The 144179-nt window shown below is 43.6% G+C and overlaps 1 protein-coding gene across 1 annotated transcript; it reads right to left on the reverse strand.

Moving 5' to 3' along the window:
- Positions 1–23826: 23826 nt before the first annotated feature.
- Positions 23827–98893, reverse strand: LOC147718296 (nicotinamide N-methyltransferase-like). Its single transcript, XM_086918256.1, has 3 exons — positions 98716–98893; positions 73914–74121; positions 23827–25086 (listed from the first exon to the last, which is right to left on the reverse strand). Exons 1-3 carry the CDS (start codon positions 98861–98863, stop codon positions 24657–24659), a joined length of 786 nt encoding a protein of 261 aa, XP_086774382.1. The 5' UTR covers positions 98864–98893; the 3' UTR covers positions 23827–24656.
- Between the last annotated feature and the right edge of the window lie 45286 nt (positions 98894–144179).

The raw sequence follows: 144179 nt of genomic DNA on the forward strand, positions 1-144179 counted from the left end.
GCAACAAGCACAACAGGATAATATTATGTTGAAACATTTAGAAGAAAAAACAAACATTGAACAACAAGAAATATATGTACAAGTGACAAAACAGATACAACATGGTTTGTAGCATGAAAAGAAAATAAAGCCAATGTACATTTTTAAACTTATTCTGATGTACATTAGTGGGCAAGCTGGAACTGGTAAAAGATTTTTAATTAAAGTTTTGACCAGTCATCTACCGAAAACTACAGATTCTCATTTATCTTGTGATGTAACAGCTCCAACTGGATTAGTAGCACACAATATTAAAGGAATTTCTTCACATACATTGCTTATGCTACCAGTTGAACATGAGAATACATTGGAATATCAGAAGCTGTCTGGAGAAGGTTGTTATGAAGTATCAAGAATACTGAAGAAAATGAAACTTTTTATCATCGATGAGGTGAGCATGAGCTCAAATGTAATGGTTGTCTTTGTACACTTAAGAATGCAACAGATTTTAAAAACAGAATACAATGTGCTGTTTGGAGGAAAATATTTAATTGTATTTGGAGATCTACTACAGCCAAATCCTGTAAAAGGACAACCAGGTTTTAAAAGACCTGTGCTTAAAGACACTAGAACAACGTTGGGATGTATTGGAAATATAGACATTTGGTTACATTTTGAATATAAAGACATTATAAAGAATATGCGGCAAATAAGTGATGAGGATTATGGAAACGTTTTTAAAGATATAAGAATTGGGGTCTTGACGAAACATGGTAAACAAGCTTTAGAGAGTCGGCTACTAAAGAACTTGTTCACAACTGAAAACACAGCAGCTAAAGTCATTTGCAAGAAAGATTGGATAAAAGAAGTCTATAGTTTGCCTAATACCGACACACCAATAGTGTTCTAGATTCAATCAAGAGTTTTTGAAATGGAAAGGAAAACATGAAATAGTTGAAATTGAAGCAATTGATGAAATTGAACACCAGAGTAACTAAAGACTAAATTGCACTCGTTGGGAAAGTCTGTATCTAGAACTGCAGGCTAAGAAAAAACTTTACATGTCTGTATACACTTTTGGGGTATTTTACAGCATAATTTAAATGTAGAAGAAGGTTTAGTAAGTGGATCAATCGGAAAAGTTGTTGATTTTGTAAAATTTCAGAACAGAGATGGAAAAGTATTTTTGAAAATAAAATTTGATTTGATGAAAGAGGTATGACAGTTTGGGCGGTGTAAAAGACGTGCTTGTTTGCAGAAAACAGTTTCCTCTGTCTTTAGCATATGCAGTAACTATTCATAAATTTCAAGGTTTGAGTATAGACAATGCTTAGATCAATATTGGAAGAACAGTGTTCAAAGATGGAATGGCATATATTGCATTTTCTCAAATAAGAACATTGTCTGGTTTGTATTTTATTGATTTCAATGAGAAAAAGGTTAATGCTGATGCAAATTGTCTAAGAGAGAATAAATATTTAAGGAGAATTTATACACCAGCATTAGGTGAATATCCCATACATGAGAAATGTGTACTGTGTCTAAAATGGAAATATGATAAAGATTCAAGTGAGGGTGAAAACAATAAAAAAAATTGCAGAGAAAGTTGAAGGTATAAAGCAACAGAAAATGGAAACTGTTGATGACATAGTAGGTACCAGTTGGAAAATAGTTTAGGTATCAACTGTTATGCTAATGTGATTCTGAATGTTGTGTTTAATCTACAAGATCGTCATAACGAAATCAGGGAAACCATGAAAAAAGGTTCTGACCTTACTATGTCATGTATTTCAACAGTTGGTAACTAACAGAAGTAAAATCCAAACTGTTTCGGGTATTCAGCATCTTTTGGATATATCTACTGGTTCATTGACATTTACTCTCGACATACAAAAAGATGCTCACACATTTCTAATGCTTATGGTTGGAGTATACGAAAAACCAAATTTATATTTCATATTTTTGAAGCCATAGTTTTGAATACATCATTCAGCCTATGGGAAGATGTGAACACAAATTAATAAATTCATATTGAATATTCTGGAACCATTCATTTTGAATACATCATTCAGCCTATTTGGAAGATGTGAACAGAAGTAGACAGCACTGGAAACAATTACTAATTGTGATTAGTGTTTGGTGTATTATTTGTAGTAATTGGTAATGCATTTAGAAAAATTATGTTGAAAAGCACATAGTTTATGTATTAGTTGTGTATATTGAACCAGATTTCAATGAGAGGGTACATTTCGGAAATGACCTTGTGATAAAACATTGACGTACTGTAGAAGAACGATGTAATAAAGAAAATGTAGTTAGGAAAGCACATAGCTACACATAATAAAATTATGCTCTACGCTGTTGTTTTTTTCTACAATGTAGTTGATTGTTTTTTTCTCAGCTGTTCCATGATGATTCTACATTGAATGGAAAAAGATAAATGGATGGACAGAATGCAGAACAATGTCATACATTCACCCCAGTACAGGGATCTGGGCCTAAATCCATAGTTTTTTTGCTCACCATGCCATTCCAGTTTGGACCCAGCCATATGTAAATCAGTCTTAACCCTGTGCCTAAAGGGAATAGTTCAGCCGGAATTGCCAGGTCAGGGTTCCCTGGACTGGAAACAAGCATCCTAGGACCAGTTTTGGGCTTTCAGCCCTCATCAGCTAGGATAGCTTGACTCCAGTGGCATGGAGAGCACAGGACTCACGTCTGAGCATACCCATCCCACTCGGGGTGACAAATAAAAAAAGAACAATTGATGGACAGAATGCAACAGTGTAGCTCAAACTTCCAGGCGAGGTCTTCCCTGGACTGGTAACAAGTATCCTAGAACCGGTTTTGGGCTTTCAGCCCTCATCAGCCAGGATAGCTTGACTCCAGTGGCATTGAGAGCACAGGACACACGTCTGAGCATACCCGTCCCACTCGGGGTGACAAATAAAAAAAGAACAATTGATGGACAGAATGCAAAACAATGTCAAACATTCACCCCAGTAAAGAGATCTGGGCCTAATCCATCATTTTTTTGCTCACTATGCCATTCTAGTTTGGACCCCTTTCGTGTTGATACTACGTTGAAATCAGAAACTGGAAATGTTATGTCATTCTACAATTATGTTGTCCTTTTAAATATGTGACAGGAGCATTTCTGTAATACATTACTATAACTGTTTTTTTTCTTCTTTTATAGTAGGTAGTGGTGTACTTTGAAAAGAATTTTAATCCTATTTAGCACAATACTATTCAAAAATAGTTCAGCAGAGTCAAGTTCTAAATTACCTAAAAAGGTGAGAATATATAAGATAATATATATGATAACGTGAAACAATGTTTGAACTTTATTTATGTTATTAATTTGTAATAAAACTTATTCTTGATCCTTAATACTATTTGATTACTTTGGTCATGTTGCTGATGCCAGCCAGGTAGTCATTCAAACGCTACCCATGCCCTCATGTAATCTCTGTAGCACAAATTTAGCATTAATGGGATAACCCAGGCATTATCATTCCATTTTGAATTTTACACAGGCACAAGGCATGCCCTCTTGTTATCACCCAGACAGTACTCCTGAAAGTATGCAATCACCAGCGGACTATCCATGTACTCATGATCACCTGCACTTCCAGATCCACATCGACCCCAAGACCACCCTCAGAGGCACCCTCATCTACAGACCCCCGGGACCACGCACACAATTCAGCGAGGACATCGACGACTTCATCACCCCGCACGCCCTTCCCTCCACTGACTACATCCTCCTCGGGGACCTCAACTTCCACCTGGAGAACAACAACGACCACAACACCACCACCCTGCTGGACAACCTCGCCAACCTCGGTCTCAAGCAACTGGTGACCACCCCCACTCACTACGCCGGACACTCACTCGACCCCGTCTTCTCATCCAGCAAGGACATCGCCTTCAGCCACACCACCGGACTCCACTGGACGGACCACAGCTGCGTCCACATCAGCTTCAGAAGGACCACGTTCCACCACCACCAGCAACAGGTGGCACGCTGAAGCTGGAACAAGAACACAGCTGAACAGCTCGCAACTTTACTGAACGAGAGCCCACCCACCAGCGCAACGAACCCCAGCCAAGCGTCCACCAACCTCACGAAGTGGATCAGCGACTGCGCAGACGACCTCGCCCCTCTAAGGACCCCGTCTAGCAGACCCGGCAGCAAGAAAGCCCCTTGGTTCACCGATGAACTCAAGTGCTCCAAGAAGAACTGCAGAGCCCTTGAGAACACCTGGCGCAGAGACCCAACACCGGACAACATGACTGCCCTCAAGCTCGCCACCCGAAAACACCACCAACTAATTCGCACCACCAAGAAGACGGCATTCAAGGAACGACTGGACAACAACGCACACAACAGCAAGGAACTCTTCAACATCGTTAAGGAGCTCTCCAATCCCAACGCCGGAAACATGGCAAGACCTCTGCAACTCCCTCGCCTCCTACTTCCACAACAAGATCGCGGACATAGACAACAGCTTCAGCACGCAACCGACGCACGCCACAACCAAACCACCGCTCCCCACCACCACCCTCCGCGCCTGGACCACGATCAGCACCGAAGACACCATCCGCACGATGAACTTCATCCACTCCGGATCTCTGACCGACCCCTACCCCCACCACGTCTTCAACAAGGCTGACGTCATCATCGCACCCCACATACGGGACATCATCAACACCTCCTTCAACACCGCTACCTTCCCGGAGAGCTGGAAGCACGCCGAACTCAGCGCCCTACTGAAGAAGCCATCAGCCGACCCCACCGACCTCAAGAACTACAGACCCATCTCGCTGCTCCCATTTCCCGCAAAAGTCATCGAGAAGACCGTCAACAAACAGCTGGCCACCTTCCTCGAGATGAACGGATCCCTCGATCTCTCGCAGTCTGGCTTCCGAGCCAACCACTGCACCTAGACCGCCCTGATCGCAGCAACCGATGACATCCGAGCCCTGCTCGACAATGGAGAAACGGTGGCCCTCATCCTCCTAGACCTCTCCACAGACTTCGACACAGTCTGCCACTGCACCCTAGTACAGCGCCTCAGCAACGTCGGAATCCAGGAGAAGGCACTGGAGTGGATCATCTCCTTCCTCGCCGGAAGGACACAGAGAGTCTGCCTCCCCCCGTTCAGATCAGAAGGCACCGAAGTCATCTGCAGCGTTCCTCAAGGCTCCTCGCTCAGCCCAACCCTCTTCAACATCTACATGAGTCCCCTCGCAGCCATCGCACGCCAGCACAACCTCAACATCATCTCCTACGCCGACGACACCCAGCTGATCCTCTCCCTCACCAACGACCCCACCACTGCCAGAGCCAACCTACACAAAGGAATGAAAGAGGTAGCCGAATGGATGAAGAACAGCTACCTGAAACTGAACTCTGATAAGACGGAAGTCCTCATCTTGGGATCCTCACCCTCCACCTGGGACGACTCCTGGTGGCCCCCCGCCCTAGGCAGCGCACCCAAACCAACAGACCACGCACGCAACCTGGGCTTCATCCTGGACACCTCCCTCTCCATGACCAGACAAGTTAACGCCGTCTCCTCATCGTGCTTCAATACCCTACGCATGCTACGCAAGATCTTCCGGTGGATCCCCACCGAAACCAGGAAGACGGTCACTCAGGCACTCGTCACCAGCCGACTGGACTACGGCAACTCCCTCTACGCCGGAACCACCGCCAAACTCCAGAAGAGACTCCAGCGGATCCAGAACGCCTCAGCACGACTCATCCTGGACATCCCCCGCCGCAGCCACATCTCCGGACACCTGAGAGACCTGCACTGGCTCCCGGTCAACAAGCGAATCACCTTCCATCTCCTCACCCATGCACACAAAGCCCTGCACAACCAAGGCCCAGGATACCTCAACAGCCGCCTCAACTTCTACGCTCCCAAACACCTGCTTCGATCGACAGGCCACGCCCTCGCCGCCGTCCCCCGCATCCGAAGAGCCACCACAGGGGGAAGGACCTTCTCCTACCTCGCCGCCAAGACCTGGAACTCCCTCCCGACCCACATCCGTCTGACCCAGGACCACCTCGCCTTCAAGAAGCAGCTCAAGACCTGGCTGTTTGAGCAGTAGCGGACCCCCTCCCCCCTAGCTCCTTGAGACCCCCCGGGTGAGTAGTGCGCTGTACAAATGCTTGATTGATTGATTGATTGATTGATTGATTGATTGACTATCATCCGGGTACTACTCATGTACTCATCTATTCACTTAGGCACTACCCATGAAGTAAATCATTCACTCAGCCTGTTATAGGGATTAAGCCTAAGGTGACAACTATTCCTACAATTATGGGACCTTAGTAGGTAGAGACTGAGTGCCCATAAGCCTTATACCAACTTGCTGTATTGTCTCATTTGCTCTCCTAATCCCTTACAGAGAAACAAGTGATTAGACAACCAAAACAGAACACTCCCACATCTCCGATTAATTGCACTGTCACTCTTGTACTTGAAAGATCAGACACAGACATGAAATATTTTAAAATATTTATTTTAAGTAACGTGGCGTAACATGCAGTATATGTGCCACAGCAAGAACAAAAGTGTATGCCAGGAATATAATCTGTATAGCAGTTAGTCCATATCTAATAAAGAGAGATGTTATCATAAAAATAAAATGGAGAAAAGACTATACTTCATAACCTCCCTCAACCTCGGCTAAAGCAAAGTATTATTATGTAATAGAATATCTCTGAGCTTTGTCTGCATACCACATAACTTTGAATATAGATGGTAGATTTAAATTATAGGTGCTGTTTAGCTGTTCTCTCTAAAAATGTTTCTGCCCAAGTGTGCATTCCACCAATGTGTGTGTCCCAATTGTATCACAGTATGGGTGTTCAACAACAACTGTATTGGTCTGTTTTATCGACTTTGCCCAGAATGTTGAATTTAAAGTCCTGAAAGATGCTGAAAAGAAACACAGCAGACAGTTTTCATGTGAAATGTACAAACAAGGTCTTTTGCTAAAATAAAGCTTGGTGTTATCATGTGCAAAAGCTGGATAATGGCTGCAGGGCTCATGGTAAGTGAAGTAGATAATGTCCCCATTGGCCAGGTCACCCCTCCCCTTGGGTAGCTGTGTAGCACCAAGGCAAACAGAAAGCAAAGGAGAGGTTTAATTTTAATCCTGTCTTCTATGAAGGTTTCTCCTACTTCTTCATGGATAATGTGGGCCGATACAATCTGCGGGACTTTCAGAATTCTCCTCAAGAATGTATTTTCTTCAGTCTGGATCTGCTGTACTTTATTATCCAAGAAGCCCCACACTTCTGCACCATAGGATACTTTCGCACAGCAGATTGACCTATATAAATTCAATATTTGTTCCGGGGACCATTTTCCTAGTCTTTGCCCGTACCCCATAATGGCTCCTACTGAGGCTGCCAGTTTCAAAGAATGCTTTTCTACCAGGGGTTTAAAAGTGAGATGATGGTCAAATAGTACCCCCAGGTATGAAAAGGTCTTGACCTGGTCTATTTTGTGTGACCCGATGTAATAGGAAAAAGACCCTTTTGTTGGTTGCCCTGATGACATGATGTAAGATTTTTCCAGGTTGGTGGCCAGGTCAAGTTTGTCCATGAACATGACGAACCCATCAATCAGTTTTTGCAATCCTAGGGGGTTCCGGCAAGCAAAACCGCGTCATCGGCGTAGAGTAGTACAGGTACCGCACGATGACCGATTTGGGGTGAATCCACCTCGAGTTTAAGGAGGTCCTTTTCCAGCGAGTTGATATAAATGGAAAAAAGGAAAGGCGCGAGGATACATCCCTGCCTTACTCCACTCGAGCAAGTGAAGGGGTCGGTCTTATTACCCTCTTTGTTGTACCTCACGCTTGCAGTGGTGTTCCGGTGGAGATTTTGCAGGGTGTCTACTAGCGGTTGGTCCACCCCCAATTCTAATAACATGGCCCAAAGCTTGCTCCTGTTTACACGGTCGAAAGCCGCTGAAAGGTCCATGAACCCCATATGAATGGACCCCTTCCCGGTGATGGTGTATTTGGCTATCAGGAGGTATAAGTTTAAGCATTGATCGGTGTCTACCTTTCCTGAAGCCGTATTGCGTTTCCGAAAGGACTTGGTGCTCCTCGGCCCAGTCTTGCAGTCGCTGTAGGATGACTCGCGCTAGTACCTTTGCTGTCACATCTATGAGCGAAATGGGTCGGTAGCATTGGGGGTAGTCACGGTTCCCTTTCTTGTAGATTGGAACTATGGTCGCCGTTGACCAGGACTGAGGCAGTCCTGCCACCACTGCCTCGTTTAGTACCCTGGTAAGCAACGGTGCCCACAGTTCGGGTCTACTTAGGTATAGGTCTGGTGGAATTCCGTTCGGACCCGGAGCTTTGTTTTTGCTGAGCCCAGTTATTCCCATTTCGACTTCTTTCAGGGAGAAGTCCAACTTGGCCGGCAGATGATCCCTAGGTGCATCCTCCAGGTTTAGGTGACTTGAGTGGTTATATAGGCTCTGGAAGTGGGTCTGCCATTGTTCCGGCAAGATGATGTTCATAATTTTTGGTGCCCCTTGGTCCTGGAAACATGGGGAGTTAATCACTTTCCAGAAGCTTGCGGAATCTTTCCTTTCGGCTGCATCCCTTAAATCTTCCCAGGCCTGATTTTGTAGACTTTGCTTACGTTTCTTCAGAGCTTTTTTATATTCAGCTCTGTTCTGTGCCACCATGATCTTGTCCCTTGGTTTGGAGTGGAGGCTATCCTTCAATTTTTTGAGCGCCCTGGTGCAATTCGAATCAAACCAGCGGGGATTTGAATGCGTTTTGTTACACCCAGTGGTCTTTAAGGAGTTATTTACGTGGTGCGCGATTTCTTCGAATGCCCTGACCACCTGAGCACCACACACACTTGGGCCCAGACAGTTATCTATTGCAACTGAGGCCTCTGTTAATAGTTTTTTGTAAAATCTATCCCCATCGATTTTGGCCCATTTAATTCTTCTTCCCTGGTCCACTGCTTTTTCCATGATGTCAGATCTCTTTGGGCACGAGTTAAAATCAAAACCTTCAATAGTGATAATGACCGGGTTGTGATCACTAAAGCTGCTGGCCTCGACTGTCGTGTTACTGATGTTTCTTTTTAGGATGGGGGAGACTAGAATAAAGTCAATATAGGAGTGGCAACCTCTTCCTATGTATGTTGGGGTCAGTTCTCCTTTTTCTCCCAGTGCCACAAGGTCTAAAGTTTGAGTTAAGTTATGCCTTTTCGTTAGTCTCTCTAAGTCCCATCCCTCCTTTGAATGTGCAAAATGTGGGCCTTTCATTAAAGTGCATCTTGACCAGTCTTTGTTAAAGGGTTTTAATCTATCACATAGATGGCAATTAAAATCCCCCATTAATATTAAACTTGTGGGGTTTGGTGTCTTATATAAAAGGTTCAAATTTCTTAGACATTCATCCAGTTCATTTACAGCTATTCCCTTCTCCGTCGTTGCAGAAGCATTATGCCAGTTAAATAGGAAAAAGGTTAATCTTGGTGAGGTGAACCTTAGTGCTTGAAGATTATGTGAGGCCCATTTGATGTCGGACCAGGTGCCCTTAATGTCTAAGTTGACGTATATAGCGAGTCCCCCACTGGCTCTCCCGGAGGTTACTTTTTTAGCTGGAACGAAGAAACTTTTATAACCTTACAAGCTGTAATCGTTTAGTTCAGTAGCCCAGGTTTCTTGCAGGCATATAATGTGGAATTTATTTATGTAGCCACGCCCTCACCCACCGAGTGCAGGAGGCGCAGTGAACGTCACGGGGCTGCACAGGAACAGTCTGTGAGAAGTTGGCCTGGTATATGATGCTCACTAGTTCTAGTGATCACCTTGTACCATGCCAAGCAACCTTTATGATGATTGGTTGTAAGTCAGCCTTATAGACCAGCTATCCTAGTAGCGTGGACAAAGCAGTCTTAGGCTAAACTCTGTAAAGGCATGTGAAGCGAGCTGTTTTACCATACACAATCCCCTTGAATATTAAATGAAAGGACACCACACAGATATATATTGAAAATATATATATATTTATTTACTACAAAATCCCTTATATACTCTTTATGAGCACAGAAGCAAATGTGTTAAAACAAAATACAGTTTAAATACACAAAAGTTGCACAATATGGATGAGCCCTAGGGGCCACCTAAACCATATACTAAAATAGTTGTATAAGAACCACCTAGCTGAAAGGAAGTAGGCCTAGGGCCTTGGGTGTGTACCAGTGTAGGAACACCCGCGTTGCTGAGTTACCTCACCCACAGGAAGCGGGTGCACAGGTGCGAAGTAGTGTCGGGTTTTGTCACGCAGGTCGATGGTGCTTGGAGATGAAGGTGCTGCAGGCGTCGAGACGAGAAGAGTTCCGGTGGATCCAAGGGTGGATCTGACGTGGTGAAGACCTGAAAGCAGAAGGGACAATGTTCAAAGTCATTAGCCAGTGACTACCATGGAACCAGGATGGAACCAACCAGGCGATGTCGGGTGCAAACAGGCAATGAGGTGAAGATTGTCTCTGCAGCCACGTGCACACAAATAGGTCAAGGACGTCCAGGCATTGGTCACGAGCTGTCCCACAAAGGCTCTAGCTGTCTGCAGTGTCGGCTTCTTGATCGGAGCAAGCAGGCCTTGGCTAATGCAAGCCATGCAGGAATCGATGCAAGCTTCTCACTCGGACCAGCAAGGTCAGAGCGGGTGCTCCTTTTAACAGGAGCGAGGGCAACTAGACCTGCAGTGTAAATTGTAGGTTTCGTCACCAAGATGGCCGCTGACCACGTGGCAAGTGGCCGGGATGGAACGGCAAGTGGCATGATGCAAAAGGGCCCCACACAGATCATGGAGATGCTGGGGGGCTGATCTTCAGTGCAAGGGTTGCTCGGTTGTGGGGCTTCTAAAACTCCAAAGCACAGCATCGAGGGTACCTCGGGTGCTGCGCAGTCAGCTTCTTGGGGGTATTTTGAGATGTCCGGTCCCACGTTTCTCGGTGCCTCCACGGGTCCCTTCTTTGTAAGGACTGTGGATCGGGCTGTGAGAAGTCTGGGAGTCTGGATCTCGTCAGGCTCTGGGCTCGGGCTCCGGCAGACATTGAGTTGCAGGATGGTGCCTGTGTTCACAGGGTGGCCACTCCTAGGCCACAAGGGAGATGCTCTTCAGTCTTCTGTGCAGCAGAATGTTGGAGTCCAGTAGTCTTCTTAGTTTCAAGTTGATTCAGGATGAACTGAAGTGCTATGGCACTGCTCCCACTTTTATTCCCAATCTGAGGGGTGGATCACCTGCTAGGTCCCTCCTCTGGGTGGGACCAGGTTACACCCCCTTTCCTTTGTCCAGCTCCTCGCCAGGACTGGGGCTGTAAAGCCCCAGGACCGGTTTGGACTGGCTTATGCACAAAGACACCTTGTGTGCCCCGGGCATCTCTGATTCTATTCAGCCCTGTCCTACCCAATACACAAAATCCTGTCTGGGGTGGTGCTCGCACCTCCCAAGGCAGGAAACCCTTTGTCCAAGCCTCCCTCGCTGGAAGGACTCCCAGCAGCAGGAGGTCAGACTTGTGTCTGTGGTGGCAGCATCCATTTTGTGATGCTGAGGCTCAGGTTAACTTTAACCGGGGTTCAGGTTATGTACATGTCGTGTCCCTCTAGAAGGGTGGAATGCTATCCCCGTCGACAGAACTGTCGACGGGATAGTATTCCAAATTGTATGACACCTTACTCGACATGTTTTGATAAAGCCAAACCAAAGTTAGCATATAACCGCGAGGATTATAATGCACTTAAGAGTATATGGTATGGCAATATCCCGGAACAGCTAAGGGAGTTGTTCCCGACAGCTGCAGACAGGCTCAGCTCATGCTAGAGCACCATCTCACATGAAACCATGCACTCTGCCTCCAGGATTGCAGAGGCCTTCCATAGGAGTGGCTTATAGGTTAACATGTGTCCAGTTAAGGTTAGATATAGGGATACTATATCTAAGTAAGAGGTGATTACACCAACTTAACCCAGCTGAGTGATCAGCCAGTTGTGTCAAATATGGAGGCCAGGCCAGGGGTGGCACAATACATGCTGCAGCCCCTGGTAGGCCTTGGATACACCTTTGCCCTGGGTACCTGGAGTACACTGTTACAGGGGCCTATAAGGTGAACCAGTTCCAATTCGTAATGCACCTAGAGTGCACTGGCAATAATTTAGAGAGAGAACAGCAGGCTGTGGATCTGATTAGCTGGCCCACACCCACATTAAGTCATAAACCAGGGAAGCAAAAAGCAAAAATATGGGGTGACCATAGGATAGCAGACCCTACTCTCCTACACAGTCCAACACACCAGACAGTGTAGCTAGTGAACGTGCACATAGAGCGTGTGGACGCAGGAAGTAGAGACCTATGCCTGTTGCCATTCAAGAGATGGGTGATGTAACCCATGTCCGATTGGACATTCATCACAATACTGGAGGTGTGCTTAATAAACACCTTCACATGTAACTGTTACTGGCTCTGTCTCGTTACTCACTCAGAAATAGTTTGACATAATCTCTGCCCGTCTCTGTCTCCCATCAAGTTCATTTGCAACACCAGCTGAGCATGGCTCTGGCTGAGGGCTGTCCTTGTCCTCATCCTCTGAGCCAGTTAGTTCCACTGCTGTTCCTTTTTTTTGTGGCCAGATTGTGTAGCATTGCACATGTAGCAATTATCTTGCAACATTTGATGGGGCTGAACAGATGTGCACCTCTAGTTTTGTGAAGGCAACGGAATCTGCTTTTGAGCAATCCAAATGTGCGCTCCACCATGTTGCGTGTGCTCCTATGTGCCACATTGTATCTCCTCTCCCTTGGGATGGTTGGGTTGAGATATGGTGTGAGTAGATAAGGCCGGAGGGCATATGCACTGTCACCTATGTACAGAAGTAAGTGCCATGAATTTGTGTGACCAACAGCTTGAACCAGGGTGTACATCAGGGTGTGTCACATTTACTTACCTAGTAGGTATCTGTCTCCGAATTCACCAGCAAGCAGATGTGTGTGGATGCCACTGTTCCGGAAGATGTTCGAGTCATGGCTACTCCCAGGTAATTTGGCCACGATGTCAGTTATAATGTACTTGGCATTACATATCACCTGCACATTGATGGAGTGGGTGGACTTGCGGTTTCTGTAGATGTATTCACTTGCTGCAGGTGGGCAGATAGGTATATGTGTCCCATCGATGCTGCCAATTATGTGTGGGAACTGCGCAAGTTGGTAGTACTCCAGCTTGGTCCTCTGCAGCTCCGCCTGTGTACTGGGGAAGGTAATGTAATGTTCCATTCTGTCCATCATGGCATCCAGGAAGGTGTTGAAGAAAAGGGATAGACAGCTCTGTGACACACCACCCACTGCGGCTATCACACCCTGGAAACTTCCTGATGCAAGGAGGTGCAGGCAACAGAGTATCCTAGACATGGGTTGGGATTGTGTGGGCCCTTGGTGTCTGATGCTCCAGATAGGGTTTTAGGTCCTGTATTAGGTCAAGGATGGTGTGTGGGTGCAGTCTGTACCTTTCATGGATTTCAGGTTCAGTCAATTGGAACAATGTGATGCGTAGTCTGTACACCCGCTCTTCCCGTCTCCAGATCCTTACTCCTGCTGCTCTCAAGCGTAGCCGCCTTGCTATGAGGTAGAGGGCCGCCATTGTGTTCACACAGATGCATTTTGGCCCTGTTTTTATGCACTGCACCTGATTACCACCTGCTCTGGAAAAGTGGTAAATACCAAATGGTTATTACCGAAATTGGTCATATTCGGTAATAACGAGGTTTACTACATCGCGTTTTTGGGGCCTTTACCGAATCGTTATTTCCGATTCGGTATTCATTATTTCGGTATTCTCATATCGGTAAATAAGGAATCGGTAATTGTTTACCGATTCATTATTATCGATTCAATTCGGTATTATGTACATCTCACATGGCTAAATACCGGTCGCTAACGCTGAAATTGACCCGTTTTCGGTGTTACCGACCGGTATTTGGCCACCTACATATGGCCTTAAGTGTCCTGGGGATCCAAAGAGGTTGCTTTGAAATAAATTGACTGTTCAAAATAGGCCAGTTGCCTGAATATTTCCGCTTGGAATAATGGAATATGAACCTGGTACTATTTTGTTGAATTCCAGAACTGGGGTCAAGCCTAGAGGTGATGGCTTTTGGCTATCATGTTGTATCACTGGAGATAATAGTTTAGACTAGTGAAGGCAAACCAAACAAAAGCATTTGCTAAGAGTGTTTTCATTAATCGCGAATGAAAGTCGGAGGTTTGAAGTTAATCAAATACTGTCATAGCTCCCACCATTAACCATCTATCCATCAGTACTATTCCCATGACCTCCAGACCAGCTTCTGAGAAACCAAAGTTGCTGGGTTCGAATAGTAGTATGGCTGCAAAGCTGAAGTGTAAAGGAAATGATGGAAGGGCACTACCAAGACTGGAGCCTGTGGCATAGTTCGACTCCACGCAGACAAAATGTACCTGTGCGCAGAAAGGACTGATAGATTGCTAGCTCTTTCTCGATTCTGTCAGTGGTGATGCATGGCCGTTCTATGTTGGTGGAGTAATTTATCTAGCTAATTCTGATAACCAACAAGACTGTTCCACGCTTACTAGTTATGTGACCCCACAGTGGTTGGCATTCAACTTCTTAGAGTGGCAAGTGGCATTCAGCCACTCATGATCAAACATTAACAGGCCTGTGATGCCCTTAGATATCTGGGGCTGCATGTGCACTGCACTTAATAGATCAGCGTGTGTCTACCCTTTGCTGATAGGTAGGGTAACCAGTTGAACCCAGTTCATGGTAGGGATTGGGGATGGCAATGATTTCCCAAGAATGAGAAATTCTCAGTAAAAGCTTATGTTGATTATGTACACACTGTCTGTCGCCGTTACCAATTAGATGGCTTCTTGAAGTCATAGAGAAAACTGCATCTTCGCATCGATGAGCCGAGGATGCATTTTTCACCAAGAAAATAGCCTAAATGCATCAGAACATGAACAAAAGCTTTCAGCAGCTGTTTGTGCTTGCTAAGTTTGTTGTTCCTGTGCTCCTGATGTGTCAAAGTCAATCGCTACCCTGGTCATTGGCTGTCAGGGTTCTGGGCACTCTGGACACCTGGTTGGCAAGGACGATCTGGTTGCCAGCCATAGGACCATACGACTAAAGGGCTGGCCAGTGCAGCTAACTCTGACTTGTGCCCACCCTCAAGGTTCTGCAAGACCCAACTATTTGGAGGTATACTAGTCAAGACAAGAAAAAACAGATTCCCTGGCAGGCAAATGAGGAGAGGGAGTTTGGCTTGGGGTTTAACCTTCCTTAGCTACTCAGATATCTGCTCAGGGAGGTGGAAGGTACTGACCCAGGGCACCATAAGCCTCGGTAGGGATCAGTCCCTACCAAGGGCAGGGTGGCTGCAGACCAGGGAGTATCCTTGTGCCCCTCTGAGGAGTAGAATAAAGATGGTTTGCCAGTGAAGGCACAACCACTGGGCATTCCCACCTCGCATGACCAGGGCAGGGTAACATAATACCAGGAAGGAGTGGGGCTGCTGATCGGGTGAAGGCCACGGTTTCAGGTTTCAGGTTTTCAATCTTCATCAGTGAAGTTAAATAGCAATCCCGATGGCTCCTGCAGGGTTAACAGTTTCCGTAATCCCCAACAGAAAGTGGCAAAGCCTTTAATTTATCCTGGGAGGTCTGGCAGGCAAGGGTTTCAGGCACCAGAGAGAGGCACTTCTCTTCCCAGGGCAGAACAGTTTAAGAGGTAAGCAAAGCCTTTACCTGGGATGCCAAGTCCCTAGATTTCAGGGCTCAAGATATTGGACAGAGCAACATAACTGCCAATGGCAGACTGACATTCAACGTTGGAGGACGTGGCTGAACATTTACAGTATCCCCAGTGAGGGGCTTGTAAATCCATGGCTTTCTCCTGCCAGCCTGCAGGTTGAGCCTCCTAGCTAGCCCGAGACAGGGGTGTATCTTACCCTTAAGGGTTTGCCAGGTTTTAAGATGTCCACCAGTTAGATTGTCTGCTTCAAATTCATGCACTGGTTAAAATTTCACCAGTGACATTCTATTCAGAGGGTGGATCCAAGCAAAGGACAAGTATGGGTGTGTCAACGCAATAAGCAACGTCACCAGCTAAGCAGGCCTAAGTTAAATTTTGCACAGCCATAAATATCAGTGGTTCAGTAAAACACAGATTATGCAGTTGAAATTATTTTCGACCATAATCAATTGCAGTTGATCACATTTAGGAAAAAAGATGGTAAAAAAGAACTTTGAGTTACATAAATTCCTGAACTGGTTAGGTGGACTGGTTGAAAGGCACAAGTAATGGAGATGTGCACTCCCACCATAATTGTAATCAAGCATCAAATTTTAGGGGCTCAGCGGAGGAACAGAATCAATTGTTGATGGCAGTGGACAGATTGTATTAAAGAAAGCAAGTCAGTCCTCATTCACCCAGAGTGCTCAAAGGGCTTTGTGCAGCAATCTTTTATTAGGCTAAGACAGTTCTAGAAGCAGAATACATACAAATGTAATTATACCATGGCTCATGCTTGAAACAGTCCTCATAGCATCCTTTCTATATACTTATAAGTTCTGCTTAAAAATAGTTAATTCAATATATGGCACTCTCTGCAGGAGAGAGGCGAATCTTAATTGTCGTGTCAACCTGCCCAATGGAATTTTATTTTCAGGGATGAAATTGAGTTAATGTGGACAACTGACACATCTATCCTAAAACCTGTCCCCCAGTCCAGACTGACCCATGGGTTATGACTATATTTGCCTGTATAAGGATCCATGTTCTTGGAGCTTAACATTAAAAATAAAATGTAAAGAGGCAGACGTTCTCGAAAAAATGGATTGTCCAGTTCGTATGAAGACATTATTGTTTATTGATTAGATTTACTGCTTGGAGCTACACCACGCCACTCACCACGGACCTCGTTTGAATCAGCCTGCTGAACCGCTGCTGCTCGCCGGACCCGCTGCACGGGTCCCGCTTCGCGGTGTCAGCGGCTGTTGCTTGCCTGTAAGGGGAATCAGCTGGTGACCGGCAGGGCTGCGAGGAAGCAGCGGGTGGACTCCACGGACCAGGAGTCCCCGCGCGCCCGTTTCCAGCTGGGCTCCTCTCCCTGCCGGCCCCGCCCCCATCCACTGCAGCATTTAGAGGCTCTCTGTCCTTCCCTCGGCGGATTTACTGCTTGGAGCTACACCACGCCACTCACCACGGACCTCGTTTGAATCAGCCTGCTGAACCGCTGCTGCTCGCCGGACCCGCTGCGCGGGTCCCGCTTCGCGGTGTCAGCGGCTGTTGCTTGCCTGTAAGGGAAATCAGCTGGTGACCGGCAGGGCTGCGAGGAAGCAGCGGGTGGACTCCACGGACCAGGAGTCCCCGCGCGCCCGTTTCCAGCTGGACTCCTCTCCCTGCCGGCCCGCCCCCATCCACTGCAGCATTTAGAGGCTCTCTGTCCTTCCCTCGGCGGATTTACTGCTTGGAGCTACACCACGCCACTCACCACGGACCTCGTTTGAATCAGCCTGCTGAACCGCTGCTGCTCGCCGGACCCGCTGCGCGGGTCCCGCTTCGCGGTGTCAGCGGCTGTTGCTTGCCTGTAAGGGAAATCAGCTGGTGACCGGCAGGGCTGCGAGGAAGCAGCGGGTGGACTCCACAGACCAGGAGTCCCCGCGCGCCCGTTTCCAGCTGGGCTCCTCTCCCTGCCGGCCCCGCCCCCTTGGTAACCCAAGGCCATCTACAAAGAGGAGTGGACATACCCGCTGCGCGGGAGCGCGCGGGAGGGCGCCGGGAGAAGCCCGGGACAAGGGCGGGACCGTCTGTGGCCGTCAGGGGCCGAGGGAGGCCGGGCTGGGCTAGGTTATGTACATTTTATGTATTTTAGGCAGTGTTATAGTATTCTTACATTGTGGATAGTTAGTAGTGGTTAATAGCTACTACACCAAGCGGCTCTATTCTGTTCCATCCTCCACGAATATGAGCCATTCTGCTCCGCCTGGTGTAGGTATCTCTGTTCAGGGCCCCTTGTATAATTTCTTTAAGAAATCTTCCAAGGAGGTAGATATGGACTTACTCTTAGCTGAAAGAAGAGCAGAGCGTAGACGCTCAATTGAGCAGTTAAAGTTGAACCCATTACCACTTTTTAACAACACCAAAGAACTTCCCGCCCAAGGTTTGAGCGTTATTGACGCTGACGTGACTGATCTCAACCTTACCCCTAGTATATTTAGGTTTCAGGCTATCTCCCCGCCCTGTAGTGGTGCCACCTGTGGAGGTCAGCTTCTTTGTCCTCCCATTGACCATTCAAGTATAATTGATATAAATATCCCCGATACTTCTAATAGGGAAGTAGAACCAACCCCCTTGCAGTCCAACCTGTCTCTCGTCTGTATTGATCCAGGTGAGATCAATCCGGAGACGAGTGGAATAAAGCCAGGAACTAGGTCTGACAAAGCCACAAGGGTGGTTCACTCCCCTCCTAGGAAGAAAAGGAGAAAGGGAGGAGTTAAAAGGAAAGGGCGTGGCCGCCTCACCCCACCCCCACCTCCCTCAAACCCAAATATTGACCCTGGTCCACCTCCATTAGTAGAGCCACTTCCTCCAGACACACGTGCTCATGTTTCCCCAGAGTTGGTAGCAGTAGGGGTAAGTGAGGTGTCTTTTGAGATTTTGGAGAAGCTTATAAAATCCTACATGCTTCCCCTATTAGAACGTGTGAGGATTATGGGTGACAAATTGGACCGCCTAGTGGCGACCGTTGATTCTATACACACCACTGGCCTGGATAAGATCAAGGGCCCCTCTACTAAACCAGCCGGTCCAACCCTTGTTGCTGGTAAACCATCTAAAAATATTAGTCAACCCACTTCCAATATCACTAAAGTAGCCACCACCGCAAATAAAGCTCCGATGGCGGTTACGAAACTCACTCCAACATTACCCCCTGTGACAGCTAACCCCAGTGTGGTAGCCAGCAAACCACTGGCCAAGGGATTAGCCCCGCAGACAAAGAAAGGAATGGGTAAACCCGCTGGCGCAAATGGTAACAAGAATAAACCCTTACCATCAAAGAGAAATGTTGACTTGCCACCAGACTCACTAAACTTTGTTATTGTCATGACAGGTGTGCCACCACTTCATGAAGGGGAAAGAGAAAATGATGAAAGTTTAAAAAACAAAGTCATCTTCTGGCTAAAAACAAACAGACCCCTTCCATCTAATCTTAATGGGGATATCGTCATGGTCAGAAGATGTCAGTGGGTTGGGGTGCGCCCTAAGGACATTGAGGGGGACATTGTGATCATTAACTTCAGGGACCATCGGGTTGTATCTCATCTTACAGATTGGTATGTGGGATGCAATGAGGGAGGGATTTCCACAAGGAATCTAAGTTATTTCTACCCCGAAACCTTGATTAAGACTAATAGTCAACCCCCTGGTAGAGCTAACAAAAACACTAAAAGCCTCCTTAAATGGACCAACTTCACACCAAGCTTCCATGTTCCCCACTTTAACCCAGAGGAGCTATATCGCTCCTATATCTAATCTACCTACAACTGCCCAGTACAAACGCCGGGATGGGCTAAACCATATATTCAGCCCCCTGGTCCCCGATCACATCTGGATCTGCCACTTGCACATAATCCCCCGTTTCCTTTGGCTCCCCCAACGCCTGCCTTCACACAATTACAGCAGCCTCCCAGATTATTTCCAGTGAACCCTAACACTATCAGGCCTTTTTACCCCAAAGATCTTTGGAACATCCCACTGAGAAACCTATATGATCCTCTCTCTGGCTTGTCGTCTAATGATTGACAAACAAGTGAGAAAAGTAACGAACATCTGTACAATTCATATGTGGGAAGTGATCCGGGTACCCTATCACGTATTGTTGTATGCTCTAAAGACTCAATGCGATGTTGTGAGGTGGGAAATTTAGTTCACCCTAGTGAGTTGGCCACGCCAATTTCTTTTCCTGTTATACTGCAACCTAAGGTTGCTTCCCCCCCAGGCTCCTCTGCAGTGCTAGTAACTAAGGATGGGTCTATAAGTACGGAAAGGAAAGGGGTGTTCAATGAGGTACCTCCATTTGAAGAATCCTCCCTGCAATCCTGTGAAACCCCCACGATTGATTCAATAGTTCCGTGTGTCCAAGCGTGTGTTAAGGGTACAACTCTGGGATGTTGGAATGTGGCGGGTATAGAAAAATGCATATGTATTCCTGACTGGGCTGACTTCATCAGTCAAGGTGATATTTGGTCTTTTCAGGAGACATGGTCAACCCATCCAGTTTTTCTTCCAGGTTTTCTGAGCTTTAACAAACCTGCAGTTAGAGGCCACAGAGGCAGGGCTATGGGGGGCCTCACCATTTGGGTTCGACAAACAGTAGGGGTTACTGTGAAGGAAATTTATATTGACTGTCCAGATATTCTTATAGTTAACATGAAATTTAATAGTGGTCTGGATATTTTGTTGTTTAATGTATACGCCAGAGGATCCCCGGGTGGTCGTGTATCATCCACCCTAACATGTTTAGATGAATTCCTTGGCTCTACTACCTCAGTGGGTCAGGTGGTTGTAATGGGTGATTTTAACACTTGCTTTGAACCTCTAAGCAGGGAGGATGGGATGCTAACAGAGGCAGAGGATATGATGTGGGGTATTCCCCAACTCGAGCTTCCTCCCATCATCAAGTGGTCTCAATGTGCTACTTTTATTAAAGGCCTATGCCTGAATTGGGGGCTGCGCGCCCTAAACGGTCGTACAAGATCAGATAGATTGGGCAGCCCAACATTCTTCAATGGCAGGCATAGTAGCCGCATTGATTATATCTTAGTTGATACAACCTTGTGGCCTTTGGTAACGGACATGTCAATCAGACCACGGCCCGAAAGTGACCACGAACCACTCATTGCAGAACTGAAGGACTTTAGTTTTGCCGGGCCAATTGTGCGACATTCTAATCTCGTTCAAGAGGCCGTGGCATTAACTAACGATATGAGGAGGGTTCGATGGCCAAAGGTTGCTGTAGACGTGAATGCACGTAGCAAAATAAGATCTTTGGTTTCTAGTTCCCTAAGGGAACTGGAGAAGTGTGATGATTTGAACAGGACAAACCCTAAAATTTTAGACATTCACGCCAGTTTGTTTGCATCTCTGAAAACATTATTTGTTAAAATTGTAGCCAAAAAGGGCTTGGGTAAGGTGAGGAAACCTGCGACCTGGTTTGACGAAGAGTGTGGCAAATCCCACTCAAACTTGTTTAAAGCACTAAAATCTAGGAATCCAGCCCTCATTAAAACAAGCAGGAAGGCTTACAACGAAGCTAAACGGCGGGCTAAAACCGCATGGGATGTTGACCGTTGGGCTCTTCTTGTTGAGGCCTGCGGCTCTGGGAACCTTACGCAATTCTGGCATCTCTTAAAATGGGGACAGTCCCAGGTTGATCGACCTAGCCCTGCCTCTGTTGAGCAACTTACATGGGTGTCCCACTTTGAGGAGCAGTTTAGGTGCCTTAGGATGGGGGATGTTCCCATTAGATGGCCACTGACCTTTGATACCCTTGTGTTTTCTGCCAAAGAGGTTGAATATGTTTTAAAAGCCATCCCCAGGGGCAAAGCGCCCGGTCCAGACTGCATTCCAGCAGATATTTTCCAGCAGGACCAGGACCTTTGGGTACCATACCTACTGTATTTGGCAAACTCCTTGGCTAGGGGCGCCAGGGTGCCTGATTCTTGGGCAGGTGCCGAGATCTTGCCTATCTTCAAGAAGGGTGATCGGTCGGTTCCTTCCAACTACCGGCCGATCAGCCTTATTGACGCAGTACAAAAGATAGTATCTCGACTTGTCCTATCTAGGGTTCAGGCATGGATTGAGGAATTTAATGTACTTACTCCTCTCCAAGCAGGGTTTAGACCCCACGTAAGCACCCTGGACCAGGCTTTTCGCTTTATGCTTCTCCACTGGAAGACGGTCACCCTAGGTAAAGGGAACCTATTTGCGGCTTTCGTAGACCTTCGGTCTGCGTTTGACCTTGTCCCGAGAGCTGGGCTCTGGAATAGCCTTCTTGAAATGGGTATGCCGCCCAACTTGGTCCGCATTATTGTTAACCTTCATGCAGAGACCTATGCCTTTGTAAGATGAGGCAAACCTGGTGAGGTGACTAAGAACTTCCCTGTGTCGAAAGGTGTCAGACAGGGATGTGTTCTGGCACCAACCTTGTTTTCTCTCTATATTAATAGAGTCACCAGGTACTTTGATGGATTTCCCACTGATGCACCAAGCATGGCTGGCATGAAAATCCCCCTACTCATGTTCGCTGACGACACTCTCCTGATTTCACGAACCAGACAGGGCCTCCAGTTTGCACTGTCGAGGTTTGAGAGTTTCTGCAGCGAGCATGAGCTGGAGGTGAACGTAGCCAAAACCAAATTTATGGTGATGAGGGGGCACAAACAGGTCAGGGCTAGGGTCACTATGGGGGATGTCCCCCTGGAGCAGACCAAGCACTTTACCTATTTGGGCGTTACCTTCAGTGACACCCTTAGCTGGACCCACCAGATTGAGCTCATGACCCTGAAACATCAACAGCTGGGCGGAGCCTTGATTAAGGAACACAAAGGGTCATTCACGAAGCCTATGTTGCCGTTGATGAAGATCTATGGAGGGAAGGTTTTGTCAGCGGTGTTATATGGTGCAGAGCTGTGGGGTGGAAGTAATCTGGATTCCCTGAAACATGCCCAAAACAAGTTTCTAAGGATGGCAACAGGCCTGCCCCAGTCAACTCCCCTAATCCCTCTATTATTTGATTTGGGCTGCCACTCAGTGGTCGACTATGCTAAGTTTCGACCTCTATCATTTTGGCGACGCCTGTGGACAACTCCAGAACTACACTACTATGCTGAAGCTTGTCTGGAGGTAAAAAACAGCCCTGGAGCCTCTAAAATCGGATGGCTAAAAGACCTTAGGGCCACTTTATTATCTTTGGGCCTCACTGAGTTGTGGTCCTCGCCTGAGACAGCCAAATTCCCATCTAAAAAAGAGCTTAAAAAATGTTACTGGGAATGGGTGACGCACAACATTTTCTCAAAAATGAGCTCGAGCAGTCTCTCTGGTCTATTTATGGTACACAAAGACTCACCCAGGTTAGAAAGGTACTGGGAAATCGTTACCAAACCCTTGGACCGCAAACTCTTTTTTCAATTTAGATGTGGTTCTCTTCCCCTGGGGGACTTCACCAAAAAGTGGGGAAAGGACAGTTTGGGGTCTTGTGCTAAATGTCAGGGCACTGGGGAAAGTCTTTCTCACTTTTTGTACGTGTGCCCACTATATTCTGCCCCCAGAACCAAGTGGCTCAAACCAATATGTCGTCAACTAGGTACCAGATCGGCTGCCGAAGCCTTGAGACTGCTAAAAACTAATCTGGATCCACTCATTGTTGTGGGGGTTGCTAATTTTCTTGGGTGGGCCTGGGTGATTAGATGTAGGTTTATCAAACATTCAACAGTGGAGATTGCCTAATCCTTTTGTATATACTGTGATTAAATGGTCATGCACGATACCTTTTTTAAAATTTTTTGTATAGTTCTGTATGTAGTCAATTCGATGTTGATATTTAATACTGGTTTTATATGTCATTGTGTATTTGTATTTATGTCTTTTATGATGAATTAATCGAATAAAGACTTCTTGAACTTGACTGGATTAGATTTATTCATCAGGTATTCACTAATAATTCTACTCACCATTTATTTTTTTGCATTTATTTACAAAGTTTTATATCTCGCAAACATGACCTTTAAGTGTATTAGGAGGTGCTTAAAAAATTGTCAGAAGGAAGAAAGAGGAGTAGCAAACAACAACATAATCGAGAGTGGTACAGAATGTAGAGGCTCACATATAGAGGAAAGATACCGCTATATGGAAACCACATTTATCACACGTTCGGAACCATGCAATACTTTTTTTTTCTTTTTTAGTTTTGAATAGTGTAAACTAGACCCGAGATATCGGGTATCAGAGCGCTTTACATGAGCACTAGTTTCGTTTTCACCTTTACAATGCATCCATTATCACGTTAATGCCTTGAGCACACATGCCTTTACCATGCGTGCATCTACCACAAATATGCCTTTACCACACATGTGTTTGCAATAAGGTAAGAATATATAATGCGATGTAAAGGCATGCGTGCTAAAGGCATATGCATGGGAAATATTTGCTTGATACATGCATGTGTGGTTAAGGCATTTGCATGGTAATGGACACCTTGTTAAGGCTTGCATGGTGATTCCATGTGTAGTTCCGTCATACATCCCTCCACCAGACCAAGCCAACTAGATGTAAGACAAGATCAAAGATTGAATAATAATCATGGATGTAGACACTGAGTTATATTGTGTTAACAAGAGGAGAAATGTGTTCATAAGTAGTACTCATTGTATGCAGCTTAACAAACATTGTATGCCAGCATTTGACCATCATTTTAAAGAAAGTAATAAAACCATCATGGGAAAAATGGAAAAGAAAGGAATTTGATTCTGACTTTTCCATCAGTGTGCTTGTTGACAGTTTTAAGAATATTACATTTATCTTTCTTTGTGTGCTTTTAAAACAATATTACTTTTATAATCTGCTATACTGTACAAACTATATGCTTTCCGATGAAAAATGTTAACTTCATCTATGACAAAACCACCCTTGGTGAGAGCATCCTTCAGAAAATCCTCATCCATGCAGAGAATGGGAAACTTGAAGTCGCCGACCATGTAAAATGTTGCTTCGAGGCACGCACTCATTATCAGATGTCCTCCGGGCTTTAACAGCGAGGAGACATTTTCCAGTGCTTGGCAGTAGGACTTCTTGTCTGGGACAAAGTGCTCCAAACAGTGTGCCAGGAGCAGGCAGTCAGCCTGGGGCAGGGTGTCGGGAGACAGAGGGTTACTGCATGTGACGTCACACATGAGAACTTTTTTGACTTTTTTTTGCAGCATGTCTTGGCTCTCAATCCATGTTTCACTGAAAATAAAGACATACAATATGGTTACCATGCTTTTAATTGTTGACTAACATATATTTTGTAATGTGAAGATAGCCACCTTCATATCTGCTACATAAAATCGTGTAGACATTTGTAAGACTGCCGCCTGGCTGGCCTGTCTTCTGCAAATTGTATCTCACACTAATTTGAAGCAAATGTCTGGTTTATGAACTAGAAGCCAAAATAGAAGGCATTGCATGTCTGCCTTTCACATTATGCCATCATTTTTGCTTTATAAAAGTAGTTTTTTCTAAACAAGCAATAGCACTGTGAACATTCAGGAGTAGGGAATGCACAACCTGTGCAATGCAAATGTCTGCAGTTTGTGAAATGTGGTCATTGCCATATGCATTAAAAATCAGTGCTTCTTTCCTCCACATCACACATAATTATAGGCATGGTATGGAGCACTCTTCTCTCACCATCAACCAGCTCTCCATGCATCTCAAACCTCTTACCATCAAACATAACAGCAAGGGCTTCCATTCCAGGACATCCATCTCCAAATGATCATCAGAGCCCTCTGATACACTTCTACTTTGGTATCAAGACCCAACGCACAATAGTGCACACAAATGTTTTTTCTAGATACTAATGACCGGTGTCCTAATACTCTAACAGCAGTGGTACTTATCTCATTAACCTTAATCAGACACAAAGGGTAGGCACTGATTTCCAAGACAATCCTCTCTTTCTCCAAGTGTCTTCAGCACATATGCAGTGCAGCCTCAAAACACCACCTGTAAATTGTAGTCTTGATCCTCAACAATACCCTGAACATTTTATAACAGAAACCTGGTTAAATGACTCCTCCCATATCCTAACAGACCCCCATCCACTAGTTTAAGGGCCACTCATTCACAGAAACTCATTTCAGTGTAATAATTTACAATATAAACAATTATCCACCTTTCAGCATGCAACAAGCTACTGTATACATGCCTTAAATCCAAAATGGTACATGTAAGTGCCCAAATAATGAGAGCTCTCAGCTCACTTCAATTCAATTGATCTTTATTTCGATACAAATTATCATAAAAGTTACAAGAACAAGACAAGTATTTAAAAATTATTTGGAAAACCATTACATTGTGCAAAACAGCGGGTAGCCATAAATACATACATTAGCGTATCTCGGAGAGGAGAGCTCACTTCATAATGTAATCTTTTTAATGCATTGGTCAGGATCTGAAATAATTTTAGTTTCCTCCTACCATATTCCAATGCAAATCTGCACTCACTAGAGAACTACCCTCAACATTGAATGTATCACTCATGAATGCAGATCCGGACCTTGGAACAATCAAAATTATACTCTTATTCCAAACCCGACCATCTTCTAAAACTATCACATGCTCTTTTACAGCTCGAGCTTGACCCGGTCCTTCAAAGAATGAACATTCTTTAGTCATGAGAATATTGTTTTTGTATTAATATTATTATTGGTGTTTCAGTCAGCATAAAAAAACATGCATACAACATAGTATGGTAAGCACTAAAATGGCTCAGTGATATTCATGGATCATAAGGCATATTTAAACACAGAAATACAAATATGCATCCACTGACATATACTTGCAACCTAGTGTGGAGAACTGGCATTCCTATATGTCATGTTGCCACTTTGGACGAGTGTCCCTCCTGCATGTTTCCACCTCTATCTCCTATATCTCTTGGTCTGCAGGCCTGTAGTAATGCAGAAAAATATGTGTCCAGATGTTCCTGGTAGTGCCCCACATCAAGCAGCCACTACCTGGTAACTTGAGGGTCTGGACCTTGCAGGATTCTTGGTGCTATCCTGTCTAAACCTACCTCTAACCATGTTGAAACTTGCAGGATGACGGCAGGCTAAGATGGCATTTTGATGGATCTGTGTGTTTCATTGGTGGAGATGGTGGTTGAGAGTGAGTTAGTGAGCTATGTTGCTTTTATAGAGTAGCCTTGTTGTACAGTAGACATGGAGATGCAAAATTGTGAATAGTTGGCATGTTGCTTATTTTGTTTTCATCTGTTTCTGGTATAAGATGTATGGGTTAGGGGTGGTGGTGCAGCATGTGGGTCATTTTGTAAGGTTCTAACTTGTCCGAAGGGTGAGAGGCAGTTAGAAGAAAGCTGCTGTTATCCTGTGTTCAGAGTAGGGAAAGAGAGAAATTTAGGCAGTGGAGTTGGTATGGGTGTGTATAATTGGTGTAGTCATGTGGGTGTATGTTTCTAGTTTGCGATAGAAAGTATTAAGGTATGTGTGTTTTGTTTTTGAAGAGTAGTGAGAGGAGGTGTTTATGTATTTGTTTTCTGAGAAGTAGTTGTTTGTAAAGTATTGTTGCTGAGGGAAAGTTGCAAGCTAAAGAGTGTGAGAATGTGTTTTGGAAAAGAGTGTCTGTGGTTTATTAGGGGAGATGAACAAGAGTTATGAGTGTTTGTGTTATATTAGATTGCTGGAGGATGTAATATGTGTGGTGCAGTGGAGTGTCATGATTATGTGGCTGTGTTTTTTGGGTAAAAAGAAAAGGAGGGTATTGTTGGATAAAAGGTGGAAGGCTGAGTTTAGGTTTGGTAGTGACAGAACAGGGTTTACTAGGAAGAACTAGAACAGGGAGAGATATAGTTAGATATGGTGTAGAATTGGGTTGTGTTGGAGATGAGTAGATGGTTTAGTGGTATAGGATGGAGTGATGATTATGTGTGAGTGAACGTACACATGTGTGGTAGTTGTGGTAAAAAGGTATATAGGTATGGTTTGTGGAATTTTGTATTGGGTGTTGGGGTATTAAAATATGTGTAAGGTGTGCTTGTAGTAAATGAGTAAAGTATTTTACTGTGAATGTGCTAATATGTTTGTGGATGTTGATGGGTTAAGATTTGTGCTGGTGAGTGAGGAAATAGGTAGCATTTCTGGCCCTAGGCCCGACCGGTCCCTACCAGGTCAAAACATGCAATTGCCCTAATCCTCTATCCCCCTAGCCTCAACGCCTGGGCGGAGACACCCTGAACCCTGGCCTTAAATAACCCTAGTGATCAGGTGACCCATTCAGCCAATGGGAACCTAGCCCATACCAATCACAACACTACCCCTAAGCCCTAAGCCAACTAGGAAACCAGGCCATTACAGCCAATCAAAGCCCTTGTCCTAGCAGTCAATCTGAATCAAAACCCTACTCCCTTGGTCCAATAGAAACCTTAGCCCCTGGACCTAAATCAAAAACCCTAGATGTATTTGCCAATCAGAACACAGACCCTAATACCTATGTTCAATATAAGCACTAACACAGGGACACACCAGAACCATAGATCTATCTGCCAATCATAACAATAACCCTAAGCCCTACAGAAATACCAGATACAGCAGCCAATCAGAGAACAGATATAATGTCCAATGTCAAACATATGTAATGATAGTGTGACCTCAAGCAGAAAATGAAGACCAGTGGGCAGGCAGAGCTGCTCCTGACGTCGGAATCTCCTTGGATACAGACAGACCCAATGTACACTTTTCAGGTCCTGTTTTAGTTAGAAGGTGAGGTCCAAATCTAATTCTAAAACCAATGAAAATACTGCTTTTTGAGTACTTAAAGAAATCACTTTTCCTAGCTACAAACGAGCGGTACATACACTTTCCAAACAGAGTATAAATGAAAAAGCAGTTTAAGTAGTCTCTCAAACACACTCTGCATGGCCTCTGAGGGTATAGTTTGCCTATTTGTAACTTTTAAAAACACAAAGGTGGGGTGGGCTGGGGGTTGCCATGTGGAGTGCAGGGAAAACTAGAAGAGAAATTCAGCAGTCACAGGTAGAACAAAAATTTAAAGTACAGATTGCACAGAAACAAAGAGCTCCATTTAAGCAGTCATGGGTAAAAAAACACAGCAGTTTTAAAGTATCAAGAATTCACAGTACAAGTCTCTGTTTGCACCACCTTTTCTGTTGTTTGCTCACTGGGCTGGGTAGGGCACAGAGATGCTGGGGCTACAAGATAGCTCCAATGTGTTGACCCCTCCTATATCAGGGTTTTAACTGGTACACTATTAGCACACAGACCTACTTACAGGTTTTAAAATAACAGCTGAAATTAGTGAAGATTCATCTGCAGGTGGTGAGCATGTTGCTGACTATGTCTTCTTTTTTAAGAAACTGTTGCATCACCGGTTGGGGCAATGGGCCAAACACAGGACCCTGAAATAGCCACCATCTGCTTTACCCCCGCAAAAGTGATACTGTGTGCAGTGATGCACATGTACTCAATCACCAGACAACTAGTTCACATGTCTGTTGTCAGGTGGATAGTGGGACACTTTGCTGCAAAGCTTCTCCAACTAATTGCGCCACATCATCATGCAGAGCTGGAAGAGCAACTCTGGCAAAATAGGTTTGACTTGGACCCTTCCATTTTGGGCAGATGGCTGCCACAATTTCTAAAAATCCCAATCCTTACACAAAAGAAAAATGGAGGTGATTCAAAGCTAACATTTTTACCATCTTCCCCTTTTGCAAACGTCCTAGTTGGTGATTGCGGCCTGCCTAAACATTTCTGTTATAGTAGTCTGTATTTTTTTCTTCTTTAATGGGGCCACTGACACAGGTTACTTTTGAGAAGTGGGAGACTTATTACTGCCAAAGCCTGAAGAAGAACTGGAGGTAGGTGGGCATGTTATTGGTTGCCTCTCTGCAGTGCACACTTCTACTGAGGTAGTGTTTAGTGTAGATCTCAACTGAGGTTTTGCAATATGGAAGCCGGTGGTGTTACTAGTGCCATATCCCTCAGAGCAGGTTGAATAGCAATATCGGACTCCTCTGCATCACCTACCACAGTTACTGATTCATCACCTTCGTCATCCTCCTCATCATCCCCTTCCTAAATTCTAAGGCTTTCAGGAACCTTCATTTTTCCTAGCCTTTCCTGTTGTCTCCCGGACTCTGCCAGGGTACACTCCATGACCCTATCATCATAATCAGAAATGGTGTTTGGAGAAAATGGTGGAGTAGTTCCCCTCCTTTTCCTTGCTGGAGACCTGGGAACCACTGATTCTAAATGAGGAGGTTCTTTCAAGGCAGGAAGCTCAACCTCCTGTTCTGCTCCAACATCAGCCTCTGCCTGTTGTCCATTTTGTTCTGTTTCCTGAAACAATTGGGTACTACTTTGTGAAAGGGACAGATCCAATACAACTTTGCTGCTCGTCGGTGTCACCATGATTTCAGGGGCCGCCTCACTAATAACCATGGATTAGGGCTTAGTTTGGGATGGTGCTTTTGATTCAGGATTGGCAGTTGTACTAAGCTTTACAAGTGTAAGATGTGTGGGCTGATGCGGGCATCATTGTGCAGGACCTCTGTTTGGCAGTACTACAGGTGATGTCTGTTCTCTTGAGCAACTAAAACCAAACAAAGAAGAAACAACATTCAGTCAAATTAAATGTAGCATGGTTGCAGTTTCAATTACTATAGAAAAAGGCAATATGAGTGCGGTTTGTTACATAGAAAATAATAGCCACTTTAAAGTCAGACCACAACACCATACCATAAAATGTAATTACCCATTAGGATAACACACACAAGATACATATAGAGCTCTTTCCTTTATGCTAATATATTCCAAATTAGTCACCTGTGCCACTCAGGGAACTGCATGGGTAAATGGAATAATAATCTTTATTTTAAATGCAGGTAAGCTTGTGGCATGCAATCATTTAAAACATGGATGATGCTGAATCTAATGTGTCTGCAGTCCACCACAGGCAGGTTGTCCTGGAGTAACTGGAGTTATTCTTAAACAAAACTGAATTCTGTATGCAATTGTGCAACTATTGTGGATGAATGAATGGATGGATGGATGGATGGATGATTGGATGGCTAGATGTATGGATGGATGAATGATGGATGGATAGATGTATTGATCGACAGAAGCAAAATGAAGATAAAAAAAAAAACTGAAATAAAAAATATATTCAAAAGTTTAAAAGCAATTAAGCAAGCAAGGAGGCATGTGGAACAAATAACACATGCAAGCCTATGGCAAAAGCACACTGGCTAGATGCACACAATGGCTTCCAGGCAGTGCCATTTGCTCAAGCAACAACATTGAGCAAGGAGGCATAGGGAACAAATTACACATGTGAGCCTATGGCAAAAGTACACTTGCTGGATGCAAAAATATTATGCCAGCCAGTGCTGCATAGTCAAACTACAACAGCAAGCAAGGAGGCTTGGGGAACAAAGAACACATTCAAGCCTATGGCAAAGGCACACTGGCTGGATGCACAAAATGGCTGTCTGACACATGGCCAAAGAACAACACCAAGAACATGATTGAATGAACGAATGAATGAATGAATGAATGAAAAGTATTTGTTATAGTTTGACAGCTACTCAAAAAGAGTGTCCCCGTGCTGACAGAAGACTAGTGCCAGGGATCTAGATATGCAGCTAAGTTTTAAAAAGCCATATTTTCAAGTGTTTCTTAAGAATTGAACATTCTGAAATGGGCTTCATTGTAACAGGGAGTCTGTTCCATGCCTGTGCACCCAGAAAACCAAATGAACTGCCTCCCATACGGGCCAGACATACTTTAGGGGTACAGACAGGGTAAGAGGAAGAAGATCTTAAAGATCGAGCAGGAGTATAGCGTTCAACTCATTTAATAAGATAGCTGGCTCCCTTTCCGTGAAGGGCCTTGAAAAAAACAACAAGGGCTTTGAATCTTATCCTTTCTTTCAATCAAAGTTAATAGAGAGAATTAAGAGGGGAGACAAATGACACCTTGGTTTGGCATTTTGCACTACTTGCTGGTGCTGGATAAGGTTGCTGGAAGTCCCAGATACAGGATATTAGTGCAGTCCAGACTTGACCTGGACAAAAATGTTCCTAGTATCTACTGTCAGAAGCGGAAGATTTTTTTTTAACCTGTGCAAAATACCAAAGCAGATGCCAAACCAGAGTTTTACTTGGGTCTTCGTGGAAAAGGTGTTATCCAGAAAAACATCTAGGTTTCTCACGGATGTCTACTCAATGTGAGGCAGTGATATCTATTACGGCCACCATACATTCCAATTAGAAACATCAGGTTGGCCAAAGAAGATAATCTCGGATTTATCTGGATTGCATTTCAGCTGATTCACCTTGAGCCACTGAAACACCTTTATAAGACATGCTCTGTTGGTAACACCGCCAAAATCAGTTACTTTTTTGCAGGTGAAAATCAATTGTGTGTCATCCACATAGGATATCATCTTAGCACTGTTTGCCTCTGCGAAGGATGCCAAGGGGGACAAATGGCATTGAGAACAAAGACCAATCAATTAAGGCCTATGGCAAACACAAAGACAATGGAAAGATAAATGAAAACACTACCAATTAGTCAGTAATGGTAAAAAGAAAAATGATCTAAACTTAATATTACCTCATTTGTACTCATTTTGTTCACAAAAAACATGAAAGAAAAAAATAAAAAACGTTTGATATAATCCAATGCATTCACAGCCCTAAATGATGTTTTAAAACAACATGTACTACAGTAACAGTTGTTTCATGTGCCCATGACTAGAACTGGCCTAGGGCTACTGTATGGCCACTTGGCAGACAAGGCCACATAGTGAAATAAATAAATATTGCAAATTTAACAAGCATGAAGAAAATGTACTGAAATGTGCAACATTGTTACTTTTGTTATTTTACTTTACAAAAGCAGTATAACTAGACCCCTCCAGGAAAAATGCTGGCCACCCACCACATTAACTTTGAAAAATTGAAAAAAAGTACAAACAAAAATTGGTGCAGCCCATCTATCAAACAAACAATACCCTCATGCAAGAGTTTTTTTAACTTACTTGGTAATTCTCAAATACAAAGTCCTTACATCCAGTGGTATATATGCATCAGACATGGAGAGTTTTCCTTCAAGCCCCAAATCCAAATAAAAAGTGACCTGGAGATGGAAAATTCGATGGGAGGAGCTTGCTGGGCAGGAACAGGAATTTGGAGTCTCTGGGGCACTTCCATCCTGTTAGAGAACAATAGTAACAAGGTGCAAGGCCCAGAGCATGTCTTTCAAGACAGATGTCCAACCAACACTATTTACTAATCCTAATTGCAATTGATTTTTAACCACTCAATTGTTTCATTCCACTAAACCTTTACTATGAGGATAGGACAAGAATGTTCTAACATGGTGGGTTCCATTCCGAACATACAAAAGTTTGCATCTCAGCAGTCACTGATTGAGTCCTTTTGTAATACACAATCTCTTCTGGATAGCCGTTCCCATCCAAAATCTCCAATAAAACTCCATGACTGTATGTGTACTGTCAGGTTGTGTGACAGAAACATGCGTGGCTAAACCACATGCACCTCAAAAAAGTGGTCCTAACAATGAATGGGTTTTAACATGCCTTTACCATGCAATGTTGTTGTAAAGGCATGATTTTTTAAGGAATGCATGGTTACAATGCATGTGCCTTAACACTGCAACAGCCCTGAAAATTGTCACTCTTCCCTTTGCCCTAAGCCTTAAAACTCACCCCCACATCTTGAAAACTGCCCGACTCCCGGTCCTCCGACCTGAGCCCTAAAGCGTCCTCAAGCCTTAAAACTGTCCCTTCATCCAACCCGACCTGAGCTCTAAAATCTCGGCGCCAACATCCTAAAAATGACCCTGATCCGAGGCCCCATCCCTGAGTCATAAATCCCATCAACCATCCCTATAAACTACAACTACCCACAACCCCCTGAACCTTAACCCTTTCGATGCTCATGACGAGCTCAGCTCGTCATGATGCACAGTTGAGCTGTGCTGATGAAGAGCTGAGCTCGTCATGACACCAGCAAAATGGTAATTTTCAGCACAGGAGGGGGAAAATGCCTAGCAGCCAAGGTGTTAAAATAAGCCCACAGCCCTAAAAACCCTCCCTCTTCCCCTTAAAAACCATGCCAGCCCCAAATAGCAGACCATGTCCTGGAGCTTCTTCTCCATATCCTTTCTATTCCTCTCCCCAACAATCCACACATCTACACCGTGTACTGCCTTAACCACAGATATGCAGGGTCAAGGTTCATGTGTGGTTAAGGCAAGTGTGAATCCGCTTATGGGGAAAGGATATGTGAGGCTGAACCTGCATTGTATATACCGACACTCTACACATTTTATTTTGGACCACTTATACAAGTAATTTACATGAATAAGGATACACGTGGACGTGCTACCTGAAAAACAAAATGGGCCTGAATTATTGAGAGCTATCTTGCTCCATGGAATGGTGGGACCAATAATGAGTTATTGGGAAAGGTATAGGTACCTTTATCAAGCCCTCACAAGATGTTCAACAGCTCTGTCTATGTCTAGTCCCGGCTAGCAAAATTATTCTCTTTTTCTCTGCTTCATGGCCGGAATGCCAGCATGACCTCATGGGAGAGCTTTAAAACTTTTTTGCAATGCCCTATTATGACAACAAGAACAGAAAAACCAACCTCTATTAAAACACAATCAATAACTGTTAATTCTTATGCAACATAACCATAGGAAACCACACTCACAATGCATTATCTTCAAACTGCTGTAGTTCCTTGTATCAAGAAGGCTTGTGTGGGTGGTCGGTCCTTTAGATTCCTGGCCCCTCAGTTGTGGAATTCTTTACCGCTGTCCTTACGGTCCAAATCTAATCTGCTTGCCTTTAGGAAGGGTTTAAAGACTTGGTTATTTTCTGGTTAGAGTCTCTCTATCCTTGGGTTCTGTTTTCCTTTTATTGTTGTTATGTTTTTCAGTCTCCTTTCTGGGTCAGGAGCAAAAAGCGCCGGGACACTCCTTTGGAGTAGCCGTTGCGCTATAGAAAACCCATAAATAACATAACATAACATAACATGGGCTAGCTGTGGATGCAAATCCCATTACTTCTAACAAGCTGACCGGCAGTTCCAAATTATGTCTCAACTCTTTTTGAGATCTAGCCCCACCTGGTATTCAGTCAAAATATTGAGTTGGAAATGTCAACTTACACAAATATTGAGTTTTAAATATTGTGAGACAAAAATATTACCAGCCGGAATAACGTGATCAAGAATATCACATTTAAGGTAAATATTTAAGTCATTTATATCGTTTGCAAAAATATAGTTGTTGAAAATATCTATTTTTTTCAGTTAGTGGTATGTATTTCAGTATATATTTTACATATGTGTGCTGTCTTTTTTTTATGCGATCTTAACGTTACCTTGTGTTAAATAGAAAAAAGTGAACCGCCCAGGATGAAAGAGGCATGACCATGTCTATAAAAAAAACTACAAATTCTTTGAGTTCACCACCTCGAGGCCACCATGGTGAACTCCTTGAACTTGTATGATCACGTTAGTTGACATTATTGGACTACCCTTCCTACCCTATACCAAGTTCCTGTCCCAATGTTCCCAATACTTCGTGCGTTTACTATCCCCCCTGAGTTTATCCAGTCTCCTAAACTTATTGACCGATCAAAGCCAGTCTCCCGCCTTAGGAGGAGATTGAAGAATCCTATTTTTACACACTTCAGGTCTGGCCAGCAACATTAAAGTAAATAACAGATATTTCTGATTTTTTCTTAGAACTATACCAGGGTCATTGGTGTCCAAAATGCCAAAGATAACAGTAAAAGTGCTTACCTTAATATCGATATTTAGGACTCTATCAACAATCTTACCAATTTCATTCCAGTAAGTGCCCAAATGGGGATATAAATTAAACATGTGGATGTCGTTTGCCTGTATCTCCCCGCATTTGGGACATGTTTTCGTCACCTGGTTGTTCATTTTAGTTAGTCTTTCTGGCGTCCAGTAGAACCTGTGCAAAGTAAAAAGATGTTTTCTCCTAAGAGGTGTAGAAACTATAATAAACCATAAAAAAGTGCAGGATACTTGCCAAAGTAGTTGCAAGTCTTCAGCCGGGAAGATGTTCTTCCAGATATCATCTGGTGTGTTCAAATCAATCTCTTTCCTCTGAATCAGGTACCAGTACAATTTCGAGATTTCTTTTCGAGCTGGGTCTTTTAGTATTTCTTCCTCTAATTTCACAATATGGTCTGACATTGTTTCTTGTTCTTTAGACCAGTTTGCCAGCTGGTAATATTTAAACCTTGAGATTGTTTCGTTGGGCCTTTCCCAGCTTTTTAGACTACCATATTCTAAAAGTTCTCCCCATTTCAATACTCCTGCTTTTTTTAAATGATCTGCTAGAGAGTCCTTCAGGCATTCTAGTATTCCCGGAAAATCCCATATTGGTGCCAATGGACTGTAGTATGGGAAGTTCCATATTTTCCTCATCTTGTACCATACTTAGTATGCTGACCTTAGAATTCTTCATTTGATTTTTTTAATGTACTTTTGATTGCCAAACTTGTAAAGACATTGGTTATGGTCAGTTACTGCTTTCCAGTAGGCGGTATATAGTTAGCGCAATTTAAAAAAGTATCCTGATGTTTTTGAAGTGAAAGGCTATATAGTACGTCATATGAGCTGGGCTTGCTATCTCCCCTCGGTTTTTCTTTTGGCAGAGCTTTTTCCAAGCTATCCTTTCACCGCCGGAGGCCCAGATAAAGGTGTTTATGTTGCTCCGAATCTTTTTTTCCACTGTGATTTAAAATCCAGAGGAATAGAATTAAATAGAAACGTGAACTTTGGCAAAATTGCCATTTTGATAATATTAGCTCTCCCCATAAACATAAGAGATAAGCACATCCATGACTTTAATAGCTTTCTCATCTCCTTAACTTTTAGGTCCAAATTTGTTTGGGCAATGGTATGTTATGTTATTTAAGACATCAATTCCCGAATATCAAATTTTATTTTTTGCTTCTATAACTGGCATAGCAGTATTCCAGTGCATGACCTCTGTCTTCTGATGATTAATTTGATAGCCAGATGTACACCCAAAATCTGTTAGTATACTCGTTATACTATTGAGGGATTTATTAAGGCTGCTTATGTAAGTCATTAGGTCATTGGCATATAATGCCACTTTCAGAGTCCATCTTTTAAAACAAAAGGTAATGATTTCATGAGACTTTCTTATTTTATCAGCTAAGGGTTCTATCTAGAGATTAAAAAGGTGGCGAGAGAGCCTAGTGCGTCTTTGAGTCTGAAAACTTTTGGATAAGTTGCCATTAATAAGTATTCTTGCTTAGGGCCTGAATAAATACTTGCTATCGCTCTTAAAAAGTTTTTCCCTAGGCTTTAGTAAAGAATAACATTTTGTAAAAAAGACCAATTCACACGGTCAAATACTTTAGCAGCATCAAAAGTGAGAACAACGAAGGGGGATTTTTTCCAGGACGGTGATTTCACGGAGGTCATGCAGCTGTCTTCTCATGATGAAGCCCTTCTGGTCATCGTGGATAAGTTGATTTGATAGAAACCCAAGCCTTTTTGCTAAAATCTGTGTAGTAAATATTTTTTTAATCGTTATTAAGGAGTGAAATGGGCCTATATAACATGCAATTGAGAGGATCTTCACCAGGTGTGCTGGTTCTGCTAGTATGGGGACTAAAGAAAGCTCATTTGGAATAACATCTGTTTCCTTTAAGTTTTCAATATATGTGTAAACATTTTAGTAGGTTTTCATTTTGAATTGAAAACATTTTGTGTTATTTAGTTCCGTAGCAGGTTGTGGTTTTACAAGGGAATATGGTGGAAGGTATTTTAATTATAATAAATTATTGAATATTCTTTATTTTTTAATATTTATTTAATTGAGATTTTATAATGCTAATTGTGTTTTTCAATTATTTTTGGGTAGATTGTATGTTTGGTTTGTGGTGTTTATAGGGTATAAGGTGGTAATTAATGTGTTTTTAATTAATTATTAATTCATTTTTATTAATATCTATTACTTATTTAATAATTAATTATTGTAATTGTTTCATTAATTTTAGGTGTGGGTTGTGGGGTTTATGGGGGTGAAAGGTGGGAAGTATTTTACTTGTAATTAAGTAATAGTTAGTTGCTAATTAATAATAAATGATTGATCATTAATTAATTAACTGTCTAATTATATTTTTGGGGGATGTGGGTTTTAGATTGGAAATAATACCCTTGTTGATTAAATAATATTAGTTAATTAGTTGACAATTAAATATGAAAATTGTGTAATTAATTTTAATTGTGGATTATGTTTTTTTAGGGGGAAAGGGTGGGACGTCGTTTATGTTGTATTCATTAATAATTAATATTTATTCATTAACTGATAATTAGGGTAATTGTTTTTTTTATGGAGGTTTTGGGGTTATAGGGGTAAAGGGTGGGATGTACATTAATTTTAATTTTGTGAGTTGTGTGGTGTTATAGGGTAGGAAGTAAAGAAACTACATTTATGCAATAATTAATGTTTTTGCTAATAAATTATTTCTAAATGAAAATATTTGTTTGTTTTAATTTGTTCTAAATTTTATGTAATGTAATATTTGTAGGTAGTTGTGATATGTATTTCTTATTATATGTCTTATTTTATTGGTAATAATAAATATTTCTTTTACATATTTATATTATTTTTATGTACTTTTTTCATTATTTTATTGATGTTCTTTTGTTTGTTACAATTTTGAACTGACTGGGATGGGAAAATTACATTTTATCCCTCAGCTATCCAACACTTTCCCTAATGTTGCAATCACTGGATTGGGAATAGTAATGTTTCCCCCTCTGCTATCCAACACTTTCCTTATTGTTGCACTGACTGGAGTGGGAATTGTAAAATGTGTCTCTCTGCTATCCAACACTTCCCCTGCTGTTGTACTCATTGGAATAGGAATAGTAGATGTCATCCCTCTGCTATCCAACACTTCCCTACTGTTGCAATCATTGGAGTGGAAATAGTAAATTATATCCCTCCACTATCCAACACTTTCCCTACTGTTACACTCATTGGAGTAGGAATAGTAGATTTCATCCCTCTGCTATCCAACACTTCCCTACTTTTGCAATCATTGGAGTGGGAATAGTGAATTTTACCCCTTTTCTATCCAACACTTTCACTACTGTTGCACTCACTGGAGTGGGAATAGTAATTTTTACCCATCTACTATCCAACACTTTCCCTACAGTTTAACTCGGTGGATTGGGAATAGTAATGTTTACCCATCCACTATCTATTACTTTCCCTACTGTTGTGCTTATTGGAGTAGGAACAGAAATCTGTACTCATCCGCCATCCAACACTTTCCCTACTGTTGTGCTCACTGGATTGGGAATAGTCATTTTTGTCCCTAAAAACTCTAGCACTTCCATGCTGTTGTTCTCATAGGAGTGGGAATAATAATTATTACCCCTTTGAAATCCAACACTTTTCTTACTGTTGCACCGACTGTTGTGGGTGTATTAAATGTTAAATTTCTGCTCTTTAACAGTTTCCTTGGAAATGTTTTCTGCTTGAATGCGTGCAGTATATATTTTCCATGTGTAATTAATCTCTTTTACTACTACTTTTACTACTGTTGCATTTATTGGAGTGAGGTTTTAAAATGTTATTTTTATCCAGTCTTAATATTTATGTGCTAAATGGAAGTGCCAAGTCAAGTCAAGTCAATACCACTTTATTCGATTCACAAAAAATCATAAAAGTAACAATACAAGAGGGATTTCAGTAATATACATAAAACAGTTTAAAAAAGTTGTATATATACATGTGCAATTTTTTTTTTAAAAAGACATATTTCCTTTGATGTAATAAATGTGCGGCAACAGTATCAGTTAATCTATCGCATTCCGATTCTTACAACGAATGGAAGCCACTATAAAACTAGCTACTCCAAACATGATTACTGGGGATTCCATTAACTGCAAATAAAGTAGAGCTGGTTTAACTTGCAGGAATCCCTTTTCCTTTAACAATGGTACAATAAACTTTCTTATGGCTATTCTATACAAAGGACAAAAAAACTTAAAATGACTAGTATCCTGAAGTGAATGGCCATCACACCTACAGGGGGGAGCACACTCTGGCTTACACCATGTTTTGTGATCAGTTAATAATATGTGCATCTGGATAAATCTAAACTTTGTCAATACCCAACAATGGAACAGAATTGTTACTATCGCAAGATACAGTTGGATAGACAAGGTCGAGATCAATAAATAGTGCTCCCTAACCGTGGGTTTTTTGACTTGTTCCATCTCTCGCTCCTGCTCTCTAATTTTAATAAAATTTACTTTAATCCATTTTAGGTCAGCTTTTACCAAGGTCTCATGGTTTGTAAAAATTTCTGGTCGACCCATGTCCTTAGTAATTTTTTTAATGTAAGATAGCCATTGGATGTCCCTGGCTTTCTCTAGGCTCATGCAATCCCGCAATACAAGATGATTCAATATCAGGATAGAGTTCAGCCTGGTTTTTACCCATTTTTTTTTTTACAACAAGGGGTGGTGAGGGACAGAGTCTCTGAATTAAGCAGAAAGCTCTCACCCAGTCAAGAGATCAGGGCTAGATCCAACACCGTTTTTTAGCTCACTGCACCATCCCAGTTTCAGAACCTGGCTGTATGCAAATTAGTCTGTTCCTGTCCCAGTGCATGATGGGAGCAGGGCAAACCAAACTACAAAAGCCAATTCTTACACTGGGAAGGAAACAAGCTCCCGGGGACCGGTTTCTGGCATTACAGCCGTCTTCGGCCCGGTTTGCTTGAATCCTGATGGTGCAATGAGCAAGGGTCTCACATCTGAGAATACCCTTCCACGCTTAGGGTGGACAAAAATATTTACAACAAGGGGTGGTGAGGGACAGAGTCTCTGAATTAAGCAGAAAGCTCTCACCCAGTCAAGAGATCAGGGCTAGATCCAACACCGTTTTTTAGCTCACTGCACCATCCCAGTTTCAGAACCTGGCTGTATGCAAATTAGTCTGTTCCTGTCCCAGTGCATGATGGGAGCAGGGCAAACCAAACTACAAAAGCCAATTCTTACACTGGGAAGGAAACAAGCTCCCGGGGACCGGTTTCTGGCATTACAGCCGTCTTCGGCCCGGTTTGCTTGAATCCTGATGGTGCAATGAGCAAGGGTCTCACATCTGAGAATACCCTTCCACGCTTAGGGTGGACAAAAATATTTACAACAAGGGGTGGTGAGGGACAGAGTCTCTGAATTAAGCAGAAAGCTCTCACCCAGTCAAGAGATCAGGGCTAGATCCAACACCGTTTTTAGCTCACTGCACCATCCCAGTTTCAGAACCTGGCTGTATGCAAATTAGTCTGTTCCTGTCCCAGTGCATGATGGGAGCAGGGCAAACCAAACTACAAAAGCCAATTCTTACACTGGGAAGGAAACAAGCTCCCGGGGACCGGTTTCTGGCATTACAGCCGTCTTCGGCCCGGTTTGCTTGAATCCTGATGGTGCAATGAGCAAGGGTCTCACATCTGAGAATACCCTTCCACGCTTAGGGTGGACAAAAATATTTACAACAAGGGGTGGTGAGGGACAGAGTCTCTGAATTAAGCAGAAAGCTCTCACCCAGTCAAGAGATCAGGGCTATGGAGTTCTGGACTTTTTGGTTCCGTCCAGAGGTGTCAGGGTACAACACCCAAAGACCCCGGAGTTCCACCTGCCTTGGTGCACAAATGAACAGAAACACGAGCTTCTCGATGGTGGCGTCAAAGACCAAAGGTTTATTACTGCAGGGACACAGAAGTCACAGAATCTACACACGGGCAGAAACCAGGAGCCTGTTCGATTTGTACATTGAGGGTTGCTCCTTATATACCAAAAATTGTGCTCTAGGCAAATATTTCACATGTCGGTACATTCCCAAACCTTTTGTGTCTCTAAACAATAAATATTTGGCGTTACACAGGAACTGTCGATAATATCTGATACCAAACATCACGAAGAGGGGTTCCCACCAGTCCATCACAATCCCTTGTCAATATTGCATTCAAGACCCGGACCGCCTCATCGTAAAGTTCGTTACCTCCCCCTAATAAAGGCCCAGAAGGAAAGGAGCAGAGCCAGGTGCAGAAGATAGAAAAGCGGGATAAGAGATGTTTGTGGGTTGTAAATGGGCAAGGCTACCGGCTTCGGCCGCCTAATCATGATCAGGACAATGGACAGGAAAACCAGTTCAGGTGGGCTGGCCTCGGGCAGAGGAGGCAGCCTTTGTCGAATCATGCAGCTTCAGCGTGATCTGGTTTAAGGTGTACGTGTCATGTAAGAGGTGAATCTCCGGCTAAGGCTACGTGTCCTTAATCAAAGTGGAGTGAATGAAATGATCAGAGGCTATTGCATATGTGAGGGCAAGGAACCACAAAAATGGCGGCCACGATCTAAGATGGATGCCGTGTGTATATCAGAAATGTGTCAGTGGAAGGAGTGCTCTTGCTCGTAGCGTAGCGAAAACACTAGGATATACTAAATGGATCATTTGCGGTTCGCTGATTCTAATTTTATGTATTTCCGACAAACTTGAAAACACGGGTTCAAGTCGTCACAGAACCTTCACGGAACCTCAGACCCTCCTTTTGCCCTTACATAGGCAATTACTCAATCTATGTCTGAATCTAGTTCTATGTTCATCAGGTCAGTGACATGCTGTTGTATCATCATCCTTTTTCGTGTCTTTTCTCCAAATGCAGGTGGTTTCCTAAAACAGGTTGTAGCACAAAGACTACACAGAGCAGGACCACACTGGATAATCAGACAACATGAGAATAGTAATATTAAGATGACACCAATGACCATTAGAACCTTCCATCCCCACGCTGAGATCAGAGTCCAAACCCACTCCATAAAGGACCAGTTTCCCTCATCTACATGTATGGAGTCCGAAATCTTGTGCAACTTAGAGATCGCCTCGTAAACTGTTGGAGCATTATTAGGAATAAAGACACAGCAGCTCGATTGGATCATTCTGCATACCCCACCTCGATCTGCAAGTATAACATCTAGAACCATACGGTTCTGCAATGTCATGAGCCTATCCGCCTGAAGCTCAGCTGTCAGATTGCTAAGGGCACCAGCAGTTTCGGTAATAGTAGATTCAACTACCCGTGTTAGCTGACGTATGTTTCTACTATTGGCCATAGGCCCCCAGAACGGAAGGAAGCCTTTGAAGAAGTCTCCAGCTTCCTGACCAGCGGTATCTTCCTTACTGAAAACACCTCTAGCTACTCTTATTCTGTGGTAATCCGGTGAAGCAGTGTATGTCGGAGGCAACAATCGAGCAATATAACATGATCCTGAGAAGTCGGCAGGCAACCATGTATAAGCTCTGTCTCGACAAATGAAATAGGTACCCCTAGCAGTGAGGAAGGCAGGGGAAGAGTTAGCCGGAAACACATAAGTCTCTACGCACTCACTCCTCCCTAGCTGAGCTCTCGGATTTCTCCCATTACCTTGCAAACAGACCTGACCTCGGTGAGGTACGACCCAGATTGGAGTTGAGCTTTTACGCTTGCTTTCTCCTAAACTAAGGCGATACTCTGAAGTATTCCAACTTAAATATACTCGCAATTCGTCTCTAGGGTAAGATGGAGTATTATTGACGTCTTTGATCATGTCAATAATTCCCTGGACTAAAGCTTTGTTGGCAGAGTTATATTTAGTGGAGCGTGGTGGGCGTGGAGGATAGGTCTCAAGAGCATAAGCAAAGATGGTTTGAAGGGCCTGAAATGATCCATTGTAGCTGAAAGGCAAAACCAGATAGGGAATACCTTTATCCATAGTGTGGGGTATCAAGCCACACACCCAACAGTCTGTCGTGTTAACTACCAGTTGGTGTTGGTGCAAGAGCTGTACAAAAGTATTATTAATGAATTCTGAGCGTCGAGCTTGTTCATGTTCCGGAAACGAGTGAAAAGAGTGTATAGAGGAAACAGTAGAAATAGCAGGATCAAGGGGAGGTACTGTAGAAACTGGCACAAAAATCAAATTTATGCTAAAGACGATTCCACCCACCAATGTTGCTAAAACAATCAAAAATGTAATGGCACATTGCATCAAGAAACATTTGCTATGAAGAATTCTATTTAGTCTGTTTCTGCGAACGTAAATCACATTCTTTCGTTGCAGCGCAGGAAGCTCCATCTTCTACAATCCGCTCGCGACCACTGATGATGTGTACGCAGATGAAAATGCCTCTGTCAGCCCTGGGAGTTCCCAGTACTAACAGAAAGATCGACCTTGTGTCAGACCCCTGCAAATTCAAACTAGGCACACAGCCACGACCCTACGGCTACCCAGACGGCAAGGCAATTTATTAAAAACAATAAACAATAGCAAACTTCCTGGCTGAAAAGCAAAAAAGTTCAAAATATATATAAATATCAAAATCACAATATGCAGTTGCCTGCTTTATTAGTTCGTTTTATGGCTTCTAAGGTTGTATCTTTTCTTCACTGGTACTGTTTGATCGGAAAATAGTGTATCACTAGCAGCTGTTGTAGAGTTTAAGTTCGCAGATGGCAAAGTTTCTTTTGATGCTGGAGACAAATGTTCAATGTTCAAAGCAGTCTTTTCAGGAGGAGAGTCACGTTTCAAAGTGTCAATAATCAAATCGGCATCGCTGAAAGGGACAAATTTCGGAGTTGCTTCAGATTCGGAGGCACCAATTCCCTTCTTCACCCAGTCGTCGTAGGGCAGCGGCAGTGGAACACGCTTTACGTGAGAAGCGTGGATCCAGTTCTTCCGGCCAGCAACACGTACAGCTGTCCTCGTTGCCAGCAGGATTTGGAAGGGGCCGATGTAGCGAGGCTGAAGATTCTTTGTCCTCGCGAAGTTCCGGACCACAATGAAGTCACCCGGTTTCAGTTGATGCCCTGGACTCTCCGGAGGCTTTGGCAAAGCATCAAAAACCTGTTGATGAATAAGACTTAATTTAGCAGTCAAGTCGTAAAGGTAGTCTATCAACATAGGATATTCAATGGAGCAGAATTGTTTAGGCCTTGGCACACCCCAGACATTTGCCGGGCGGCCAAATACAATCTCATATGGAGAAAGCCCTATTCTAGAATGCACTGTTGCTCTCGTTGATAACAAGGCCAAAGGAAGTGCGTCTGGCCAAGCCAAACCTGTGGATGCTTGAATTTTGGCTATTTTAAGCTTGAGGGTGCCATTGTAACCCTCGACTAAACCAGCAGACTGGGGATGGTTCGCACTATGAAATTTTTGTTTCAATCCTAGACCAGCACACACACTCTGCATAACTTTCCCTATAAACTCACTTCCGTTATCTGACCATACAATCCGTGGCATTCCGTACCTAGGGAAATATTCTTTTAGAAGAATTTTGGCAGTTGATAGAGCAGTGTTGTCCTTTAGTGGGTATGCTTCTATCCACCTGGAAAAAGCACAAACCACCACCAGGACGTATTTTAAATTGTTGCAGCGTTCCATGTGAATGAAGTCTAACTGTATTACTTCAAAGGGACAGGAAGGAGGAGCAAAATGACCAGCTGGAGTTGGAGTTCCCTTGCCAGGATTATGCATCAAGCACACCATACAATTTTTCACCACTCTCTCTGCACACTTACTGATTCCCTCATTCTTCCAGACCGGAGCTAACATCTTACATATCCCTTTAGAACTTATGTGCGCCACTCCATGCGCCATCGTCACTACTGCAAGCACATACGCATCAGGCAACATCCAACGCTGCTGTTCTGTCAAATCGATCCAACATCCATTCGAGTCCAATTTGCCCGTACTTTCTCTCCATACGCGTTTCTCTTCCTCAGTCGCTTCTTTCTGAATCTCTTTCACACTCTCCATAGTATCCTCACACATTCCAGACTCAGCAATCCATCTTGCAGACGTAGCAACATACATTCTACTCATCATGTCTCTAGCTGTCTGTTTAGCGGTTTCATCAGCAAAGGCATTCCCACGACCAACATCATCCGTGATTGCTTTATGAGCACTGCACTTCACAATCGCAACTTCAGTCGGTAAGGTTAGAGATTCCAACAAGTCGTTAACTAGCTGACCATGTTGAATCTTAGTCCCATGGGACGTAATGAAACCCCTTTCTCTCCACAACCGGCCAAAACTATGGGCCACGCCAAATGCGTACTGACTATCTGTAAACACATTCACTCTCTTTCCCTCAGCTAAAACACACGCTCTCGTAAGAGCTATTAACTCTGCAGCTTGGGCAGAATTCTGACTCACTCTTGCAGTCTCCACAATCGTCTTCAAAGTCGTTACCGCGTAGGCAGCAGTCACGTCACCATTCTCCAATTTAAAACATGACCCGTCCACATACAGCGTACCATCCGGGTCGGATAGAGGAGTATCCCTCAAGTCGATGCGACCTTTTGTCTCTTCTTCCGTTTTGAAATAACAGTCATGTGGCTCAGAATCACTCGACTCTTGATCAGTTGGCAACAATGTTGCTGGATTCAATACATTGCATCTTTTGATCTGAATATGACTCGCTAATAACGTCAGCTCGTAACCAGATAATCTCGCACTAGTAAGGTGTTGTGTCTTCGTTCGATTCATGAGTGTATCCACTGCATGAGGAACCATGACCACTAGCATATTGTTCATCACCAAACCAGCAGATTGCCGAATGGAAGCTGCAGCTGCCGCTGTAGCCCTCAAACAACTAGGCAATGCTCTAGCTACCGGATCTAATGTTGATGAGAAATACGCACAAGGGCGTTGTTTGTCACCAAATTTCTGTGTCAGAACACTCAACGCGCAACCTTCTCTTTCGTGAACGTAGAGCGTGAATGGCTTGCTATAATCAGGTGTACCCAATACAGGAGCTGAACACAGTGCTTTTCGTAACTCAATAAAACTCTCTTGACATTCATCAGACCATGGCACCGGACTCGGAACATTTTTCCCAGTCAAAGCTACCAATGGCTTTGCTAAAAGTGAAAAATTTGGGATCCATTGCCTACAGTAAGAGGTAATACCTAGAAAGGCACGTACTTCCCTCTGTGTGCGTGGAACACTCATTTGCATAATTGCTTTTATTCTTTCTGGGGTCAACTTCCTTCCCTCCTTTGACAAGAGGTGACCTAGGTAGGTTACTTCTTGGCAGCAATATTGCATTTTGGAAGGTGACACCTTATGATTCAAATTAGACAAATGATGCAATAGTGAAATTGTAGCTGCTTTGCAAGTCTCCTTGTCATCGGCAGCCACTAAAAGATCGTCTACGTACTGTACTAGGGTAGAACCTGGAGGAAGGACAAAAGAATCTAGCTGACTTTTTAATGCTTGACTGTAAATAGATGGACTTTCACAGTAGCCTTGTGGAGCGCGTTTAAATCTGAAACTGCGACCTCCTAAACAGAAGCCAAAAATATCTCTGCTTTCCTCGGCTATCGGAATGCTGAAAAAGGCATTCTTCAAGTCGATGACTGAGAACCAATTGGCTGTAGCGGGAATCAATGTTAGCAAGGCAGTAATGTCTGGCACTACAGGAAACTGCGGAATTACAATCTTATTAACTTCTCTAAGGTCTATGACAAACCTATAGACTGGAGGCTTTGTAGGATCTGTTCGTTTCAAAATCGGCAATACAGGACTATTACAAACATTTCCTCGCGTTTCTTCAACCACACCTTTTTTAATCAAATCTTGCACAATCAATAAGAGTGCACGCTCACCTTCATTCGATATTTTATATTGAGGAATTCTTGGAAATTTCACATTCGCTTTCAAAGTTACTACATACGGTGGAATCTCTAGTAGACCTACATCATTGGGACCAGTCGCCCAAAGAGAATCAGGGAGTGAACGTAGCTCCGGCGGGAGTTTGTCCATTGACAAGTACATCGGAGAGGTGAGTCTTTTACCCAAAGTAAGCTGTACTCCTTCCGGAGAACAGTACAATGTCGCATATAGTCGTTTTAACAAATCTAAACCAAGCAGATTTTCATTACAACCTGTCGTCAAAATCAGGGGTGCTTTCAATTGACACGGTCCAACAGAAATAGACAAAGGACCAGATATCGGGTTGTACACAGGGGCGCCTGAAAAACCTACGGAAACATTTGTTGAGCCAGACAAAGGTGCGCCAGGGAGTTTCGCATGCATGATAGAACTTTTTGCGGCACCAGTATCCAACAGAAACGGTTCGACTACACCTGATGTTGCTACTGCGACATAAGGCCCACTCTGATCCACTGGAACTGATACTACTCCCTCTCTCTGTCCATGGCTGTCCTAGTACCCATTTTGTTGAAATCCCTCTTCAACTTCACAATAATCCTCAACAAGATATTGCTGAGATCTATTCTGTTGAGCTGACTGTACATTTTGTTGATCAAAGTGATTAGAAGGACGATCATTCGTTTGTGGAGGCATAGCACCTCGTCCCCGACCTCTAGAATTCTGTGCAAAACCACCACGACCTCTCTGAGCTGCTGCCGCATTATTTTGCGCTAAAATCTGACAATCATTTTTATAGTGACCCTCTTTCTTACAGTACGCACACTGATTCCACTGGTATTGAGGCCTGGTCGAATTATAATCTGTCTTTTGATACGAATTCTGTTGCATATTAGTCTGATTCGTGCGAGGCGGATACGCCTGCTGTAAAAGAACTTTAGTCTTTAAATCTTTCGTTTTCTTCTCTGATTTCTCCTTTTCCCTCTCTATCCCTATTTTCGTAGTACTGTGCAGTCGCAAGTATTTGCGCTGTCGTAGATACAGCCCACGCACTTTCTGAGTCTTTCAATTTATTGCATAATTCGGGTAACAAATTATGCACAAATTTATCGACAAACAATCTCTGTCCTCCTTCAGTGCTCATATCCTGACCACTATGGTCTACAAAAGTCTCTTCGAACCTCGTGAAGAAGTCGGAGACACTTTCGTCTTTCTTCTGCTTGCATGCGGATAATTTATCCCAATTAACACGCAATGCTGGCATCAGAGTCTTCATTAAATCTATTATTCTGCCAGGAAGATTAGCAATTAGGGGTTCGGGTTTCGCACCACCTGTTTGTTGAGCATCTGCTGCAGTGATAGCTGCCCAATCACCACCTAAAGCAGCCTGATGATCCTCTCTACGAATTTTAGCCCACACTGGTTGTGGAACTACATTACCAAACAACATATCAATGTCGGCTAAGTTCATTATACAAGCCTCAACTGTCTGTGTCAATTCCTTGTAATATCCGGCTGGATTCTTACGTGGATCTGGCAAGGCCTGTTTCACTGCTAACACTTCTGCTCGCTTCCACGGAATATGTATCCATACTCTTTGGAACTGTGCTGGAGCAGCTGCAATACCCGCATTATCATCACGTTGTACTGCCTCGCGCCAAATTGGAGGAACTTCCCTCATAGGATATTGGCGACTTGGCTTCATTCTACCTTTCTCTAAATCTCTCGGGGAACGAAGAGATGGATCAATCCTAAAACTCAAAATGAGTTCCATCGCTTCCTTTATATTATCGCCCACTATCATTCCAGCAGCAAACTCTTTTTGAACCTTAATTAAATCTTCCAAATCTGATTCGACATCGTCTTCTTCTATTTCCTCACGTAACAACGAGCACATCTCGTCAAAGACGTATCGCTGTGTTGGCTCTCCCCATTGCATAAATGTCTCTAACACATCTCTCGTATTATATCTTCTAACTTTCGTAATCCATCTGAGAGCCGTGGAGTCTAAAACTCCCCGTTCCTCAGTACTTGGAAGCTGACTCCGTCTCTGAACAGAGTCAGGAGTAGGAGTCTTAATCAAGGTTTTATATATAGGAGACAGCATATTAGTAACAGAATCAGTGATTCTTCGACGAACAGAAAGTGGAGTTAGTACACTCGCAGACATAGAAAATGCAGTAGAGGTAGGAATAGATGACGAAACAGTAGGAGTATCGAGGAAAATAGTTTGAGGACCAGTAGGTACAGTGGTAGGTATAGGAGCTGGCAGTGCGGGAAGAGGAGGAGCTGTAGGAACATTTACATTCACCACAGGAAGTAAAGGAACTTGATTCTGAGGAACAGGAACAGGAGCACCAGGTTGTCCAGCAACCGGCAATTGAACATTCGGGATGAGTGGAGCCGTAGCACCTTGTGCATACGGTGGAGGCGACCGTAACAGATAAGATAGCAGAGGATCGTTTTCGGAATCCTCCAGTATCTTAGCCATTTTCGATGGCAAGGCAGGATAGCACTTGTCAATCGCTAGGTTATGCTCTCTAATGGCTACATCTATGACCTTCTCACACTCGTCAGCCTGCAACTGTTTAGTCGCTTGCTCTAGAGTTAACTCTTCTAGTTCTTTTTGCTCTTTTTTCAACCTTTTCATTTCTCTCTGTTTGGATTCTTTCCGCCAATAACGAAAAGAGTCAAACATTGCCGGCCGGGCTTTCTTCCTAAACAATTTCGCTTCTAAATTGTCGAGAATCTCTTGTTCAAAACTACCATGCAGTGGCCAGCTAAGGACACCATCCTTCTTACAATAACGGACCCATATCTCATTATAAGTTATAGGACCCACACCATACTTACAATATAGGTCATATAGGGGAGTCCCAATCGGAGGAACCAGACAGGAATCCTCTAATTGTGAGTCACTGTTGCAACTAAAACAAGACAACATTTTCCGACTTACCATTCTCAGTCCGGAACACAAAACAAACAAACACGGAACAAATTGTGCACTTGAACCAAGAACTTAGGCCTACCAAAAACGAACTGATGTATCGATACCCAAAACTGAACCAAATAGATTATCGTAACCAGAACAACTAGTGATAATCTTACGAAACCAAACCAAACCAAGAACCGATCAAGGATTTTTAACAATCCTCACAAAAGTAACCAGCTAGCTATCACTAAATACTTAACTGAGGCACTGAAGACGTCACCAAAGAGAAACCCGTCACGTTTCGCCGTACTAAGGACTGCACCACTTCGGGTCCAAGACAGGGCGACGGTCAAGGCAACGGCCCACTGCAGCCGTCCTGAACGGGAACCCTCGTGGAAGAGAACTTCAGGGCCACTTTTGCGATATGCCGGGATCGATGAAGTGGGGCGCCTCCCTCAGGAATCTTCACACGAAGCTTCTCGAACTCTTCAGGCTTTTGGACCGGTACCGAATGACGTCGCCCCACGTTGGGCGCCAATTGGAGTTCTGGACTTTTTGGTTCCGTCCAGAGGTGTCAGGGTACAACACCCAAAGACCCCGGAGTTCCACCTGCCTTGGTGCACAAATGAACAGAAACACGAGCTTCTCGATGGTGGCGTCAAAGACCAAAGGTTTATTACTGCAGGGACACAGAAGTCACAGAATCTACACACGGGCAGAAACCAGGAGCCTGTTCGATTTGTACATTGAGGGTTGCTCCTTATATACCAAAAATTGTGCTCTAGGCAAATATTTCACATGTCGGTACATTCCCAAACCTTTTGTGTCTCTAAACAATAAATATTTGGCGTTACACAGGAACTGTCGATAATATCTGATACCAAACATCACGAAGAGGGGTTCCCACCAGTCCATCACAATCCCTTGTCAATATTGCATTCAAGACCCGGACCGCCTCATCGTAAAGTTCGTTACCTCCCCCTAATAAAGGCCCAGAAGGAAAGGAGCAGAGCCAGGTGCAGAAGATAGAAAAGCGGGATAAGAGATGTTTGTGGGTTGTAAATGGGCAAGGCTACCGGCTTCGGCCGCCTAATCATGATCAGGACAATGGACAGGAAAACCAGTTCAGGTGGGCTGGCCTCGGGCAGAGGAGGCAGCCTTTGTCGAATCATGCAGCTTCAGCGTGATCTGGTTTAAGGTGTACGTGTCATGTAAGAGGTGAATCTCCGGCTAAGGCTACGTGTCCTTAATCAAAGTGGAGTGAATGAAATGATCAGAGGCTATTGCATATGTGAGGGCAAGGAACCACAAAAATGGCGGCCACGATCTAAGATGGATGCCGTGTGTATATCAGAAATGTGTCAGTGGAAGGAGTGCTCTTGCTCGTAGCGTAGCGAAAACACTAGGATATACTAAATGGATCATTTGCGGTTCGCTGATTCTAATTTTATGTATTTCCGACAAACTTGAAAACACGGGTTCAAGTCGTCACAGAACCTTCACGGAACCTCAGCTAGATCCAACACCGTTTTTTAGCTCACTGCACCATCCCAGTTTCAGAACCTGGCTGTATGCAAATTAGTCTGTTCCTGTCCCAGTGCATGATGGGAGCAGGGCAAACCAAACTACAAAAGCCAATTCTTACACTGGGAAGGAAACAAGCTCCCGGGGACCGGTTTCTGGCATTACAGCCGTCTTCGGCCCGGTTTGCTTGAATCCTGATGGTGCAATGAGCAAGGGTCTCACATCTGAGAATACCCTTCCACGCTTAGGGTGGACAAAAATATTTACAACAAGGGGTGGTGAGGGACAGAGTCTCTGAATTAAGCAGAAAGCTCTCACCCAGTCAAGAGATCAGGGCTAGATCCAACACCGTTTTTTAGCTCACTGCACCATCCCAGTTTCAGAACCTGGCTGTATGCAAATTAGTCTGTTCCTGTCCCAGTGCATGATGGGAGCAGGGCAAACCAAACTACAAAAGCCAATTCTTACACTGGGAAGGAAACAAGCTCCCGGGGACCGGTTTCTGGCATTACAGCCGTCTTCGGCCCGGTTTGCTTGAATCCTGATGGTGCAATGAGCAAGGGTCTCACATCTGAGAATACCCTTCCACGCTTAGGGTGGACAAAAATATTTACAACAAGGGGTGGTGAGGGACAGAGTCTCTGAATTAAGCAGAAAGCTCTCACCCAGTCAAGAGATCAGGGCTAGATCCAACACCGTTTTTTTAGCTCACTGCACCATCCCAGTTTCAGAACCTGGCTGTATGCAAATTAGTCTGTTCCTGTCCCAGTGCATGATGGGAGCAGGGCAAACCAAACTACAAAAGCCAATTCTTACACTGGGAAGGAAACAAGCTCCCGGGGACCGGTTTCTGGCATTACAGCCGTCTTCGGCCCGGTTTGCTTGAATCCTGATGGTGCAATGAGCAAGGGTCTCACATCTGAGAATACCCTTCCACGCTTAGGGTGGACAAAAATATTTACAACAAGGGGTGGTGAGGGACAGAGTCTCTGAATTAAGCAGAAAGCTCTCACCCAGTCAAGAGATCAGGGCTAGATCCAACACCGTTTTTTTGCTCACTGCACCATCCCAGTTTCAGAACCTGGCTGTATGCAAATTAGTCTGTTCCTGTCCCAGTGCATGATGGGAGCAGGGCAAACCAAACTACAAAAGCCAATTCTTACACTGGGAAGGAAACAAGCTCCCGGGGACCGGTTTCTGGCATTACAGCCGTCTTCGGCCCGGTTTGCTTGAATCCTGATGGTGCAATGAGCAAGGGTCTCACATCTGAGAATACCCTTCCACGCTTAGGGTGGACAAAAATATTGACAACAAGGGGTGGTGAGGGACAGAGTCTCTGAATTAAGCAGAAAGCTCTCACCCAGTCAAGAGATCAGGGCTAGATCCAACACCGTTTTTTAGCTCACTGCACCATCCCAGTTTCAGAACCTGGCTGTATGCAAATTAGTCTGTTCCTGTCCCAGTGCATGATGGGAGCAGGGCAAACCAAACTACAAAAGCCAATTCTTACACTGGGAAGGAAACAAGCTCCCGGGGACCGGTTTCTGGCATTACAGCCGTCTTCGGCCCGGTTTGCTTGAATCCTGATGGTGCAATGAGCAAGGGTCTCACATCTGAGAATACCCTTCCACGCTTAGGGTGGACAAAAATATTTACAACAAGGGGTGGTGAGGGACAGAGTCTCTGAATTAAGCAGAAAGCTCTCACCCAGTCAAGAGATCAGGGCTAGATCCAACACCGTTTTTTAGCTCACTGCACCATCCCAGTTTCAGAACCTGGCTGTATGCAAATTAGTCTGTTCCTGTCCCAGTGCATGATGGGAGCAGGGCAAACCAAACTACAAAAGCCAATTCTTACACTGGGAAGGAAACAAGCTCCCGGGGACCGGTTTCTGGCATTACAGCCGTCTTCGGCCCGGTTTGCTTGAATCCTGATGGTGCAATGAGCAAGGGTCTCACATCTGAGAATACCCTTCCACGCTTAGGGTGGACAAAAATATTTACAACAAGGGGTGGTGAGGGACAGAGTCTCTGAATTAAGCAGAAAGCTCTCACCCAGTCAAGAGATCAGGGCTAGATCCAACACCGTTTTTTAGCTCACTGCACCATCCCAGCAGGATGGGTGCCATGTTAATCATATCAGTAATGTAGCTCATACCTTAATCCTGGTGGATTGAGAAGGTGGCTGAAGATTGGGGTAGGCCAAGGAGGGCACGGAAAAATGTATTTTCCTCCTGCTGGATTAGCTCAGAGTTTTTATATCCCCATATTGCAGCGCCGTATCTCGCAAAGGCAATTGTTTTTGCTCTATAGATGGTTAGAATTGCTTCGCAGGGTTTCCCGCCAAGCCGCTTAGCAAAACCTAAGATTGCGGGAGATGATCTTCTAACGGTGTTGACTTTAGAATTAATTTGGGGAACCCAAGCACCTCTGTCATCAAATACTACACCCAAGTATGTAAAAACATTAACTCTGGAGATCACACTACCGTTACAAATGAAGTTTTTTGTACCATACTTTCTAGCTCCCATTGTCATCACATGTGATTTTCCCACATTGATCACTAGGTCCAAGGACTTCATAAACTCACCAAAAGAGTTTAATAGCCTTTGTAAGCCCAGTGGTGTCCGAGCCAAAAGTACAGTATCATCTGAGTACAGGAGTACGGGTGTCGGCGTCCCTACCATACGCGGTATATCAAGCGTTGCCTTCCCCAGTGCGTCTTCCAGAGAATGTATGTAGAGGGTAAATAAAATTGGGGTTAATATACACCCTTGGCGTACCCCTCTCACTGACTTAAATCTTGCTGAGCATTTACCCTCCTGGGACATTCTTATTGAGGCATATAAATCTTTAAGTAAATCTGCCAGGAAGTACACAAACGCCTTATCGAGACCCAGGTCCATTAGTATTGTCCACAGCCTTAACCTATTGACTAGGTCAAAGGCTGTGGACAAATCCATGAACCCCAAATAAACCGAGCCTCTAGAGGCAACCGTGTATTTATTTATTATTAAGTGCAAGTTAAGGCACTGGTCTTCGGTCCCTCGACCCGCCCTGAACCCGTATTGAGCATTAGAAAGCAGGTCTTTCTTTGAAACCCAGTCATCTAGTTTTGCCAAAATAACTTTCCCTAAAATTTTGAAGGACGAATATAAAAGAGATATGGGCCTATAGCATCTAGGGTCCTCTCTTTGCCCCTTTTTAAATACGGGAATAATTGTTGAACATGACCATGTTGCAGGGAACCCAGAGCTTACTGCGGAATTGAATACATTTGTTAAAAGTTTGGCCCAATAGCTAGGGTTGTCTTTATACATATCCACAGGAACACCATCGGGCCCGGGGGCCTTACCTCCAGATGTGGTCATAATGGCCTTCTCGGCCTCCTCAACCTGGAAACCGATTTGTGGCCTAGATGATGTAATTGGGACGGCTTCAAAGGGTTCTACAGCCAAGTCGCTACCATATATAGATTTAAAACGGCATAACCAGTCCTCCTCTGTGATGTTAACTTCTAACATACAATTATCTACGCTGGAGAACAGAGGGGTATTGACGATGGCCCAGAACCTAGAGCTATCCCTCATTGTCGCCTTGTCCATTAGGGCTTCCCATGCCTCCCTTTTTAGTTCATTTTTGCGCGCTTGCACTATAACTTTATATTATTTCCTTAAACGTGCAAACTGCAATTAATCCCTAGGTATTTTTATAAGGGCCTCTAGAAGCAATCTATGTGCTCTTGAGCAATTACTGTCAAACCACCCCTTAACAGGGGTTTTATTTTGACGGGTTTTTACCGTAGGTTCTTTATCTACTAGGAGACAAATGGCTTCAAATGAAGAAATTACTTCCCCCCCTGGCTGGAAGAATCCAGGCAAATATTTAGTTCATTACCAGCTTTTTGATTAATAATATTAGCAAAGTCTTGCGGAATAACTTTGCTCAACTTTAGTCTCCTCCCTTGATCTTTAGTTTTAAGGGCGGTTATTGCTCGTGTGTTGGTTGGTTTGTTAAGGAAATTATTGCTATTGTCCAGTTCCAGGACTACCGGGTTGTGGTCACTGAAGACAGATACAACAGCATTATAGAAGATCACGTAACTTAGTAATCCTAGGGAAATAAATATATAATCGATAATTTATTCAGACTCCCTCGCAGAGTATGTTACTACACGGTCCTTATTATCGTGAAATCCAGGTTCATAAATGTCAACCTTTGAAATAAGTTCCTCCAGTGCCTCCCCTCTAGAAATATGTTCAAAGTGTTGGACTACTGAGTGTGCAGGGCCATCCAGCTCTTGATATTGACATTTAAAATTACACAAATGAATATTAAAATCCCCCATTAAAATGTAATCGACAAAAGTGGACTATTTCTTTTTGTAACCTTTGAAAAAGATGCCTAGTGAGCAAAGATGCTCATTAGGTTGCCCATCTAGAATAGAATTATAAAAATTGACTAACAGAAGTTTTGAATTATTTTTCCTAGTTATTTCCACTATTAAATAGTTATCAGAGGTGGTGTCTAGCTTTTTGACGGTCCCAGCTATGTTAACTGATAACAGGAGTAAAAGACCCCCTTATCTCTCCCTGCTATCGAGCTACACGCGGGAACAAAATATGAGGAATAACCAGTCACCCAGAAACAACACCCCCTATCCCAGGTCTCCTGTAACGCAATGATATCATACTGCTTTAAAAAGTTGAGCCAAATATAATCTTCTCTTTTTGAACGTAGCCCCACGATGTTCCAGCTCAGTAGTTTTACCTTCATCTCCCCTCCTTAACAGATGATACTTCATGGTGATGTGTTATTTGGGGCCTACTCTGAGGGCCAGTCAGTCTATCTCTCCCCCCTGGGACAGAGGGGAGAAATGGTTCTGTAGGACCAGGCCCTCCGAGTTCTTGCGACCAAGCTCACTAAGTGTCTTTGGACGTAATCCCGTTTTAATGGTTGCCCAACTGTAATGGTTGCCCAACTGTAAGTCTGAGTTCTAGCAGGATAAGAAGGTGAAATATACATAGGGTGCTTCAAGTTAGCTATATTCCTGGCCTTGGGAGGCCTCACTCCCATAGTGCATAATCTAGCATCTGGGTAAAAAAAGCCCAGAGGTAGTGCTCGAATCTCTTCATCCAGGGTGTCTAATTGTGAAGCATCCCAAAAGGGGCAACAAGCCTCATCCAGATTAGCAAAATTAACAATAAGGCAATCTCCTTTTATAGATTTTTTTGTTCGGCCCAACCATCCCACCCGCCTCCCAGTAAATATGCTACGAGACATATTCTTTTCCCCTGAGCAGTTTTTATCACACCAAGTCTTAATGTTTTTTAATAAGGTCTCAGGTGATTCCCTCTCACCAACAGCAAGGGGAGGGATGTTGACAATAATAGCAACATACGGGATAACCTCCTGGGGCAAATTAATGGTCGGTTGGGTGATCAGTGGTTTTCTTATAATGGGGCCTTTCCTTGTATGTTTTTCCCTGGACAATAAAGGTTGACCCTGTGGCTCAGGTCCCTTAATAGCTTGATTTGGATGGGGGGGGTGGATTATTACCAGGGGACTCTGCAAGAGACATATCCACAGTGGTTGGTGGGACTAGGCTCTCAATCCGTTCGCTGAATTCATTAGAGGATTGAGCCCTCAAAGGAGTCATAGTGACACCCGGGACTACAAGGGGTAAATAATATTTAGCTATCATAAAGGCATTCAAGCGTTCACATTTTTTTAGAATCCTCGCAACACAGTCTTTTAAAGTCTCAATAATGTCACTCACAATAGTTGTCAATACAGTTTCCACTTTTTCAGTAAGTATAGTTTCCACCATATCCTTGATTGAAGATTCGAGTGGACTCAGGGTAACAGGTACTTTGGCCATCAAATCCTTATTCAAGGTCTTCCCCTTTTTCTGTTGTCTTTTGCACGATTCCTTGCTGGCTTTGAAGTCTCTACTACTGGGCTAATACTGGGTACAGTGACGCAAATCCCTTGGGGTGGTCTGTTAAAGGGGTTACATCTGTAGTAACAGTGGGGTTGGGATGTTCAATTATGACCCTAGGCTCCAGTGGTACCTGGTGCTTAGCTGAATTACCCCCCTCCTTAGTGTTGCAATTGTCGATTTCCAGTCCCAGTTCGCGTTCAGTGTTCGCTATTTCGGTATTCAAAGCCCCTACAGCCGTGGTCAAGTAGGAAATGATACTAGATGCATTTCTGGGAACTTTAGCCTTTATTCCCCCTCCACTGGTGGGTGACGGCAATTTGCGCTCACCCATGTTCTGGAGATGTTAGGGAGATGGCCCGTCCCGTCCCTCATCGTCCCCGGACGGCCACAGATGGCCCGCCCTCTGCCCGGGCTCCGACCGGCACCGTCCCGCGCATGTCCGCGACGAGGAGGTAGCAGCTGATCTTTATGCGCCTCCGTGCGCGCTCCACCAGGAAGTGGGTGGTTCTGGCCCCTGTGGACGCTTTGAGCTGTAATCTTCCCCCACAGCGGCCGTGCGGTGTTACATGCAGCGGCGGCGGAGAAGAACACACAGCGTCAGGGCCCCAGCGATGATGATAGGAGTATGCGTGGCAGGTTAGTCTGGCCCCCAATCCGTGTGGCGATGTCCCCCCCAGTCAGTAGTGGGAATAGTATGTGTATTAAATGTACTAATTCATTTTCTGTTGTTATGCATTTTATTATTATGTTTTGTTTATTCTAAATTATAATATGTGTCAATATTAATATTTGTTAATTGTAAAATTATTTTAAGTTTAAAGATTTTTAAATAGTTTATTGTTTTCTTTTTTTTAATTTTAAAGATTTTTAAATAGTTCATTGTTTTCATTTAATAAAAACAATTAATAGATTTTATATTATTAGAATATAACTGCCGTGTTTTGTATCTCCCAACAACTGTTGTGACATAAGGACACACTCACATTGGATGATGATTCACAGAATGCTTTATTTTGAAACCAGCAAAATGCATTCCAAAGATTATTGGCCGACGCGTTTTGAAGCATCCAGGCTTCTTTTTTAAAGGCACTGCTTTTGGAAATCATAGCGGTGTTGACAAACAGGTATTTACGGTACAAAATGTGGTGCTGATGGACGGAGCATCTGAATCAATCAAACACTCACACCCAGTCAAAAGATCTGGGTTTAATCCATCACCGTTCTTTAGCCCACTCTGCCACCCCAGTTCAAACATGGCCATATGCAAATCAGTCTGCCACTGTGCCTCATGGGTACAGTCCAACCCGAACTGCCAAGCCATGTCTTCCCTGGACCGGAAACAAGCTTCCGAGGACCGGTTTCTGGCATTCCAGCCGTCTTCAGCCCGGCTTGCTTGAATCAAGTGGCAAAATGAGCAAGGGACTCACGTCTGAGCATACCCTGCCACACTTATGGTGGCCAAAAGCGGTACAAAAGGGGGTGGTGATGGACTGAGCATCTGAATCAATCAAACACTCACACCCAGTAAAAAGATCTGGGTTTAATCCATCACTGTTCTTTAGCCCACTCTGCCACCCCAGTTCAAACATGGCCATATGCAAATCAGTCTGCCACTGTGCCTCATGGGTACAATCCAACCCGAACTGCCAAGCCATGTCTTCCCTGGACCGGAAACAAGCTTCCGAGGACCGGTTTCTGGCATACCAGCCATCTTCAGCCCGGCTTGCTTGAATCCAGTGGCAAAGTGGGCAAGGGACTCACGTCTGAGCATACCCTGCCACACTTATAGCGGCCAAAAGCGGTATAAAAGGGGGTGGTGATGGACGGAGCATCTGAATCAATCAAACACTCACACCCAGTCAAAAGATCTGGGTTTAATCCATCACCGTTCTTTAGCCCACTCTGCCACCCCAGTTCAAACATGGCCATATGCAAATCAGTCTGCCACTGTGCCTCATGGGTACAGTCCAACCCGAACTGCCAAGCCATGTCTTCCCTGGACCGGAAACAAGCTTCCGAGGACCGGTTTCTGGCATTCCAGCCGTCTTCAGCCCGGCTTGCTTGAATCCAGTGGCAAAGTGAGCAAGGGACTCACGTCTGAGCATACCCTGCCACACTTATGGCAGCCAAAAGCAGTACAAAAGGTTATTTAGGCATTTGTTAATTACCCTCCGGTGTGATTCCTTGATGGGTAAGTTCAAAATGCATGCTGGTATCTGTAGTGTGCACCACAACAATTCTTTCCCTTTGTTGGGTTCCATTAGTTCCAAAACAATTATGCAATTTAGAAACCCCTCCAGTGGGCCTCAGGCAGCATTCCGGTTTCCCTTTTATAGGATCTCCTGTGCCAATTTGGTGCTTGACATAGTTTCCAGCTCCTCTGGCCCTCATTTCAATCTTATGGTGGTGCTGTCCTTCGCGGCTGGAACCGCAGTGATTTGTATCTCCCAACAACTGCCCTGATGAAAGGACGCATTCACACAGGATGATGATTCACATAATTCTTTATTTTGAAACTGGCAAAATGCATTCCATAGATTATTGGCTGACAGGTTTCGAAGCCTCCAGGCTTCTTTTTCAAAGGCACTACTTTTGGAAATCATGGCGGTGTTGATGTACATGTATTTAAACATTTGGTAATTGCTCTACTCGGGGTATTCCCTGATGGGTAAGTTCACAATGCATGCTGGTATTTGTAATGTGCGCCACAACAATTTTTCCCTTTGGTGGGTTCTGAGAGTTCCGAATCAATTATGCAATTTGTAAAGCCCTCCAGTGGGCCTCAGGCAGCATTCCGGTTTCCCTTTTATAGGATCTCCAGTGCCAATTTGATGTTTGACATAGTTTCCAGCCTCTACAGCCCAATTTTAAATTACAGTGATGCAGTCATAAACAAAGTTTTTGAATTTTTGAATACCCCACCACAGCCCCAAACCCTCCTTTTTAATGGTGGAATATGTTAGCTCAGCTTCTGGCAAAATCCTAGAAGCAACAGCATTTAGTTCTTCATTAACCTTTCTTCTCCTTTGCAATAATACAGCTCCCAAGTAAGCATGGGTGGAAAATCCGTTTCGCTCGCGGATTTTGCGGATTTTCGGTAAATTCGCAATCCGCGAGATCCGCGAATCTCCCGCAAAATCCGCAAATCCGCGAGCAGCGGATTTTATGGCTTGCTCGCACTGTTCGCGTGAGTTCGCGGCTTGCCAGTACAACTTCGCACCCCGCGAGTAAGTGCTAAATTGCAGAAATACGATCTTAGCAAAACTGAAACTACCTACCAGGTTCAAAAGTTCAGGCTCATCATTAGTAGCCATTTCCTGTAGTGCTTCCTGAGGGGCCCCTCCAGAGTTCAGTTGCCAGTTGCAACTATTATGTGACCCTGCTCTGAACCTCAGAATAGTTACACATATGCCACAAAGGTCCTGAATTACAGCTAAGGGAGACAAGCAGGATCCAGACTGGAAGTTAAAATCCATTAATCAGCCCCTAATTCATTATTGTCAGTTGGGGCAGGGCAGGTGTTGTAACTAATTTTGCAACAATGAAAGCACTTAGCAAGTGCAAAAGATCACTAATCAGGAAGCACTAAGGAAGCAGGTGCCAGCTAAAAAAATATTCTGTGACACATTAATCAGCCCCAAATTAATTCAGGTCACTTGAGGCAGGGAAGGTGTGCTTTGCTTTGCCGAAAATAATGTACACTGGACAACCAGAGGGTGTGGTGATGAAACAGAGGGTGGCATGGGTGGGCCAGAGGGTGGCATGAGTAGTCAGAGAGTGGCAGTGGTGACAGAGAGTGGCAGTGATGGTGAAGAGTGTCCCAAACAGGCTGGACACGTAGAAACAACAAGTTCGCAAAACTTGCGACCCGACAGGTAAGTTCGCAAATTGCGAAATTGTAAAAACCCTCGCGAACTGGCAGAAACACGCGCGAACACAAAAAAAAAAAATCCGCAAATTCGCGGGAATTCACGGATTTTGCGGATTGCGAGTTCGCAAATCCGCAAAATTCGCAAACGCGAGATTCGCAAAATTCGCCCATGCTTACTCCCAAGCCATGATTGCTGGCATTGGTTTAATAGTGCACGCATCATTGGTATCAACCAACTTGAGTGGGTGAGCTCTCAACCACATCTGATCTGACAAAAAGTCGCAATTTACTCCTTACTTCAAGCTTATATATAACACAACAGTTGTGCTTGAAAAGGTTTCATCAAACTTAGCGGAGTACCACTTGGAAAGGACCTACGCTAGTGTTTATCTTTGGCAACACAAAGAGATGATGTACAGAAAGCTGAACATTATCAAAGATCTACTCACATTGAATTGTTTGCTCTCCATGATATTATAGTTTAGACCCAGCCATAGGCAAATCAGTCTTATCCCTGCTCCCCATGGGGACAATTCAGCTTGAACTGCCAGGCTAGGTCTTCCCTGGACCAGAAAAAGTATCCTGGGACTGGCTTAGAGGTATCTCCCCTCATCAACCAGGCTATCTTGATTCAAGAGGATGGGACCTATGTCTGGGCATGCCCTTCCCACTCAGGGCAACTATAGCAATACAAAAAGATGATGGACGGAATGCTTAACATTGTCAAACATTTGCCCACAGGGCTGAGATCTGAGCCTTAATTGTATTTCCACCTGTCCCAGAATGCTAGTTTTCAGGTCCATGGAGGACCGAGCCTGGCAGATCCAGAACACAACTCAGACAAGGAGGACTTTAATTGGGGTAATGAAGATGTAAGGATGTCATCAGTGATGTCATCAGTGATGTCACTGACCATGTCATCAGTGATGTATTATGTGACGTCATCAGCAGTGCATTGCAGAGGTGCAAGTTATAGTTAGCTGAACTAACTTTAACAGGGGAATTTTTCTGCTTTTATACAAGTGAAATGTCCACCTAACTATAACTTTCCCTAAAACCTATGCTTTTATCAGTGAATTTCTAAGGTTTTTTTAAATGCTAATTTCTAACTATAACATGCCTGAAACTATGGTTTTTTAAGTGAATTTCTAAGGTTTTTTTAAATGATAGTTTCTAAAAATGCTTACAGAGGTAGGGCATGTGAAGAAAGAAGAAAAAATGCACAGAAAGAAGCAAAAGAAATGCAGTAATAAGCAACAGAAGACCACGAAGACGAAGAAAAGTGCAGGCAAAAGGAAGACATGTGCGTAAAGAACCAACAGAGGAGCAGAAAGAGGACTTGTTGCAAAATCATCCTGTGCCCACAACTTTTTCAGACGGGTACATATGGTAACTAACACTTGGAATACAGGAAACACACCTACATACACTATGGAAGACTATGCTTTGGGGTACCCCTTTGTTTAGCATGATTGCATTTGTTAGGCCCTAGTACATAATAGCTGTGTGACGCAGAAGGGGTGTGTTGCAGTGGCTCCGGACCCTCGTTCCTTGGTGGATCTTTCCCCTGCTGAAATCCTACACCTCGTGGCCCCCTGCTCCGCGGGAGCCTCTCGTGTCGGTGTCATCCCGGGAGTACTGTCAACCTGCTTACCGGACTTGGGGGCAAAAGCTTCCTGTGCAGCACGACTACCAGGCTCTTATCGGGACTGTGAGGACCAGCGGGCAGTGCGCCCTAATTCACCACAGCTGGTCCTCTTCCCGCCTCCTCCCTGAACAGTAAAACTGGGGGCAGGACTGTGATTACCTGTGTGGCGCAGAAGGGGTGTGTTTCCTCTCCCTATATAGTCACACCTCTATTCCCGTCCCGCGGGACGCGTGCGGACGCGCCAGGGTGAAGCCCGGGGAAAGGGCGGGTCGTCTGTGGCCATCCGGGGCTGGCGGGGGCTTGGCTGGGCCACCCCTCTAACATCGTGAGTGCAATGATATTTGATTGTAAAGTCATTTAATTACTCTCTGTATCCCTTTTGTGCCAGACTGTAAATCCCGCATTTTCGCATTTTGTCAAAATTGCTTATTTTTGATTACATCATTTCCTATATTGAATTTCTTTGTAGGAAACTATGAGCCGTATTAATAGTCTAGGCAGGCCATCACTGGCAGGGGGAAGTATAAGGGGGACTCTAAAATGCATTTATCACTAGGGCTGCTTCCGTATTGGAAAAAGAGATTGCTCTAATGGAAAAATGATTGACCCAGGAGCTTATGAGCAAAAAACGCTCTTCTTTAGGGGAAATAAAATCAGTAGTAACTCCACTTAGACAGAACCTCGATGAGACCCCTCGACTTACTGACAATTTACACACTGTAAATGATCTATCACGGTCACCACAGCTAGAATTGATAACAAATAATTCAGACAAAGTGGAGTCACTGTTAGAAATGACCCCAAGTTTGCTTCCTCCCCCAGTAGTAAGAACTTCTAAAAAAGGACCCACTAGAAGTGAGGCCCAGCCATAAAAATGTATCGCCCCGCCCTCAAAGAAGAGGAAACTTCGGAGCAAGGAACAGTGTGACAATGGTCATAAACGGAGGCCCATAACTAAAGCTCAACCAAAAAGACCATCTGCCACTACCCCTGATTTCACCATGACCGAAAAACCTTCATCACATTTATAAATGTAAATGTACATGTATTTATATAGCGCAAATCACCCACATTGCAGGCATCTATGCGCTTGCTTAGGGAACCCGTCCTGGTATTCCCCTGTGAGATACCTCGGCAGGGTATCCACAAGGTGAAAGCCAGGCATCCCGCCGCAAGGGGCCGTTGTGGAGATTAAGCAAGCTATTGCCCAGAGTCACAGAGTGTGAACCCGTGAGTCGAGTAGGCCCCGGAGCGAGAATTATCGAGTCCGTGGAAATATTGAGCCCAACCCCCGAAGGGGCGGGGAATTGAACCCTGGTCCAGGGCCGATCTCAGCTTCTGGGTCTACCGCCTCTAACCCCTGAGCCACACTTCAACCTGAAAAATGAATTGTTGCCTAGTATAGAAAAATTGGTTAAATATCTAATCCTTTCCCTAATAGAAAGGGTAAAGAGAATAAGTGAACAGCTAGGCACGGTGGAAAAGGAAGTGGTAAAGACCTCCTTGTTGCTAAGTAACCAACATGACGTCTGTTCTGGGTTAAAAGTCAACGAAGAAGGTAATAACCCATTATCTGAATCTCTTGCTAAGGGCCAGAATCCCCCCCCTACGCAGAAGAAAATAGTCCCCAAAGTAGCACAAACACCTAAATTGAGTAACCAAAAAACGAGAGATATTGTAGAAACAACTAATAAACCCAATTTAGTTGCAAAAGAGGGTAAGGGGCCCAGTGAGCCAAAAAACGTAAATAGTTCAAATAATAGAAGAGTGGATTTATCCCCGGAATCCGCTCCTTACGTTGTGATTATGGCAGGAGTTCCGGTTCTACCTGTAGGGGTAAGGGAAGGCGAACAAGCCCTTAAAAATAAAGTAATATTTTGGCTGTGTAAAAACAGACCCTTGCCAGATCATATTAACTGAGAAATTCTAAGTGTTAGGCGTGATAATTGGATTGGCACTAGGCCCAAAGACAGAACAGGAGATATTATCATCATTAATTTTAAAGACTCAAGAGCAGTCAGACATATTGGTGACTGATGTAATATAGGAGGCTGTGAAGGTATTTCAACGCACCATCTAAGGTATTTTTACCCCAAACTCAGTTTTTGAATCCTCAAGGTTCCTTTTTAGGACACAGGGCATTAAATAGGCATAGTACAGGACTCAATGGTTACACTCATCGAACTTTCAACTATCCACAAAAACTAATTTAGGGAAATCGGGTTGCAAATGGGCATAATATGGATCACTATTGTTTTAATATCACAACATTTAACCAATTCTCGTTGCTATATGGGTTGGAAGTAAGCATGGGCGGAAAATCTGTTCCGCTCGCAGATTTTCAGTAAATTCGCAATCCGAATTTCCTGCAAAATCTGCAAGCGGAACAGATTGGGTCAAAAGTTCAAGCTGACTTTTTGTAACTATTTTAGAATGGCACCGGCAAGCTGCCAGAGCCTCTATAATAGTTACAGAAAGTAAGCTTCAACAGGAAGCACTAATAGATAAAGTAAAGCAGGTGCTAGAGTTGAATCTCAAATTCAGTTACACAATCATTAATCATCCCAAACTTGCGGTGATTAATGACTGTGTAACTTAATTTGACCTTCAACTCAAGCACCTGCTATACTTTATCTAATAGTGCTTCCTGTTGAAGCTGACCTATGGCTGAGGGCAGAAGGGCACAAAGTGGGACAGAGGGCATGAGACAGCAGAAGGCAAAAGGGCACAGAAACCAGTGGGGCAGAGGGTAAAAGGGCACAAACAAGAGTGGGGCAGAGGGCAGAAATGCACAAAAACAATTCCTACAGAGGGCAGAAGGGCAAAAAAAATGAGAGGGTGGTAGTGATGACCCAGGCAAAAAAAAACGCGAACACGCAAAGCTCCCCGCGAATACGCAAAGTTCCCCGCGAACACGCAAAATTCGCAAATTTTGCGGATCTCGAATTCGCGAATCCGCAAATTCGCGGATCGCAAATTTGCAAAATTCGCCCATGGTTAGTTGGAAGATGTGGATTGAATCCAGCGCATTGGCAGTGAGAAGTTGTCCACATCCGCCAGTCAAGAAATCTCTGATATTATACTTATTGCAAATAACGGGGAGAGGGAAGGGGAACCCTCTAGTAGACATGAGTATGACTGCCCGGGAGAGTTTTCAAATGGCCATGAGCAAACTAGCTCTAGTATAGTAGACAAAGGAGCGTTGATATTAGCTAATGTAAAAGATAGAGAACCAGCTCCAACTTCGAATAATATTCACTCTTGGAAAATAGCTGGATTGCAAAAAAAATGGCTATTCCTGAATGGAACAATTTTATTGATTCATGTAATATTTGTATGTTCCAAGAGACATGGAGCATGGTTCCGCTCCATAAAAATGGGTATGCCACTTACTTTATCCCCGCAACTACGTTAGGAAGAGGAGGACCATTGGGTGGTCTACTCATATGGATCAGTGTGGCATTGAATTGGGCTATCACTGTCCGCAATTTGCCCTCAAATGATTTATTACACCTATCCCTGAGGGGACCGATGGGGGGAACCACATTTAACTGTTTTGTGTAAATGCTAGAGGCTCTAAGGGTGGGCAATTGTCACCGACAATAACCCTACTTGATGAAACATTGGCGTGAATCCCACCAAGGTCTAAAGTGATAGTAGGAGGCGATTTTAACTGCACATATGAACCCTTAGATGATGAGAAGATAGTTGGACTTAATGCAGACAACTGGAAGCAATCTGGTCAATTTAAAGCCTATTAAGAAGTGGTCGGCTAGAGCAATACAGATAAATGCTCTAACACTAGAGCACTCAATGGGAGGACTGTCTCAGATCCTGATGGGGATATGACATATAATAGACTGGGATGTCCTTCACGTATAGACTATATATTGATGGACATACAATCTTGGGATAGTTTGGTAGATATGGTGGTGAGGCCATCTCAGGACAGTGATCATAACTCACTCTGTATGAGCTTTACCTGGGGGAATAAGATTAACACAATGAATACCCCGAGGATGATTCCTAAAGAAGTTATCCCTACAAATTGTAATCGGAAAGTAAATTGGAGTAGGGTTAGCTGTGAGGAAGGGAAATTAAAAAGTATCAAGGAATTGGTATATGCAGAGATTAGAAAGTTAACATCTAGTAGCCTAATACAGCCCATTTCACACGATTATAAACCAATGGATTCTTTTAAGATTCTAATAGACAAAATAGGAGAAAGGGCCCGAATAATACTAAAACCTCGAATGGCACCCCTTGGTACACTGCCGAGTGTAGGGCAAAGAGGAAGGCAATAACAGCTGCCATTAAAAGTAATGACCCTCCAGCAGTAAGAATAGCTAGAAAGGAATACAGTAGGATTATCAAAGTAGCTGAGAGGAACTGGAAGAAGGATCATTGGCAGCAACTTACACTTGCTGCCAATGCAAAAGATTCAACCCAGTTTTGGAATCCGGTCAATAAATTGGAAAGAAGTGGGGTCGAGGCAATGCCAAATCGTGTAACAGAACGACAGTGGCATGCCCATTTTTTCAAATTGTATTGTGGGACTGAAGATCTATAGCAATTTATGGGGGTCTATAACAATAATGATATGGAAAAACAAACGCAGCTAGAAATCTTTGTCCCCCGGGAAGTGCAGGATGCTATTACCAATATAATACCAGGTAAGGCGGCAGGTCCGGATCTACTGCCGGGTGACCAACTTCTGCATGACCCTAAATTATCGTCCTACCTCATTGCACATTTAATGAATTTAGTCATGGCTGTACATCCAGTCCCAGAATCCTGCAAAGGTGCTGAAGTTATTACTATATATAAAAAAAGGTGACACAGAGGACCCTGCCAACTACAGACCTATAAGTTTAATAGACACAATCCTGAAGGTAGTTAGCAGGGTCATAGTTAATAGAATTGAGACATGGCTCTATGAGGACAACATTTTAACCCATTTCCAGGCGGGCTTTATGAAAAATGTAGGCACGTTGGACCAGGTTTTCAGGTTTTGTGCAGTATACTGGAAATCTGTGACCATCGCAAAGGGTAGCCTATATTTGGCCTTCATTGATTTAAAAACAGCATTTGATGTAATCCCCCGTGCTGAACTCTGGAAGATTTTGTTGGCCATGGGGTTTCCATGTCATTTCCTGCAGTTCGTTGTTAGGCTTAATGAAGATACCTATGCCAGAATCCGGTGGGGTAGTCAAGATCAACTTACAGAGAGGGTGCCAGTCAGCAGAGTGCTTCGCCAGGGCTGTGTTATGGCTCCGACACTGTTCTCCCTCTTTATTAATGGGGTGGTAGACCATTTGAAGGAGGACTCCGTGGATGACTTAGTCCTGGCAGGGGAGAAAACACCTACCCTCCTCTTTGCTGACGACACGGTCCTGATGTCAAAAACCCCTTCGGGTCTACAGAAACTGCTTGATCGATTCAGTGTGTTCTGTGATGAGCAAGGGCTACCCATCAACACCTTTAAAACAAAGTTGATGGTGCTAGCCTTAAAAAAGGTTAGGAAAGCCATCTTACTCTAAATGGGGCCGCTTTGGAGGTGGTTGAAGAATTTGACTATCTGGGAGTCAGATTATGTAACAACATGAAATGGGATTCTTATTTAGCAAAAATGCTCCTGAATCTTAAAAGGGTTTCTGGAGTAATATTGAGGAACCAGCGCCTATCGATTAGCAGGCCAATAGCTCCGGCCCTTGCAGTCTATGAGGGAAAGGCACTAGCTGAGGTGGTTTATAACTCTGAACTGTGGGGAGGAGATAATACAATGGACTTGGTAAGAGCTGTGAACAAGTTTGTGAGAGACTTAGTTTCACTGCCCAATTCAACCCCTCTAAGACCCCTTTATATCTACTTGGGTAAGAGATCAATTGGAGACATAGTACACCTCCGCCCCTTGCTGTTCTGGGTGTGCCTAAGAAGGACACCAGAACTGGCTAAATACGCTTTGGTGTTGGATGAATTGATTAATTTGAATGTCTCCAATAAAATAAAATGGCTCAATAAACTAAAACAGTTGGTGATGAATCCGGGAATGACAGAATTTTGAGTTTCTCAATCACCACCTCATAAACAAATTGTCAAAAAAAATTACTGGGAGTGGGTGGAGGCCGAGGAACTAAAAAGTACAAAGTGGGGATCACTAACCAATCAATTTCGGGAACATAAACCAACCAGGGAGTTAGAGCCACTCTTGGACTACATCCAAATTTCTAGAGACAGATCACTCTTTTTGAAAATGAGATACGGCACACAGGAGTGAGAGACTACAATGTTACTTGTCTAGGCTGTTCATGCAAGAAGGAGTCTTTACCTCACTTTTTGTTTGCTTGTAGGGCTTATAAATTACCTCGAGCTAGGTGGTTAAAACCTGTGTGCAGAGAGATGGTTGTTAGAGATTTTAGGATTGCACTACGTATCCTTCTAACTGATACATCCTCCATGTTCATTGTCTGAGGGATTGCAAAGTATCTTTCTAGTGCTTGGTTCATACGGACTAGGCTGCTAGATGCCACAAAATAGAAATCCTAACCCCTTTTAGATTGATGATTCTTACTGAAAATTTATTTTATCCTTCTGTAATTATGTTTTTATTGTAAAGAGTGTTTTTATTTTTTTTTTTAAGATGGAAATGTATAATGTATGTGATACTTTTTGTATATTGATTTTATGTTTAATGAATGCTGCACTTTTATGATATGGAAATATCGAATAAAGTATTATTACTTAAAAAATAGGGCATAGGGATTAAAACTACCTCTAAGTCAGAGGAGCAGAAATATGCTACTATAACGAGTAGTTGTGTTTGCAGAGTGGTGGTAAAATGGTGATGGGCGTCCAACCATCGCTCAGTAATTCCGCTGAGTGGGACTTGCAGGAGTGATTCTTGTCCCCCAAACTCCCTCAGGACCAAATTGGACTTCATCCCCCATCCCATAGTCTCCCACGAGGCACGTATGCAGAGTGGTAGAGAAAGGGCGCTGTGGCCTCTGAAGACGTTTTAGCAAACCCACTGTGTGGGACTTACTGGAGGTAACAAGAGGGGAATTGGCCCCCAAGGACATCCTTGGGTTCCAACTCCCAAAACTATTTCCTCCAGTCAGTCCCACACAGCAGCACTGGTAAGTACTCATACCAGGCCATGCCCACTTTGCCCACCACTCTGCAAACACTCTCCCTGGTGCGCTCTTGGATGGAGATTGAAGTCCCATACACTGCTGAGGGTAATTTAGGGGTCAACTAGCCTACTTTTTACCTCCAGTAAGCCCCACGCAGTTAGATTGGTGAGAGGTAGATAAAGGCCACGCGCCCTTTCTCCACTACTCTGCAAAGGTGCCCCCTAGCACGTTGTAAGTTGATATTTAAGTCCCCTTGAATCCTGAGGGTCCCTGGGGTCTAACTAGCCCACCAGGTCCCTCCAGTAAGTGCCACAGAGCTACATTACAGAGAGGTGTAAAAAGAGGCGCGACCAGGATCACCTCTCTGCAACGCAGCGCAGCGCAGTGGCGCTTACTGGAAGAACCTGGTGGGCTAGTTGGCCCCCAGGAGCCCTCAGGATTGAAAGGGAATTAATTCCCCAACTTAAAAAGCACCACAGGGCGCGTTTGCAGTATGTTGTTGGGAGGGGGGCCCTTCTTTTTGCTTTTTTTCGGCCCTGAGGACCTGATCCCTCAGGGCCTGAACCCTTTTTTATTTAAAGAAGATTTGGAATGGGAAAGGGCCACGTGGCCCCCCTCCCTTGGCCAATCCGGCCCTGGGGACCCCATCCCCCGGGGCATGGCTACCATTATTTAATATTTTAATTGAGGGGGCTGTGTGGCCCCCCTTCTGAGGCCTCTACTGGCCCTGGGGATCCTATAAACTAGGTGCAGCATTTTTTATGTATTTATTTTTGTGAGGGGAGCTGCGAGGCCCCCTCCCAAGCAACTTCTGGCCCCAGGGACCCCATCCCCCAGGGCCTGGCTACTTCATTGGGGAATGTGGGGGGAGCCCCAATGCCCCCAAAGTCCCTGCCGGCTCCACGCCTCCTGCGGGAGCCGGCATTGCTTTTTTACATGGAAAATCAAATATTTTAATTTTTGAAAGCGAGAGCAGGTTTCCCTGCTCTGGCTTTCAAAACCCAAACCAGTGTTTGCTATGATAGGGGGGGCGCCGCATGCCTCCCACCCTGCCATAGCAAACAGCAGTGTCCGGGTTGTGGGCACACTGGGACAGTGCAGGAGCTGACCCTGGGGGCGGTCCACAGAGCCATAACTGACTCCAGGAGGGGGGATGTGCAGCCCCCCTCCCAGCATCTGCACAGCTCCGGGGAGGTGGTGGTCCCTGGGGCTCGGGAGTTCATTACGGACCCCCCGCATTTAAATTTTAGTGTCCCGGGAGGTGGCGGTCCCTGGGGCAGTAGAGGGCTAAGTGCCCCCGCTAAATAATTAATAAAAGCCCTGGGGTGTTAATCTTGGGGCTATGGGGGCATCCAAGGCCCCCCAACAAATTAAAAAAGCAAATCCCCAGGGATATGGCAGTTCTTGGGGCTGAGGGGGGCCGTAAGCCCCGTAAATATTTAAGGAAAGCCACCGGGTGGTATTGGTCCCCGGTGCTGCAGGCCCAGCAATTTAAATGATACATGCCCCTGCGACTTGGCCCACCCAGGGGCTATATAATAATGAAGCGCTTTGTTTTTTTATTTTTGCTGGAGGATCAGCCAATTCTCCACAAATTTTGCTGATTCTTTTTATTTTTAAAAATGCTTTTTTTGGCCCGGGGGTCCCTGTGAGACCCCCTGAGCAGGCCTAGGGGGTCAGGGTATTTCTACCCTGCTCCCTTTTCTTGTTTTACACCTTTGTTTCCCTATTTTCTTGTGCTTTGCTTTTTGAGGCACAAGATGGATGCCTAAACTTCCTGGTTTGGAGTGTTGACAGAGAATTAGAATAAAGCTCATGTTCGGAAGGGTCTGCAGATCCTCTGTGCCTCTAAATATCAAACCTTTTTTTTTTGTTCTCAGCAACTACTGAACGGATTTACACCATTTAAGAAAAATATTTCTTTCGGAAACAAGGGCTACCTATATGCCAATCTTGGTGTAATTCCATTCAGCTGTATCATGTCTAATGGTTCCTATGGGTATTACTATGGAGAAAACATGTTTTAGGACCCCCCTTTTTACTCAGCTCCCGCTTGCCGAATCACACCAAAACTTTTAGGATAGGAGCGGACCGGAGCATATACATATAAGTATTCAAAAGATGTAATTACAGAGTCAAACTAACACACGTCATGTTCTGACAGCCTGTCTAGGGAGAGAAAAGAAAGCAGGCTGGGTGGGGTTTTTTTAATAATAGAAATGAACAACAGACTAACGTTTCAGAGGTCTCTCAGGAGGCAGGATCACCTTACTAATGTAAGGACTAGAACGAAGAGGTCCAATGAGGGGGTAATGTTCTAAGATGGCCAACATGTTAATAGTTTTGTTCAAAAAAAATATTTATCTCTGTCCAAATGATTAGAGGTGAAAGTTTCTAAAGGTAGTGAAGCTTGTGTACGTGAAGCAGGTAAGGCCATATGGATATTTAAAAGTATGGCAGTCAGAGTGTGAAACACATGGATTTGAATTTTTTGCTGTTTAATATATCGCTAACTCAACCCGTTGCAGAAATTTACATGAAAACCAGTTACATTATTCAAGGTCACATTCAGACAGTCCTGAAACTGGCAATGGGTTCCAAAAAGCCTGTTTTCCTGTAGTTTGCTTACACAGAATGTTGAACTACACACTCCAGAAGACGGACAGGAAAAGCATCACTGCAGCATCCGAATGCACATGGAGTCACTGATGGCCTTTCATCGTCAATTAAAAGATGAAGCCACAGCTCAGGCGTAGTTAAGTAGGCTTACTTTATTGCCAACAACCACTTCCGAGCCTTGGCAGCATCTGGTGGCAGAACATAGAGTTGTGCAACAAAAACCTATTGCCACATTCTGGGATACAGAACAACTACATTGCTGCGGTTGGAACTTAACAAAGACAGAAACATCATGATCTGGAATGTAATTTTATAGGAGGAAACATACAAAAAAATAGAGTTGAGGGGATCTTACAAGCTCTCAGTTCATCTCTGATTGTGTGTACCTGAGGCGGGATATCACAGAAGACTAGATCTATTGCAAAGCAGATTTTCATTCTTTCAAACTTTTCTCTGACAGTGATATCAATACTATTATTTTCTTACCCTCTCCTCTTGCCTTGTTTGCTCTGCTCTGAGGGCATTCACATTATTTCTAAAGGCTTTCGGATGAAAGTCTTATTAAAATGTTTGATCCTTACCCAGTGCCTTGAAGCTCACATATTTTCTTTATTGCGTCACTCCAGTCGATGGCGTCTGGTTCATTCTTTAGCCATTTCTTTACCTCCTGGATAGATTTGGCATCGGAGCAAGCATAGATGATCTCATTGAAATGCTTACAGGCTGGAAGAGTGTAGTAGATATAAGGACCACAGGAAAGGCCAATCAGGGTGTCTCCTTTCACGTCACCTGCTCAGAAAAATGTTCATACTTGAGTGAACTAAAAATCAATAATGTGTTACATGTGTCTTCCTTGTCAGCAAACAGTATTAAATGGACATAATCATTTTGTTTATCATTATTATTTATATATTTCAATTTGTAGCCTCCTCGAGTAAAATGAGTATTGCACATCCACTCTCATGCTCTGATGACCCTCCCGACCTCCCCTGATTTACCTTAGGGTGAAGGACCTACAGTCACTCATTTGAGATCAGCTCAGTATCTGGAAGTTGGAAGTGTATCTATGAATTAGGGCTCCCGGATTTTTGTATTTATGGTTTTAACATTTCCGTCTGTATTTATCCATATTTATTTGTGTGCCATCTTATTTGAATTTATCCATATTTATTGTGTGTTTCAAGAATAAATGTAGCTGTAAAATTATATATTTCTGCGTTTATTTAAATCTTGGACGTGCACTCATGCATGGATGCCTGTCACGTTTAGCAAACTAAGCAGCCACGTATAACAAAAGACTACACTCACAGGTACATATCAGCGTCATACTACAATATATATTAACATATACCTGTAATTAAACTGCATTTAATATTTAACTCTCCATGCTGTCTGCCTGCTTAGCTGTGGCCTAGAATTCATGAAAGACAGCATGGAGAGTTTTTCACAACAAGCACAATGTTCAGTATTTTTCTGCTTTGAAAAACAAAAGCAGACAGGAAACATAGGGGCTCATGCGGATATCGGGCAGATCGTCACTGCCAGTATGGCGGTGGTGATCCACCCGCAAAAAAACACCGCCCGCATAAGAATTCCCCCCGCCACATTACCATCCTGATTGCCTACCGGGCGGAAAAGCAGTTTTATATGGTGGCGGTGTTCTGTGGCTGCAATGGAACAGCAGGCAGTTTACGCCATTGGGGGCCCCCAGATATTCTGGGGGATGCACATGTGTGGTACCCCCCTGCAGTTCCATGCACAACATGGCAGGCATTGCGCAGTGCCAGCCACGTTGTGCATGGAAGTGCACATAGGGCCTTCTTGGCATGCTGGGAGCACCGCCCACCGCAATATCAAGAATGCAGGATGTGCCCGCCTATGTGGCAGGTGCATCCAAATGTCACCAACAGGACCCCCACACTAATGGCGGGCAGTCCCGTTCCACATCCTGATGACCCCCTTAGTGTTTTCTGTCTGTATTTATCTGTAAAAACCAGTAAAGTCGGAAAGACGGAAAACTTACTATTAATACATACCTTGTAGCTTCATTCTTCAGTAGGGACAGGTGTGATTTGGGGCACCTCACATTTTTCACTACACCTCTGTTATAGATAGGGTTGCCACCTGTATTAAGGAGAATTACCGACTACTTCCCAATCCCAATTTGTAGCCATTTTTGTACTGTCTATGCCACAATATTTATCAGCAGTAATGTGGTGCTTTCATAAAATGTTAGGCAAACAACATTTTCCCTCGAGATATGTTTCCTGTTTTCCCTCACCCTCTACCCTAGCCTCTATTGATCATTTCCTCTTTTTTGTTTCTTTATCTTTCTTTCTCCCTCTTTACTTGTTTTCTTTATCTTTCATGTTGTGCTCTTGTGTTGCTTCGCTCTTTCCCTCTGCACCTTGCATTCACAACCTTTCTTTTCCACTGTCTCCACGTTGCCTCCTCTTTCTTTGACACTAGCAAGCTCTTCCGCTTGTATGTGTTTTAGTAAAGGATGCAGATGAACAGTTCACATTCCAAAGCAAACTGGCAATTTGATGAATAGTTGCTGTAAATTAACTAGAATGTCTTAAAGGCCTTTGGATGGGGATCAACAACTGAGGACCTTTCCTCTCCCACTCATAAAAGCATAGCCCCCTCCCTGCTCTAGGGCCCTACCCTTGCTCCAATGATGAGAGTCACATGCACCAGGCTACTCCCCCATTAGTACATGGGTCTGAAGTTATGTTTGGTACCGATTCTTTCCCTTTGGACACACTTAATTAACCCTAACAGATAACTTACAGCAGCATGGTTCCCCCGCACAAATCCGATAGGAATTCAGGTTAACCAACCAAATTCTGGAAAGAGATGGGACCTTTATAAAAAAACATGCTTTAGCGTCGAGCCATAAATGAACACTCACTGGAACCCCAATTATGGCTAGATATCTCAGACACAAGCAATCATTCAGCAGCTCAGGCCTTTTTGCATTAGTCGCTGCAGAAACTGCAGACTAGGGCTGATGGTCGTCTTCAGCCCCTTTCACAACCATCAAAAGCCACAGCACACATCCTGGTTGAAAGACAAACAGTGCACATGCCTGGCAGATTGTAAACAATTACAGGAAGCCAGGCCTGCAACCAATCCTGAGCCTCTGTATATTTGAAAAAGATAAATTGGAAAGTGTTGCAGTATTGGATAGCAAGCTTGCCTGCACTGGACTCTATGACACAAGGGTTGAGGACAACAAATAACAACCTCTGCATACTCTGACCTCCACCCCTCAAGATTTGACCAAACCTGCCCTCAATTCTGAATCAAGTAATGGAGGTCAACCCTGCTACCTGATGGTGTGCTTAGAGAGGATTCTTGGAGGAAATGGTGTCTGATGCATAGTGAGTAAAAGGCCAGGATGACGGAAGAGCGCAGCGTTGCACCAAATCTTTGTCAATGTGGCCCTTACGGGCTTATTTACAAACCAATTGTGCTGTTGTTACATTTATTTTTCCCCTGTTAAAGTGTTCCATAAGGCACATATGTATAAGGAAATGTTGGCATGTGGAGCTGAGCCAACTTTGGCAGTGCAGACTTCTGACATTTCCAAAATGTAGGGATGTGCCGCATTTACAACAATATGTCACACCCCTGTGTTCTCCCTAGCAGTGGGGCTAAAATTAGCTGCCTCGAGCCAGTACAGGCAGTCTTGCACCATAGTGAATGGGTGGGTGCCTGCGTTGCTGGGAATGATTGTTTATGTCCAGTAAGGTGTTCCTTCATACAAATACACAATCAGTAATCGTGAATCGTTACATCTGTATGTGCTTCAGAAGTCACCACACATAGAAAATTAAAAACAAGGAGGAATTAAAAGCATTTCTTCTCATTTCACCATTCCCTGTCGGCTAGTGCATGGTGTTGGTTTTTGGAGCTGCCTCAGATTTACACTTCCTTGTAAATATAGGGGAGCATCAAAAAGCAATGGGTGTTGTGGTGGAACACCCACAGCAACACCCATTGCATGCCCCTGTCATGCTAAGTGATGCATGTAAAAAGGGCCGTATTTAGCAACTTTTTGTGGCTTGATGTCACTTAGCAAATATGGTGAAGGGCATAGCACCATCAGAGAATCACTAGAAAGACATTGTGGTGGTGATATCCTCTTTTAAATGTAGCCCGAAGTGTCTTCTGCTCTGGTTATTTATTTATTAAACAGAAAAGTGCAATGGAAAAATAACATGTTACAAAAGCAATATGTATCACATTGCAAAAGATGAAAATAATACAAAAAACTGAGGGCGGAAACAGAAAAAAGGGAGGGTGGGGGGAGAGAGAGTCAAGTATCATATTACTATTTTTGCCTTCAAAACATTATCAACGAATACATGAAAAACATCTACTAAAACTTTGTAAAATATTCAAAAAAGAAATAAGATATAGAAACAAGCTATGAATAAACATATCAAGGAGGTTTGGGTACTTCTTCATTAAAGGGTGTATGTAGTGGCAGAGTTTGAGACGATATATCTAAGAAATTTGTAACAGGTAACCATAAAAAATCACGTTTGATGGTGTGATAGGATAAACATAAGCTCTATGTAATCTGTGGTTATACCAAACACCATACCACCAGGTTTAAAAGGAGACATTTGAAGTGTTTTTCCAAGATTTAGTGATTTGTTGAAATGCCACTGTTAGACAAAAAATAAGTTCCTTAACATGCGCATGGGCAGAATTCCTATAGCTCCGCACCTGGCACCATGGACAAGGGAAAATTCCACAAATCAATGCCGCCTCTGTCTTTCTGTGAAAGAGGACCTTATACACATTATCTGCATTTGCACAAATCTCCGGGACATAAGGCGCTCCTTGTTTCGGGCTTTATGGAACCAGAAGGGCATAACGAGCCGCAGGGAGGCCGTGATGCTCTGTTTTAATCCTGATGAAACTCAGCTAAACTGCAGAACAACAACATACTTCGATATAGTGGCCACAAGACTAAACAAAAAATCCAGAGGGTCTTCTCAAGCAAAAGACAAACAATAACAAAATAAACACCCCTGGCTATCATGGTCATCGAATTTGGAAGCATCAAGGCCACGAAAACTCCACTGATTCTTATGCAACCTAAGCTGAGACTTTCATACTTTTTAACACTTGAGCTACTGCACCTTACTTGTTTTAAAGAAGACACAGACTTTTTAAAATTTGTACTTTTTAAAATTGTGAGGTTTTATTAACTGTACAATAAATAAACCTTAAACCACTGTTAGAAGTAGATCAACAATGGAAGTATTAGTGTTTATAGAGGACCATAATTATGAGAGACTACCCAGAAAAATGTGAGTAAGGGAAAAGAAGAACTGAGTGGAATTTATTTTATTAATTTGATGCCATACTTTGGAGTCTGGTAGAGTCACTAACCACCCAATAGACGTCAGAGGAGAACTACAAATGTTTAAAGGCCTTTTGGAGTTACAGGCAAATAATTTAGAATACATTGTGTAGGGGTATGAGAGGAGGTACTAGCAGAGGGTCACAAGAATAGGTTCAGTGAAAGAGGGGGTGGGAAGACATGTTCAAGAGTGAATGAGCACTTTGAAGTATAGTCCATATGGACAAGGAACCAATGTGTTGATTGAACTATTATCTTGCTATTACTGAATTGACAGTTTAACACCTGTTTCATCCAATTTGTTAGACTCCTCCAGTTCAGTTATTTGTAAAGGGTTTCTTACGAGTGGGAAAAGCGAAAGAGATGAACAGAAAGCGTTTTAGGCACCTCTTATGGACTAATAGAATATTACCGGTTGCCTTCGTGTTAATTTTGTCAATGGGGCCATTACTGATTTAATAATACTAGCCCCCAGGAGAGAGAATGCTCATTATTTCACAGCGCGCAGGTTCCCCCAAAAAGGATTTTGATTTACATTTTTTGACTTTTTTGTATTTGTACAGTCGCCTCTGTCAGGTGCTGCATGAGCGCCTTTTGCCTGCATCACCTATGGAGCCCCTGGGGTACATGATGAATGATTTGTTGTATTTTATGAATTGTGATAAGATATAGCATTTTTTTTAAATGATTGCTGTGTTCAGGCCTACATTGTTTTTAAAAGTATGTTTATTCTCATATGAATTATTGGAGAATTAGTGCATTAGCAAGATTAATGTTTTGAATTATTAGTATTTCTAATCCAGGAGGTCCATTGTTATATATACCATGTAGTAGCCAGGTTGGGAGGAATACAGGGTTTCCCCATTGAAAGTAAATTCCAATACAACACAAAGAAGAATAACATAAGTCTGTCAAATCATATAGGTAACGTTCCACAAGACAATAGCAAGATTAACATGTTGACCTATTAGTATTTTGAATCCAACAGGGCTGATGTCTCACATTCATAGCACAATTGAATATCTATAGAGCTTTGCCTAAAAGCTACCCCCTAAACCAGGTCCCAGCCCCACTTTTCCAGCGTATCTGCAGCTTCCTGTTCCGATGCTTCCCATTCTTCTCTCCGCCAGGACAGTCCTTCATTAATGCTGTGTTGATGCCTGTTTTAAGCTTCACTTTCCTCTCTTTGTCCCTCATACTCACACATTAAAATTTTAAACGCACTGGAACTTTGTTCCACAATTCTTTTTAACTGTAGATTCGTGCTGTGACTGGGCAATACTTAATCACTGCGACGTTATCGTAGCCTTTAGGGAGAACTACAACCTTTAAACTCTGCGCCCTCCCCTTCTCGCTTCTATCGCGGGATAGTGGAAGGACTCTGCCGGCTTCTCGGACGCCCCTCCTGCGCTGACCAGCAGGTATTTAAACCACCGGATGCAAACGCGCAGTGTGCGCGCGCAGCAGGGGCAACGATGGCTCGCCGGAGGCGCGCCAGAGGCAAGCCTGTCTGCGCTCGTCCGCGCCCTGCAGCGCCCAGCGGCCAGAAACCCTGTCCGTGATGAGGCAGAAACCCCCTACCCTGCTTCATACTCTTCCTCTGCTGAGGAGCTGCGCCGGTTTGGAGGTAATTCACCCACTTGCCCTCCACTTGACCTATCAGCTAAAGTCCCTGCAAAATGTCCCCACTGTCATCTTGCTCTCAGGAACGATAATGGGTTTGCAGCGCAATCATCTCAATCATATAAGTTTGGTAGCATTAACTGCCGCTCACTGCCAGAAAATAGAGACCACATTTTTGACCCCCTTACCTCTACCCAGCCTGACGCCATGTTTTTAACAGAAATCTGGCTTCATGCCAGTTCCGGACCAGATGTGGCCAGCGCCTTGCCACCCGGCTATGTTATTGTTAGACAAGACAGAGACACTGGGAGAGGGGGAGGGTTAGCGATTATTTTTAGGTCCACTCACTCCTGTCATCTGGAAGCACTCCCCTTCCCTGACTGTGAAGCCGCTCTGTTCAAATTAGTGGTGTCCCCCCAACTGACATTGTCAGGAATGCTGATTTATCGTCCCCCCAACAAACCATCCCAGTGGCTACTAACCTTTGCAGAGCAAGTAGCTTCTCTTGCTCTGAAGTCATCCAATTTTACTATTTTGGGGGATCTGAACCTCCATTTAGAAGACAACCAATATAGCGTAAGCAATATGTTTCTATCTGACTGCAAAGCCATCAACTTAATACTATGCAACCAAGGCCCAACCCACCAGGCGGGACACTTACTTGATCCCATCATTTCTAATATCTTGTTTGATTGTAGCGTTCCTGCACTTCCCCTTGACTGGTCTGACCACTTTGCCATTAATTTCGGTCTGGCAGCAGAGAGTGCTAAGAAAGCGACTTTTTCTGGTGCTATGGGTAATTACAGGGCCTGGACCAAGCTGAACATCCTGGCGTTTAATGCCTCACTATCGGCTAGCCGCCCAGACACGAAGTTAACATGTACTTCTCTGAATCAGGAAGTTTGCCACTGGCTGACCTCTAACATTAACCGCCATCTGCCATTATGCTCCAGATGACCCATTACCCACCTCCCCCGGCCCCATGGTTCACGGACGACCTGAAAAAATTGAAGTCCAAATGCAAACATCAGGAGAGAGCCTGGAGAAAAACATACACTTCAAGTGACAAACTGACATATCGTTCAGTTCTCTGGCATTACCATCAAGCCTGTAGAAAGGCGAAGGCCCTATATGTTTCGGAGACCATCAATGGTGCCACTAGCCGGCCGAAAGACCTTTTTTTAATGGTGAAGAAGCTAGCTGGCTCAAACACTTCTCCTACCCCACCGGCTTTGGGGGAAACCCAATGCAAATAAATCGCCGACTTTTTCATATCTAAAGTCGACACAATCTATAACTCTCTCTCAACTGCTTCCACCAGGTTATTTTATGACCCTCCCATTTTGGGAACTCATGGTTTTCCATCTTCTACGGCACAGGTCACGGAGTGGCCCCAGTTAGATCAGAGTTTGCTTTGGAACTGTATGGCCAGGGTAAATTCAGGTTCTCCCCTGGATCCTATTCCAATCGATATCGCCTGATATACTCCTGGTCATTCAAGAGCTCCTCAACTCCTCATTACGGGAATCCATCATCCCGGATGAATGTAAAAGGACCATGGTAGTTCCACTCCTAAAAAAACCCGGCGCAGACCCTAAGACGCTTTCTAACTTCCGCCCCATCTCTCTGCTGCCAACGTTCTCAAAGTTCTTGGAGAGGCATGTTAACACACATCTAACCTCCCACGTGGAGACAACTGGCTTCCTGCATCCATCTCAATCTGGGTTCCGTAGACACTTCTCCACGGAGACCACCCTCTTGGGGGTCACTGAGAGCCTACGCTCTCGCCTCGATCAGGGGGAAACCTCGGCGCTTATACTTTTAGATTTAAGCGCTGCATTTGACACGGTCTCGCACCCTGTCCTCTTGAATGCTTTGAAGGTGGCTGGGGTGTCCGGTTCTGTGCTGGCCTGGCTGTCCTCTTTCTTGAACGGACGATCATTTCAGGTTGTTTCTTCTAACTCCTCTTCCTCTGCCCGCTCGTCTGTGCATGGGGTGCACGAGGGGTCCTCACTGAGCCCTATGCTCTTTAAATATCTATGTGAGGCCCCTAGCAACCATCGTGGAAGACGCAGGTCTTTCCCTTTACTCCTATGCAGAAAACACTCAAATCATTTTTTCCCTTTCCTCGGCTGAATCAAGTGCTCCATCTGCTCTTAAACAGGGACTCAGCCGAGTGGCAGAGTGGATGCAGTCGAACCTCCTGAAACTGAATGGCTACAAGACGTTGGTGGTCATTTTGGGCAAGCATAAACATATCTGGGGCCCCCAACATTGGCCGCCAGAAATGGGCTTGCTACCCATGCCTGTTACGCAGGTACGAAACGTCGGTTTTGTTCTGGACGACTCGCTTTCTATGCGGCACCAAGTGGTCAGAGTGGCAGCCACCTGTTTTTCCATCTTAGGGTGGCTCCGGAAAATCCTCTGGATGCTCCCGGACACAACAAGGCGCACTGCGGTCCAGGCCCTGGTCACCTCTCACCTGGACTACAGCAATGTGCTCTACCTTGGAGCCACCGTGGAAATCCAGAGGAAACTCCAGCTTGTCCAAAATTCAGCTGCACATCTCCTGGGCAATGTCCCCTGGAGATCATCCATCTCCCCTATTTAAAAGACCTACACTGGCTCCGTATTGAAAGCCGAGTAAAATTTAAGGCCCTCTGCTTCCTGTTTAAGATCAAGGAGGGTTCTGCTCCGGCATGCCTCCGGTCCCTGGTCCAACAATACTCTCCACCTCGTCTTCTTAGATCTTCATCTCTAGGGAACTTTTTGATTCCACGTTTTAAGCTGATGAGAATGGGCGGACACTCCTTTTCCTGTCTGGCTCCTAAGATATGGAATTCTCTGCCTGTCGCGCTGAAATTCGAACCTTCTTGGATGAAATTTCGAAGAGATCTTAAAACCTGGCTCTTCCCTCAGTGATAATTGTTGGGACTTTAACACCACCTCTTTCGGCGCCGGGAAACCCCATGTGGGTAGCTGAGCGCCCTACAAGTTTAATTACAAATACAAATACAAATACACCCATCTGGACACTTGACCCCATGCGTTTATTATTGATTATTAGAACATTGGAATGTTGGGAGCTCCTTTGCAGACAATGGAGTGCTCCCTGTTTCTACGGGCAGGTAAAGGCCAGCAGAGCAACATTCCTATGTTCTACATAGGCTTCTCAAAGACCGAGGGGATTTATATCCCCTCGAGCTTCGAGAACCCTTTGTTTAATTTGTTAGGACATTCTGCACTCTAGTGGCAGAATGTTCTAATAGCCTTATAGCCCTTCGTAGCAGGGCTATACCGGCTATTAAAGTCCCGCTGTCTCGTTAAAATCCTTCGCCTTTGACTCGGGCCTTTAACGATTCAGCGGGCCTTTAATAGCCAGTATAGCCCGCTAAGGCAGGTTGTAAGGCTATATTCGAACATTGGAATGTTGGGAGATCTATTGAAAACAATGGAGTGCTCCGAGCTTATAATGGCTGGTATAGGCCTGGAGCTCCAACATTCCAATGTTTCTTTGTTCACAGCTCTGGCTGTGAACAAAGGCTTCAGGGATGCTGAGGGGATTTCAATCCCCTCGCACTCCCAAAAGGCTTTGTTTTTTTTGTTAGAACATTCTGCCCTCTAGTGGCAGAATGTTCTAAGAGCCTTATAGCCCTTCGTAGCTGGGCTATACCGCTATTAAAGTCCTTCTCCCTTTCACGCTGGAGATGGCCTTTAATAGCCGGCCTAGCCCTCTACGGCGGGCTATAAGGCTATATTATTATTAATATAACTGAATCTTTTGCAGAGTTGAAAGGATTTGAAAAGTATCAGTTTCATTACATAAAAAGTTCTAGTGTTGCACACCATTGGGAAGGAAAAATGAAAGAGGGTGAAGAATGACTGGATTTTGTCTGCGGGGAGAAGTGATACTCAATTGAAGCCAGCTTTGGAGGACATGTTACCGAAAAATATGAGGGGGATTTGTAGGATTACGCTTTATGGACAGGCATTGCTTACTAATATGTTCTGTAGAGGTTTCAATGTGTCATAAATGGTCGGAAATAAAGGATTGACACAGTTGGAACAGAGATGCTTGTTTGTCTTTTGGTAAAAGCAAAACAGATCATAGAGGAAAAGGAAAGCAGATCCTCTGGAGAAGGAGGTATGTGTTCGGTAAGGATGTTAGTGCCAGTAGCAAAGTGCATATCTTAAGTGATTTCCCATTTTCGTGGCTGGACTTGCTGGTATTGTAAATCTGGTTGCTTGAAATAACGACCAGTGCATATGTTCTCATCTCTAACAGAATAGGTAATTGGATAACCTTAATTGGCTTTTAGATAAGCAAAAAGCAGCAATGTGTAAAACTGCAAAAGTGCCAAAGAAGTCACATATCTCATAAGGACTGCATTCTGGCATTGCAATCTCAATGCAGCACTTTAAAGGTTTTCAAATATGCTTCAAATATCACTTGATGGATCTGATAGCATTGAAGGTATATGTGTATACGGAGTAGAAGGGCCGCGTCCCATATATGAACCTGACATGTCTTTCTTAATGTGAAGGCTGATGCATTTGTTCTCATTTCCAAAGGCATACATACTAAATCAAGATCACACTATCCTAACTCGAGATAGGAAAAAAACAATAGAAAATCCAACTCTTTCTGTTAACCAAAACCAAATTTTTTTACCCACTTAAATATTCCATATAAATGCTAAACCAATTCCAGATAAGTTTGTTTTATCTTTCTAAACCTCGATGGATGATAAACTACATTTGCCAAGCTATCCTCTCACATAGTGCCACTAATTAGAGATGCCCTTGATTAGATGTAAATGGCCCTGATCTGAGGGTCATTCTCGGTAACTGCCCTGCTTGAACATCATTGGAGAAACATGGGAGAAGTTAATCACAGACACATCAACCAAGTCCATCAAAATAGTGTGACAATAGAATAGAGAAGCTATAAATGACATTCAACAGCACAGGCTTTACCTTTGGAATTTAACTTAATTATGTAAGGACATATAGGGGGAAGGAGTTATCCTATGTGTTTGGCACTGTTTTAAACCGCTTTTCATCTGAACATGTTGTTAATGTTCACTGTATTGACACTGGTACCGTTGATATTTACCGCGTTATGCACCTTTAGACTTTGCTCGTTGTAGGAAATGTTTTTTGGAAGACTGGTTATTTTTCCTCCAATCAGAGGTGTACCTAGGAGGGGCCTGTTGTCCCCCCAGGTACTTTATGCATGCCTCATCCCATCTGCACCGGTCCCACAGCATGGCATACTCACATGAGGCGTTGCCCACGGTTTGTAGGGAAATGTCCATGTGTGGGACTCATAGCTGGTCTCCCTCTGAGGGAGTATGGCACTGCTGTCATTGCAATTTCCAGCTCCAACGCCACCTAGGTGCTTTGTAAGGTGAACTGCAATCCCACGTCAACATCGCCAGCCTTACATGCAGCTTGTTAGTTAAACATCACGCTGAAATCTATGGCTTTCTCAATTCTCTGTTGCCATCCCAGCCCTGGCCCTGCCCCCGGGCTTCACTATGAAGAATGTGAACAGAGAGGCGGGCGGGGTGGCGGCATTGCAGTCATATATAAAGACGGCTACACTTGCAGCTTTAATCAGGTCTCCATTCAGGATAGCGAAAGCGCCATTTTTAAAATAGCTTTAACGAACAATGGTATGTTCTCTGGACTGCTGATTTACCACCCTCAGTACATTCCAAACATTTTAAAGAAGGGCTGCTCACTGCGGTTAGTAGCTTAACATTGAAATCAGCGAATTTTACTACAATTGGCTATTTGAATTTGCATTTGGAGTCTGACAGGGATTCAGATATATCTATATATAACTTTCTTAATCACCTGGCTACTTGTCAATTAAATCAACTGGTCTCTGGGCCTATGCATAGGCAGGGCAATTTCTTGACCCAGTGCTATCCAACATCTTGCTCACCAAAGCCCCAATATCAATACCGATGACATGGACTGATCATTATCTAATTTGGTTCTTCCTTCATCCTATATGTCCCAAATCTCAGGGACATTGTAACCCTATATATAAACACCCCTGGCAGAAAACAGATCATTTTATTTTCCGAGGCACCCTTGCCACTACTCAACCCACACTTTCCTCGGCTATTGAGAGAGGTTGTAATAGCTTTGGAATGTGGATTAATCAGGCCTAGACAAGTGGATTCCAGTGAAATGGATCCATCCTTAAAAACCCCGTCCCTTGAGTGGTTTGATGAGTCACTCTTAACTGCTAGGAAAAACTGTAAAGCACTTGAGTATTGCTGCAGACGCTCCTACAGTCCTGCGGCTACATTTGATATTTTGATATTTGAAGGTTTATTTATAAAGCGCGGCGTTCGCTCCGGAGGGAGCATCATGGCGCATACATCAGAATACAAAGACATCAAAAAAATCTATCATACACGGATCTGGAAAACTGGAGTCGCATTCTTTGCTAATAAGGTTAACAAACGTTTAACCCCTTGTAAACCATCTTCTCCCTATTAAAGGATATGGTGAAATCACCGGTGACCGATGTAAGCTTTATTACCTCTAATGAACAGTATGAGGTGCTGGCCACCTATCTTATCAACAAAGTGGCTAGCATTTATGATAGCTTCCACGTGACGTGTAATGTCACAGATATGTTTAGGGGAGATCTCACAGGGAATAGGGCCCACTACCTTTCCACCTTTCCTTTTATCACTATAAATGGCCTCAAAGCTTTGGTTACCAAGACTAAATCAGGGTCTCCGATGACCCTCTCAAACTAGAACTCTTTTTCAAACACCAGGATTGCCTACATCTCAGATGTCTGGATCTTATTAACCTCTGCCTTTTCCAATGCTGAGTTTCCTCATACCTGGAAACATGCCAAGGTCATTCCCCAATGAAGAAGCCTTCACTATAGGAATCCAAGTCAGTGAACTTTTGCCTGATCGCTTTGCTGCTGTTCTTAGCAAAAGTACCCGAATCTTATGTGAACCGCCTTTTGACACAGTATTTAGAGTCCTTTTCCTTACTGGATCTGTCTTAAAATGGCTTCCGTCCAAGGCACATCACGGAGTCATCATCATTAGTAGTAACAGTGCAACTAATAACCTCCATGGATGAAGGTAACATGACAGCACTCATCCGGCTAGATCTCAGTGCCGCCTTTGATACTGTCTCACATAACATATTGACCCATCGGTAGCAGGAGATCGGTATAAAGGGTAGAGCTCTTGACTGCTTCACATCCTGCTTTCATTACAGGTCCTTTCAGGTAATGTCTCTACCTTTTTACTTCCAGACTCCCCCCTGTGCTGTGGTGACCCCCAGGGGTTGGTGTTGAGTCCGACCCTGTTCAACATTTATGTTCGACCAATTGCCCTGTATCCTTGGTATCATATGCGGACGATACTCAACTCGTCCTTTCATGCACCAAGGACCCTAGCCAGGATGCAGTCAAATTCCAGAAGGTCAGCCATAGCAAGCTGGATGGAGGCTAATTGTCTCCATCTAAATTCATCTAAAACTGACATCTTCTTATTAGGCAAAGATTTCCACCCTTAGGGCAACTATTGGTGGCCGCCCGAGCTGGGTTCCCCTCCGGTACCAAAAAACACTGTAAAAAATTTGGCATGTGGGTGGACAATGCCCTATCTTTCGAGGAGCACACACATGGTCTTGTGTTAGCTTACTGTGTGGCCTCAAACCCAATCTGGAATTCTTCGACCCCCACACTCGCCTGTTGGTAGTTTCAGCCACAATTCTGGCCATGCTGGATTACTGCAACATTCTTCTGCTGGGCGCTAATAAATCGGTGACCGACAGGCTCCAGCGCACCATGAATCCAGCAGCAAGCACTCTACTTGCTCTACTGAAGCACATTTCACTTTCAGGTGCGAGACACAGACTTGACTGGTTGCCCATTGTGCAAAGAATCTGGGTCAAATCACTCTGTGTCACACATAAAATATTGGTGGGCCCTGGGCAGATGATTCTCAGCAACCTATGTCATCACTACATTTCAAACCTGGCTCTGCGGATCTCTACTTGATGCGGGTGCTGCATTTCCACAGAACCAGAGCTGGAGGCCATTCATTTAATGTATTAGCACCGATTCTGTTGAGCTCATTGCCTCTCTCTATCAACAACATCTCCAATCTCTTGGCTTTCCGAAGGGCATTACAGACCTGGCTGTTCCAGTAGCAGTAGCCTCACTTGCACTATTCCTCTGTCATTTAGCGCTGGGACCTCCCTTTGGTAGAACAGACTCTCAAGAATTTTGGACTGAGCTTTTCCTATTGCAACCGGTACATATCTGATTTGTACATGGCTGGTCCCTGTCTGAGTCAGCTGGTAAAAAATTTCCAACCATCAACATTTTTACCTTTAAAACAAGTCTATCGTCAGCCACTTTAGCAAGGGAGTAGCAGAGACATTGTACCTGTTAGACCTGTGCTTTCACTGGTTTGACGAGGTAGGCATCCCATAATATTAGTCCCATCAATGAACATGCTATTATTGATGTAGCAGCTGAAGATGTCTACTGCCAGTAGATAAAGCATGTAACACACAGGTTAGCTTTCTGATGGTGTAAATTTTTAAAGCACACTAACAACACACACGGGTATCCAGGCATTTGTGATAGGTGCATGAGGCCAGCCGATGGGGCTCACAAGAAGAGTCAGGGTCATAAGGTTCTTGTAGAATTTAAGATGGGAGGATGAGGATCTGATGTATTGAGGGAGGCCATTCAAGGCTTTAGGGCCTGGTATGAGAAAGGCACAACCCCTCATCTGCTTTTGGGAATTAATATCATATGTGCTAATGTAAGTCCAGTAGAGAAGAGGTTGGTGGAAATTAATATGGCCATTCGGGTAGGCAGGATCTGTGTTCTGGAGAGCTTCATAGGTTTGTGTTCGGAGTTGGAAGTGTGCTCGTTCATGTATCAGGAGGCAGTTAACTTCCCTAAGTGGAGGTGTTATTTGGGCTAGGCTTGGCATGGAAGGTTGAGGAGAAGCTTGGCTGCTGCGGTTTGGATGGTATGAAGTCTTCCCATGAGCTACTAGGTTTTTCCTGCATATAGGGTGTTGCTGTAGCCCAGTCTGCTAGCGATGAGTGCTTGGGTGACTGTTTTCCTAATGCTAACTGCTAGCTACTTGAAAATCTTCTTCGGCATCCTCACGAAGATGAAGTAGGATGAGGCAACCGCATTTACTTGGGCGGCCATGTCCATAAGTTTATAAAGATTCTGTGTTTTCTTTTTTGTGAACTGCGTATTAGGGTGGGTCTGAGATTAAGTAACAAGGCAAAACATATTTCCGGAATACTACCACTGCAGTCCTGTCTGTTTTCAGCTTGAGGCAGTTGGACTTCTTCCAGGTGCCCCTTCTGTCATGCATGCAGTGAACTTATTCCTGATATTGGATGTTTTATCCGAGAGATACAATATCACTGCAGCTTGTCTGCTTATCTGACAATGTTTATGTTGTGAGTCTGGGTGACATCTAACAGTGGAGTTGTATGTATTTTAAAGAACGTCAGTCTGAGTGTGGAGACCTGAGGGACAATTTAAGTAAAGTGTGGCACCGCATCTGAGCTTTGCAATAACTGGTGTCTTGCATAATGTTTCTGCTGTGACTTTCCATCAGAGTAATCCAGAAAATTACCTTACCTTAAATATTTGTATCAGAAAATTCCCATGTAAGTACCGAAAGTAGGAATGCACCTTGCCATCTCCTCTAACTTCAAATGATGACATTCTCAACTATGATCAGAATGTGAGATGTGCATCCTTGAGTAGACCTTTTGGAACCTAGGTTCATAATAACTCATCCTCTGCATTGAAAGATTGGGCTGGTGTATAACTACAAAGATGCATGAGAGGCCCCCATAAAGGTTTTTGTGAAATAGAACAATAAAAAACATCAATGGTATTGGTCCAGCAATAGGTTGTATACTTTTCTGTTCTGTAAGATTGCCAATGTCGGTCACCACCTGTCTCTAAATGTTGAAAGGTATTGATTGCCTTTATTGAGCTACTGGCTTAACAACCTCTATGTGCTGAAGGTTTTGTTTACCATTGATTTAGCATAATGGAATGGAATGGAATGGAAAAGCATTTCTAAAGCGCATGGCTACTCGGAAGCATTCCAGCGCTAGTAGCGTTGCGGTTCCCACTACAAGCAGTCCTAAGGAAACAGATAGGTTTTAAGTTGCTTTCGGAAAATAGAATGGTTAGGTTGTAAGCGAATGAGGGTAGGTAGATAATTCCATAGCTTTGCAGCATTAAATGAAAAGCGACGCCCTCCGCTTTGGCTTCTTTTTATTTTTGGGACTACTGCCAGTTGTTTGTTGCCTGATCTTAAAGATCTCTTGGGGTGGTAAGGTGGAATAATGCCTCTGATCGTATGAGAGCCTTTACCTGAGAAGGCTTTATGCATAATACATAGAGCCTTAAATTTGACTTTTTCCTGTATAGGCAGCCAATTGAGTGAAGCCAGTGCTGGTTTAGCTGAAAGGCGTTTTGGGGTGTTCTGAAGCAAACGTGCGGCGCAGTTTTGGACTATCTGTAATTTTTTTATTGTGGTGAGTGATGCTCCTAAGTAAAGGGCATTAGCATATTCTAGACAAGATAAAATCGAAACTTGATCTAGTAGCTTTCTAGCCAAAAAGGGTAGACAGGAAGGATCTTCCGTAGCCTTCTGATGATCCCAAAGCAAGAGGCTGCCACCTTACCAGCTTGCACTTCAAAATCCAGTTTTTGATCTAGCTATACACCTAGACTCTTGACGAGGGGCTTTGGAGGAGGGGGGCATAATTCATGAAAGAGTTCAGAGAAAGGTTTGGTAGCATCAGGATTCTCTGATCTCTAAGCCATCACTATTAGACAACATAGTACCTGCAACAAGCTGAGCTTCAGCACTGTGATCAGCATACATACATGAGATGAAATGACAAATGTCTTAAATTCATATTGTTTGTCATCAGGAGACAATAGAAAATGACCCTTGCAGGGTAGCGGTGAGTGTAAGCTTCATCCACAGATCAGGACATTGATCTGTTTGAGAGGAAAGCTGATGAGCAGTTTGACAAATTCAGTGCCTTTCACCACATTTACAGTCAGTGCTGTATCAACCACTGAAAGACATTCCCAGTTTTCAGTACGAATTCTGTATGTTGTCATCTTCAGTGATGGGAATGTTTTGAATAGAGAATATCTTTGCAGTGCTGCACACTAGTCAGGTAGACACCAACACAGTTAGAGTCCTTGTGTTGGTTCTGTCTATGACTAAAGGACGCTGTCAAAAAAAGAGTCTGCTCCACATGCTGGTCACTTGTCCAAACATTAAAGAAATGGGGTAACCCAAAAGTACTGGACCTGGGTATCAAATTGATATTAACACACAATGGTCCGAGACCTATAACTTAATACAAAAGAAATGAATCAAACCTTAATTGATTAGAGAGCATATACTATTTATCACTGCTCAACCCAACTAATGAAAAACATAAGAATTGGCAACAACAACGCGGTCCAAGATTATATGCAATATTTTAATCTATTGTCATATATAACATTTGTATTGCAAATTACAAATTTTTATGTATTTTTTATTTTTTATATACATCTAGAATTGTAATAGTAATTGCCCCGTATATAGCGTGCAGTAGAAACAGGGTGTCAAAGAAAGTGCAAGTGATAGGGTGAAAAGGAAAAGAAATCACACATAATTTATAAAAACAACAGTTTCTACTATTCCAGAGGAATGCCAGCCAATAAGTGCTGGACCAGAGAACCTGACCACATTCAAATAGTCCAAGAGGACTTCTTAATCTTGTTATCAGACATAAGATGTAACCATTATCTGCACTATAAGCCCTAGTCAATGCTAAGGAGGCTCTGGAGAGGTTAGAGAAAACCATTTGTGAATTTGATATATATACACAGGGAACCAAATTGGATAAAGTGGCTAAGGACATCAAAGCATACGACAAAAAGGTCACATACCCCTACCTGCAGGAAGGATATTACACACAGGATCACAGAGGGGGCCTCTCTAGCCGAGGCCGGGGAGGATATAGACGGTACAATACCTTCTCAGGTTCCTCGGCCAGCAGTGGATCAGATATTGAATTTGATCGCCCAGGAACTAGTACAGGGTCCAATTCCTCGGCTCAGAATTTTCAGGATCAACAGCCTTTTTTAGCCGAGGACCAATGGTGGGAACCACGCGGCAGAGGCCGTCCCTGGGGACGACCCAGGGGAACATGGGGAGTGACATGGAATCGAGGGACAGGCAGAGGGAAGAAAACAAATCAGTCAGACTCCCATGGCGAGATCAGAACGAGGCGCCAACACTACAGATGGTAGTGCATAGACCAGAGAATCTGGTTATCAATCTGTCCAATCACGTTCTTACTCAAGACAAACAGAGTGTGCTTTCAAAGGGATTGTCTTTTGTCCCGACAGCCATGCCCAATGACTTTAACCTGAAGATGGAGTTACAACAATTTTTCAGAAAGGTTCGACTGAAACACTATTTTCAGAAGGTCCCCCACAATCCTATTTTTTCAGCCAGTGGACTGAGACCCCCGTCCAAGTTCAATCCACCCTCACATATGGTGGACAGTAAAATACTAGCTTATGAACAGGTGGTCACACGGGATGTGGAACAGATTTTAACAACAAGACAGTATGTTCCATACAACATGAGCAAAGAAGAAAAAACGGCTCTTTACAATTTAAGAAGTAACACCGATATTGTAGTGAAACCTGCAGATAAGGGGGGGGCAATTGTAATACAAAATGTTGAGAATTACAAGAGTGAGATATTATCCCAACTACAAGTGGAAGGTAATTACAAACTTCTAAAAAGGGATCCGACTAAAGTAATCAGTCAAACTGTTAGTGTTGTTACCAACATCGCACTACAGGAGGGTTACATCACCAAACATGAGTTTGATTTCTTAAACAACACTCACCCACGTATGCCCACAATTTACACGCTCCCCAAGGTACATAAACGCCTTGATGATCCACCCGGGAGACCCATCATTTCGGGATGTGGTTCCATTTTGGAACCCCTGTGTAAATACATCGATATATTTCTCAAACCCATAGCAATTTCCACCCCCACCTATCTACATGACACCATGGCAACTATACAATTGGTTGATGGACGTCAGTATGATCCAGAAACATGTTTGCTTGCCACAATGGACATCACTGCTTTATATACAAACATCCCCCAACAAGCAGCATTGGTGTGCATTGAAACTGTTTTGAACCGTAGACCGGCTCCACATAGGGTCCCCACTGAGTTCATTATCAAACTCTTAGATATAGCCATGACACAGAACTTTTTTACCTTTCAAGGCAAATTCTATGTACAGACAAAAGGCGTGGCTATGGGTGCCAGCTTTGCACCCAATCTAGCGATTATTTTCATGAGCGAATATGAACACAGGCTTGTGTTGAGCGACCACAACCCATTTAGAGATCAACTCCAACTTTGGGCCAGGTACATCGATGATGTCCTTTTAATTTGGCATGGTAACAAACTATCCCTAACTGAATTCCATAAGTGGCTCAATTTACAGCAAACTGATATCCAATTTACTTTGGAGTGTGATAACCACTCGATAAACTTCCTGGACATTAAAATTAAAGCTGAAGGTGGCTGCCTGTATACTACTTTATACAGAAAAAGCAGCGAGCGGAACACGCTCCTCAGGTATTCCAGTCACCACCCTCGGAATCTCAGGGACAATCTGCCCTTTGGGCAATTTCTGAGACTCCGCAGGAATTGTACAAGAAAAGAGGATTTCTTTGATGAATCATCCCTCCTAATTGCCAGACTGAGTGAGAGAGGTTACCCCCTACGCTTGCTAAAAAAAGCGCGGAAGCGGGCTTGGCATAACCATCGTGATCAACTTCTCAGCGTACAGGAGAAAGTTACAAGCGAAGAAAGGTTGGTGTGTGTAACAACCTTTAACACCAAAAGTAACCAGATAAAAACAGCCATAAACCGTCACTGGCATCTGGTAAAAGATGAAGTAGGTGGACTTCAGACTCCCCTACATGCCTTTAGAAAAGGCAGGAGTATCAGGGATCATCTCGTAAAATCACTACTCCCAGTAATGACAGTTCCCTCTCAGACTACACTATGGGGTTTACCCCCGGTAATGGGCCACAAGAAATGTGGTAACTGTAAAGCTTGTCCTTTGACTCTGGAATGCACCACCTTTTCACACAATGACCAAGTCCACACATTGAAAGTACACAGTAACTGTAACACCTCAGGGGTGATTTACGCCATCATGTGCCCCTGTGGGTTTTTGTACGTGGGACAAACAATACAGAAAATAAAGTGTAGGATTCTCCAACATGTAAGCCGGGTACGCTGCAAAACGGTGGGAGCACCCCTCGTACAACACTTTACTACTTTTGACCACCAACCTGAGAGCATTAAATGGTGGGTGATAGAAAAGGTACAGAAAAACCAACGAGGAGGGGACTTCCAAAGCACCCTGAGTAGAAGGGAATGCCGCTGGATATATCTCCTTGATACGGCCAGGAAGGGATTAAATGAGTTGGAGGAAATAAATAGACAGATTGCAGTTCTCTAACCGCTTGCAAATAGTTCTCAATGTCTGTTCAATGATTACTACTGCTAACATGTTTTTGTAGGTTAGTTTCTGTTGGTTAGGATTTGCAAATGTGATTAATTAATGTTTTTTGCATCATGCAATGTGTAAATATGTATATATTGTAGAAATGTTTTTATTATATACACCCATGGAACTACCCACCTGAATTATACTCCCAATCCAAGATGGCCGCCACCATTTTCGACATAGGTACTCTGTTAATTGCTCCTATGACTAAACTTATCATTATTTGTATAGTATAATTGTTTAATCAATTCTGCGTGCCTTTTCCGCATTATTGGAATTGAAAATACGTAATTATATGAATGTTTTATAGCGGCGATTAAATGGCTCATATTACGCTAAAATTAGGCGTGATCATTGATTAATTATGCACGCTTTATGTGGGCGCCTTTGATTCATTGAATTCCCCAATAACGGCGAGAGTCCGCCGTAGTCCCTTGTCGCTGTCGATGGAAATCAGGTTCACTGGCGCGGTGGAGATCATGGCGCCTCGGTGAGACACTAGCTTGGGAGTGAGCAGTTGCCACTCTAACGTCTGGAGACGCGTGGCGTTAGGAAGCTCTGACTACAATACCGGTAAGCGCGCTAAGTCTCTACTAACAGCGCACCACCGTCAGGCTCAATATAAACGTATAGACAACCCCCCTTTTTAATTTGCTTTTGCAGTTAAACCAAAGCGAGTTGACTATTGCGATTCAACCACCACAGTGGGTTCACGCCTGACTTTTCAACCACTGGTTTGGGAATGTTATTCACAGGACGGAAAATCATGGAACAAGGTAATTAAATGCCTTGAGTATATATTTTTTATCTAATTGTACATAAGAATCTTTTGGAAGCCATTGTACCAATTGCTTCACCCTTATTATTTTTCACAGTGTGAGGATTTCAAATAATTGTACAGCTGTACACAGTATCCACCAGATTGATCTTTGGACTCTGACAAACTGGTGAGCCCAATTTACTTAATATTAATTATAATTCATTATTTTCACCAAACTCAGCTTTACTAAATAGGTAATGTTATGAATTGTTACAGCCTCGTGGTTACAAGAAATTCACCTGGGAACATATACCCATCAGATTCATTGTGCAGGTAACATTTATGTTTGGCCTGGATATGATTGTGACTACAGGTCCATATATATATATATTTATTACATAGGTCCTCCATTATTATTTTTTCAAAACCAGGTTTTGGTATCTGTGTATAGAATAGGAGCCAGTGGATCGCATGGACTAATCCCAACTTGAGTAGATAACGACTACTACTTCATCAACAGGGTAAGCATGTTCAAACCCCTGTTCTCACTTCATCAACTAGGCAACACCCCCAAATTCTTACGGTCCATTCATATTTTTCACAGGGTCAACAAGATAACCCTACACTGCCCCGTCTAATATGTCCTGAAGAAGACTCGCATGGCCCAGGCACAACTGACCGCAAGGCCGCAAGACGAGTCGAAACGTCGACACTTTATTTAATACCTGGACCACCACCTATATCCCCCCCTTTTGTGATATAGTGCAGATAATGGTTACATCTTATGTCTGATAACAAGATTAGGAAGTCCTCTTGGACTATTTGAATGTGGTCAGGTTCTCTGGTCCAGCACTTATTGGCTGGCATTCCTCTGGAATAGTAGAAACTGTTGTTTTTATAAATTATGTGTGATTTCTTTTCCTTTTCACCCTATCACTTGCACTTTCTTTGACACCCTGTTTCTACTGCACGCTATATACGGGGCAATTACTATTACAATTCTAGATGTATATAAAAAATAAAAAATACATAAAAATTTGTAATTTGCAATACAAATGTTATATATGACAATAGATTAAAATATTGCATATAATCTTGGACCGCGTTGTTGTTGCCAATTCTTATGTTTGTCATTAGTTGGGTTGAGCAGTGATAAATAGTATATGCTCTCTAATCAATTAAGGTTTGATTCATTTCTTTTGTATTAAGTTATAGGTCTCGGACCATTGTGTGTTAATATCAATCCACTTGTCCAAACAAGCAGCATATCTCCCTGTGAATTCCATAATGCAATGCACCACTTTTCTCAGCTCTTACGTTGGCCTCAGAATTTGATGAGAAGGAGTGTCGCTTTGGAGGGTTAAAGATATTGTCATCATCACAGTGCCTTGCTTGAACACTCTGGGTAAAGTATCTGTGTTCCGATGGAGCAGACGAAATCTCACATGAAACATTGAATCAAAATTAGGGGTGAATAGCACAGGACTTTCATGAACCCCTCTAGAAACATAAAGGGGAAAATTCAAGGGACTTCAGTCATTCCTCAATAAAGATCACCATTTAAACCAGCATGAGTGGTGACCCAAAAAGTGGTGGGGAAGTGGAACAAAGGAAGAAGCATATTATATGTTTACAAGAAACTGGGACGTGGACTTTAAAGCAGGCTTTGGCGCCAATGAGAACATTAACACATCCCCGCATTCTAACAATTAAATCACGACTCCTGAGAAAACTGCACGGGAGGAATTGAGCAAGTTACCAGAGCATGGAAGAAGATAAAGGGCACTGGCATATAGGTAGTGTTATGAAACACCAGAAGCTCACCGTTTGGGTATGATCTTGGAGGGAGAGCAAAATAAATCTATATAAGACAAAATATTATCTATAACCTCTAGTATAAAGGACATTATGGGGGTCTATGAGAATGTCGCGTGGCGGTGGCGATCCGCCCGACATTCTCTTCTGCCTGCATGCAATTTAACCCCCCCCCTGATTATGTTTGCGGGGGTACCACGGCGGACAGGAAGACTATCTGCTGTTTTTCTGCCCAGTAGATGAGTCAACCGGGCAGAAAAGGCTTGAATATGGTGGCAGTGTCTGTTAGACACCGCCGTCTATTTTACTATGCATGCAGGGATCAGCCTTTCTGTGGCAGCGTTGTTGTCATGGAAAGGCATGCAGATTTTGTGGTTGAGGGCCCGTTAGGGGCCCCCAGGATGTTAGAGGGGACAACTAGGGGTTCCCAAAGTACCCCCCCTCATTTTCATGCACAACGTTGTAGGCATCACGCGGTGCGTGCCACGTTGTGCATGCAGATGCACAGTGTGCAGCCACAGCATTGCGGCGTGTGGTGCTGTGTGAACAGCCAGCCATAATGATGTGGATGAGGGATACCACCGTGGCGGTGGCATCCTGATTGCCGGTGCGGGACTGCCGAACCACTGGCAGCCAGTTCCAGAATCCCAAGGGTCCGCTCGCCATCCTAATATGTAATTTGCATTCATCGTTCTTCATTTAAAGTGGAGAAAGTTTATAAATTGACTGTGCCAAATAAAATTGGGCATTGTTATAGAAGACAGAGAATAGTGTTTAATAATATCCCCACAAGGTCTTTTGTAGAAATACATCTATTGTTTGTGCATTTTCATCGCCTCTTTCAACTAGCATAGTCATTTTCCACATGAATCAGTTACACAAAAGGGAATCTTTTCTTAGATTTATGATGGTTGCAGCACAATTTCTTGAAACAGAAACATTCTTATAAATACCTTAGTTTTCCTTAATAGATGCATAACAATTATAATTAGCAAAAGCTTCAAATGCATTGAGATGATATTCTGGACATATATATGGTCATCACAACACTGTTTTTCTAACGCCATCAAAATTACAAAAATGCTACTTTTAGTAGATAAGCAGGGACAAGAATTGTACATACCTGATGAATAGATTTTGCAGAAGTTGGAAAACATGTCAGTAATAGTATCATCAAAAAAGTCAGATTTGGGGACCAAATATCTCTCCTTTGTCTTTAGCGTATCAGAAAAACATTCATGGAGCTCCTTTAGGGAGATAGAAGTGGCCATGTCTCCAGTGTATGTTTACCTTGCTGTCATTCTCTGGTACTTGCTCTCTTGCTATATACCTAGAAATAATAATGTTAAATGCTCTTCAAACAGAGGGATTCTTTACATATGCAATTTATTTTGACATCAACACAATTTCCCCTTTATCCTCTGTGTCAATGGCCCGAGGCTGAACTGAATATTTATAAAACACTTTCAACTATGAACCACAAGATTACATAACATGAATAAATGTAAACATGTCCATGAGGGTATGAACATTGCCTCAAATGAAGGTCTGGGCAAACACACACCCTTTGCCTGGACCTAAGGGAAAGAATCAATTGGCTCTATGTTTTAAAGTACTTACACATATACATTTAGCAGCACATTCCAGGTCAGAAAGTGCTTTCTGGTTACCAAGAATGTTTGCCATCCATTAGGAGTGGACTCTTAAATCCAGTGTGACCTGTAACTGTAATCAGAAGCCCCATCAAAATTATGAGGTCCACTGGAACACTGACGTTCTGTTTACTTTTCCTTTGAGATGACAGTCGCTCTGAGTGTCCAAAATCTCCAGGTGAAACTCTGCTGAAAAATGAGGAGCTGGTTCTACAATTACAAATTCACCAATAATTCTCCATTTATGGGGTTTCCTCTTCGTGCCACTTCTAATCCTCCAGTAATTCCACCCCCTGAACGTACTGATTATTTCCGGCAAAGGTAATTACGGGGGCATGTTTTAAAAGAAATGTTCATCCACACACATCCCATTCACAATGAGGACATCACTATGATTCAATGCTGCTTGAATCATCATAAGGTTTACAGCAGCTGTTAGAGTTACAGCCCTCTGCCTACGCAGGAGTCCTGATAGAAACACAACCATTCTGATAGCATCATCTCCTAGATGCTGTTGCACACTTGCACTTCCATTACATTGAAGGCATCACCAATGCAAGTAGCAATGCTAACGAAAGGGTGTTTGTCTCTGTTATTCTTGTTTCATTTAGCAAACTATCTGATTTGTGCGGCATTCTTCCTATGGAGTGGTCTGTAGCACACAACACCTCAATGGTAATAAGGTGGCTGGACATTGTTGAATGACCTGGACCTAATGCAGCTCTATTAGACTAGTGCTAAATATGTGGTGGTGGGAGGTATGGCCTCCTGACCTCCGACAAGCTCTTCTGAAAATGTGCTGTCTTGGAGCTCTGGGTCAATCACCGGCCACAAAACCTGGCTGGCTGCCAGAAGGTTGAGTCTCTGAAAGGCTCCTGGGCTGGGGATCACTTTTCGGTGCACATCCCTGCATACACCAACCAAGATGACCTACAGCATTGAAGAAACCTATATCTACCTCACTAAAGACTTCTGAGAAATGGCAACTCAAACTACAGCCTCCCCACTCCAGGATTGCACTCCCTCAGGACAGGTACCGGCACCTGTCACGCCCCTGAAGGCTTGACAATCTCATGGTAAGAGCAGACCCATACACATTGGCAATCTCAGTACCTGATAGACAGAATGGTGTCAGGATTACTGGCACTGCTTGACCCCGCCTGGATTGAGTGAAGGGTCTGATCTGCTCTGGAGAGAGGGAGGAAAGACCCCTCCATGTTGTACAGAGGGGGTCCATATGAACCTCAGCCAACAATGGCTCCTGCCTGGCCCCTAAATCGATATGGCTCCATCTCCCGCTTGAAGCCTCGATGTGCATACTGCTATCATCAGCACACCTTTGATGCTGTTTTTGGAGTTCCTCCAGCCAGCCAGGTCCATATAGCTTATGGGTATCTCCTGGCTATAGATATGTGAGTCATTGCTTCTAAGCAGGGTTCGCCTTGCCACGCCCCATATCTACATGGCTTTGTGCTGTGTTGAAGTAATTCGGGGTTCCCAAGGCCTACACGCTCCAGAGATAACCCACTTACACTCAAGAACTGTTGGCACGGAAACTGTAAAAGGCAAAGAACAAGTTTATTAAGACCCCATGGGGTGGTGATACACTCAAACAGCACCCTTCGGTAATGCAAGAGGTATCACACCGAACACCGGTGTGACCCCGTTTATATACAGTTTGGGGCAATAAAAGATAGGCGGCACGAGTTAAAACACATTTTAAGGACATATATGGTCATGTTTTGGAATACTGCCAGCTCATTGGAGGGGCACAACTCTGCTGGTCAGTTTGGTGCACATTCCAGAAGGTTTACGGGTCAGTGGGAACTGCGCATGTGCGGCTTGACCAGTACTAAAAATAGCCTGTTGCTGGGCAGATAGAAGTGGTCAGCGGAACGGACAACGGACTAAAGGGCACGCCGGCCACGAGGCCGCTCATGATCTAAGATGGCCGCTGCAACATTCAAAATGGCGTTTTCATATATAGCCAAGTTAAGGAGGACAACGTGTAGGTTCAGCTAATCGCTAATGCGGCCGGGCCAATTACGACAGACGACCCTTTTAGCGTTTAGCTGAATCTACCTCATAGCGAACATAATCAGGATGTTCGTCCTCGATGTCTATTAACATTATTTGTGTTACCTCTTTGTGAAGCATCATTTTGTCATGGGCAAGAGCTCGCCTTGATGGTATGCAAGCTGATAAACACATTGAACATAAAGCTGGGCCACATTGAATACATAGGCATATGAAAAACATGGCTCCTACAAGTATACAGAGAATCGTCAACAGTTTCCAGCCCCAAATTGCAAGCATGGACCAGAACCATCCCGAAAGTGTCCAAGTTCCATTGTCCGGGTGTATTTCAGCTGCTATTTTATGAAGCTTAGAAATAGCATCGTACACAGATGGAGAATTGTCCGGAATGTATACGCAACAGCTGCTTCCAATAATTATACATGCTCCCCCACGATCAGCCAAAACAACATCCAATACCATTCGATTTTGGAGGGTGACAATCCTGGAAATCTGTAGTTCCTCGGTAATATTCCCCAGAGCAATGGCAGTGTCATTTGCAACAGCCTCGACAACACGTGTCAGTCGTCTGATTTTCCGGCTGTTCAGTGCAGCCCCCACAAAGGAGAATAGTCCCAGATTAAAGTCCACATATTGTTGTAATGCAGTGTCCGTTTGGTCAACGTCCTCCAGGACAACAGTTCGCTTAACCCTATTCAAGACGAAGTCATGGTACAACGTATAATCATTGTGATACATCGGAGGGGCAATGAATACAGGAGGTAACACAAACGATACATAGCACGTGCCCAACCACCCCAATGGAAGCTGATGGTAGCCCTTCGTTCCACAGATAAAATATGTATTTCATGATGCAACAAATGAAATGCCATTCGGGCTATCAAACGTGAGAGTAGTATTACATTCGCTTTTCCCCACTGCAATCGAACCCTTGTTCCTGATACATAAATCAGCTTTTGTAGCAATGACATTTATAACATGAGCACTAGAGACATTGATGTTCCTCTGATTACTGTATACACGTGGGGCAGACACATTATCAGGCCTGTACTCTTCCCATTCAAAACGAGTGCCCTCAGCCCGGGGAAACCCATCCTTGTCGTGGAAACATACTTTATTCAAACGGAAAAGCACCCCCCCTTTTGTTGGCCATCTCATAGTAAAGAGGAGGGTGTACCAAGCGTTGCATGACCCAATTATGCGAAAACGGGAGTGGAATAAGTGGGGTGCCCCCTCTTTTCTGGTGCCCTGGCAACATCCCACACACCCAGCAATTTGAAGTATTGGTCATGTTATGTGTGTGGTGTAGAATCTGAATGAAGCTGTTATTTAAGTACGTTTGGCGGTGTCGTTCTTCATGAAAGGGCAGTGTAAAATGAAAATGTTCAGACGGAGCCGGGGTAGTCGGCAGCAAATGTTCACGTGCAGGCACCACAAGTTCAACTACCCAGGCTATAACAGCTATCACCACAATGGTCAAAACAAAGAGAAAGGCACCCAATATTTTCTTATCACGGGATGCCGTTGATGCCATAGTTCAAGAATGTTCGTGCAAAGTCTCAAAGGGCACACTGTTTACGAATTGTTCACAAAAGTTTCAGATACACGTACGTATATACCTAAAAAAGAAAAATACGGTGCTGAACTCCGAGGTAGCTGTTGTTTTCTTCTCCGGGCCAAGGCGGGTGTCGCTACTCTGGCAGAACTGATCCCCCCCCTTGGAATTCCCGGTTTCCGTTTCACAAACCTGGAGCGGTAACCAACCAGTCATTTAAAAAACACAAAACAAAAATCTTCTTATCGTGGGCGCAGGTTGTAGCGCTCTCTTCCGGCAGCAGATTGGTCCGGGAAGACTCCCTCAACTTCGGCCGACGTCACAGCTGGGCTCTTTTCTTTCTCCAAGATCTCCTTATAATCAGTCAACACAGCAGGAGTCACCAGATCCGGGGAGACACGGCGACAATGTGTCGAATGCACCCACCGCTTTCTGTTGGTCACTCGTACTGCGGTGCGGGTCGCAAGGAGGACCTGCTCGGGGCCCTTCCACCTGGGCTCCAGACTGCTTGCTCTCTCGAACGAGCGTATCATAACATAATCCCCAGGACGAAGATCGTGGCCCTCTCCAATAGAGTTATCAGGGAGCGCTTCTCGAACCTGTTGATGAATAGAGAGCAAATCATTTGTTAATCGTGCCAAATAATCATTCATCATAACACAAGGCACATCATGTATTAATCGCGGCTTGGGCACCCCCCAAATATTCATCGGGCGGCCAAACACCACCTCATAAGGCGTAAGGCCAGTTCGTGAGTGGGGTACTGATCTAAGAGAAAGCAGTGCCAGCGGCAAAGCATCTAGCCACTTCAACGATGTAGACGCCACAATTTTGGCCAGCTTAAGCTTCAACGTAGCATTGTACCGCTCGACCAAACCTGCTGACTGAGGGTGGAATACAGCGTGGAACTTCTGCTGAATCCCTAGCCCCTTCAGTACATATTCCACAATCTTTCCAACAAAATGGGGCCCATTATCGCTCCACAAAAAATTGCAAACTCCAAAGCGAGGAAAGAATTCCTTAAGCAACACCTTAGCTGTTGTCAAAGCCGTATTGTCTTTCGTGGGGTAGGCCTCAACCCATTTGCTAAAAGCACACACCACCACTAGGACATACTTCAGGTTATTGCAGCGCTCGAGTTGGATGTAGTCCATTTGAAGCACTTCAAACGGTGCAGAAGGTGGAACGAACCCTCCTTTCGGAGTATGGGTCCCCTTTCCAGGATTGTGTTGCAAACATACCAGGCAGGTCTGCACTACTCTCTTTGCAGTATTAGCAATCTCGGGATGTTCCCAAACTCGTGTTAAAAGCCGAGTGATTGCAAGAGCTCCGACATGAGCCAGTGCATGTGTCATCTGGACCATCGCCTGTAAGTAAGCCGCAGGCAATTTCCACTTCTCCATGTCTTTGCTTCTCCAACAACCCTCATCATCTAGTACCCCATCTGCTGCCCAAGCCGCAAGTTCAGATTCAGTAGCTGATTTTTGAATATCCAATATTTCTGCTCTAGCATCATTCCATCGCTCAGCCTGCGATTGTACCACATACATGGGGGAGTTAGTTCGGGACATAGCCGTTTGTCTAGCTATGCTGTCTACAAAGGCATTTCCTTGACCCACTTTATCCGTAATCTTTTTATGGGCACTGCACTTCACTATCGCTACTTTCTTAGGGCCAAGCAATGCATTTAGGAGATCACGCACTAGCTCTCCGTGCATAATGTGCTCTCCGTGTGATGTCAGAAACCCACTTTCCCTCCAAAGTAGCCCAAAGTCATGGGCCACTCCAAAGGCATACCGGCTGTCCGTGTATATGTTCACACATAAACCAGCACTCAGTTCGCAGGCTCTTGTTAAGGCTATCAGCTCTGCTGCCTGAGCCGATTTTTGTGGTATCCTAGCCGTTTCTACCACTGTCTTAAGTGTCGTGATCCATATGCTGCGGAAGTCGTGCCATCTGGCAGCCTTAGACACGATCCATCAACCCACAGTTCCCCATCCACATCTGGAAGTGGCACATCCTGTAAGTCGACACGACCCTTTGTCTGTTCCTCGGTCAGGAAGACACAGTCGTGATGTTTTTCTTCCTGACCCTCCTCGGCCGGATAGGGCAATAAAGTGGCAGGGTTCAAAGTAGCACATCTTTTCAATGTAATATGTGGCGCCAAGAGTGTCAGCTCGTATCCTGTTAGCCGTGCACTCGTGAGATATTGGGTCTTGGTTTGGTTTAACAGGGCATCTACTGCGTGAGGAACTAACACCAACAATTTGTGTGATAACACTATTCCATCACTCTGTCGTATGGCTACTGCAGTTGCTGCTACCGCTCGAAAACACCCGGGCAACCCTCGTGCTACAGGATCCAAAATGGCAGAGAAGTATGCACATGGTCTCTGCTTATCCCCGTGCAATTGCACTAATACTGACAACGCGCACCCATCATTCTCGTGCACGTACAATGTGAAAAGTTTTGTATAGTCTGGTGTACCTAACACGGGTGCGGAACAAAGGGCCTGCCTCAACTGCTCAAAAGCTTTCTGACATTCATCAGTCCACTCAAGAGGCATTGGTGTAGCTTTGGACAGTAATGCTAGCAAAGGTTTTATGATATGTGAAAAGCCCATGATCCATTGCCTACAAAAGGACGTCAACCCTATAAAGGCACGTACATCTCTCTGCGTGCGGGGGACTGGTGTGTCTAAAATTGCTTGAATTCGATCAGATGTTAATGCACGCCCCTCCTTAGACAACAGATGACCGAGATAGGTCACCTGGGGTCTACAGTATTGAAGCTTTTTCTTGGAAACCTTATGATTGTTTTGTGCCAAAAAGGAAAGCAACGCAAGTGTGCTCTGTTCACATTGTGCATAGGAGTCACCGGCAAGCAGAAGGTCATCCACGTACTGGATGAGCGCAACGCCAGACTGCAATTTAAAAGAATCTAGCTGCCTTTTCAAAGCCTGGCTGTAGATGCTAGGACTTTCAGTATACCCTTGGGGAACACGACAAAATCTATACGATTTATTATTGAGCGTAAAACCGAACAGATATCTGCTATCAGGATGAACAGGGATGGAAAAGAACGCATTCTTTAAGTCAATAACACTAAAGGTGGTGGCTGTCGGTGGAACCAAGGTAAGCAAGGTCGTAATATCAGACACCACCGGGTATTGGGGAATGACAATTTTGTTGATCTCTCGCAAATCAATAATAAATCGATAGATTTTTCCGTCAGTGTCTCTCTTAAGAATCGGAGGAATAGGACTGTTACAAACATTATAAGGGACCTCCTCCACAACCCCTGCAAAAATCAAATCCTGAACAATATGTATCAATGCAATTTCACCTTCTCTCGAAATCTTATACTGTGGCACTCGTGGTAGAGGGGCCCCCTCCTTAACAGTAATGTGTATTGGTGGAATACGCATCTCTCCCACATCCGTATCTGAGGTCGCCCACAACGTATGCGGCAGAGAGGCCAAAGCTGGAATGTCTAAAATAGCATAAAATCTGTCAGGGTCAGGGTAATTGTCATTCAGGATAACCCGCACTCCCTCTGGAGCGCAACGTATTGTCGCTCGAAAATATTTAAGCAAATCAATGCCCAGGATATTGTCTGGGGTATGGGTTGATAACAAAAATTGGCCGAAACTAAAGTATTTGTCTATGCATAGTGCAAGGGGCTTGGACAATGGGCTGGGGGAGGGTGTGCCATCAAACCCTACACACGTAATCATTTCGCCAGACAGGGGAGCCCTCGGAACCAAATTTTTCGACAAAGCGCTACGAGTAGCTCCTGTGTCGACTAGAAATTGATCAGTAGAACCCAGAATGCCCGCTGTTACATATGGACCTTGCTGATCTACCGGTACTTCAACTGATTCCTTACCCCATCCTACGCAATCCTATGCATGCACATAATCCTGATGTTCCACATTCTCTCCTTCCGAAATCTGATATTGATTCCGTCTATCAAACGTATTTCGTTCGTCCTGGCCACGGCCCCTCTCCTCAACCTGTCTACGATCACCTCCGCCACCCCTCGTTCCAGTATAACCTCCTCTTGACCTTCCACTTCCTCGACCACGCTGACTACGATGTTCACGAAGTACCGGACAATCTTCGGCCCAATGCCCAAACTCCTTACAATAAGCACACTGATCCTCCGCAATATCCGTGCGACCATACGATGCGTTTCCTCCACCTCGTCTACCTCTATCATTCCCTCTACCCTGTGTTCCCCGGACTTGCGCCAACATCACCTTCGTTTTCAATTCCTTCGCCTTTTTCTCTACACTTTCTTTAGCCTCCACTTCCTGTCGCTCATAATACTGAGCCATAGTTAACAAGGACGCAGGGGTCGCCGTGGCCCAGGAACTTTCACTCGACTTCAATCGTTTTGCAATCTCTGTTAGGAGATTAGCTACATACTTATCTACAAACAAATGCCGGCCCGTATCGTCTGTTAAAGATTGACCACTGTAATCATGAAATGCTTCCTCGAAGCGTGTAAAGAAATCTGAAACCGTTTCATCGGGTTTCTGCTTACACGACGTTAGCATAGTCCAATCAATCTTTTTGGAGGGAACAAGCGTTTTTAATTTATTCAAGATAGCTGCCGGCAGATCCAGAATTAACTGGCAAGGCTTACAGGCTGGTTCTCTATCTAAATCTGCAGCATTTATTTCTTTCCATGTTCCCCCCAATATCGTTTCATCATTATTTTTACGAATCTGCCACCACATATCAGGTGGCAGAATTAACCCAAAAAACAAATCTATATCCACAAGAGTCATCACACAAGATGATATAGCCCCCTCCACCCCCTCATAAAATGCCGCCGGATTCTTCCGAAGATCAGGTAGAGAATTTTTCAATGCCATGACATCTGCTCTATTCCACGGCGTATATACCCAATTATACACAAAATATCCTTTCGCATCCTTCGACAATTTATCATCATCCGTACCTTCCCCTTTTGGTGGAACATACAAAGGTGCGGCTTCACGCATAGGCATAACATGCAAAGCAGAACTCTTATCTGAACCACGGAGAGAACACTCTTTGGCCTGCCCATTTTTCTCCAATTCGGCCTCCTTTTGCCTCTTTTTCCGTTCCTCCCTCAATCGGGTTGTCTCATCCCGCAGCTTGATCAATTGCGCAAACAGGTCATCAACATCTGAAAGATCAAAATCACCTTTAGTCAAATTTTCACGATACACTGACAACGCTTTGGGCTCAAACATATCAGAAAGGTCACGATATGCGCCTACAACTTCATCCGCCAGACTAGACAAAAAATACATCAATTCAAGATCCGACCACCCTTTCTTTTCTGTTAACAATTGCTCCTGAGTAACATTACGCTTGTTCACTTTACGAGCCCAACTGCGTAGATGAGCGGACCTCTCCGTAGTGAACATGAGAGCGGATATACCCTTCTTGTCCGACTTATCCCGTCCGTCATCCCCTGAATCCTCAGCCGGAGCCGTCGGCGAAACATACGGAGGCGGTGACCATTCTAACAAAGAAAAATCATCAATTTCATTATTAAGGACAGGATAAAGTGGTCGGCGAATAGGAAATTGACCAGTCGTTTGCAATTTACGTTCCCGTTCCTCCCTTTCTTTCTTCTCCTGAGCCTCCTTTTCCTCAAGCTGTAAAGCCTTATCCCGAGCAGCCTTACGCTGCTCTTTGTCCGCCAAGGCAACTTCACGCTTCATTCGCTCACGCGCCGCTTTCTCCCACATTCGTACACAATCAAACATATTTTGTCTAGACCTGCGTTGAAACAAACATTGCTCTACAAATTGTATTTTACTTAAATCAAACGACCCGTGTAGAGGCCATTGCAATTCAGGATCGGCCTTGGTGTACTTATGCCATAATTTGCTGTACATAATAGGGGGAAGGCCAAATTTTATATACATGTCCCTATTTGGTGTTCCCTCTGGGGGAGCCGGCTGTGCTTCTGCTAACCTAATTGAGGTACCTTCTCCAAGACAACACATTCCTCGGAGTGTGCTGAAAACAGGCATGTTCAAAAAGTATCACGAAAACGTGACACCCCACAAAATGGCACTTACAGTTCTTTACACAAGTGTGCCGTTCAGAGGAGAAAAAAAAAAAAACAAAGTTAGAGAAACATCTCTACATGCCTGCCTATGTGAAGTGCACTACACATATAAGTTCAAAGATCACAAATTCACAATGTTAGCTAACTCAAATCAAAGACGTAGATCGTAGGGCTTCGGCAAGCGTCCGAGGACTGCCTTACCGATCACAAATCACAGAACTTCAGTAAGCGTCCGAAGACTGCCTTACCGATCACAAAGCTTACCCAAATTCCCAAATGTCCAGATTCCAACTGCCAAGGTCTTGTAAGCCAAATCAGCCAAACGGCACTTTCTCAGCGATGCAGACACTTCGAAAACTCAGTCGGAGACCGGCGCCACCTGGAAGGTCAGATCGGAAGGAAAGGAAAAGACACCGTGGCAGCCAAGACTCGGGTCACTCGTGGCAGCGCGCGCCCATGGCGTGTTTCCAAGCCTTCGTCACGACCTCTCCTTCGGGCATCCGAGTCGCCGATGAGTCCCTTCGTGGTCGCCAATTGAAGTAATTCGGGGTTCCCAAGGCCTACACGCTCCAGAGATAACCCACTTACACTCAAGAACTGTTGGCACGGAAACTGTAAAAGGCAAAGAACAAGTTTATTAAGACCCCATGGGGTGGTGGTACACTCAAACAGCACCCTTCGGTAATGCAAGAGGTATCACACCGAACACCGGTGTGACCCCGTTTATATACAGTTTGGGGCAATAAAAGATAGGCGGCACGAGTTAAAACACATTTTAAGGACATATATGGTCATGTTTTGGAATACTGCCAGCTCATTGGAGGGGCACAACTCTGCTGGTCAGTTTGGTGCACATTCCAGAAGGTTTACGGGTCAGTGGGAACTGCACATGTGCGGCTTGACCGGTACTAAAAATAGCCTGTTGCTGGGCAGATAGAAGTGGTCAGCGGAACGGACAACGGACTAAAGGGCACGCCGGCCACGAGGCCGCTCATGATCTAAGATGGCCGCTGCAACATTCAAAATGGCGTTTTCATATATAGCCAAGTTAAGGAGGGCAACGTGTAGGTTCAGCTAATCGCTAATGCGGCCGGGCCAATTACGACAGTGTTTGCACCTCCTGCCTGCATGCCTCTGGGGATGCCATCAACATAAGATTCAGTGCAAGGAGGCCCTTCCCAGGATACTTTTATTGGTGCTGACAGGTGCCTGATGTTAGTGTGTTGGGGCTGGAACCAATGTGCGCCATATTCTCCCCTCACCCATTTTGAACTACCTTTCCATGCGAAAAAGAGAGGACCCATTCACAAGATGGTGCTCACACTGAAACTGAGGTAGGAGTGTTTAGGAAGAAGTAGAAACTAAAGAAGGACCAATCTGCTTGTTTTTTTCAAACCACAAGTACCACAAGAAGCAGCCATTTTTCAATTGGTTAGCAAGAATGTTTCCCTACTCATTCTAACCACATTCACAAGGCTGTCATGAGTGCAGGTACTTAATTTACCCCACCCCCATTATACTCACTACCTCTAGCGGCTAAACATTTGATTTAGAAAGTTTTTCCTGTGCTTGTTTAGTTTTTGCAAAATCTACTGTCTCCACACCCAAATCATATACCATACCTAGTTGGTGGACTGCTAGATGCCATCACAGAGGACCTGAGCACCAGGGGGAAAAGGGGTCTCTCTCTCATTATACTCTCCACCCATCTCACAGTCACAAAGAAAACTAAAGACCATGACATCAACATTTGGAACTAGGTTTCCATTTTTATCCTGCCCATTAAGTGATTCTCATTTAGTTCACTCTGTAATAGACACTAGCCCCAATAGAGCTCCTGGTGGCATCTTGGAACAAGCAGGCTACAATGCCTTTAAACATATATATTATCCTAACATATCTTTAAAGTTGCCCAAGAGCCTAAAACACAGATTCCTCAACTTTAACCCAGAACTACTACATTCAAATCCTTACATCTGCCCTAAAATAGAGCAGTAATCAGCAACCTTATAGTTTACACAAAAGAAAGGCACAACAACAGGATTATCCTCATTCAAGTCTCTGACAGCAACCTAGACATTTTTGATGAAACCTTTTTAATAATCAAAAACTCCTCAACTAATAATGATCAGGCAAGGTCTCACGGCTGTCCTATCTCTTCGAATGCCCCACAGGAAAACCAAATTTAATTCAATTCTAAGTAGGCCACAGACCCTAGTTGCATCAAGTGCTCCTCCCCTTCTTCCCACTGCTTCCCCAGGATATACAACTCACTAAACCTCAACACCACATGAACTCATTAGGATCCAAAGGCTTTATCCATGAGTCAACAATCTAGAATAAGCTGCAGTTATACTTCTAGAGAAGCTATTTCAAGGACTCACACCCACAAACACAACCACCTCACTATGACTACCTCTTTGTCTTCTGAACACACATTTCCGTTTACTTCAAGTGCACCCAAGGCCCAACATGTAGCCCAATCGATTGCCCCTGAGATATATGAAAACCTTAGTATTAACAATATCTCACACCGGAAGACCCAAGCGCTTCTACCAATCCAGTTCACCTTGTCTGAAACCCAACTCCCCAAGCCCCTCTCAATCGTCAACTCAACCTCCACATCATTAGTTCTCCCAGGACAAATGTGCTCTAACAACTAAGCATGCACAGCACCCCAACCCTTCTAGACCTTCAGTCTCAATCCCTGTATTTCAATCAATCAGGGAATTATGAAGTGTGCTACTCGCTGGTGAGGGTCTCAAGGTACTGGGGTGTACATCTCTGAGTTGGCCGAAGAGCAACATCTTGAGGCTCTTCCTAAAGGTGTGAAGAGTGGGGGAGCATCTGATGTTGATCAGGAGCTCATTTCAGGTCTTTGCCGCGATGTAGGAGAAGGCTCTTCTACTTGCTCTGGCTCTGCTTATGACTGGGGACGGTGAGGGTGGTGGACTTGCTTTAATTTACAAAAATGATCTTCAAATCACCATTCTAAAAACTCTGACCATTCTACCTTTGAATACCTTGGTGTTAAACTCACCACTCAGGGCTCTCCTCCAATTAGACTACACAACATCTATCACACCCCTGGTGAAACTCTTCTCGTTGCGGAAACATTTTCTGACCTAATTTCTCACTCCTACCTTTCAGCCGTGAAAAATCTTTTCCTAGGAGAATTGAACATCCACTAAAAAAGTCAGAGGATCCTACTGTTCTGCGCCTCTCCAACCTTCTTGAGATTAACGACCTGAAACAACTCCATCACAAACCAACCCACATCAAAGGTACCACACTTGAAGCCATAATCTTCAGCCCTAACTTGACCTCCCTTTCCTACATTATCCCCACAGTCTGGTATGACCATCACTTCATCCTGTTTCAGATTGCTTCCTTTACCCCACTACCCCCTACCAGTAATACCAAACACTTGAAGTGGACCAGAAACCTCAAACAAATCCCCCCTGGTCTTCTTGAATCCAATCTCCAAGCACAACATCATCTTCCCTCTCTCCCAAAAGGTTACCAAACTCATAGAGCACTTTAATTAGACCATTAGCGACGTCCTGGACCAAATGTACCCTCTTAAACTTAAGCCTCAAAGAAAAATTCAATCCAAATCTTGGTTTAATTCAGAACTAAATCTTGAATGACGACAACTTAGACTTGCAGGAAGATTATGGAGACAACACCCCTCTTCCTCTCACATGGGCCTCCTCAGATCGGCCAAATCTCTCTACAAGAAACACATTTTCACCCAAAAAGCAACCTTTTTCCAAGATCAAATTGAGTGTACCAAAAATCGACCATGAGAACTGTTCAGCATTGGGGTGTGGCTTGATCCTTCTCTGAGTTTCGTCTGTCATACCAAGAAGGTGGCGGCTTCTTGCTATGGCATCATCAGAGGACTTCGACCAATCCTCAAATTCTTTGATGCACCCACAAGACAGCTGGTGGTCCAAGCATCAGTGCTGTCCAGGCTGGACTATGCCCGCTCCCTACTGGCGGGGGTTAGCCCGTCAGAATTTCTGCAGCTCCAGCGGGTTCAAAACGCTGCGGCCCGACTGGTGACAGGTCTGCCTAGGGGGTGCTCGGTGTCCAATGCCCTGCGCTTTCTCCACTGGCTCCCTGTGCAGCAGAGGATTAGATTCAAGGTTCTCTGCCTTGCATTTAAATCCTCAAGGGTACTTCCCCACAAATCTTGGAGAAACTGTGGATCCCCTATATCCCCTCTCGCACTCTTAGATCGCTAGGGCAGAACTTAGCAGTGGTCCCGCGTTTTAAGTTGAGCAGAATTGGTGGCCGCTCCTTTCGAGTCCTTGCAGCGAGCTGGTGGAATTCTCTTCCTCCACAAATCCGGGCCATCGATGAGCTCCTTCAGTTTAGACGGGCTATCAAGACCTTTTTATTTGTTTAGCTCATCTGTTTTGTCTCTTCTCCTTTCTGCCCGCTTTTAATGCTGTGTTGTGTTTACCTTCTCAAAGCGCCAGGACGCCCCTTTGCTGGGGTAGCTGTGCGCGGTACAAATAAAAATAACATAACATAACATAACATAACGTCATCTCCCTTTCCTGAGTTGTGAGCATCAAGTGAGAGATGCAAGAAAAGTACAAACTTCCTCTCTGACAAAATCGACCAACCCTTCCAAATTCCTCTGGTTACGACCAATCCCCTGTGCCCCTAATGTTCCCAAAAATATGCCCCCCTTGTGAACTTACCGCCAACCACGAAATCCTCGCACTATCCCTCCCACCACTAATTCCCCAGATGACTATCCTCCTAAATTACCACTGGAAAAGCAATGCCTTCTGGCATAATTTCCATCCGATGACTGAGCTCAAGGTGTTCAAATCCATCCTCGCCTACTAAATATCTGCTCCCTTCTAACCTTGTTCACCAACATAATCAAATCATTTCCCCCTCTTAGACTAATATCATCAACTCCTCCCTCACCACTGGTTTTGTCCCCGATTCCCTTCAAATCAGTCAAATCACCCCCATTCTAAAAAACCCCACCACCGACCCTAACAATCTCCACAACCTCTGACCTATCTCTAACCTCTCTCTCCTCTCTAACTTCCTTGGGTTTTAGTATTTATCACTCATGGAACAAGGAACACAGTCACTCACTTTGCGTTCAACCATCAAATCTAGGTGAGGCCACCAAAAATCCTGCCTAATGCGTTCTTTTGTTTTATAAATACCCATGTGTCCCTCATGAGCCATATTTATGATGTTGTCCCTTAAACTTTCAGGAGGAATCAATCTTGTCCATCTGGTTAAAACTTAATTACTTATGGCCTATTCATCACACACGATTGACCAAAGGTTTTTCCAACTTATCACCCTTATCTTGTGCAATCATTTCCATTACCTTTTGCATTTCTTTATCTTTTTTCACTTCATCTCTCTATTCATCTTCTTTTATAACACCTGAAGTGATTTCACAAACTCTCATGTCAGATTCATCAAACATGTAAACCTCCTTTTCCACACCACTACATTCAATTGTATCCACAAGACGTGAGAGACAATCTGCAGAAACATTACATGCTCCTGGGATATATTCCAAATAAAAATCGAATTCTTGTAGTGAAATCACCCATCTCCTAATCCTAGAAGAAATCGAGTCCAAACCTTTTTTCTCAAAAATGTCCTTCAGAGGTTTATGATCAGACCTAACAACACATTTGTACCCCAAATAAACTTCCTTAATGTATTTAAAGCCCAACAATAGCTAATACTTCTTTTTCATAACTGAATAGTTCATTTCAGACCCCTTAAACACCTTGAAGCACATGCAATCAAACATTCTTTGTTATTCCTTTCCTGAATTAATAAAGCACCAAAACCTTTTTTACTTGCATCTGTTACAACATACGTCTTGTCGCCTGGATTGAAAGCTTGTAAATTTGGTGCACTTTTAAGATCCAATTTGACATTTTCAAATTCTTCCTGCCACACCTTATTCCAAACGAATTCTGTCTTTTTACAGAGCAAACATCTTAAATGGCACGTTTAATTTGCAAAGTTCTTTATGAATTTCCTTTAAAACTCAGCCATTCCCAAAAATGATGCTAACTCTTCTTTTGAACATGGATCCTTAAGAACAATAATAGTATCTACTTATTTTTTGACTCCCTTTCCTGAAATGTGATGACCTAAATAATCTACTTCACTCACCCCAAAGTTTTACTTGTCAAATCTAAGAGTCAATCCAGCTTTCATTCATCTCTTCAAAACCATTTCAACTCTTACATCATGTTCCTCAAAAGTCTTTCCATAAATCATGTCCCATTGATTCCTTTAACTACAGCATTCATTATTCTTTGAAACATAGATGCAGCTGAGACAAAGCCGAAAGGCATCCTTACAAATTTGAATGCTCCTATAGGTGTAATAAAAGCGGTGAGTTTCTGTGAACTCTTTTCTAGAGGCACCTGAAGAAAGGCTGACGCTAGATCCAATGTACTAAAATAGCAAACACCATTTAAAGTCAAAACCATCTCATCTATGTTAGGCAGTGAGAATTTATCCACTACCACCTCTTTATTTAATGCTCTTAAGTCCACACAGAGCCGAAATTCATTATTGCTTTTTTTAGCCGCAACAATCGGAGCCAACCATTCCGTTGCCTCCACTGGCTCAATCACACCTGCTTCCAACAGCCTATCAATCTCTTTCTGTTCAGGTTCTTGTGCACTCAAAGGAATTCTCCTCACCTTTGCTGCAACAGGCTTTGCAACTAACTTCAATTTGATACTGTGATTGTATCCTTTCAAACGTCCTAAAGTGTTTTTGAATAATTCACCAAACATCTTTACATATTTTTCAATATCCCTCTCAATAGATTGTACTCTGACAGGATGATTACTATTTGGATCAAGAAAAATTCCAAGCCTCACCTGATGTGTCCAACTCAATAGATTATCCCCTTTCTCCGCCACATATATCTTTGCCTCCATGAGTCTCTCTTTGTATTCTACACAAGACAGAAAATACCCTAACAAAATACCCTAACATCTTGATCGGGTCCTGTTGGCCTAGCATCTGCCTTTAATAACTTAGTTTTGTCTTTAAATTTCTAATCAAATGTTTCCTTTGACATGAACGTTAAATGAGAACATGAATCAAATTTCATTTTAACTTCCACATTTTCTATCTTAACCCTCTCAGATGGATGTTCTAAACCACACACCTCATTCACTTGAAAACTGACTTCTTTCACATCAGCCTTAACATCCCTTTTGTTTCTAAAACAACATTTTTTTGAAAAATGTCCTTGTTTCCCACAAAAATAACAATCACATTAAGTGCAGGGCAAAAATTAGCAGTTGCTTTATGACCACTTCTCCCACAACCATAATGCTTTCCTTGGAAAGTGAATGCATTCTTTTTTACACTTTCCTTAGACTTGTTTGTCTTCTCATCATCATCACTTTTCTTGTTATCAATAACATTTTACTGTACTGTCTGACATACAACGTCTACCTTTTCTTGTACTACTGTAGACTTGTTTACTTTACTTAACTCATTAACATACTTTAACATGTGGTCAACCCTTTTTGCGATGATCAATACTTCATACAGAGACCTTTTGCCTGAGACCTTTCGGTGATCTGCGCGCTATACAAGAGATTATGACTATGACTATGACTGTACAGTAATGGCTCATCTTTTAACCAAAGTTCCTCTCTTATTTTATTGCTTCCACACATTAACACAAAATTATCATGTATCCTTTCTTCAACTAGTTCCCCAAATTTACAACTCAAAACCAATTTCCTAAGTGCCGTTACAAATTCTTCTACACTTTCTTCTTTTCCCTGTTCCCTCATTCCAAAATAGTAACACTCCATTATAGTGCTTACTTTTAGTAGGTAATGTAAATCTAATTGTTTCACATATACCTCAAATTCATTCAATCCTCTTTGACATATTTGACTCAAAGGAGGTACATTTTCTCTTGACCTTCTCCCCCTAAACAATGAAATAAAAGTGCCTGTTTTCTTTCCACACACCCTCGCATAATTATCAAAAATCTTTTTCCATTTTTGCCATTTCATCTGTGATTCACCTGAACTACTCATAAAAAATGGTGGTGAATTACATTCTGCATTTTGATTATATTAACCTTTTTCAATTCTTTTCTCTTATTGTTATTATGCAAATTCTCACTATATTTTTGTAATTATTTAATTAAAATATTCCACACCAAAAACATGTTCTAACATTTCACTATTTCTTTAAACTTATGAAAAATAGCCAAAATATTTTAAGGTGTGCAAATCACTGTGCTAATTAGCTTACTGTAGTGTATTAGTATCTGTCCACGCTATTACAGTTCACTATGGTGTGCTTGTCACTGTTTGTTTTTCACATCCAGGCTTTGACATCCACTGTAATCAGCTTTCCAGTTTTTTCCTGATTTAAAATGTCTGCCACAGTTGTCTTGAACTCCTTTAGTCCTTTTTTTAAAAGTTGGTTGTGCTTGTTTTTTTTCAAAACTTTTTCCCAACTTGTAATGGCCGCTGCCGACGTTACATACTCTTTAGGTCTTATTTCTTGAGTTGGTTCCGCTTTTTTTTTCAAATCTTTTCCCAACTTAAGTAAGACGTTACGTATTCATTAGGACTTATTTCTTAAGTTGCTTGGGCTTGTTTTCTTTGCACAAGCTTGATGTCACCACAATGAAACAAAAGTGATGATCGACAGATTTCTTCTTCAACGCATGCGCGATCTGAGTCCAATTAGGCCTCCCTTCTTCGCGCTTCTCAGCTCTATATTTGAATTCACCAACTACGACCTGGAAGACATCCACTTCAGATCGCTTCACAGGTAGAGTACTTCCGCGATCTTTTCTTGCCGATGTTTCCGCCTGATGATTTTTCTTTTTGTGGTGATCATGTGATTAATCCTTTCATCACTCCTTCTCCATGTTAGGGTCACTCTCACGCGATTGTCACCAGTGTAAAGTAGTCAATTCACGCTGGAATTGTTAAGATATATTCCGAGTATTTATTAATGCGACCCCATCCAAGGAGGACTCCAGCCAACTGACTAACATAGATTATGAAGGCTAAACATTTCATGTTCTAACATAGAAACTAAGCAACATCACAAAATCAAAATCAAAGACTGCCTCTACAATCCTACACCTGTCACCATGGGTGTCCCCCAGGGCTCTATTCTTTCCCCCTCCCTTTTCAACCTCTTCATGGAACTCCTTACCCTTTTGAAACAAGCTCTAATCAATTATCACCTCTATTCCTACAATACACAACTCTACTACAAGATTAGATCCCACTTAGACATCCTTATCTCAATAACACCCTGACCAAGATCCAAGACTGGTTCTTCTCTAACCATCTCAAACTGAACCCGAAAAAACTGAAATCATTCTCTTCTCTCCCACAAATAACAGGCTACCCATCCAAAGCTGGATCTTGGACATCAATGCCCTTAACTGCTTGCTCTCCTTATCCAGCTCAGCCAAATCACTTGGTTTCACCCTCAATATTTACCTTAACCTTAATAACTATATAAAGAATTTTTGTAAAGGAGCTTTTTTCACTCTCCAACACATTAAGAAAATGAAACTATTCATTCCTTTTGGGGATTTCAAATGTATTGTCCAATCTCTTGTGCTCTCAAACTTGACTATGGCAACACTATACTCACCAAGACTCATCACTGACTGCAAAAAAATTGATCACATCACACCGACGCTGAAAGCCCACAACTGGCTACCCATTGAAGGCAGAAGCCTCTACAAGACTGCATGCATTACACACAAAGAGCTTCGCCAACAAACCCCGCTCTACCTTACCAATATATTCAACAAAGCATGGTGGTCCCGACTGACGAGAAGTACCAACTCTCTCCTCCTCATCCCCCCTTTGTTTACTAAGAATTCTACCTAATCTTGCTTCTTCTCTGGGAACTCTCCGAACATCTGGAACTCCCTCTCCAAAGACCTGCGCTGCATTCCCTCCTACCTCAGCTTTAAAAAAGACCTGAACATTCACCTCCTCAACAAATACATTGGGTCATTATCTCTCCTGCTAACCTACTCTCCACGTCTCCCTGCATTATTGATACTTTTTGAATTTATCTCTTCCCTCTCCTTGCCCCCTCACTTTATTCAGCCGCCATGTTTCCTGTTAGTTGTTACCCATTCAACTCCCTCCCCATTTCCCCATCTCCCCCCTCACTACCCTGACCATCTCCCTACAATTCAACATCCAGTAATTTATTTTATCTTTGATGTTCATATCATGTTAATCCTCCTGTGTTCTGGGCCTCAATCTATGGCTGACCTCTTTCGGTTTGCTTTTTTTTACCCTTGTAAAACTGCTCCTCGTTCCCACCTCATCCCAGGGTAATTACCCTCTTCCACACCATTTTATTTCCATACTGTTGTGTGGTGCTGTAACTGACTGTTTTGGTTTTACCCTTATGCTCTCCTCTTTTATATATTGCTTGTGCCCTTCCCTTTTTACCTAAATTAATTGTTATTTTGTAGTTCACTATTTATGCGTTACCCTGAAAAATGGTTTATATTTTCTGTATTGCTCCGGCTCCTGTAAAGCGCGTTGATACCCAGGGGTCAAGCCAGCGCTATATAAAACCTTTCAAATAAAGAAATAATTAAATTAAATAGCTGAATGAGTTTGGAGATGCACACTGTCCCCTGAAAACCTTAAACACCTAAGTTGAGAAGCATCTACAACAAAGGTATCAGAAGCTAAAAAGTAAAACTTATTTTAAGCAAATTAGATGAAGCCAGAAATCATCCCAAAAAACTGTTTCATCTGGTTGAGCAACAATCCAATAAGCAACCCTACACTTCCCACAAAGGATCTAGTCCACAACCAAACTATGAGAATTTTGCCTGAAACAAGCCTCTGAGCGCTATTCACTCACACCCAATTGTCACACTCCAGGTCTCCCAGCTCTGATTGCCAAATACAATGCATCATGATGCTCTTTAAAAAACATTGGAGGAAACCATCATTCTCAAAATCCTAAGAACATTAAAACCCTTGAACAATTTCAGTGACCCCCTACCAATGATGACCTTTAGTGAGATCAACTTGTCCTCACTCCTTCTCTGGACAAAAATAGCAAATGCCTCACTACTCCAATGAATGATTCTTGACTGCCTTTAAGCTTGGCAGGTGACCTCCATTTAAAAAAAATTATGGCAAATCTATCAGACTGTAGTAAAAGAGCCACTCTTGTGGATGAGCACCCCATGATGTCCCTCTACTACCACCTACTTACACTGAATTCAGTATGTTATTTTATCCTAGCTTAAATGTAGGATGCCCCTGTATCAGTGGGAGCTGTCACGGAGTAGAACAGTATATTATATTATGAGTGCTTACTATTGGCTTTGCATGGCCTCATGTCATCTGTTTTTCTGACTTTGACTATTGTCTTTGACATGGCCTCATGTCATTTTGCTTTCTGACTTTGTCTTGCTTCTTGATGAGATTCATAGGTTTTGACTTATGGCTTTTGGCATGACCGCATGTCATTTTGCTTCCTTACTTTGTCTTGCTTCGTGAGGAGAATTATAGATGTTGACTATTGGCTTTGACATGGCCTCATGTCATCTTGCTTTTTACTTTTCCTTACTTCTGCGTGCTCAGCAGTGCTTCATGGTCTTTCTGCTCCTCACTTGTTTTCCGCACCTCACTGACCAGAGTGAACTAGATATTATCTGTGGAATGTACAACTCTATATTAAAGTCAAAATACAGAGGCTTGGCCAGCCACTGTCCTGGCCTTGATGCAGACTGGTACAGCCTGCTTGTTTTTTTCAAAAGAGAAAGGGGCAAGGTTTTCTAGAAACTTCGCCTCACGTTAAATAATGATATTTAAGCTGTGAGCCGGCGGGTCCAAGTGGGAGGTTCACCACAGAATAGACTTATTGCTGTAGATTGGTGCAGGAATATAAGTCCTGACCGAATTCCTACCTGGGCTGTTTGACAGGCTTCCTAGAGCCTAAGTGGGCAAGGGCATTAATCAACAGTTTCTTTGAGGCTGCCATGACTGATATATTCAGCCTGTCTTTTTGAATTTTTGCATTAATACATTTGTGTGTGTCATTTAAATGCACCAGAATTTGTCTGTTTGCCTTGCCTTGCCTAAAAGTGGTGCTGTGTCCTTTCCTTGTCTTTAGGAAGTGCTGTTCAAAGTGTAATCTTTAAAGGTGCAGTGGTATATGTGCCTGCAGGGGTTGGATGGGGCTTAGTGGTGAGAAATCACATTCATTACACAGACCAAAACAATGTTTGCCCTATCTCTATGATACCAGCACTAGAAAAGCTCTTTGAAAAATATGTACAAATACAACTGTGCATCGACATTTAACAATTCAATCTCTCAGATCAATTCCAATCCGGCTCCGTCATGGCCACAGCACTGAATCAGAGCTCACACACATAGTGGATGGTTTGTTAAGAATGTTGGATCCGAACAAATCCCTCTTTCTTTTTTTTCTCATCAGCCTTCGATGCTGTTACACACAACAGCCTCCTATACCTACTAAAAAGTAGGATGAGTCTATTGGGGACTGTTTATAACTGGTTTTCCTCATTTCTCCACAACAGAACGCAAAGAGTCAAGGTCAATTTGTACCTCGCCAAATCCACACAGGTCCCTTTATAGGTCACTGAGGGGTCTCACCTACTCTCTTTAATTTATTCATGGAACCTCTAACCATATTGCTGTGTTTATCTAACATCTACTACCACATATACGCAGATGACCCCTGAAGAAATGTTTAGGTTTCTAAACTAAACAAACTGACTGATTGGAAACCACCTCAAACTACACGTTCTAAAAGCTAAATTTGTCCTAATTGCCCCACCCAATCATTCATCAGACATCGCTGATTGGATGAAACAACTCACTGCACTGAACTGCATACCACCCATCATTGATTCAACAAGATCTCTGAGAAAAAGCTGGATAAGAACCTGAACATGCATGAGCATTTCAGCTCCAACACCAAAGGAGCACATTTTCACATGACTATCCTAAGCAAGATAAGATCCTTTCTTCCCCCGGGTGACTTAAAGTCAGTTGTTCAAGCCCTGGTGATTCCTAAGATGGACTATGTTAGTGCAACACTTTGTGGCGTTCCCAGAGCTAAATTTGACCCACTTAGGGCCTATCTTTAGTCCGCAGCTAGATTCATCACTTGATCAAAAAGAAACAATCACATCACTCCAGTTTGGAAATCTCTAAACTGGCTTCCATTAGAGGCAAGAATTAATTTGAGAATTGCCTTCATGACCCACATAGCCCTCTACTTAAACACTCCTAGATACCTGGCAGAACAAATAGAGTGATGATCAAGGGACACTAGAGTTTCCAGAAGCTCCAGCTCTCTACTGCTAAAACCACAAGAATGTTATAAAAAAAACTTCTAACAGAGCCTTCTCGGATTTTGCCCTTAGAATCTGGATCGCTCTAACCCCTTCAATTAGAATAATCTCCTCTATTGTGTCAAGCAGGACAGAAGTCAAAGGTATACTAATAAACACATTTCTACTGTGGAGTTCATGAACGTTTCTCCTGGACAAGTTCTATTCTCTAGCCTCCTCACATAATTATTGCTGTAAGTCTATGTGCTTGTTTTTATAGGACATGGTTTGCCTGGGACCTGTGGTGCTCTCTCTTAAAGATTCAAGAATGTGTCACCTGATGATGTTGTTATTGGTACACATAATGTGTTTTTGTTTTTTAATTATCTTATTGTAAAGCACTCTGATACCCACAAGGGTCTTGTCCAAGCTATATAAAACTCTCTATAAATAACTATAAATAAATAAATCATTTATCATTGAACACCTGCCTATTGAGAGCATATCATGGGTGAAAAGATCACAGCCCATTGCTAAAGTGATAGAGAGGTGTTTGATGAAGCCTCAGCTCCCGAGACCTGCATACACCCACACTGATTCCTGCATGAAGGATGCCTGCTATGGTGTCATTGTGCAGACAAGGAAAAAACAAGATTAAAGCTTCTGAACCAGCTAGAAAAAGGAGGCTTGCCTGCCAAGTGAGTTGTTTAGCTGGCAAGAATCCCCCAAAAATACTGCAAGGCTAGCTGCAACATGTATATAGAAACACTCATCCAATCAAGGAGACAATATGCACACCACAACAGACATCTGGACACATACACAATGGCCCACACTAGCTCTACCTGATGTAGAGAGCCATCTGTGTCCCTTATCAGATTCCCAAACATGTTATTACAACTTAAACACTATTTCAAGAATACAGAATTGGTTTATTGTGTACCTCACAAGATGTATATATAGTCGGCCGAAACTTTGTACAGGGAGACACTTTATTCAGACGCGGTCTTTCGATACCATCCCATCCACTGTTTTTAATTAAAGCAACATGTTCTGTTTTGATAAAAGCTACTTCTCTTTTAATTTATTTCAGGGAGCTTTAAATCGAAGCAATAGATGTATGTAGAGAGGTTGGAGAGAATATCATAAACACCATGACATGGTCCATTTAAACTTCTTTTCATTTTATTATATGCTTGTCTACATACTCTTTTTTTTCTTTTGGTTAGAGAGTGTGACGTTTTATGACAAGTACAGAAGTGTTAGCATAATTTCTTCCTCCCATCTAGCCTGAAATATTTTCTTAATTTATATTATGGTTGCTGCAGAGGCAAAAATGTCAACATGTGAATTGAGATGACAGATTAATTGCCATGCTTATTTTCTCTAATCAGAACCTTAATGATGCCAAGGTTTTAAACAGAAGCTAAACATCAGGTACTATAAAAACCTCTGAGTTTGGCCATGGCTTGGAGAGTCTCACACTGTAACTATCAAGCCAGAAGTCATGCAGCATGTTCCAAACCAGCCCAATTATGGGTTGCTACAGGCTCAGAGTGTGCCACAGAGAAGTGGCCTTCATTCGGGCAATTTATATTCTTGCTATATTCTGCTTCTGTTACAGTTTTGTGTAGAGCTTAGAAGTAGCAAAACGGTGTTAGGATGCTAGCACTTTACCAACCATGTTAACAATGTTCATATTGTATGCACTGGCCTCGACATTAACTAATGTTATGCACTTGAATTGGGTATCAAAAATAAACATTCAAGTGTTATCTTCCATCTCGTGGTGCTATTTTAAATGTGTTATTCATTACTGAAAGGGGTTTGAAGTTCCAATGTGTCCCTGAACTAATCAGGAGGGACTAATCAAGACCAGAAAACACAATCTGCAGAGCATGCTTTGGGGAGGCATATGGGGATGAAGATCTTGCGTTTATTTAGGTCGAAAGATATTACTAGGAAGGTCCTAGGAGTGGTATATGCTGGTTATCAATGCAATTCAATTTTATTTAAATATGATTTGGAACTCCTCAGAGATCCACATATAACAAAGCAACAGACAAGTAATATAAAAATGAAACCACATGTGATCTGGCTTATACAAATTATCATGCAACTCATCTAATACAATTCTAAAAAACATTTTAAAAAATTAAAAATTCTATTACAGAAAATGTCATTTGGGGGACAGAAGATAGCATCAATAAGAGATCTTGCCGATAAAATACCAAATTGTATACATACAGGTTTCACCTACAAGCGGCGGTGAACCATTAGTGCTGGACAAACTAACAGAACATGTATAGAGTCTTGGACTGAGTTAGTACAGAAATTACATATACTGGATATACTATACCATTTGGCCAACAACTTATTCAGTGGAAGAAGATCCTGACTAAGAAGCAGCCAAAAGCGGCGCAGACCGTGAGGTATATTCCAAGAGGCATAAGGTTGTATTTGTCTAAACAGAAGAGAGTTAACTGCTTGAGTAACCCCCTTCTTCTGTACAATAGAGTTTCGATCCCTTTCGTAGCTTAACTTCCATGTAGCTTGTTTTAATGTAAATTTTAGTTGTTGCATAGAGAGGTCTAAAAGAGTGGCTTCCTCCAGATCCAAGAGAGTAATGGCCTTCCTATAGTTCTTTATGAGTAACGAGTGCTCTTTTAGGGGGCCCATCAACTCTTTTGTGATGAGGGATCTTAATGTGGCTGGCTTTCCTTTGATCAAGCAGGTATCCCAGCGAATGACTCCTGCCAAACCCTGTGCCCAGCTACTTCTTAAGCCGAATTCTAATCGAAGGGCTGCTGCACTGCAACTATTATTAACCGAAGTTAGGTTTCTCAAGAGGGAACCCTCAATAATGTCCAAAAAACCCCATTCACCTAAATCAATAAGTTCTATGCCGTAAAGCAAAGTTGAAGGGATTTTTGCCCGGAAGGCCTCCAGCAGATACCCGAAGTGTCTTTTACCGGTTGATTTATATAAAGCTCTCAACCCATTGCCCTGCGATTTTGCCTTACGAGAACTACTATCTATGTGGGATTTGTTGTTCAAGTTGCTATTGACAACCTTACCCAAGAATACATAAGATTTTACTCTTTCTAATTTTTGACCTCCCAGCTCCCAGCTAATGTGTTCCAACTTCAGTTTTTTTCGCCCCTCCATGCACATTACCTTGCTTTTAGAGATATTTATTTTCAGGAAATGATCTTCGGAGAATACATATAATGAATGCAGACGGTTGTTAAGACCTTTCGGGGTAAGGTCTAGGATTAGTATGTCGTCCGCATACATTAAGCAAGAAATGTATGTATCTCCCAGGCGTGGGGCAATTCCTTCACATGTGGATATAGTGTGGGGGAGATCACTAACATAGAGGGAAAACAAAAGGGGAGCTAATAAACAGCCCTGTTTGAGGCCATTCGCAGATGGAATAAGCTGAGATAAGCCCCTTTCTCCCCCCAATAGCACTCTACACCATGTGTTGTCATGCAAGTCTTGTACCAGAAGTAAAAGTCTATGAGGCATTCCAAAAGCAGATAGCTTTTTCCACAGTAATTGTCGATCGACCTTATCAAAGGCTGTGGAAAAATCTATGAATGCCACATAGACTCTCCCCTTTCTTGCTCCAACGTATTTATCGGTTATTACCTGGAGGGCTAGTAGATTGTCCATGGTGCCATGGTTTTTTCTGAAACCAGTCTGCTCGAGTGGAAGTATGTTTGAATAATCCACCCAGTCATTTATTCGTTTCAGCAAACATCTTGTAAAAACTTTGCCGATTGCATCCAACAATGCAATCTGGCGATAGTTCTGAGGGGATAAGCGGTCTCCCTTTTTAAACAATGGCACCAGGATGCTTCCCTTCCAGGAGGGTAAAACCTTACCTCTCAGTAGACAAATATTAAATACTGGACAAAGTAATTTGCTCCATTTAGCCCTGTTTTGTTTTAATGCGGTGATGGGCAATTCATCCGGGCCCATTGCCCCAGAATTCCTTATTTCACCAATAGCTAAATCTATGTCTTTTTCTGAGAATGGCTCTAGAGGCAGACTCATCTCTTTTGACCATACTTGTGGGGCCACAGGGTTGTTGCTTGCATAAAGGGTAGAAACAAAGTCCCTCCATATTTGTTCCTCAATAGGGATGGGTAAAGGTCTTGTTCTCAATCCGCACCCCTCACCTATAAGGGACCAAAACTGTCTCATTTCCCCGTTAGTAGCGGCTTCTCTCATTTTTACCCTAGTGGTATCCTCTTTTTCTTTACCTATTGTGACTGATAGCCTTCTCCTTTTCCTATCGCTATTCAGAGACCACTGATCACATTTGGAGGGCTTCACATTCACCATAATAGAGAGTATTCTATGATCACTTAGCGGTGTGTCGATAATATTCAGGTCCTTCAACAACTCGAATGAGTGAATCCCCACTATGACATAGTCTAAAATCGATTCCCCCTGATAGGATTTATGCGTAAAATTAGCAGGGGAATCCGAGGGGAGTCTCCCATTTGCAATAATCCCATCCATTTCGGCCAACTCATTTAACAGTTGTTTTCCACGTTTATTTGTTTTAGTATTTTTGGGAAATACTGCCCGAGGAATGTGGAGAGTTTCTTCTCTAAATTTATCGCAAAATAAATTTATGCTTGCATTGGAAATCTTGCAATTTAAGTCCCCGACTAAAATTATAGCCTTCATTGGATCTTTCTCCCTGATACTCTGGATATGTGAAAAAACCTTTTTCAGGATTACATTATAGCCAGCTTCCGGTGGTATATAAGCATTAATCAGAACGAAATGTTTATCAGCTTTTGTTTTACTAGACCCAAATAAAGTTACTACTTGAAAGAAGTTACTGGGGTCCATATAATGTACATAATTCCAGTTTATTCGATTCGATAAAAGGCAAGCTATCCCCCCACTGGCATGTCCTTTCTTATTAAAAGTGGCACTACCTTCCAATAAAAAATAATCTTTCCCTGCTTGAACTTTATCAGGGCACCATGTCTCCTGGAGGCATATTATATTTGCTTCCAGGGACATAAGGAATGCCATTTTTTCCGGACTGTTTTTTAGTTCAGCTGCATTCCAGGATATTATAGATAACTTTTTGCTAAAGATGCAAATTAGGCGATTGTTTATTTAGGGATTTTTCTGCAAGAACTCTAGGAAGCCAATTCCATTGAACATTATCATCTCCGGTATCTAGTTGACGAGATAACAAAGGCGGATTAGCATAGGACACTAAACGAAAGTCCTTAGACTTGCATATTTTTAACTCTGTAAGCTCACCTACATTATTTATACTACCTGTTGCTGCTTGCAACAGAGAAAAAGGAGACTTCTGACAAATTTGGGATTTAAGGACATTATTTTGTCTAGTATGCCCTAACACCGGGATTACATCGAGCCCTCTGCTCTGTAGATCTTCTGAGCGTTGCAGGATTAGATTAGCTACTAGTTTAGAGTGAAACTTCACCCTAGTTATCATCCCCACATCTGATTTTAATATTTGTACCCTGTCTAAATCAGCTGATTGTATTAATTTCAAGTTAGCCGATTCTTGAAAATATTTAAGCAAGAGGGATCTATTCAAAATGCATTCAACATCAAAAAGGGGAGAAAATTCTACCCACACGGTGTCAATGCTTTTCTCCTTAGTCTCTATTGACGGGACACCTTGTGCAACTACTCCCGCAAAGGATGTTGCTAGGAGATTTAGGAAGTAGTGTGGCTCACTGGTTAGAGGCGGCAGACCCGAGAGCAGAGGACGGCCCGGGATCAGGGTTCGATTCCCGGCGCGGCAGGTTTCTGGACCAGGGTCAGCGGACTCGATAATTCTCTCAACTCGGTGCCCACTCTGATCAGCGATCACACTCGGCAACTCTGGGCATTAGCTTGCCTCATCTTCACTAACGGCCCCACCAGACTGCCGGGGATGCCTGGTCTCACCCTGGAGATACCCATTAAGGGACCATCTCTCAGGGAAGCCAGGAAGGGTTTCGCAGCGGTCGAAGTGCCTTGGGACCCTACGGGTAAGTAGTGCGCTATATAAATGCCTATACATTTACATGCAAGGATTGAAACTACATGGCCGGGAGGATTATGCTCCTGTCCCAAAGATATAGAATTTTTTGTCCCAATTATATCCCTATTAATAGTAGCTGGTTGGAAGAGGGTATTTGTATCAATTGTTATAGGTGGGGGGGAGAGGAAATTACTAGTACTGGGGTAGCCGCAGGTGGAGGAACGATATTTTCCTCAATGTTCTTATTTTCGGGGTTATTATCATTTTCAGCTACCACCTGAGTTTGATGTACCTCATTATATATAGGGGAGTTAAGATGTTTTCTAAAAAGGATTTTCCTCCGCCTTTTTTTTCTATCCGTCTTATTAATTTCCTCTTATTCTTTCTATTCTTTTTTAGTTTCTCTAACTTCCCATTATTACTATTCTCTTCCAGCGCAGCATCCACCTCTCTATCTCCTTCTCCCTCCCTGTTGAAAAGATCATTTCCGTTTTTAGGGTGGAGTTCCCCAAAGGATTTTATTTCTAAATCATTACCTGTTGGGCAATTTAAAATAGAGGGTGGCTGAATAGCACTTATATTTGCTTCCTTATTTACTATTTTTGGATCATCATTGACTATAGGTAACTGATCTTTTATTACTACCTCGTCTTGTACTAAGGAGGACTGCTCCTTTAGGACTGCATCCTTCTCGCTTCGAGTGCCCAATAAAACTTTCAAGATTTGGGTCACTGTATCTAGTACACAGTCGGAGCCCCCCACAAATTTTTCCAGTAATTGTAAAATGGACGACAGTAAGTGTTCTAATATGTGGAGAGAATCAGAGATAGGTTTATCTATCCCCTGGTGTTGTAGTGCATTTATCCCAGTCAAAATTAGGTTGGGGCTTATATAGAAATTTGTGTGTGAGGACTTGGAAGGGGTGCTACTGTAGAGCTGTAAGCCAGCATGGGTTGATGTTACAGGTGTTTTTAAATCTATTTCGTCTTTGACCAAGTCAGTCTCTATGTATCTTTGACATAGATCCTTATCTAGGACCATAGGAGACAAGCCGTTGTTGAAAGAATCTCTTACTAGTGATGTATTTACTGTGTGATCGACATCATCATGTGGAATTTTCCCTTTGTACAAATTATCTTGTTCTATGTCTTTCCTTGTTTTTATAATTACTTCTGGGGCTAATTCAATGTTATTTTCCATTGTGGAAAATAAAGGAGGTGAGAAACCGCACTCAGATAGTATAGGTACTACACTTGTTGCGACTGAATTGTTATCCACAATTACCTTTCTGTCTACAGGCATCTCTCCCGATATACTGGGTAACAATTCTAAATGAATAGCTCCAGAATCCTTAATATCCTCCGACTTGTTGTCTACCACTGTAGCTTTATTCTTACCCCTTTCCCAAAGATTAAAAAGCTGACAAGTGCTTTTCAAATGAGTAGCCTGGCTAATCTTATTGCGTAGAGGGTTCGATCTGGTTTTTGAGCAAGATCTTCCTACTAATATTCTCCCAGACCTTTATTTTTTTGTCGTCATCTCAATCAGTGGGAGTGGTGAAGTATATGATAGAAAGTACTATTCATAAACTGAAATACTTGACAATTTTTCTAGAAAGTATATAATTGAAAAACGAAACCAGAGCTAACAAACTGTATCACACAACCTATACAATAATCTCAAACATTCTAATACTTTTCTCAAAAAGAGCATGGGAGTCACCAAGCGGATAATCTTGCCAAACAGTATGTTATGAGTAAAATGTTAGAGGACTGGCCTAGCCTGGCCTTCTCGTGCCTCTGAGGGCCTCAGAGGGCCCGCCCTTGTCCCGGGCTTCTCCCGGCGTGCTCCCGCGCTGTGGGGGTACAGTCGTTATTATATGCCTAAGAGGAAGTGGGCGTGTCCAACAAGGAGAGCGTCACCAGGTGTTTGCAGTCAGGTGATTAGCAGGGACTCTTGGGAGATGTAGTCCTGCTACCTGTGCGCTCGCAGCCCTGTCCTTAAGAAACCCTCGGTTCTGCTCCAACACCCACAAACAGCACAACACCACGTAGCGGGACCCGCGAAGCGGGTCCGGCAAGGAGCTGCGGTTTATAGTGCTGAGAGCGGCAAGATGATTCAGGAGACGCAGACCGGGTTCAACAGCGTCAGAGTGTCACATCCAGGAAACAGCAGCCAGGAAAAGCAATCCACGATAGATCCGTGTCCAAGAGCTTTTGATAAGAGGAAGTGGGCGTGTCCAACAGGGAGAGCGTCACCAGGTGTTTGCAGTCAGGTGATTAGCAGGGACTCTTGGGAGATGTAGTCCTGCTACCTGTGCGCTCGCAGCCCTGTCCTTAAGAAACCCTCGGTTCTGCTCCAACACCCACAAACAGCACAACACCACGTAGCGGGACCCGCGAAGCGGGTCCGGCAAGGAGCTGCGGTTTATAGTGCTGAGAGCGGCAAGATGATTCAGGAGACGCAGACCGGGTTCAACAGCGTCAGAGTGTCACATCCAGGAAACAGCAGCCAGGAAAAGCAATCCACGATAGATCAGTGTCCAAGAGCTTTTGATAAGAGGAAGTGGGCGTGTCCAACAGGGAGAGCGTCACCAGGTGTTTGCAGTCAGGTGATTAGCAGGGACTCTTGGGAGATGTAGTCCTGCTACCTGTGCGCTCGCAGCCCTGTCCTTAAGAAACCCTCGGTTCTGCTCCAACACCCACAAAACAGCACGACACCGCGTAGCGGGACCCGCGAAGCGAGTCCGGCAAGGAGCTGCGGTTTACAGTGCTGAGAGCGGCAAGATGATTCAGGAGACGCAGACCGGGTTCAACAGCGTCAGAGTGTCACATCCAGGAAACAGCAGCCAGGAAAAGCAATCCACAATAGATCCGTGTCCAAGAGCTTTTGATAAGAGGAAGTGGGCGTCTCCAACAGGGAGAGCGTCACCAGGTGTTTGCAGTCAGGTGATTAGCAGGGACTCTTGGGAGATGTAGTCCTGCTACCTGTGCACGCGCAGCCCTGTCCTTAAGAAACCCTCGGTTCTGCTCCAACACCCACAACCAGCACGACACCTCGTAGCGGGACCCGCGAAGAGCGGCATGATGATTCAGGAGACGCAGACCGGGTTCAAAAGCGTCAGAGTGTCACATCCAGGAAACAGCAGCCAGGAAAATCAATCCATGCTGGTTATCCTGCAGTGAATATGTTATCCTGCCTTGAGAGTACCAATCAGGACTTATTGCCCTAACAGTAACCACAAGCATAAACCACTCTTAGGACCTTCCTTTTGATATCTTTCCACCTAAATAAACGCAAGATCTTCATCCAATCCAGACCAGACGCATTGTGAACTTCACAACGCCGTTGATTTTACAACATTATTTCTCAATTCTGACTGCTCAAAATTTGAAGAGATCTTCATCTACCATGGCCCATGCAACCTGTGCCCCTATGGACATCACTTGTCTTGCCATACTATTTTTCTACGCTTATTGGTGAATCACTTAAAAGCCCTGACGAAGTTCTCTTTTGGCACAACTGAAAACAAAACGTGTTGGCTGTGTGCCGGTTTTTAAAGATTGACTGAATAAAAAGAAGCACTTTTTGGAATTGCTGCTTGCGTGTCTACTTCTACGACTGCAACTTCCATTTTTCTTGAAAAGTGAGACTGTGATTTGCACCTCTGGATGACGGGTGCAGGAAGTGTGTTGCACTATTTTGTTATTGACTCTACATGTTGATCGGTTGAGCTGGACCCTGGTCTGTCGTTTGTTCTTTCTTTGGGCCAATAGATTTGTCTATACGTGCTTGCAATTGTGCATGTCTTTTTCCATCACATTGGTGTGTCTCACATCATAGTCACAGTCTGGTATGTAATGAATTGAGATATACTCTTTTGTTGTATATGTTCCTAGTTATCATCTCATAGCACTCATGTGATTGTGTTACCATTGCAAATGAGGTTGCTGCTGAGCTTTGTATGTGATGACGTCATTTATCTTGTCCATGTCCTCCATGGAAAGAGGAGTTAAGCAAGGCTACTCTCTTGCTGTTCCATGCTGATAACAGTGAGGTCCAGAGGTTTGTGTGTCTGTGTTATGCTGCTGTACATTGTGCACCTCCTCCAATGCAGTCCAGATTACTCCTTGTGTGGAAAGTGTCACTGGCAGTGAGCAGAGTGTAGTGGCATGGATGTCGAGAACGCTGGTGGATGTAGGAGTTGAAAGCAGCTCACTACAGCGTTTTACGTAAAGGACACCATGCAACTGTATCCACTATCTTTCTGTGGCCATTCCATTCCATTCACTGTCAGGTGTCCCTTTTCAATGATGTATATGTACCTTTGTATGTGTATTCATGTATGCTATGTCTGCATATCACCACTTGTCCTGTACTCCACACACCCTAACAGCAAGCCCAGACAATGCATCCCCAGTGAGTTGAAATTTACAGTTAAGATGTCTGAGAGTGTGAACATGTTTGAGAGGGCCCGTACCTAGGTGTGACTTGTGGGCAATTCAGACATCAGACCCAGCGCGGAGATACTCCCTAGGGAGTTTATTCATAGCGCTATATAAGCCCATAAATAAATAAATAAATAAATAAATGTGTCAGTCTACTTGCCAGGGCATTTACTTTCACTGTCATGGTCTGACTGGTCCCAAGAGTGCACTTTGTTCTGGCTGAGAAGGTGTGAGTGGAGCAGGCCTTGATAGCCTCCCTTCCCCAGAGCCCAGATAATACCCCATGAACCATGCTTCCATTACAGTGAGTCAAAGTTTACATTCACGATGTCTGACAGTGGTGTCTTGGTGTTTGTTTCTGCACAACTCCCAAGATGGCCTTGTGCTCCTTACAACAGAGCTCAGTGTCATCCATCTTGGGAGTACTTTTCCACTCCGTTTGAGGTGAGCATGGTGCAAGGTGGTATTCCTGGGCAATGTAGGAGGACTGTTGACTGTGACTATGGCTCCCATCATGCTTTTGGCTACACCCACCTTCCCAGCAAACCCAAACTTCCTTCCTATGAATCAGCTTTCCTGGGAGTGAATGTGTGCAAACAAGATGGCTGCTGCATGTGACCTGTGTTTGGATCCCATTGCCTTGCTGTCAGTTTGTGCTAAGTCTGTAGATTAGTTTACATTTTGTGCTTTCTGTTACGTTGTATGTGTGTTGTTGGTTACAATTTAAATGTGAACAGATATACCATCATAGACTGGTGCAACTTACCTTTAGTCTCAGGTTGATCATATCATTGTGGTGTTGGTGGTGATAGTATTGTAACATGCCCAGGTCGCTAAGGAATTTCTTGACATAAGCAATCCATCCGATCTTATGTGCATTATGTAGGGAAATACAGTCCTCTATGAACCATTGGCAGAGGGTGGTTTGGCTAGACGACCAAATGCGATGCCATAAGAGAAGGGGTTAGATCCTGATAGAATCTGTTAAATAAGACAGACCCACTTCCAGATGACATGCATAGGTCAACGTGCCCCGCAGGACTGCCAGTAGGAATCTCAGAAAACTATTTTCCACCCTTTGCACCTCCTCGACCTTGGCATATCCCCAGACACCAGCCCCATATATTACGCTGGATATACATTTTGCCCTGTAGATTTCTAAGAGTTCCACAGTGGGTTGTCTGCCTAATTTATTGGCAAAGTTAGCCAAGACAGCTGTTGTTCTCGTGAAAGTAAATTTCCTGGATTTGATGGCATACTTCCAGGAGCATTTGTGATCGAATACAATGCCCAGATAAGGATACGTGATTGTGCTCTCTAGTTTTTGGTTTTTCAATGAACACGGGCTTAATGTTCTTAATACTCGACCCAGCGGACATAACAAACATTATTTTAATGTTAACCTTCAGGTCGAGGTTGGCCATAAAAGTGTGGTATTTCACAAGGGCACGCTGTAATTCCATGGGGGTACGGGCTAAGATTACAGCGTCGTCCGCATGGAGTAAAACCGGTATTGGGCGATTGTTTATGGTGGGGAGGTCCTGGGACCCTGTTACCCTGGCTTTTTCCAGGCCGTTGGTCTATAGATTGAATAAAAATGGGGCCAGGACATAGCCCTGCCTTACCCCACGCTCTACTCTGAATGACTTTGTTAACTCGCCCCCCAGGCCGTATCTAACTCTAGCTGTGGCGTCTGAATATAGTCCGCACAAAAAAGTTATAAGGGGCTTCCCTATTCCCATATCCGCTAAGGTAGTCCACAGCTTATTATGGTTACCACAGTCAAATGCTGCTGAGAGATCAACTTATGCCATATATAGAGCTTCCCCTTTAGCGTGTACATATTTGCCTATTAAAAGAGATAGGTTAAGGGCTTGCTCTGTTGCTCCCAGGCCCTCACGAAACCCAAATTGCGGGTCAGATAGGTCGTTATTGTCTGATGCCCACTGCTGGAGGTGCTCTAAAATAACGCGACAAATTCACTTTCCCCAGTGAATCCAACAGGGAAATAGGCCTTTAGCAAGATGGTGATTGGCGGTCCCCTTTTTTAAAAATGGGCACGAGAATTGATTGGGACCATGAGTCGATAAGTGCCAGGGCACAGGATGCTTGAAGGACCCTAGTTAAAATTGGCGACCATAGATCCATGTTGAATTTTAAGAGATCAATTGGAACCCTGTCGGGGCCTGGGGCTTTACCATTTTTACTCGCCATCAGGGCGAGCTCCACCTCCTCGTGTGATATATAGATAGTCAACGGATAGGGTGTTGAAATTGACCCGGCTGGAATTGATTTAGTTGCGGTTGAGGGAAGGCTGAATATCCGTTCAAAATAGTCAACCCAAAGCTGTTCATCAATCGCAATGTCTATGCTAGGATTAGCTGTTGTATCTGATAGGAATGGGGACTTCACAACCTTCCAGAAGGCGGCGCTGTCCCTTAGGGTACATGCTCTATGCAGTTGATCTCAAAGATCTTTTTTCAGGGTATTCTCCCTACATTTGAGGGCCTGATTGTAGTTCTTCCTGAAATCTGCAATTTCCTTAGTGTTTCTATCCTTTTTATTTAGGGCTGCTTTTAGGTTCTGATAGGCTTTTGTGCAGGAACTGTCGAACCATCCCTTAGTTCTAATTTTGCCAGTTTTCGTATTAACAAATAGAATTTCCTTTATTGATGTTAACAATATTTCAAAATTTGTCATAATTCCCTCATTGGTAGTGGCTGGGTCAAGACATTTATCAATCACTGGTTCACTGGTCTTAGATTTGAGACCAGTCTTTCTGTAATGGCCAGCGAGTCCATATTTTCCCACCTTAATGAATAGCCATTTAATCTATTATTAGATTGTTTTGACTCAAGGTCGTCTTGATGTTAAAACTCTCACGTTTCTTGGTGATTTTTAGAGTGATACTGTTTGGGTAGTGGTCGCTGATAGTAATGTCATGAGTTTTACAAGTCAGTAATTCTTTTCCCGCTATCACAGAGATGAAAATAAAGTCAATTGCACTTTGCCTGCCTCTACCGTCAAAAGTAGGTATAACGGGTATGAGAGGATTCACCAGATCGTTAACAAGGTCAGGATGTAAGCCACACAAGGTTTCATTCAGGCGGTACCCGACTAAGGTGTGGGGAAAATGGGTTACTGCGTCGCCATTTTCATCCACAACACCACAGACTGTATTTGTGCTCTGCTTACAAAGGGTTTGGTTAAAGTCCCCGCCCCAAATTATGGCCAACTCCTTATGTACCTTATTAGACAGTTCATGGACGGAGGAGTGTATTTCCTTTATTGCTTTTATTAAATCGTCCACAAGGAGGTTGTTATAAAAATTCACAGTTACAAGGCCGTTAGTGCTATTTTGATGGAGAATAAGTATTTGGAAATTTGAATCCAATTTAATAGGGACTATACTTGTGAAATGGAGAATATTGGATACGAAAATAGTCAGTCCACCTTTTGCTCTACCGGAGGGAGAAGGTAGTGCTGGAGAGAAATAAGTTTTGTAGCCCTCAATGTGTAATTCGGATGGAGCCCATGTTTCCTGTAAACATAGTATGCTAAAGTTGTTAACGAAATTTAGCCAGATGCCATTCGCAACCTTTGCACGCAGACCAGCGACGTTCCAGAATAGTATCCATCAAATAGGGTCCATTCCCGTGGTTTCCTCATCCTTTCTAACCTGGGTGATATTGGGGGGAGCTTCTTCATTCGCAGCACCATCTTGGTCCGAATTATCTGAGTGCACACAAGGGGAAGATATGTTGGTCATGGTGTTAAAAGACAGACCCTCCGACTGAAGTCAATCCACCCTCTCCAATTCGGAGAGCTTATCGAAATAGTTAAAAGTCGGGATGTTGTATCTGATTCTAATCCCTTCCATCAGTTCCCCGTTTGCTAATCCCCTGTGATGCCTAGTTGTTGGTGAAGGAGGAAATTGGGGACAGAAAAAACTCAAGTCCCTTGTCTGGATTTCGCTCTCTCCGAACTGAGCAGGCCAATTGCATATATGTTGGACAACCCGCCTGTCCCTAAAATTGATGACAATGCAGTTCCCCGGGAGATCCTTTCTTCTGTGGCCCAGCCAGCTTAACCTTCTCGCAAATAGTATTTCTCAAAATGTATAAAAACGGGAGTGGCCTGTTCCTGTTTAGCCAGTGTGCAGATTTATTTCTTAGCTCAGGATAGGTTTCTGATTTTTCTTGGGGATACTCCGGGACACCAACTAGCACTATGGTATATGGTGATGATTGTGGGGGAAGATCGATGTGTGGAAATGACCTCTTTGATTTAACATTCAGTGTAGAATCCTTGGCTGCCCATTGGTTATTGTTCACCTGTCCCGCAAATTCTGTGGCATTGCGCAAGACACCTTCCCCTATTTCCAAGTCCTTTACTACAACAGCCCTCGGAGCCCTCTGAGGGAGCCTATCCAAGTTTTCAGTGTTCTTCATTGTTTGAGCATTTATGGGCCTACGGACAGGTGATGGCTGGCTAGTGTTATTGGTTGTGGATCGGTAACCTTTGTGTATGCTCTATCCGTTGGTTGCCCTGGGGTAGTGGGGCTGTTATTTTTTACTTTCTCCAGGTTATCTATTTTTTCGCCTATACGCTTTAGCCTTTCTAGGAGTGGTGCCATTAAGGATTTCATGAAAATTTCAATTTTATCATAAAGTCCCTCATTGTGTGAGGGGAAAGGTGGGGGGATAACTGATTCATCTGAATTTAAAACGTAAGGACCTCTCTCGTTGATTAAGGTGGATACCGTGTCAGATACATTGTTATTAATATTTTTCCCTTTTACTGCATTATGTTTAGCAGCAACTTTCTTTTGTTTATTGCCACCTACGTTCCGATTAACGTTTTTAACAGTTAGGCCTTCCGTATTAGTGTGTTTTGACTTACGCCTAGCTTCTGTCCTCTGGTTGTTACGCGTGGGGTGTCACTATTTACACTCAGCGGCGAGGCAGAGACCGAGATTGGAGTTAGTGGCGTGTCACAGGACCCATTGCCTATAGGATCCTCTACTAGAGGAGTAGAACTGGGAATAGCCTCATTTAGGAAAGTAGTGGGGGTCAGGGATAATCTTGTTGATAAGGGCAGGAACTAGGGGGATACATTCCTCATTGTAGGGTTGATCTCCTTAGTTGTTGAAATATGATGGACCCCTGGAAGAGCAACAAAAGATGGTCCCAATATCGAGTCCTGGGAGTTAATAGTGAACATCGATATATTGGAAGACGGCAAAGGGGGAAGAGAGCCAGCAGGAAGCGATAGGTGGCGTTCTTTATTTTCTATGGCTTTAGCCACCACCCCAATGGTTTTCTGCAGCATACAGTCAATTGCTGTCAGACTATGTAGCGGGGGATTTAGAACTGCTTTTTGTTTTGGGGCAGGAACAGATAGCACAGTATTGTTCTTCCCCATACTTCAGCACTACGTATACAGGGGTAAGTGGTGTGGGCCCACGTGCTGTGCTGACAACAAACGCCAACAAGTACAACTCTATAAATTACACAGTAAGAGGTACTAGAAGGTGCTAGGAGGTAAAACTCAATTATCCTGTATTCAACAAATGCTAAGTATATTAATCAACTTGTTTACCCTGATTACTAGTTCAAAGAGAGCCTGTTAAACATAACAGACTATGGAGGCACCAGTTTACAAGACCAAGAGGAGTGGCCCGAGCTACCTCTACCGGCCACTAATGGTCACAAAACAGTCCCGCCCTAGTCCCGTGCTCCTCCGGGGACACTCCTGCATGCTCCCGCGACGCAGAGATACTGGAATAGTTATAAAGTAATGTCCTTAGGGGAAGTTACTCATTCTCAGCCCAGGTGTGCTCAGTGAGGAAATCCTGGGACTTGGAGTCCGCCTCCGCTGTTCAGGTGTCGCTCAACAAGCCCCCAGAGTCCAAAATGCAGTTGGGAGCCCCACGTCAGTCTCCTAGAGCCCAGAGGCAGAGGGACTGCATAAGGATTCAAAAATACAACCAGCAAACCTCCACGCTGCGGCACCCGCAGAGAGGGTGCAGCGAGGTCAATTATAGCAGCAGGGGGAGTGGGCTTGCTCGTTCCCAGCCCAGGTGTGCTCAGTGAGGGAATCCTGGGACTTGGAGTCCGCCTCCGCTGTTCAGGCGTCGCTCAACAAGCCCCCAGAGTCCAAAATGCAGTTGGTAGCCCCACGTCAGTCTCCCAGAGCCCAGAGTCAGAGGGACAGCATAAGGATTCAAAAATACAACCAGCAAACCTCCACGCTGCGGCACCCGTGGAGCGGGTGCAGCGAGGTCAATTTTAGCAGCAGGGGGAGTGGGCGTTGCTCGTTCCCAGCCCAGGTGTGCTCAGTGAGGGAATCCTGGGACTTGGAGTCTGCCTCTGCTGTTCAGGCATCGCTCGACAAGCCCCTAGAGTCGAAAATGCAGGTGGGAGCCCCACGTCAGTTTCCCAGAGCCCCGAGTCAGAGGGACAGCATAAGAATTCAAAAATACGACCAGTAAACCTCCACGCTGAGGCACCCGAGCCCTGTAAGACTATAGCACATGTTTCAAAATGAGTCTCTTATGTGCTGGAGGGGCTGTCATGCACTAGTAGGAAGGCTACGCATTTTGTGGTCATGTCGGACTGTTGACCGATTTTGGAAAGAAGTATCAAAATGCTTAAATATAGTAGGATATCCAATCCTAATTCATCTCTTATTTCACCAGAGGTGATGCTCCTGATAGCTAAAGTTCATGGTGAAACATGAAAATGTCAAATTGTGCTACAGTGCTTGGGACCACCAAATAGACTATTGCCCACAATTGCAATAGGATGAAATGCCCACCATTCAAAAAATGAAGCTAAAATCAAACTTTTATATGTTATGATTAATGGAGGCTGCCAAACTCGGCACTCCATCCAGATAGTGAAATCTGGGCTTATTTCACTGATGTGAATGCTTAAATTTCCTTTTCCTTTTTTCTAAAGGGGAGGAGAGATGGTGGGTCAATATCTGCTATATGCCGTAAAGAGTACTTGCTGCAGTGGAAATAGGTGGTAAGATGTTAGCCTTTCTGAAGTTAGGGGTTTGCAGAATGGAATGGGTAGTATAGTTGGGGGATAAAAAGGGAGCTATATTGCTTTCAATTGAAATGTATGCTGGACACTGGATCTATGAGCATATTGTAAATGTGTAATTGCTAAAAGCCATGTGCCACATTGTATTAAATCGAAATGGCTTGGCGGAGTGGTATCCTTTTGCCTGTTCAGTGCTCAAAACCCCCATGAAAAGATTTTTGCAAAAAAAGAAACTTGATCTCCCATAGGTAGGTACTGGGAATGGGTGCATGTAGTGTTCTGTACCTAGAGCTTGGGGAATGACCATAAATCAGGAGAAGAAGATGAGTGGGGAGGCATACGTGCCCCCTTTCACTTTTTATGTCCCCTAACACCCCCATCTCCCCAGATACTCATGCAAAGAAAAAAAGCAATCTACAGGACACTAAATCAAGTGAGTGCTAATGGAGTTAGTCCCCTAGAGCCTCCAGTGTCTGGGGACCACAGGTTTGAGTAGGCTGGGTACTAACCCATCTCCCTGTGCCAGTATCTTAGAGGGTCAATACATTGGAACAACTCTTCTTTACCAGCATGGACAGTGAGACAAGGCACTGATAGCTGGCTCCCATGTAGGCACAGCAGATTGTGCCAGGTAGGGCATAGGCCAGCTGTCTTGGTCCCACACATTTTGGGTCCTTCATGCCTTCACAAATAAGAGGATGGGCATCAGCAAGGAATTACCCAAATAGGTGTGGTCTACAACCAACCGGAAAAAAGTAAACAGTGTGTCCAAGAGCACAGAAACAAGACAGAAGCCTTGGTTGTTGAACAACGCCACATTTAATTAAAAAGATCAAAGAACTCAGGTACGGGTGGAAATTGCTTGTTATGCTACAAACCTGCATATTCTGTTTCCATAGTGTTCCGGGTGCTGTCATATCTGTGGTAGCCCCCAAGAAATGCCACCCTAAGTTTCCCAAGTACACTGAATACTGACCTGTGGAGACTCTCTCCTACTGTTCAATCAGTCTTGGTGCTTAGACTTTAGTCCAAAAGGCTAACAATGCAGGGGACCTTTTTCAGAGTTAATGAGCGACTGCATATTTGGTTTGTTAGGGAACCAGCTTCAAACTTTATTTTGCTCACATTTTTGTGTAAATTGTTATGTGGTATGATGCATAAAAGTAAGATGTATTGACTTCACTGATGGCTTCACATTGACAGCTCAGAGATTCTCTTTAACAAAGTGCATTGAGGGTCATGTAGTCATAAAATCCACGGTTCAGCAAAATGAGGCCTATTGTGCACCACAGTGATGAAAACCTTCAATAATACAGCCATAGTCCTCTTTTGCAAGACTCCAGTGTCTGACTTTGACACTAGAGACAGTGCAGAAGTTCACAGACTACCCCCTAGGCAATGTAAACAGATTTCCTTCATTTTGTCTGCAGTCTTCATAAACATATCTAGTGACGCTGCTAAATACATTGCTTAATCTATTTGCTCAGTCAAACCTTTCTGTATGTGCATATATTTCTGTCTGTGTCCTGAAGCTTCTTTGATTCTGCTCTGGGATGTTGACTATTTAACTGGTAAACTTCAGGAGATTAAAAATTAATAAAACATACATGTGTTTGCAACATGCAAGAAAGATCTGTAATTGGGGATCAGTGTGTATAGAGTTCAGATTTGAAGAACGTAATCAATAAATTAATCTATCTATCTATCTGTCTATCTATCTATCTATCTATCTAGCTATCTATCTATCTATCTATCTATCTATCTATCTATCTATCTGTCTGTCTGTCTGTCTGTCTGTCTGTCTGTCTGTCTGTCTGTCTATGTATGTATCTATGTATGTATGTATCTATCTATCTATCTATCTATCTATCTATCTATCTATCTATCTGTCTGTCTGTCTGTCTGTCTGTCTGTCTGTCTGTCTGTCTGTCTGTCTGTCTGTCTGTCTCTATCTATCTATCTATCTATCTATCTATCTATCTATCTATCTATCTATCTATCTATCTATCTATCTATCTATCTATCTATCTATCTATCTATCTATCTATCTATCTATCTAATCTATCTATCTATCTATCTATCTATCTATCTATCTATCTATCTATCTATCTATCTATCTATCTATCTATCTATCTATATATCTATCTATCTATCTATCTATCTATCTAACTTTGTCTACATCCAGCAGGTGATGACATGTCACAAGAGGGCCAGTTACAAGGGTCACAGTATCAAATGACAAAGCAAGTTACAGGGTATAAATACTGAAGGGGACAAGTAGTGACTTGTATGTCAAGTATAAAGGCCCAGTAGAATAATATGCAAACTATTCAATCAAAAACTACATAAAGCGGACTTTCAAGATCAATAAATTTGGCGATATTACAAGTCCATTGTAGTGTGAGGTCAGAAAACAACTGGTCTTTCGGTCCTTTCTCACATGCCCCATGGAAAGAAGATGTGTTGCCATCCAGAGGGATGCAGTTTCAAGCTTTGTGTATATTCCAGCAGAAGTACTTTTTAGTGACTTCATCTTTTTCAAAGAAAAGATTTAATAAAGGAGGGTATTTCCACTATGCTGTTGAAGTTGGACATCTCTGATGGAGTGTGTATGGGTTATATAGAGTGCTGCATCAGAATACAGCACCTCGTGGGTAATACAGGTTAGCTTATAGCTACTTAGTGGCCTAATGGACACCAAGTACAGTGCAATTAAGATGGAATATGTACAATCAATTTTCCTTTTGCCCGTGGTCAGCCTGGCTGCTGCATATAGTGCTGCTTTGAGAGGTGTTAGATCTAGTGTGGGGATTCTTACTAGTATTGAGCTCTTGTAGTCAATGTTTAAATTACATCTTTAAAGTCTCTGGTGTGATGAGTTGAAATGTAATTGAATAAACCTCATGTGTGGTTTAAATTCAGGAATCGTGAATTATGCATCCTTGAGGTTTAATCACAATTGCCAATCCCCCTTCAGAGGATTTTTTGCATGAAGGTTTTGCTCTTCATTTTAAATTGGCAATGCACAATCAATCCCTCAGATTTATCACACATATTTTTTGTTGACTAAACATGTATTGCTTTAAACTATGGTCAATTTAGAAATTAAAGGAGTAATAAGCACTTTCCCTTTAGGGAACAACATTTTTGTGGTCAGCGAAACCTTAAATTGTTTACAAATGGAACGAAGTGGTGGAAAAGGAGTTGTTAGAACTGTAGGACAAAGTTTTGAAATGTTTGTATCAAGCAAGCATGCAGCATCAACAGGTCCCTATTGTAAGCAATATGTTGTCTTATTCCAATTCTATTTAGAAAAAAAATTGAATCTAGTCACTCCTCAGGGATCATCACTAAATTGCATTGGGTCGCCGCATGGTGTGAAGGGAAAGCATGTGGCAAAAAAGTGTTGGTTCTAGGTGTCTTGATGACTTCAATTATGGTATCTGTGAGGGTTGACTTCAAGGGATCATATAGGGGTCCATCTTCTCCCATGCCAATTCCTTTCAAAAAGCCTTGGTAAAACCCCTTCATCACATATATATATATAGGCTTTCTGAATGTCAATACAATTCTTGTCAATCCTGATTACGGAGAGATTTATGAAAAGGTACAGGTCAGGCATTTGAGGATTCAAAACCTCCTAGCTTGGGGATGAGTTGAATAATGAATAAGCTGCTTCTTTAGCCAATAATGTGCAGTACGTATTCTCTAAATGGCTAACTATGCATTGCCAGACCACTGTTGAAACAATATTCTTTGCTTAAAGGGTTACATCCAAGATAATTGTTTTGGATCCAAACAGGTCTATTGGTTTGGGTTAGGTCTTTCAGACTCTTTCTATCCCCTTTTGTGGGCCTCAGTGCACAACCCTATCAAGTTCAACACAATAAAGAGAAATTCTATGATGTAGGTGACTTTCTCCCTAGAGACTAGTGGGACAATGTATCCTATGGTAATTTTCCATGTCTCCATCAATTTATTTTACAGAGCATTACATGAACATGGTGCCAGCTGTAGGGCAGTAAAATCATTTGGATGACCTTTGTTGGACTATTGATGGTCGGTAACATATGTTCTGCTAAATGGTAACTTTATTACATGTTTTTAAAATTGTAGCTTTTCTTCCTCAAGTACCTCTAAAAATTGAGACCAAAACCATGACTAAGACAGAAGTAGTACCCTCCACTCCTATATAATCAGTTATAAAATGAGGTCGGAACAGGAAACTCCCTAATAAAATAATTAACTTGAACAGAGTTCTAAATCTGATCTTACAGTGTTCCCTGCTACTCCTACTGAAATGCTCAAAATAATTCCATTGTCAGGTTGGTGTTCATGTCATCTCTCCACCCACAGGTT

This window comes from Lissotriton vulgaris, chromosome 4_1, assembly GCF_964263255.1.
Source record: "Lissotriton vulgaris chromosome 4_1, aLisVul1.2, whole genome shotgun sequence".
Taxonomy (NCBI): domain Eukaryota; kingdom Metazoa; phylum Chordata; class Amphibia; order Caudata; family Salamandridae; genus Lissotriton; species Lissotriton vulgaris.

Coding starts and splice junctions, on each gene's coding strand:
- LOC147718296 (XM_086918256.1), bottom strand. CDS start 98,863: ATGGCCACTTCTATCTCCCTAAAGGAGCTCCATGAATGTTTTTCTGAT. Junction 74,122..98,715: donor CTGCAAAATCTATTCATCAG/GTATGTACAATT, acceptor TTTTCTGAGCAG/GTGACGTGAAAGGAGACACC. Junction 25,087..73,913: donor TGTGAGCTTCAAGGCACTGG/GTAAGGATCAAA, acceptor CTTTATTTTCAG/TGAAACATGGATTGAGAGCC.